The sequence below is a fragment of the Macrobrachium rosenbergii genome, chromosome 25 (assembly GCF_040412425.1).
Source record: "Macrobrachium rosenbergii isolate ZJJX-2024 chromosome 25, ASM4041242v1, whole genome shotgun sequence".
Classification (NCBI taxonomy): domain Eukaryota; kingdom Metazoa; phylum Arthropoda; class Malacostraca; order Decapoda; family Palaemonidae; genus Macrobrachium; species Macrobrachium rosenbergii.
In genome coordinates, this window is record NC_089765.1 from 4,750,096 (window position 1) to 4,865,432 (window position 115,337).

General features: G+C 39.8%; 1 protein-coding gene across 1 annotated transcript; it reads right to left on the reverse strand.

The window, feature by feature from the left end:
• Positions 1–11,202: 11,202 nt before the first annotated feature.
• LOC136852286 (dnaJ homolog subfamily C member 8) lies at positions 11,203–106,591 on the reverse strand. Its single transcript, XM_067126786.1, has 6 exons — positions 106,433–106,591; positions 79,649–79,807; positions 55,456–55,522; positions 30,166–30,260; positions 24,458–24,697; positions 11,203–13,800 (listed from the first exon to the last, which is right to left on the reverse strand). Exons 1-6 carry the CDS (start codon positions 106,514–106,516, stop codon positions 13,690–13,692), a joined length of 756 nt encoding a protein of 251 aa, XP_066982887.1. The 5' UTR covers positions 106,517–106,591; the 3' UTR covers positions 11,203–13,689.
• Positions 106,592–115,337: the final 8,746 nt, after the last annotated feature.

The window sequence follows — 115,337 nt, forward strand, 5'->3', positions numbered from 1 at the left end:
CAACTCTACATCCTCTCTGACCTCTCAACTCCAGTGGGAAGGCTCTCACAGTTGCCAAATCTATGAGCATGCCCAGATACTTTGCCTGCTGCTGAAGAATGAGATCAGACCTCTCCAGATTTACCACATTCCCCAACTCGTGGCAAAATGAGAGGAGGCAGCCTCCAAGCCAAAGCAACTACATCTTCGATAAAATCACGACTAACAAATCATTCAGGTAACACAGCAAGTCAATACCCCTCAATGTGCCCCCAAGCCAAAACGGAGTTGAAAACCTAGGCGTATACCTGTTGGATCACTCATACAGAGGACATACGGTTTCTGGTGTTGCATGCATTATCTTTTGCTTTAAAGGCACATTTCTATCTTTTATATACAAATACCATCCTACTTACAACCAAGCTTGGTTCCAACCAACTGGTTGCAAGTCAAAATAGATGTAAGTCAAACCCTAAAAAGTGGCCAACATACTGGGTAGGGCATAATATAAAACCTTTGATATATAAAGTACCTACATAGTACTGTAATGTAATGTGCAATCATTATTTCAATCTTTTTACCATAATGTACTTCTGTTGATACGTTTTAATCATTTATGTAATGTATATTATGTACAGGTTTGAAGGTCCTTTTTCAAGTATTTACTATATACAAATGGAATCCCTTAAGAAAAGGGCTGCCTATTACCAGTTTTGCAAGTGCCATATTTATTTATTTTAAAGGTGCCATTTATAATTTACATAGTTGGGATTTTTTATGCAGAGGAGACTAAGTTTTGCCTGTTATTTTTTAAAGGTACCTTCTATTATTTATATAGGTGGGATCCTTTATGCAAAGGACTCTTGCTTCTGGTCATCTCAAGATCCTTCATAGAAATCAATCTCAAATGCAAAAGCATCTCAGAAACCACATCAACATTCATCAATTGACAAAGAATGCTTTTGCTTACTAGAGGGAAACAAAACATGCCCAGTATCTCCCAATAATAATTTCATAATGAAAAAGCTTACGGTATCCTGAATGATGATTCCTTCCAGCAGAAAGAAAGTCCTAATGAGTTCATCTTTCAATTAAGTGCACCAAGAAATCTAAATAATCCAAGCCAGGATCATTCACCTTTTCCAGTCAGACAGATGGATGTAAACAAATTAGTGTTTCATTATCTCCAGAGAAACCCTGTCTCCCAACACTAGATCATAAATCATTTAGAGGAAAAGTAAACATGACTTCCAGTCAAAGGGCAAGACTGAGGACCCAAATTCTCACCACCAATAATGGCAGCCATTTTGTGTCAGAACTGCAAAGATCTCAGATTTCGATCTGAGCCACTCAGGGTACTGTCATGTGGTTACAATCCTAGTATTATGTGGCTGCAAGAAACAAAATTAGAAAACCATTTTTGTCATCTAGGGCTAGATTTCACTCTGTGCCACCCATCAATGAAAGACTTAAAGGTGGGGCTAGTATTATTATAAAAAAAATCTTTGCAGCACATTCCAGTTAACTTGATACTGAATTACAGGCCACAGTTAGAGGTAATTTATAACAAGCTTAAGGTCTGTTCAGTGTATTGGCTCCATAAGATGATTTCTCCTTATCATAGTTAAAAAATTTAATAGATCAACTCCCACCACCTTTTCTCTTGTTAAAAGACATCAGTGTCCATAACACACTATGGGCAAAACTATTACAGATTAAAGAGGCAGGAGTAAAGAAAACCTCATTCACTCAAAGCATCTCTCCTTGATGAATGGTGGTTCCCAGACCTAGTATAATGCTGCAAATAATATATCATTTGTCATCAGTTTTGGTATTTCCTTTCCCGATATCATCCTTGATTATATATGATCTGTAAATAACCATCTCCATGGTAGTAACCACTGGCAAATAAATTTAAAATCAACATCCAACTCTCCTGAAATGTTTGCTCCATAAAAGAAGCTGATTAGGTAAAATTCATTCCTGGTATCAAAATGGATCATACAGATTCGCGTTCTCTTGATTCGCATTTTTCTCTATGGAACGCACATACAGTACACATTATTCGCCAAAAATTTGCCTATTCGCAGTATTTTTCATTGAGAAATATTCACTCATTACTGTATTTTCATGACTAAACACACTCTTTGTGATAAAACTATTAAAATGGGTATAGGCATTTTTAAAGGGTTTTTTTGTGTTTGAACTATCAAGTTAAGCAGTTCCAACTGTTTTTAGAAGGGTTTTAAGTATTTGCGGAATTTAGCTATTCATGGGGGGTGGGGGTGTGGTGCGCATCCTCCGTGAATATGGGGTTTACCGTAATTCTGAATCCTTTGAGAATCATATTGATTCTTCATATTGCTGAATGATGAAATAATGAATGATAATGATATAATACCCAAAATAAGGTGGTAAACAGGGTGCCATCCAGGAACTACTACAGAAGATATCACAATACTGTAGTGGCACTCTTACATGCAAAATTAATTATAAGGATGCTTGAGCAAAACAATGGTACTACTGTAAAAATGCCAAGCATGACCCCTAGATGCAATGTATAAATGGAATATAAAATACTTCCTTGATGATTACATGGAAAAACAGGAAAATGAATGGTAAATATCTTCCTCACCTCTACCTTCCTTACAAACAGACTCACATGATGTTGCTAAGTTTGGAGAACATTTTTCAGACATCTCAAAACCAGAGCACTATCTACCAGACTTTGATAAACACCTGTCTGAAGATGGTAGAGCATTTTTTTTCTAAGTTTTGACAAAGTCTAGGAAACTAGAGTCCTCCCAATAGCTGGATAATGCTCTAATTATTCCAAGCGGCAAGGAGAAAACGATATTCTCCAACCTACAAGCTACATTTGTAAATACACTGTACTGGAAAAAACAAGTCAGCTGATATGGTTTCTGAAAAAAAAACATATACTGTATATGTCTCCAAATCAAGTTTGCTTTGGAGAGAAAAGAAGCACTCAGGATCCTCTTGTCAGAGAAAAAGCAGACCATATGGGAGGAGGCATATGTCACTACATGATGTCATACAACGGCATCATAAGTTAGGTGTCAAAGGTATCATTACAAAGTTGATTCTTTTCTGTTAGAAAGATACTTCTGTGTAAAAGTTGGAAATAAAGTATCTTGTCTATTTAAACAAGGAGGAGTATGCTAAGGAAGAGTACCAGGTGTCACTTGTTTTTCTGTTGCCATTAGTAATCATCAAGCAGTTCCTACTTCAGTTAGGCTGTTAAAAGTTCTCTCCTTGTTGATGATGTTGCCATCTACTGCATTGCCCATGATCCACAAATTGCAAGGACATCCACAAAGACACTGATTCTGTCAACAAATGGACATATGAAAATGGATTAAAGTTTTCTGCTACAAAGACTGTTGCCAATTGTTTCGGCTGTAGAAATAAGGTTCCAACAGCTCTGAAGGCGACTGGTAGTATCCTACCCTAGAGTGATGAAGAGAGATTTCTCTGAATAATTTTTGACGGGAAACTCACTCTATTTCCACGCAAGAACTTCTTAAAGGACAAAGTTAGTTAGTTAGTTATAAATGATTTTTAGGTATTTTACAAGTTGCATCTAGTTTTAATTGGGGATCAAATAAAAAATTTCTCTTAAATTCATACAATACTCTATGTAGATCACATTTACTCACGCTTGTTAACGAATCTCAGAAAACTGGATGCAATACATAACATGGGTTTACATATAAGTTCTGGAGCTTTAAGAACCTCTCCTGTGGAGAGCTCGCAAGTGGACACTGATCAAAATGACTCTAGATCTCAAAAGAAAAGAACTGGGCTGCACTGTATTATAAAATTGCTTAAAAAGGTTCATCATGTAACTCTACTAAATATGTGCTTGGAGAATGTCAGTCAGACAAATGTAGCATCTCTAACCCAAGTAGACTCTTCAAAATAAATGTCAATGAGGAGGTGGAAGATCATTCCTTGATCATAAACATACAGCAGTCATAAATTCTCCAGTGGATGATCAATGAGCCTTAAGTGTCCAAAAATAAGCAAACGTTTACTGAATTCTTAGCCCATGATGAATATTACATAAAGACTATCAAATTTTCCTCAGATGGATCAAAGACTCAAGATAGGATTGGTATTTCAGTTGCGCAAAATGGTAAATTTTATATTTAACCCTTTATATTAATTACAGTATATGTACTAGGTTATTTGCAATTTTAAAGTTTTACATCTTAGCCTTTCACATCATGACACAAAATAACCAAATGGTTCCAGAGCCAGGTCATCAGACTAAACACTCATACATCAAATAAGTCCTATGCACAGTTGAGTATCCAAATGCCTGACAAAAACTTCCGATTGCTCGCTTATGGCTGCAGCAGGAGGGGCTCCCCATCATTATTTTTAACAAAACCTTTAACCAGACCACCGAGTTACCATTCGCAACTTTCACAAGACTGACCCAAAGTGTTTGTTCTAAGTCAGAGTTTGTTTAATATATACTGTGTATGTTGACAAACTTCCTCTCAAAGATCTAATTACAATATTTAATATATGTTGTTGCTTGAAACCTGAACAGTCCCTAAAGATATGTTTGTTTTATTATGCATTCTCTGCATTTAGGGATCTGTTTGTTGGGTTATTCAGTAAATAACTATGGGTCAGACAAGTGTGACCAACTGGAAGATGAGATCATTTTATTCAATGTCTCATTCTTTTTGGTTTAATCTAATATGTTATTTTAAGATTCATTATTCCACAATAACTGCCGTTTACTTTAAATTGTTGGTTTTTTGAGATAGTAACAAATCACTAACAGGAACATTATATAAATACACACTGACTACACCTTCATTTCCTTGAGTTCTTACATGAGCATAAACCCAACAAATCTCAACATTTATACTGGAGTCATAATTTACAGAATGAAAACTTAGGAAAAAATTTTGAAGAGCTCCTACAGTATTTTTAGTTTCTGAAATTCACAAGTTCCTTTGTTGAAATATTTTTAATAGTGGAGAGAATTCTGCTGTGATAATAGGTGCATTGTTGGATTAAGAAAACTGGCTTATCTCTATAGACTTTATTGCACCAAGTCCTACATTAGAGAAAGATTTGGATCCAGATCCATCCATATAGACTGCATAATGTACACCTATATGCCTTTTATGTTCTTTTGTATGTTTCTTTGGAAGAACATATATCTGGTAAAATGATCTCACACAAATTTTTGAGCTAATAAAACCTAACCTGACATTGTTGTCAAAGCAACTATCTTGTCTATCTAGACTATGGGTATCAGATATGTAGTTCAGCCTCAGATAACCCTTTAAAACATTTAACTCCACTTCATTATGATGGATTCAGAATATGTGCTAGAGCTTTTATTTCCTTCCCCAAACTTCTCTCCAAGTTGTGAACTAATAGTAATACAAAATTACAAGCACGGGATCTACCAACAGAAAAACTTATCAAAGATATGAACAATATCTCACCACATTTTCTTACGGACAACTTGAATCAACACCTACCAATATAAAATTTTCTCCAGTACAGTGCCAGAACTAAACTTTTCCCTGGACTATGCTTGAGATATGAACTTGTAAACATTTGAGATATGAACTTGTAAACATTTGAGATATGAACTTGTAAACATTTAAAATAACTATAAAAAAACTACACATTTACCCCAGAACATCATAAACAACATGCAGCAGGACATACAGGTCCACGCTATACAATATGCACTGATGGCCACAAATCTTTGTCACACATACGATTTGTAGCTGTATCACCCAACAAAACGCAGCAGTTTTCCTTGCCCAACAATGCTTCTATTTTCTCAGGAGGATTATGTGCAATAGCATCAGCCATTAAAATGATTGAAGATATACCATCACAGAAATTTTTAATTATCTGCAATCTCTAGAAGTGCTACAAAAACTATTCAGAATTCATAATAAAAAAACACCCTTGCACAACAAATAAAATGTTCACTTCACATATACGAAGGGTAAAAATTTAGAAATAAGTTGGATACCTGCCCACATAGGCATTAAAGGAAATGAAGTTGATTATGCAACTGCTATGACAAGATCACACATAGTGATTATATATTATAATCAGTAAATGGCAGAATATACAGAACAGTGAACATGATAGAAACAAAACAAACCACATTCCTAGAATATGGAATTTATCATATCAGAAGGACAGACACTAGTGATTTAGTCCTCTCAGAAATTATCACATTTGCAAGAACTACAGATATTTGATAAATATCCCACAAGATCCAGTCCCTAAATTTACAGACTGTAGAGTAACATTAACCGTTAAATCTTTTGTGTGAATGCCCAAAATTATAACTGACAACTAATGTAAGTTTTGGAAACAAATCAGTTAGGAAAGTTTCTCAGAATCTGTCATTTTCAATTAACCCAATTATTATATTTTTAAAATGCTGTAATTTAATAAATAGAATCTAAACCTTTTCTTTAATGAAAATAAATCCTTGGACCAGCCATACGAAGGCTAAGAAATTAGCTCTGTGGCTTGGTTAAACTAATTTTAGTAATAATAATGATGATGTTCTGGGGTACATGCAGTTTTCGGATGGTTAGCACCAGTGTGTACATACATAAATATACACAATACAAAGAAGGGGAAATTCAGATGTTAGAGTGTCATGTTTACATTTATTGATTCAAATACTCAATTAATTTATTGGGAATGGTGGTGGATTATTATTTATAAAAATTGTCTCTTGATTAAAAAGCTCTTTAGCTGGTAAGTCAGTTGCCTGAATTTTTATTGCACTTATAGTTACTAAGTCCTGGTGAAGAGAGAGAGAGAGAGGAAGTTTGCCACTTTAAAATTGTATGGATTTATTTAAGGGGAGAACTTGAACACTCCAGTGTAGGTTCTAGGTCCTTCAGTTTTGACTGGATCTTAAGTTTTTAAAGCTGACCCTTATGTTGAACTATTTGCTTCCATTGTCTAAAACAGACAGGAAAGTTGCTTTGTTTACTAACATCAGAGTTTGTGTCAGCTCCCAAAATTTCATGTGAAAGATTTTCATCATGTTTAATGCATTCTGCTTTCGGCTATTTTGTTTGCAATGTATGCTTTTCCTTTTCAAATGCATATCCGAGATTAAGCCTAAAATTTTTGCAGTTTGGGGTGCACTTCCTTCATAACTAGAATTAAATATGAGTAATTTATATATAAATGCTAGAAAACTAGCATTTACTTTTTGTGTATGTTTACAAGAGTGAACATGGCAGTGTTCCCACAGGTGAGGAGATCTAATGCAACCAAACCGTGTGCAGTGGCCCAGGAAATTTGAAATTGGTGCCAAATTAGCAAAGGAACAATTATAGGTGGGCATATTAGCAACATCCTACCTGTACAGGGAAAGCAAGAAAAGTTAAAGCATCTGGTGCAGCAGCCACTTCACAAAAGTCACTGTTGAACTACCACACTCTTTTTTAAGTAAAAGCACATTGATTGTTAATAAACTTTTCTTGGTCTGATAACATGAAAGTGGAAACAAAGTAGGCTTTCACAAACTTTTAAAGCAGAGCTTGTAGCAGTAACAGAACAAAGACTCATGAGGAAGATTACTGCATATCAGTGGTCTACTTCTGTCTTCAAGACATTAGAATATGCATGCCTGAGAAATGGATTAAAAGCGAGGACTCGATACGACTGATAGGTTTGTGCTGAAACCATTTATATGTACCCGAGATGTCTGGTGGTAAAAGAACTAGGCTTTCTTCTGACCTTTTGTCTGTTAGACGAAAGATTGTAATGTTTGGGGACATTCAAAAGACCATGAATCGGCCACATACAAGCGATATGGTTGCGATGAAAAAATGACAAATTTTAAATCAATTTGTATTTTTCATAACTAACAAACCTGTGGTCTTAACATAAGGGAAAAGCTCTCTAGCGCCAGCTGGAGTCCAGTTAAAAAAGTTACAATGAAAATGGTGCCATCAGAAGACAGACAAGATGGTGGTAGGTAGGAGGAAAAGCCAACCTCCTACAACCCATCTCCGGAGGAGTCATTTTTTCTTTGACTGCCTTTGTAGGAGGAAGCCCTTTTGCTTTCTCTCCTAAAAGCCAGTTATTTTGCCACTTCCTGCCTGTATTCGCCCTTGGATTCTGCCAATTCCTTTAGGTTTTTGCGTGATCAGTGTGTTTTTGTGTTCCTACTGTGAGTATGCAATCCCACAACCCTCCTAAGCCCGTTAAACCCCAGGGAAATGTTGACAACAATACTTGTTCCCAATTCCTGCCTTCCTTTGCAAAAGACCCTCATTCTACTTGTCCTAGATGTAGAGCTAAATTCTGCAGCATAAGTAACCCTTGCCCTGAATGTGTTGATTGGCCCTTCTGAGCAAAGGAAGGGTTTTGATAGGAAGAGGAGTTACAGAAGGAAGTCTTGGGAAGGTTTTCCATCTTTGCTGGCAGCTTCGACATCTTTTCCTTCTCATTCTTCGTCTTCCTTACCAAATTCTTCTCATGCCCTTGCTTCTTCCACGGAAGATTTTATTTTACTCCCTCTCAATCTTCTAATGCTCTGGCATTGGAAGATTCATAGGTTAGATACCAACTGTCCTGCTAGGGGCACTGGATGAGCTAAACAACCTGTTGAGCAGTCACCACTGGACCCAAGGAAAATGTCTATGGACCTGTGGGCAATATCCTGCAGATAGAAGGACGTGAAGGTGGTTTGGCATAACCAAGTACCAGTCATCAATATCCTTTGAACAGACAGGTTCTTTTTGAAAGCGATGGTAAGTGCTAGTCCCCTGACTTCATGTGCTCTGACATGCACCAAATTGACTTCTGGGTTCGAAGCCAAAAGGAGACAGTATCCTTGGACACTTCTTTGATAAACCAGTCTGAGATGGCGAGTCCTTTTCAGGTAGTTACTCAGTGCCCTATTGGGACATAAAAGTAATTCATCGGGGTTATTACCAACAAAATCCATTAGAAAAGGAATGGAGAATGTCTCGAATCTGTCATCATGAACTGAGGGATTTTGGGTCTTAGCTACAAATTCCAGGACAAATTCGAAGGCTGCCAACTCCCAACCCCTCAAGTGTTTAACATTACAGAATAGTTCGCTTAACCCTTTTGGAAGATGCCAAGGCCAAAAGGAAAACTGTTTTGAGAGTTAAATTCCTGTCCGAAGAAGCTCTTAAGGGTTCATATGGACTGTGTGTCAGACTGTTCAGCACCATTGTTAGGCCCCAATTTGGAGGTTTACCGTCTCTCAGAGAACAGGACTGCTCGAAACTCTTGAGAAGCATAGAAATCTCCCATGACGAGGATAAATCCACGTCTCTGAGACGTAGAACTAAGCCTAGGGCAGCCCTGTATCCCTTGATTGCAGATATTGAAAGAAGTTTCTCCTACGAAGGAAAATGAAGAAGTCTACTACTTGTTGAATAATAGTTCTGACTGAAGAGAGACGCCGTTGACGACACCAATCACAGTCGATGGCCCACTTTCCCTGGTACACGGCTGTAGAAGACTTCCTGAGGTAGCCTGACATCTCAGGTGCTGCTCAGCGAGAAAAGCCCTTCGCTCACAAGAGATACTGGATAGTCTCCAGCTATGAAGAGATAGGGACCCTACTGACTGGTGAAATTTCTCAATGTGTGGTTGACACAGAAGGTGTGCCAAGGAGGAATCTCTCTTGGTGCCTCTGTCAGTAAGGCTAGAAGATCAGGGTACCATTCTACGAGAGGACACAAGGGAGCTACAAGGGTCATTCTGTGGTTCTGGGAAATCATCATCCTGTTGATGACCTGATGGATGAGGCAAAAGGGAGGGAAGGTTTAAACATCCAGATTGTTGTTCCCAGGTCACCTATTCAAGTACTGACCAAACCCAATCATTGCTGAACTTCAATGACTGGGCGAAAAGCGTTATTTTCAATGGTATGGTCAGTGGCTGTTATGCCCACGGTCCGTACAGACAGAGATGAACAGTAACAACTTTGATGTGTCGAGATTGAAGGACTAATCTGACCATCTTCCTAGAGCTATCTATTCTTCGAAACATCGAGGTGTCAAGACCAATTGTTGCTAACAGCAACCCTAGTGTCACATCATCTTCACGACCTGACGGTACAACTGTACCAGTGGGCAGTCTCTCAATCGGTAGTCTTTTCAGCCAGATATATCCCAGGCAGGAAGATCGCAGTAGCAGACAAGCTGAGTCGAAGGGGTCGGGTTCTGGGAACAGAGTGGTCATTACATCAAGAGATGGCAGAAAGGCTTTTTCTTCTAAGGGGAAGGCCATCAACAGACCTGTTTGCAACGAGACACAACAGAAAACTTAAAAGAGGTTTTTTGTTTGGTCATTTGAGATGTTTACATTCAAAGTCTACTAGTTGTATGTTCCCAAAAGTCCTTATCCAAATTTAATGACTTTCCAGGAAACCATTTTCCAGCAATCAGAAGGAAAAACCTTTACCTTCTAAGTGTATTTCACATCATTTAGTAACATTAAATTCTCTGATGGCACAAAGAATACTTCAAGTGAGCAATTTCTCAAGTGTATGAAAGCCACAAAATTAAAAAAAAAATTTGCAAAGTAAAATTCTCAGCTCATTAGAAGCAGGCTGCTTCAGTATAAGGAACACAGGGTATTAGAAGAAATTCAAAAGCACAAACAGGCAGAATGCTGGAACCTAAAATTATCAGGGTAGGTTGAAAGCTTAATTCTTAAAAATGATACCTTCTCCACAGAGGTTTACAGTATACAAACCAAAAATTCACATGTGCTATATTACTTGCTTTTAACTGATTTCTAACTAGATAATTATAAACCATACTAATAGTTTATTCTATCACATCTGTACTTTAAATTCAATAAAACTTTACATTATTGGTGATATCAAAAGCTGGACTGAAATTTTAGTTCAAGCATTATCCATTGCTCCAGATGTTATTGAAACTATTTGAGAAATGACATCTAATCAACAAAAAAAATTCTAAACTGACTACTGTATGTCTCTTCTCACACTATTATTTAACAATTGTAATCCTTAAGAGAATACCGCATCAACTTAAAAAATCTAAAATATTTACAGAAACCAAACACAGTGCTGAAGCAATCTATGTAACAACTACAGAAACCCGTTTCAGAGGAAATGACAAACATATGGCACAAATACACCAGAAGTAAATAAAATTTCCCAACCAAGAGAGAATTGAAGACAATTTAATTCCAAACAGTTTGACTAGAAGTAGCATTTTAGTACTCTAGTTGGATCAGTATATATTTCATGAGTGCATACAAAAACTTCGAGAAATTGTACTGCTTGGGAAACAGATAGGATAACTAATGCAGAAAGTAGCAAGTTACACTGCAGTATAACTGCATTGTTTTTGAAAAAAAAAAAAAGACAAAAGTTGCAGAAGACTCATGAGCCACAGTAAAATTGGGTCAAGAATTATTGTACAATATATATAGGGCCAAAAGCACACCTGGTCACATTGATAGCTATGTGGGGCATCCAGAGATATAGTGACATTGCTGGGTAGTAACAACATTACTGATGACACAAAGATTGTTATTAACAATTCCTATTCCACCAAAGGGCTGGAATGAAAAAGTCCATGCAATGGAAATAATAATGATAATCCTAATTAGTTTCTAGTACATATGACTGAGGAGGGAAAACTGCTGCCATTATTTCACCGGATGCCCCGATACTAAAATAAAATTTGAGCAATAAATTTTGAACACTTAGTTAAAACTATTTACCATGACTTTTTACTTGACTTTTTATGATACCAACTATAAATCTATTTGGAGTTCATTACTCTGCAATATCAGGGTTGCTTCATTAAGCTAACAACAACTTTATCTCAAAACAATCTTTCATATACTTCTAGACCTACATTTGAAATCCAAACAATCTCTCATATACTTCTGGACCTACATTTGAAACTCAGTGCTAAATGCACAATTATGGAGAAGTACACTGATGAAGATCTTTATTTAATGCTCCATTTCAAAACAAAATAAATGTACATCAATAACTAAACACAAAAAAGCACCTAAACTTGAGTGAGTTTAAAGTGAAAACTGAATTACAAACTGTTTTCGCTAATTACCAATTAAAATGGAGTGCTATCTTTAATACAGTAGATTCATTAATACAAATATTATAAAATCATCAGTGAATCATGATTGTTTGTCAGAAAATAGGTAGGATAGAAACAATACTAAAGAAGTGTAAAAATGGACACATCTAAAAGGAGCTAGAGCATTCATAAGATCATTCTATGTACATCTGATTCATATCCTTTTCAGCAAAAACAACAGTACTGTGGTTTAACAATAATTATTAAGACTATTCAAATTTTAACAATACAGTGGTTATTACAACTGTTCAGAACCTGAGGTTTGCTTTTTTGTTACTGAAATTCAAACCTTTCTGTGGAAAAAATTATTTAACTTGGTACTGGAAAATACAGCTTCATGTATGGCAGTCGTACAACCAAACTTAAAACATTTAGCGCAAAAATAATAGAATAGATTTTGTAACAAGAACAAAAAAATCTAGCACCTCCCTATCAAGGAAAGTAGAAAATAATATGGTACTGCACAATTGTTTCTGCTAGCCAAAGTAACCGAGGCCATGCTGCGCAGGAATAAATCTACTACACAGTCCTACCATCTAAGAATGCAATGCACTGTGAAATTCCTACCATCTATTAATCTGATGCGCTATGAAGTATTCAGGCCATGACAAGGACACAAGAGCCAAGCTAAAATATTAAAATGAACTATAAATGATTAAAGCTTTAAATTTTTACTAGAAAATTTCCATAAATTCTAATTAATGTAAAAACAGGACATATTCTGTAGCACTGTAATTACTTAGACAAGATTTTACTGGTTCAAAAACTGAGAGGCCTCATATTTAGTGCCTTTAAAAGAAAATAATGAATATCAATGGCCAAAAGTAGACATACTTAAAATATGTTTGCAATCTGTTGCTCTTGCTTTAACCAAAAACAAAAGATGTTCAAAATAATAATCAAATGCACAGTACCATATATTTTAACCTGACTGAAAAAATTATCCTTACAAAAATAATTTATTCCTATAATTCTACGAAGAAACTGAGGTTAGTATTATAATAAAACAGATCATATGGCCATCTTAATGACTCATGATTCTATGATATGCAAGTTTCAAATGTACTTTACACTCACAAAAATGCTTTTCTTAACAGTTTGTTTTGCAAATTAAATTTCCATTTGTACAAAATGTATTTTTAACACCGCCAGCATCATTTCAATGAATATGAAAGAGGTAATGTTCTTCAATGTACAAACATTTCTCAAAAATACCTACAGCACTAACATTTTTCAATGTATAAGTACTCTTAGTCTAAGTTTAATGCTTAAAATAAAAGATTTAAGCTGTTTTGAAAGTAAGGAGTTAAATACACCCACAGAATACTGCCAATAATGAAATATTCTAGGTGGTTGTGACAGCCTACAGGGTAAATAGGAAAAAAGAATAAAACATGAATACTGACATCAACGTTTGTAATATTAGCCAACAGAGATAAAGAAATAATAGATGGCCTTCAGGGGGTTCTCGTTTATTATCAATTTAGAGACTTGTTAAACATGAGTCTTGAAGTTTAATATGCAAATACGTTTTCACTTAATCTCTAGCTTCAGCCTTATGCTTAGGGGGTTTAAATCCTTTAAATTTCTTAGCTGATTTCCCTTTCTGAAAGTCTTTCCAGCTATTAACACGATCCACGCGAGACTCCTGAAAAAAAAAAAAGGAAAACAGGATGGCTTGAACACTAACAAATTCCATGACAGGTGTGTAGCACATAATGCCACATATGACCAAAGTTTAGGCACTGTGATCAAGAGGGCCAATACACAAGATAATTTCTAGTAATTCCTAAGGTGCATTGAATTTACATAGAAATAAAAACACTAGAACAAACAGTGCCTTAATAAGGATATCTTTTTATGCAGTAAGACTTCTGAGAACACGATAAAAGATGAAGAAAGAAACTGCCTAATAATTAAACATTCAGATCATTTTTGTGTCATAAATACAAATCAATATAAAAGAAATATCTTTAGTAGACCAATCACTAAATTTTATAAATGCTCTTCCAACCAATCAGTGCACAAGAAGCTTTGTAGGGAGTAATATTTATGGTGTGCCTTGCATGACCAACTGAGAACTTCCTGGCTTCTTTACAATGTCCCTTCAGTCCAAGTCATATAGCTTTCTGCCCTGTATGTTTCATTCATTTCATTAGGTCTCCTCTCCCTTTGCTGCTAAACGTTTTGAAGTGCCATGGGGAATTTTTTACCCTATGTCCCCGAGCAGTGTCATATACCTTTTCAAGGCTGAAAAATAGTCACATTATGCTAGGTGGATATGGAGGCTTTACAAATGGATGATTCAAGGCAGGTTATAACACTGGTAGTTAAAAGTATTTGGAAAAAACCACTGAGGTCACAAGAGGTTTTTTTTTCCCTCTAAGAATTAAGCAAGTCTGGTTAAACAAATCATTTATAACTAACTAACTTGTACTGACCACCACATCCATTATACTGCACAGGCAAGATGTTAGTTTTATAGGGTAATAACTGGCAGCTAGGAGCTTATCATTACTTGGGGTAATGTGGTCATGGAAATCTGAATAATAATAATCATTGTAACTTGGTAATTTTGGAAGAATGCTTATCACTGCATATGAGATGTTGTCAGGACTAGGGACTCAAAGCTGTGTTGAACTTTCCATAAAGGGGAAGTTGTAGGATTAATCCTTATTGTTGAAAAATGCTGAGACTTCTGTTCTACTCTATGATGATACTGATGATCTGGAGCAGAATCTGATTTCAAGACACAAATGCAGAAAGATCAGTGAAGTCATTACTTAACTCATGCAGCATTGGTGACAAGCTGGTTGTTGACCCTTAAACCCGGAAGGATTGGTGTAAATTTTCCTTAGTGTCTTCCACACTGTAGATGGTAGAGTTCTACAGTTTATGAAGGAAACAAAGGATAACCATGACTTACATGAAGCTTCTTCAATTTCCACACAAAAATTAAGTTCTATAATTCTTGTAAGTTATCTTATTTGCTTCTGTATCATGTCTTTGTAATATTGTTAGTGCCTCTGTTGGGGTTTTGTACAAGATCTGGAGTTGCAGAGACCACCAAAGGGAACAGGTTGTTGTCAGAATAAACCAGCAGATCTTTGAATGAAGCACAGTTTGTAATGTTCCACCAAGTAGATCAATGGCTTCATCTAGTCTAGAATTCTACTTCTGCCTCAACTTCACTCAACTTTTCACATTTTTGCTGGTCTGCATTTTCAAGAAGCCACCTTGGTGATCTTGGTAAAGGCAGTCACTATCAAATCTGATGATGATAGGAGTATGGTCACTGGTATGCCAGACATCCAGAGTTCTTGCACTGCAGTCAGCAACACAATCAGTACTCAAAACAGAAAGGTCAACACATGATCCTGTACCTGTCTAAATAAGAAAGTATGTTGGTTCTCCATTATTTAGGACTCCATCTTTGTTAACGTATTACCTTAAACATTAAATTAAACACTGCCCTATTACGGATCTATCTTGTTCAAAACTTCTCTTCCATGAATACAAATGGTTGATGAATTCAATAATTACCTCATACCTCACTGTACAAAGAACATAAAATGTACTTTAGAGAACATTCAACATGTATTCTTGTTGCTTCCATTGACACACCTGAGGGATGTCACAACAAATATAAATGTGAATTCATTGCGACTTCCTATTTGAAGATTACAGGGTGCCTCATAACCCATATGATTCCTATGGCATAGGGTATTGCCATTACCATCCTTTCCTATAAACAAATGTGTGTGTGCGTGTGTGTGTGTGTAGAAAATTGCTCATGAATTATTAATCTTAATTCACTGTACTTGGCCCTGAGTCCATGACAATTCCACTCCATGACTGACATTATTATTTTTTTTTATTTGAGGAAAGGCTCCTATTTAGAGGCCTACCAGAAAAATGGTGATATTGGGGTTTCATCTTGATATAATTTTTGTTCTTTTTCATAAAGTTTTGGGAAGAATGAGGTTTTAGGAAGAATGAGGTTTTAAAGCTTTTTTTTAAAGTGTCCTGGACTTTCCAGAAGTCATTAAATGAGGTAGGTTTTGGGGGTGCAACTGAGTGCCTCAGTTTTCGGTCATTCAGCTACATCCTTATCTGTTTTAATGGTAATGGGCATATAACAATTAAAGGTGTGAGAACAACTTGCTAGAGATCCTTCAGAGATACTTGAAGAACGAAGAACCCACCTGTGATCCTTCACATTGGCACGATGGATTTGTTATAGATTCACCTCCTGGACTGGAAGGACCTGTTAACAGTCTACCTGTAGCAGAGGGAGTTTTATTTTCCATCTGAGAAAGTGAAGGTGTATCCTTCCACTTTTAACATTTTGGGCCTTGCTTAATGGTAAAGCAATAGAGTCATCATTTCAAGGCCATTTATTAAAATGAGCCCTTCTACTTTCTTGCCTTTCTTGCTGTTTAGTATTGGAAGAGTTTTGTTCATCTGTAGTGGCAGCTCAACTTAATGGGCCTCAACTTGTCTGATTTCCTTACTTATTGGATGCATGGCTGAGTCCAAGAAACAAAAAATAAAACTTTGTACTTTTGTTTTTTTTTTATTTTGCATGTAAATTGTGTGGTTCTTTTTTTTCCATGATTTACAAGTTATAACTACAGTGTTCCCTGCAGTTACATAATGCAATGTACCTGTTGTACACAGTTAAATTCATGTTTAAAAAAGTATTTTAAAAGTGAAAGTGTCGCTCTTTGTTTATCTGCCAATCACATGCTCAGAAATTCTGAGATTTTTTGTAACATAAAGTGTAATTGTGTGCATTTATGTAATGTATCCTTATTTCACAATGGGCAACCACACTACTGCAAATCACTGTTGATCAAAGGTTCTTACGTGGATTTTTTTTTTTTGGTGATTTTGTTTCACTATGTGAGCAGGTGCTCTGAAATTCTAAAATCTGTGGTAAAAAGAAGTGTTGCTGCACTATACAGTATTTGCATTACAACAAATGAAATTATGGTTAACTGTTAAGGTATAAGAATGTGAGCATGCTCTCTCATATTCATAAGATTTGTGATTATAAGTGTTGTTGTTTTAGCCTCTCACCTCTACACTTCATAAGTTTGAAACATCACCGTTTATTCCATGACATGCCAACGAAATTTGGTGATTCTGACTCAGACTGAAATGTCCTAAGTCACCACAACCCACCAGGGTCTCATTACCTGTCTATAAATACACAAGCATAACGTTACAAAACATCATATATGTATGCATCGTGTTGAGGTAAACTACATATGAACCTTTGTTGGCCCCCCCAAATTACTTTCTCTTTCTGGTACAGTATTTTTATTGACATTCAGTGCAGTATAGTATTCTACTCAATACTGTAATGTAGTATTAAAAAATATGTTTTTCACTCTGTATGGGTGTTATTCTGTATACATACTGTACATGCACACATCACTTTAAGATATTGCACTAACTGTGAATTTGTTCACCGTATGTTCTATCAAAAAAATTTTTTTATTTTAAAAAAAGAACTTGCTCACCTCTCTCTCTCTCTCTCTCTCTCTATATCTATCTATCTATCTATCTATCTATCTATCTATCTATCTATCTATCTATCTATCTATCTATCTATCTATCTATATATATATATATATATATATATATATATATATATATATATATATATATATATATATATATATATATATATATATATATATATATGAATATAAAAAAGCCCATAAAACACTATTTAAGCGTTGCCTTGACCTCCAGAATCGTCAAGCCCAAGCAGGAGTTAATGGGCCAAAAACACTAAGGAATTGGTTACTCTCCACCTTCTTAGGAGCGGTCACCTACATATACCATCGGGGACAATGCCACACCTACATATGTTTTATATATATACCCTTGTAACATCTCATCTGTCCATATTCTACCAGTGAACAGGGGCACAGAAGCACGTGCCCGAAATATATGGTTGCAATGTTTAGTGTTTTATGGGCCTTTTTTTTATATTCATATTACACTGTGGTATTACAGGAAAAGACATAAATAATTAAATTTTGACAGAAATACAGAAAGGCAAGCAAACAAAGCAATGCACTCAATTATACAGACTTACTTATACATGCTCACTTACACAGACTGAAAAATATATATGTGAAACTCTACATTACAGTATTAAGCACAACACTGTACTGCACTAAATACATGTCAATAAGAATATGGTACCACAAAGAGAGAGAGAGAGAGAGAGAGGCCTTCACAGTGTGAAGTATGTATGTTGTTTACCTTAACATGATGCACACATGTACTTATACACACACATATGCAAATCAAAAAATGTAACACTACATTGCCGTATTAAAACTATACTTGGTTGTTTTTTTGTTTTTTTTTGGCGGGTCTATCACAGTCATCCCATTCAACTGGATGGTTTTTATAGTGTGGGCTTCCAGGTTGCATCCTGCCTCCTTAGGAGTCTATCACTTTTCTCGCTATGTGCGCTGTCTCTAGTAGCACACTTTTCTGCATGAGTCCTGAAGCTACTTCAGCATCTAGTTTTTCCAGATTCCTTTTCAGGGATCTTGGGATCATGCCTAGTGTTCCTATGATTATGGGTACAATTTCCACTGGCATATTCCAAACCCTTCTTGTTTTGATTTTCAGGTCTTGATACATATCAATTTTTTCTCTTTCTTTCTCATCTACTCTGGTGTCCCATGGTATTGCAACATTAATGAGTGATACTTTCTTCTTGATTTTGTCAAGCAACGTAACATCTGGTCTATTGGCATGTATCACCCTATCTGTTCTGATACTATAGTCCCAGAGGTCTTTTGCCTGATCATTTTCTATCACTCCCTCAGGTTGGTGTTAGTGCCACTTATTACTGCCAAGCTAACTGATGTTTCTTGCACAGGCTCCAGTGGAGGCTTTGCTACTGAATCATACCCGTTTTTGTATTGGTTCTGTGCAAGTGCCAGACATTAAGCTTGCTATGTGGTTTATGGTCTCGTCTTTCATATTGCACTTCCTGCATATGGGTGAGATGTTATTTCCATCTACAGTATTGCTCTTTGGACATATCTGGTTCTTAACGCCTGGTCTTGTGCCACTGTTAGCATTCCTTCTGTTTCCATCTTGAGTTCTGTAGCCATTGCCATGTTTCATCACTGGCCAGTTCTTTTGTCTGTCTCATGTACTGTCCGTGCATTGGTTGGTTGTGCCATTCCTTTGTTCTGTTTTTCATTCTCCCGTCTCTGTATATTTCTGGGTTTTCATCTACTTTTATTAGTCCTTCTTCCCATGCACTCTTAGCCACTAGTCTTCAATGGTTTTCATATATTGCCCCGGTGCTCTGCTCTCTATGTTGATGCAGTCCTCTCTGCTTAGTAGCCCTATCCCCGCTTCCTTTTGTGTTACATATATTCTGGCTGTATTTGCTCTTGGGTGTAGTGCTTTGTGTACACTGTCATGTGTTTTCTAGTTTCCTGTTCTATGCTACAGAGTTCAACCTTCGTCCACTCCACTACTCCTGCCCTGTATCTGATTACTGGTACTGCCCATGTGTTTATGTTTTTCATCATGTTTCCGGCATTGAGTTTTAACTTGAGTATTGCCTTAAGTCTCTGCATATATTTTTTCCTGATTGTGTCCTTCATCTCTTGGTGCTTTATATCCTCTCCTTCTATTATTCCAAGGTATTTGTATCCTGTCTCACCTATGTGTCTGAAGCTATTCCTGTCTGGTAGCTTTATCTCTTCAGTCCTTGTTGCTTTGCCTTTTTGTATGTTGACCAAGGCACACTTTTCTGTTCCAAATTCCATCCTAATATCCCCAGATACAGTCCTAGCAGTCTGGATTAGGGTATTTATTTCCTTGATGCTCTTACCATACAGCTTGATGTCGTCCAAGAACATCAGATGGTTAATTCTGTTGCCTCCTTCTTGAGTTGGTACCCAGTGTCCATCTTCTGCAGTACTTTTGTCATGGGAATCATCGCTACTGTGAAGAGCAGTGGGAACAGTGAGTCACCTTGAAAGATCCCTCTCCTGATGTTAACCTCTGCTAGTCTTATCCCAGAGCTTGTAAGTACTGTATTCCAGTTGCGCATTGTAACTTTAGGGAAGCTGATGGCGTTTTCCTCTGCCCCATTTATTTTCAGGCATTCTATTAGCCACGTGTGAGGTATCAGGTCGAAGGCTTTCTTGTAGTTGTTTTCAGGCCAACAACCATATCACCTGTTTACACTAAAAAGAACAGTGGGCCAAGAATACTACCCTGTGGAACTACAAACACAATAGGTCTTGGTTTGCTAAAGATCCCATCATCGGCAACTCGTTGCTGTCTACCTATGAGGAAATCTTGAAGTAAACCTAAAATATATCCACCCACTCCAAGATTCTTAAGTTTATAAATAAGTGCCTTGTGATTTACTAAATCAAAAGCAGCACTAAAATCTGTTTGAATTACCCTACACTAAAAATCCTTATCAAGGTTCTCTTACAAGTGACAAGTCAAACGTAAAAGTGTCGCAGGTACCAAACTGCCTCCTGTATGCATACTGACGATCAGCTAACAATCCTTTAGATTCCACATACTTACACAGGCAGTCCCCGGTTATCAGCAGGGTTCTGTTCTGAGGGTGTGATGATAACCAAAAATTGTCGGTAACCAAAAATCGGCGATTTTCGGTGCTTTTTCAGTGATTTTCGGGGCTTATCGGCACCAGAAAGTGCCGGTTTTTGGTTATCAACACCTCTGTTAGGTATGTATCGGTGCCAATATCCAATTATCGGCGCTGATAAGCAGAAATCAGCGATTTTCGGCTCTGAAATTTGCCGATTTTCGTCACTAAACAAGCGCCGTAAAACCGGATCGCCATTAACCAGGGACTGCCCATATAGTGGCTTAAAAATAAGTTCTCCTGCAACTTTGGAGGGCACAGGGAGAATAGAAATTTACCTGTAAATACTGCACTCTGCAAATATGACACTGTTTGGAACAGCATTGTATCACTATACTATTTTGTAAGAATAGGTTCAGGATGACTAGTATCAGGGAGAGGGACATCCTCAGCTGACTGCTTAGCTTCAAAAGCTCAATCAAGCAGTTCAGCATTTTCCTTAGGGTTAGTAACCAATCTACTATTATCTGTTAATAGTGGTGGAATGGAAGACACAATGACAGAAGATGCCAATTTGGTCCACACATATGAGAGAGAGAGAGAGGGGGCTTCAGAGTATGTGTGTTTACCTTAACAAGATGGACATGTGTACATATATATACACATAACGACCAAAAAAGATATGTAATACTACATTGCCATATTAAGTACAATACTGTACTTTATTAACTAAATATCAATAAAAACACTGTACCAGAGAGAGAGAGAGAGAGAGAGAGAGAGAGAGAGAGAGAGAGAGAAAGGGTGCAACAGTATTTGTATAGTGTTTTGTAATGTGAGGCTCTTACATATACATACGCAGACTAAAATATATTTGTACATTCTATTTATGTATAAGGCACAGTATGGTACTGCACTAAATAGAGATTTATGATCTGTTTCTCTTATACTCCATGAGTTATATGTATTTTATATACTGTATCTTGTATGCAGAGTATAGGTAGAATTACTGTAACTGGCTTAAGTTTTAGCAAGGCTAAACTGTACAATACAGTAGGCAGTCCCTGGTTAACAGCGGGGGTTCTGTTCCTGGCCGAGCGCCACTAACCGAAAATCAACGCTAACCGAAATCAGCGCTAACAGCACTGATAAACTGCTTAATGGCGCTGCTAACCAGAGATCGGTGCCGATAAACTGCTTACCGACTCCGATAAACCACTTACCGACGCCAAAAATCCAGATAACAGCATCGCCAGACAAGTGCCATAAAACCGGATAGCTGTTAACTGATGCCGCCGGTAAGCGGGGACTGCCTGCTGTATTTGCAAATATGTTGAGAAGCCAATTCATTTTGCAAATGTACCCATGATATTGGATAATAAATAAATATATATTTAAAATACAAGATTACAGTTAGGATAGTTTATTAATTAATTTACATGGAACAGCTGGTCACTATAAGCCATATGAGTTGGCTTTAGTGTACAGTACTGTATCATGTAGGCTATTGGCCAATCTTCATTACTTATCATTACTTACTGTGAGAGGCTAACCCCTACTGTCCAAGCAACTCTGCTGTAAAAAGGCAGAATTTATTAAGGGCACAGCTCTCCCTATCAGCACCACTTTTCTCCTGAGTTAGGATTCTAGTTGTGCTTATGATGGTGGTTATACAGACAAGGTTTCACTGAATTTTATCAATAAATACAGTACGAAAAAAATTATAAATATGAATTTTATGTGAAAATCACCAGTTTTTCATAACGCTACAAGTCACTAGCTATTAGGAGTTAGGTCTTGGTGAATTTTTGGTGAAAAGTATAAGCCACAGGAAACAGATTGGTGGTACTTTTTTTTCGTAGTAAGTCTTTGGTTACATTTTTTTTTTTGGCATACAAAATTTTCATCTTGTATTTCACTTATTTAGCAACATTTGGCCACAGAAGCACTTCCAATGGCTTCACTTTTATTTTATGTCTGGCAGCTCATATTGTGTCTGGGAGCTTTAGAAGACAAGAATGTCAGTACTAACAGTGGCTGTATGTACAGCACTGCATTTTTTTAATTCATTATCCTCTTTACCTTTACATTTAGTTCTTCATATTCTTGCAGAAGAATGAGAATTTCATCCACTCTTTGGAATAAACCACTCCTCTTCTATGATCAAAAGTTCTGTTGGTTATACAGACTGCCTTGACATTTATTGTTCCTAAATTTGTATATTATAACTTTCAACTGGGGTCTATACTTCTATCAGAAAATTTCCCTTACCCAAGGAAGATGGCTTTGTTGTTATGCCATTCCACTGAGCTCTTTTTCTGTGGACTTCAAAATACCATCTTCTATATTACCTTTGTCCTGTTTTAAAATCTTAAATTTGCCATACAATGCTACCTCATACACAACTACCATTATTTTTACTTTATCAAACTAATTCCTTTTCCTTTTAAATTGCCCTCCCTGGTCCAGACTGTAATTGAGAACAGGAGGAAGAGATGGAGTTGTGTATGCAACAGCTGAAACCTTTGTTCTGTCCAGTGTCATGCTAACCTTATTCATGTTGGTGTTCAATATTTGTGTCAATTCATGTTGACGTTCAATAGTTGTGTCAAAGTTATGAAGTGAGGCCCAGGTAAATGAGGCTCTGATTCATAGCATTCCACAGAATGATAAAAAATAATGAAACCGTCTGAAAACTTTAAAAAGAGACCATTTTGCTTTTCATGAATCAGATCAGTATGAGATGACTCCCAGATGCCCACTCCCTATCTTGGCCCAAAGTGATGGAACCAACATGATTAGGGTAGCTAAAGTGTAGGCCAAATCAGCTTGATGGAGCTACAAGCATTACACGAATACAACCATCTCCAATTTAATCATCTTCAAGGGCAAGCCAAACAGAATTTCATGAGTCCTATCTCTGGAACCAACCCATCCCTGGAAGGAATGAGCTAGTTCTATGGGACAGTCCTGCTCCTGAGATATCAATAAGATTAGCATATTGATTTCACTCATTTTCAAACCACCACAGCTCCCACTACTGGCTTTGAAAGTGAACTCCAACCTCAGCATTGTTCTCCTCTATAATCATGGTGAAAAGAGGGAGTTAATACCTGTCAGACAGAAAGATGAAAGGAGGCAATAGAAATTTATTGCTGTAAAATTATCAAAAGGCAATAGTGGGTGGCCCCACATGAGCAGCTAGACAAAAGAGGCTGAAAGACAGGTGAATACAATGAGAAATTTAAATTAAAAAAAGGGGAGGGGAGATCCCATGGTCTAAAGCCTTTATTGCCTTTCACACAGCTTCAACATGGAAAATACATAATCCAAAGTGAAACCATATGACTTCAACAACATATCTCACCAAGAATATCTAAATGATCACATAGGGAATAGGTCAGATGTCTAGATTCATGTAAGATTGTCGAAAGCATTTGTTCTTTAATGAAAGGTGAACTTGGAACAATGTAAAATAAAACTAGTTGTATGGCTAGGCTGGAAGAAACATTTGTAGCCGAGGTCCAAAGGGTCTTATGGGGCAACAATGAATAAAAATGATAGCTAAGCACTTTCCAGTCACATATATAAACACACTAAATAGGCTTTACCACCCATTAGTTAACAATTAGAAACAACTTTGGATTCTCTCAACATGTTCTATACAATAGGGTTAAATGCATACCTCAAAATTTTTCTGCCATTCCTTTTCTGCTTTCCTCTTTTCTTCCTCCTGAATCTCAGACTCTCTTTTCCTTTTTCTTTCCTCCTGATCCCGGTCTTCCTGTTTTCTTCGTTTTCGCTCCAGGTCTGCAAAAAGTTTCATTGTTTGTACATAAATTGCACGTTTCATCTGCACAGGATCATCTTCATCAACTCTTGGGTCCTTTCCTTCTCTTTTTAACTGCTTTTTACGATCTTCAATCTGGAAAAAACACCAACTGAATATCTTCTAAATGAAAAAGATTAATTCAATGAAAATTCAACAAGAAAAATAAGATTACCCAGACTTTTAGAGAAACCTACGATATGTCACCAATGATAAGCAATTAGCACTTCACAGCAAGACATTTATTGAATTACAAAGCACTTCAAACTGTGTTCATATTTTAATAATCTTACTTAAAAGAATCTTATGCGCACTTTTTGGAATGCGCTTTCTTTTATCGGCTGAGGTTGGATGGGGTGCATGTGAGTGGTGCCAAGTTGAAGGCTGCTACTACAAAGTTAACAGGCCTGCATGGGGTTGCAGACTTGGGGTGGGTGGATCTATTTTAGGACTGCTTCAAGATTTTCTTACAAGCAGGCAGCAGCAATTTGCTGTTGATGGGAATTTTAGCAAACCATGACCTAATGTATCTGGAGTTCCACAGGAACTAATAGTATTCTTGATCCACTGTTATAATGTATACAAGTAATATGGTTGTTGGCGTGGAAAACTAGAATGTTCAGTATGCCAACGATACAACACTTGTGGGTGTAGTAAAGTCTACACTAATGAGAAATAAAGCTGCCCTTAATCTCAATCACGACATGCAGGGGATTAGTGAGTGGTATAGTCGGTGGGCTGAGCTCCAGTAAAACGAAAACACTTTGATTATCAGGTGGATTTGACTCCGCTGACTCACATCTTACTTTTGAGAAACATCTAACGAAAGGGTCACCAAATGCCACAAGAAAGTTAGGTATGTACATAAGGCCTCATGTATCTGCAACAGTAATAAAATCAATGCAAACTTTTTTAGGTCATTTGTCCTTCCTTTATTAGAATACTGTTCTCCAGTGTGGATGTCTGCTTCTGCCAGGCTTCCTGTTTCCTAACATTCACAGTGATGACTTGGATCATCAATGGATGGTCTCGTTTGTCAATTTTTCACAAGTTGTATTTTGATGGCATAGTCACTTGTTTTGTCCTCGAGGAGTTACCTTCCATGGTCTACCAGAGCTCCATGGTGACCAAACTAATATCAAAGAATTCTCTTCTAGTTGGTCTTTTTGGCCAAGTATTGTGTCATAATGATTGACATTATAACACATGATCCTGTATATAATGGACTAAAAGATAAGAGGGCACTTTCTCTTATCTCCAGCAAAGCTGAACCCAGTTTTTCCAACATCAAAGAACCTGCAAGAAAGAGAAGTGACTACTGCACATGCGCATCCGCCCTCTTGTTTACATCCAGGCCGTTAACGACCAAGAAGCCGTTACTCTCTGTTGGTCTACTCTGTTGGTCTACAGCGAAAGGTTTACGTTGTTACCAACGCTCTGAAAAAATTCTACTTTTTTCTCCAATTTCAACATCGAGGATCATGGAAACACCAAAAATAGCAAGATAAGTGCTTAATATTAAGTTCCAGTTAAAAGTTTTAGTTTTAAACTTTTGGAATCAATAATTTGTGTGAAAGCCGGAACCCAGCTTGTTGTTTGCTTGTTTCATAAAGCAGAAATTGTTTTAAATTCTAAATGTTTTAACTAACAGAAATGTTCCACAACTTATCATTAATACAGAAAATCCTTTCATATTATACAATGTCTACAATAATCTAGGAAGTAAGTGAGAATAACTTAAGACCAGACTTAATAGTGGATGTTGTCTGTTGCCTATGTCCTATGATTACGTATCCTTAAGTGGCCTAGCTTAGACCAAGGACCCTAGGATCAGATAATAACAATATCTGGGCAAAATAAATTGACGACCTAACAATACGGCTACAAATTAGAAAAATTTTCCGTTTATATAAGCCTGTGCACTTGAGCATGATCTAAATAATCCAGGACTAAGCATTACCTCATGTTAAGTTAAGTGATAACTTTTTACGAAACATCCCATTTTCGGACTAAATTATTAGCTTAGACCATGTAACCTAGGACTAGATGAAATAGTAATCTGTGCTACATGGAACAGTAATCTGAGCTGGCTACATACTAAGGTAATTGTGTTTTATATAACCCATACCCTCAAGTGTGAATTGAATCATCTGGATTAGGCAGTAGACCAAATAGCCTAGGATTGGATATAAACAAGAACCTGGGTTAGACAAAAAATAGTTGACTAACTATAAGGTTACATATTAGTCAGTTTCTGTTTTTATATAGCCTATACATATAAGAGTGATCTATAATAATCTGGATTAGGCAATACCCTTCACCAGACATGGAGAAACCATTAACAAACAGTTTTCTTACCTGTGACTATAGCATTAAAAGCTACAGAAATCACCCTTTACCAGGTGAACAAAAAACCCATCTCTACTTCCATTTTGAATAAGACCCAAGTTGCTCACCAAGTAGCCCCAGCCTTCTGTCCCTTCACTTTAAAAATTATTAATCATGTGAAGACAGATTTTCAGAATATATAGTGACCACAAACAAGAGACAATGGCAGAATTAAAACCATCTGCCACGGTCATCCCAGTTTCAGGAAATTCCACCAAGGAATGGGCAAATCACCCTTTACCAGGTCAACGAAAAATGGATTTCTACTTCCATTTTGGATAAGATCCAAGTTGCTCACCAAGTAGCCCCAACCTTCTGTCCCTTCACTTTCAAAATTATTAATCACGTGAAGACAGATTTTCAGAATTTGTGGTGACTACAAACAAGAGACAATGGCAAAATTAAAACTATCTGCCATGGTCATCCCAGTTTTCGGGAAATTCCACCAAGGAATGAGCAATGCTACAACTCCCTTTTAAAAGGAAAAAGATAAAGCTACAAAGCAGTTTGGGACCCCTATGAGAAGACTCTCAGAGGGGACAGCCTCGTCAGAATTTTATGCTAGGCTCCAACTCCTTAGTATTATAACCTCTACCACCTTGCTGAAAGTTGCCACCAAAAGGCTTCCAGGAGATCCCAGGATAATTTTTGCTGTTGAGGCCAAAAGTCTAATGAGAACCTGATGGGAAGCACCCTGTGACTTCCAAGAATGGCGGATAAAAGTGCAAATGGAAGCACTGGAGGGCTCCATCAAATCACTCTCCAATGTCACTGCATTATTACATTCTAACTCCTCCTGTAAGGACCTGTTTGAGGAGTCTGTTGTGGCTCAACTCAATGACCGTGCCAGCCAACAGAATGTACAGTGTATGCTCTTCTAGGGAAAGAGGCATTCAAGAAACAAAGAATCCAAAATTTCCCTTTACCCAACCCCAAAAAAGGCTCGCTTTGATCAAAAGTCATATAAGCCTTCAGTCACCCCCATAAGTTTTCCTCAAAAAACAGGTAGGTAGTCAGAAGGGACAACAGCAGCAGCAGCAGCAAGGACATCCTTTTTCACAAGGTCCAAAAACCATCTTATGGGGGGAAAAAGGAAAAGCAGCACCTGGAATGTCTATCAAAGGCGAAGGCAGAGGAAGAGGCAGATACCAGTAGGAATTGTATGGTTGGGGTTGAAGCTTCAACATCACAGACAATGGAAGTTTTCCCTGTGGGGACAGCATTATTTATATGTGCAGAAGGCCTGGTAATGGGGCCCATAGAAAAATATCATTATACTCCTTACCAAGTATGTCTCTTCAGTGTCCTCGAAAGGATTCTCCAAGAGGAAGAGTGATCCTCAACCAATCAACTTTTGAACAAGCACATTGTTTGCCAAAAGTTTTGGATAATTACCATTGCCTAAGTACATTGAATCATTCCAAAAGGGACTTAGACAGTTTGGTCTGGTTATAATCAGTTTCGTGGGCATGAAATGGAAATATACATGTACACGTTTGCTACGAAATCAATAGGATGTGAGGACTCTGGTCGATAGTTTTTCATTCCTCTGTAAGGAACAGAAGTGCCTGGACGTGTTTTGGGACATTAGGGAATTGTAATTCCCTCTGCGGAATATAAGTGTTGAACTTTAAACTTACTAACCTTTACAAGTGTTACCATTATTATTTATGTGATGGTGTGATTATAAACTAGGGTCTAACAGAGATGGTTCCATTCTTCCCAAGGAATGTTTCTATGGGCCCATGATTTTTTGGGGAAGAAATGCTCCTGGTCAAGCAAGCATTTAAAATGGCCGCTAGGAAAAGCAGTTTTTTTTCTAACAGAACAGTGACAGAAATAACTTTGAAAGTTACGTGTAACAGACTTCCGTGGAAATGGGGGTCAGCTAGATACGGTGGGAGACAGGAAACAATCCCCACATATCATTATGACTTGCAATCATTTTTCTCTTTATTTCAGGGAATTCTTAATGAATTCAGTATTGATCTTCCTTAATTCGTTTTGCATGAATTGTTATCAAGCTTACTTAATAAACTCTATTTTTATGGTTTAGAATTTTATTTACACTCCTTAAGACAGATTAATTAAATGAGTTGAGAGGCTTCTCAGGCTTCTCTTAACTGGGACTTCAGGGAAAGCCTATACCCTGGTTGGGGTTTCACATATGAAAACCTATGCTCAATTAGCTTACGTGTTTTGGACAGATTAAGAATTTTGCATAATTTTTACGTTACACCAAATAAATAACAATAGTTGTATATATTTTGAACAAGCCCTGCAAGCACACACAAAGATTTAAATGAAATGTTTACTATATTTGTCATGTGTATATACAAAATGCAGTACAAAACAGCTGCTACTTACCCAGTGTAAAATCAGCCCACACAGCATGTACAACCTCACACACACTGCACACAGTGAAAGTTTCACCTGACCTTCCCCGATTTCAATGATATCAAAGGAAGATTTTGGTGTGTACAATTAGAGAATATGTTGGCCCTTTACCAAGGTTTCTGAATTCATTGGACTTACTGTGGGTTCTTTAGCTGAACTGAGAAGACTGTGTACACTTTTCGAGGATATTTCCCTAAAAATCAATAAAGCCTCTAGATGGCACCTTACATAATAAGTAACTTCATCTGCTTTCAAGGTTCTCTGCGGATGTATGACAATCCTCCTACTTTACTACATCATGATTTTGGTTTTATGCACACATCAAACTTCTTAAAAGCCATGGGCTCGATTGATTACCTCAATCCCATGAGCTCTCCATAACAGACCCTACTAGTAAGATCTGGTAGTTGAGTCCATTCTGCCTAAGTTGTGATTTAGGCTGTAAATAATGAGTTTGTGATAGAACAATGTAATTATTTTTCCAAACATTTTTCACAGAATACCCATTACTTATACTAAAAAATCCCTCAAGTCAACCCTACTTTCCCTCAAAACAACAAATACTGAGGCACTTAGCTATCGGTGACTTTGGAATCCTTTGGCACATGTACAGAGTTTCCATTTTTCTTTTGTTCTTGCTATACAATTGACTTATGTGTCTGACGATTTCATGGTCCACAAAACTGGGTTACATTATTTGTAATGGATCTGTACAGAAAACTAAGATAAGTATAAAATAAGTTATCACATATACATTAAACAAAGTAAATCATACTTACTCTCTTTAAAACAATAGCTTCAGCTTCTTCGACAATCTCTAAACATTTTTGTCTCGTGCTGTCATTTTCTAGGCATTTCCAAGCTTTAGTCACCTCTGAAAAATATATTTAAATAGTTAGTATATTAAATTCATTTTAGACAATCAAGTAAGATAAGCACTGGTTAAAAACAAGAAGAAAAATACTTATATATTTCAAAACAAGATTTTCATGCAAACCAATTAATAAAATCTTCTTTTAACGTGCTTTTTTCCCATTTTGTATGGGGTAAGCACAATGCCTTCTTTTTAAAAGACTTTGATTTGGCTTTGGGGTAGACTTTGTAGTCTCGATCGGCTGCCATGCCTGTCATCGCTTAGACCCCAGTAGTGTATGTACCTGTATTGTACCAGTTACCAGCGCCCTTTCTCCCAGCAGCGAGGAGCCGTTGCGCGGTTAGGTCAACAGTCGAGACGTGTGAGGTGTCTGTTATGTTTTTAGATGATGTTGGAGTAGCTTTGTTTGTGTGTGTATTAGTCTGTAACACCCACTTGCATTTAAGCAAACCTATCCGTTGATTACCTACATAATCACAGGGTGTCTACACGGATAGCAAAGCGTCCGCCTCTCTGACCAGTCGGTTGCGGATCTGAACCCGTGCCACAGACTTCTAAGAAGTCCGAGGCTGCTGCTCTAACATTATATATGTATTTCTAATATTGGTATCCTGAAGGCTGCCAAACTCACCCAAACCTAACCTTCCCTAAACTAAATGCATAATGCATGGCATGTTGGATGTTACTTCCCATCCTCTTCCCCCCCTACATAATATGCATAGCAGAACAAAGTGTGCACAACTATTCTGCAGTATAAAGTTATATAAACATAGCTTCATCACTATCCAATTAATCATATATTATATGCCTAAAGCATTATTTACTGAGAAGCTGAGATGCTTGGGAATGCCTGTAGGGTTCAGAAGAATGTGTGGGAAAATACTAGGGTAAAACCAGAGTATAAAAATAGCAAATTTTCTAACCCTCACAGTCTGGGCTAAATATGTATTAAGCACACCCCTAGACTGGGCTAAATTTAAGGATGGCCCATTTAAAAAAAAAAAAAACTCATCAATGGAAAGAGGAAGATATGCATATGCACAAGGTATAATAAAAGAAATTCTAAAAAATTTTCTGTACCTTCCAGGGGTAGTTGAAAGTGAATATTTCCAACACAGTGCAGAGCCTCTTTTCCAAAAGACAGCCGTAAAAATACGGTAATTTTACCAAGTTATAAATGTTTTTTCTAATATTTTTTTCTTGTTTTATTTTGTAAAATTATAATTACAGCTCACCCAATATCATAACATATAAGAAATAAAAGCAGTAACAAATTCTGAGTATATTTATTGTAAAACATTTACAAGACATCATTGGATGGGAATTTTGGACAACACTCCCTATGACATCTTAAAGCAAACTGATCCCTCTCTGCTGTATTATCAGAGTTGGGTTAAGAGGTGCCATGACTCATTTATGGCAAAATTTGTTCAAATTGTATGGCGTTAATCTTGAACATATACAGTATGTATGTTTCCCGGACTCCACCACAAAGCTACATGTAAACATATATGTATGTTACCTGTCCACAAGGGGTTAAGTAATGTGTATTATTCCTAGGTTATAAACCGAAGCCTTTCATACATAGAGAATCCTTCAGCACAAGCTGGAATGGCCACAGATTTGGATGACAAGGAGGGTACCCTGATGGAGATGAGGGGATAGTGAGAGAGGATTACCCATGCTCTCTTCATGTACGCCATCCATTCTTGCTTCGGCTGCAGGGAAAAACCAGGGCAGATGAGGTGGATAAAGCCTATATGAAAGGTTTCCATTACCATACCTATGAAAACTACAAATTACAAGTAATCCCTTAATTATCTGGAATAACAGAGCCGAGGCACCGTCAGATAATGGTGAAATCCAGATAAGGGCAAGTAAAAAAAACCTATGGGTGTGCAAGATCAACTCCATACCCTTCCTCACCTAGCCTTGTCAATACTGCATAACTGTAAATACTAAATATGCTTATAAACAACAACCACCACACTTTAAACTGAAAACTATGCAAAAACCAATTATCTACCTTGTTTTCCAACATCTGTAATAAAATATACTCCATAAAGACACTGAAAAACAAAAAAGCAAGCCTGTTCTTTTTCTCTCGTATGCAACACCCAGTATGGTAGGATACACAAAGTTTTCCATTTGCCCCAAGCACTGTAAAATACATTGTACTGTACACAAAAAGGTAAACCCCCTTTTCACTTGTATGCAACAAAACACGACAGTTTACACAAAACAATTTTTATAATTTTCCCCATAATACAGTAAGTCGTACACAAAAACAGCAGACAATTCTTTTTCTCTTGTACGGCAACATGCAGTATGGTAGGCTACATATGTTTATGTGCATACTTCTGAGCGCAGTAGCAGGTCAGATATTACCTAGTGCTCTTCACCAAACCAAGACTGCGTCCCTAACCCCCCAGCCATGAAAACTGCTCCCCAGCTCCACGCACCTTCTAAAACAATCCCTTCTCTGAGTGAGTTCCTCTACACAGCCTTACTGCCCCTCCTCTCTCATGGCTCCCAGCCATGTGAACCACCACCTGACCTTGAAAACTTCTCTAGATCTCCCACCGGACCAAAACCCCTTCTCAGTCTGTTTATCAGTGTAAGCAGTGTTACCAACATTTTCCTGAGGCTGCACAGCATTCCTAACCATCATTAGTTTTTTCACTTGCTTTTAAATATTTGATTTGTTCCTACAGGGTTACAAACTCTATGCCTTTCATATATGGAGGCTAACCCTTCAGGTAGTGCCAAGTAAAAAGGCATGAGCACCCACAAGAAACTGTACATCTTGTTGCTTTGCAAGTGCAGATGAAAAGTTGAAAATCCCACCTACCCACTTGGTGTTAAAGAGACCAAGGGGTAGGGCCCTGTAAAGTTCAGACAACAAAGACAATTCTGAAGAAATTGTCCTGTTGGTAGGCAGCATTTTCTGGTTAAAAATAAGTGATAAGTTCAGAAAAGCTCTACCATGTTTTCCCTTCCACTCATTATAAAGTAGACAGAGGGTGACACATTCTAACTTAGTAGAACAGGAAAACCTCATTTGGTTCCACCATGTACATCAGCCCAAATGCTCTCAGGAAGGGAAAAGGAAAAGAAAGTAATAACAACCATTTATTCATCACCCATTCCAAAACATCCGCGTGCAAGCCTATACACTCAAATGAGATGTGAGATACCCAGCCAGGATCCACTTGCTGAGAAGTCACCACAGGCCCCAAAGAAGTGTCATGGAACTTGTGGGCAAAATCCCTCAGGCAGAATGAGGTGAAGGTTGTCTGACTACACCAGACCCCAGCCCTCATTATCTGATGAACTAAGCCCCTAACATCTTGAGCTTCAGCCAGACATGGAGGCCCGGCTCCTCTGGGGGAAAGTCGTACACCAGCATCATAACCTCATGAAGCCAGCAGGAAAGTGTATCCCAAGACACCTCCTTCCTGCAGTGACCACGTGTTAACAAAAAGTCTTCTAAATTACAGCCTTAAGGAGTATGTTCTAAGGGCATGGACTGCACACAACAGCATCTCATTCAGATCTCCAACAATGTCTTGTAATGAAGGGATCAAGAAACTCTCAAATCTCTCACAGGAAACAGAGATCTTCTACTCCCTTGGTCACCAAGACCACCATTTTCAATGTTAGGTCTTTATCCAAGGAACGAAACAAAGGTACATACTGTATAAGGTGCAACTGTAAGGCTACAAAGGCCTAACAAAACATACCACTCTGGAGATGAAGCTCCCAGGAGGGCAAGACTGCTCAGTTTCTTGTTAACATGGCCAACTCAACCAAGGTAAGGAGGTCCAGGCCTTTCAACCAAAAAATCTGGAACCCATGATGGCAGAGACAGAGGCCCCTGTCATGGTGAAGAAAGATGAAGAAATCTGCTATTTGCTGAAAAGAAGTTCCACACAGAGTAACCCCTTGTACAATGCCAATTACAGAAAATGGGCCATTTTCTTTTGTAAATATTTGCTGATGAGTAGTGGCGGTACCATGACATTTCTCTTGCTGCCCTGTGTGAAAAACCTCTCTCTCACAGATACTAGGTAACCTCTACATGTTAAGATGAAGGCACTGAATTTCTTGATATTATCTGTGAATGTGAGGTTGACACATGAGGGTGAGCCAGAAGGGAAACTCTTGGTGACTTGACTAGGAGAGTCAGCAGATCTACCAGGGTCATTTGACAGTCTGGAGTGAAAAAACCTGTTGATTACTTTAACAGTTTAACAGGGGGAAGACATATACATCCAGGTTGTCCCATGAATGTTGAAAGGCATCTTCCATGGTTACCTACAGGTCTGGGACTGGGGAGTGGGGAGCAAAGGATGGGAAGTGTCCTGTTCAGCCTTGCAGCAAAAAGGTTAACCATTGGAGAACCCCAAGACTGAACAACCTCTCCACTACACTGGAATGTAAGGACCACTCTGTTCCCATTGCATGCCAGCACGCTCATTCCTGGGATGTACCTGCTCGCAAGTCGACAACCTGGAGAGTTGCCCACTCCTGCATTTGTTAGGCTAATTGGCACAGGGAGAGGAACACTGTCTCATCTTGCTTATTGATGTATGCCACTAAGGTGGTGTTGTTGCTCAGGATTACCACCAAGTGCCCTTGCAGATTGTTCTGAAAAGCCTGCAGTGCCAACAATACCCCATGCATCTCCTAGATGTTGATGTGTAGATGCAAGTTCTGGGTCCACAAGTTATATCCCATTTGGTTGAAGTAGACTCATGGCAGTGCTTTTGGAGGCTTTACTATGCAAATAATAAACAAATGCTTAGTGCATTACCACACAGTTTTCTAAAGTCTTTCTCTCTCTCTCATTCAAGCTCATCCTTCATGGTTAGTCATACACACAGATACCAACTCACACCAAGCACAAGTTGCCAAACATATACACACATTGTTTCAATTATTGTTACGAAAAGAAATTTTATCACTACTGCAACACATACACACACTGTTTCAATAATTGTTACAAAAAGAAATTTTACCACTACTGCAACACAAAATGATGCACCTTTCTGCAAAATTCACAACATTAGACACACTCGTACCACCTCTTGCCATCAGTTTTTCTTTGACCTAATTCTTATGGAGTCATCACAAACTTCAAACCATCAGACTTGCCTTCAGTCTCCATAGTTACCACTAATTGTTATACTTCACTTCAAAACATTTCTCTTTTCTTAATTACTTACATAAAACCACTCACCACACTTTTGTGGGGTCAAACTCTGTCTCCACTAGAACACTTAGTAATTAATAATAATGTACCTATATGTAAAAGAATATGAACTGTCTATTTAAATACAACATATTTTGATGTAGGAGAAACCTATTTTTGAGTAGTTGCTGTGAGGCCTCAAAGGCAATAATATTAGACAATTTTGTTACTAAAACTCATATGCTTCAAAAGGCAGTCTTTTTGACCGCTTTGGCATCAGGAGCTCGGATTAGCATACTGGGCTCTCTTACACAAGGACAACATTTCACCATTCGTACACCTAGTTGTCATTTACCGTTTCACCTGACCTATCATTCCTGGCCAAGAATGAGAACCTTTTAAAGGGAAAATCCCCTTATCTGATAAAGGAACTCAGTGTTTCATATAAAATATTATGCCCTGTTCTAGCACTTAAGGTTTACCTAGATGTCACAGCAAACATGCCAGGTGGTCCTATTTTTCCTACACCTTAGCACAAACAAATCACTCTCTCTACATTGTTTGAGAATGATTTTAGTGGCCCTCACTAAAAAGACAGCTCCTCACTCCTTTCCTAAGTCGCATGACATCCACAAGGCGAGTAAATTGTTAACTTTCTTCTGAAATGTTTCCTTCAAAGAAGTCTACGAGTGTACGGAGTGGTTATTAGAGGCACTAAACCTGAACCAATAAAGGCACAATAATCCTGGCAGCCTGACCCAACATAATTAAGTAAGTCACTGTAAAACCACTAGGGATAATGCATTTACAGGTTCACACGTTTCCTGTTCTTTATTGCCAGACCTTAATGGGTATCCAGAATAAAGAAAATGGTTGATAACCTGACTTTACCTTGAATCAACAATTCCTGAAACACCACTACCATGAGAGAGGTGGTCATGCTGAGATATTGCTGGGGAAGGCTAGACCCAACATAATTAGGTAAGTCACCTTCAAACCACAAAGAATATTACATTTATTGGTTCGTGTGTTGTTTCCTGTTCTTTACTGACAAACCCTATGGGTATCCAGAAAAAAGAAAATGGTTAATAACCTGTGATTATACTTCAGACCAAAAAATTTATCTGGGTTGTTGGGATTTATTCATTACCAAGCTAAGCCATTTCGTCACCTTTCAATTTCTTTTGTAAGCTCCTTTAAGGACAAGCAGCAGCTACACTATCAAAAAACAGGTTTTGATGTAGGTTTATGCAGAATTAAATAATTATATAAATCTGTGAAATAATAATGATTTGGAGAACAATATCTATCACAACAAATATGAGTACAAACACTGAAAGACATGCCTTTAAATATGCTATTATTATTATTCTTGATATTGTCAATAATTACAAAAGTCACTGGAGATAAAATTCCTATAACATTAAAAACTGCTTATCCATGTGGTCTTATGACAGTTAATAATAGTTAATTGACCTTAATTATAATAAAACTTGTGTTTATCATGAAATTATTTACAATAATGTTATAAACAGAACTATTAGAATAACAGGCCATAACACAATTAATAAATATGTTGATTCTAATGATTTGCTGCATGAGATTAAAGAAACAATTTAGTTAGATTTGTTAAAAGTAACATTCTGGTATTAAAACATAGCAGAGCTCTAAAATAACTGAACTAATTAAATTTACAGTGAACCCTCGCTACTTCGCGGTTCGACTATCGCGGATTTTTTCCATTGCGTATGTATATTATAAGAAAATATATAGCGGATTTTTCGGAAATTTCAAAAATAGTCGTGATATATGAAGACCCAAATATTTCATTAATTCCATTAATAATTATTAATATCTGCTAGTACTGTTGGTTCATTGCATTATGACATATAATTCAGTACAAAATGAAATTAAACAAAAGAGAATGTGATCATGCGATAATTCATTGCCATAGTACTAGTAAATTAAACTGAACATGAAAACAATCAGATGCAGTCTGACATTGTCATATTTGAATGGTGTAAGGCTGCTGATGGCTACATATATACTAATTATAAAATACAAATGTAATGAATGTGCAGCTTTTCCATGAATCTTTTTGTACTGCATCCAATAATATTGTTGTTGCAAAAATCACATCTCAAATAAGCCTATACTACTACAACAAAAAAGCATAAAATAAATAAAAGTATATTTGAATTTGAAACTAGCATGTAAGATGGGCTGTGATTGGTTCCATTGGTGATAGATGACGAATCAGCTCCCAAGTTTGTAATCTCGCCTGTGATTGGTGTTTTGACCGTTTCTCCGACCCTTGGCAGCTTCCCTTGTCTCTGACCACTAGCATCTTCGCGGCCGCCGTTCCGCTCTCTCGGTAGATAGATGCTGTTTACATACCAGTGCTGTGTCGTGACAGTGTGTGTTTGAAGTTGAACTTTTTTTTTAACTGTTTAACCCTTACAATGGCTCCCAAGCATTCTGCTTCTGCTAAGGCTGGTACTGAGCCCTAAGCGCCCAGCGGAAAATGATGACGATTGCTGAGAAGGTGACACTTCTCGATATGTTGAAGGAAGGAGAGATTCTGTGGCGTGGCCGTCATTTTTAGGTGAGCAGATCCCGTTCGCTACATTAAGAAGGATGAGGCGAAGATTAGGAAGGCGGCTACCATCACCTTTAGCAAGTAGCAAAGCCCGGTTGTTCTGACTGCGTAATAAAGCGATCGTCCATATGGAAAGGTGCTTTTGTCAATCTGGATTGCCACGACTGCGGAAGAAAAAATAGCCTTGCAGATCCCGAACTGTCGAACCAAGGCTTTGAGGTTGCATGAGAATTTTGCGGCAAAGGAACCTCAAGATTAAATCGTGTACGCTGAAGAAGAAGGAAGAGGAAGAAGATGATGTAGATGAACCTCAAGCGAGGACATCCACTGATTCCCAGCCTCGACACGGCGTTTTGCCAGCAAAGGATGGTTCATGAAGCTTCAAGCGGCCCGGCCTGAAGCGTTTCCCCATGGCGAGCTGCTTCGCTGACCACGATTACTGCTGAAACTTAAGCTGCGAATGAGGCGTTCCAAGAATATTATCGCTGAAGGTGGATACAAGCCCGAACAAGTCTTTAATATGGGCCAGAGGCGGGTTTGTTTTGGAAAAGAATGCCATGAACTTTCCTGTTCAAAGAAGAAGCCAAAGCCTTTGGCTTTAAAGCATTCAAAATGTGTTACCCTCGTGATGTGGCAATGCTGCGGGATTTTGCTAAAGCCAGGAAGCATTTATAAGTCGAAAAACCCTCATAGCTTTGAAAAATATAAATAAAGAATCTCCTTCCCACGTGTATTGGATGCATAATCCAAAAGCATGGATTACGAAGATGCTGATATCAACTGGATTTCCACCATGTTTTATCCCACAAGTCAGTAAATATCTCTTAGAGAAGGGCTTGCCATTTAAGATCCCTTCTCCTGTTGGATAGCATTTGGTGGACCTGTGACTGATCTTTCCCATGAGGGCATTCAGGTTGAGTTCTGCCACCCAACACAACATCCTTAATTCAACCCGATGGACCAGGGGTTACCAGGGCGTTCAAGGCCCTCTACCGCGAAGAATACCTTGGCGGACCTGGTTGCGTGTGTGGATGCCGCCCAGAAGATGAGGATGAAACATTCAATTTGGCGTGCGGCGGCGGTACACAATTACCACGTGCCTTCAGAACATCAGAAGGCACTGCAAGAAATGGAAACCTGCTACCGTTCTGCGAGCTGGAGGAAGTTGTGGTCCAAGACTGTTTGACGGCCAGGGATTTCGCCTGCTGAGATTCAACACTCTCTGCGATAAGCAAATCTGTGCGGTTGGCTGCGATAATTGGAGGTGAAAGCGGGTTTGGCGACATGGCGGACGGAGAAGGCGTTGGCCAGTTGTTGGACTGCCATTCCCAGCCTTCAGCTGCGGAGACCTCGAGAAGACCTGACAAAATCAGCCAGTGAGGAAGAAAAATGAACCACAGGGAAGGGGGCAAAAGTTGTATCGAAGAAACAGGCTTAACATTGACGGCTTGCCAAGCTCTGCAACCTAGCGAAGGGCTGAAGAATTGTCACAAGAATTGGACGAGGATGGCTCGTTCTCTGCAGTTCTGCAACAAAATCGATGAAGACATGACTCCCTACAGGATGCTCTTGATCGAAAAGAAGCAGCGGCAGCAACTTCCGATCACAATGTTCTTCCAGCCTACGCAAAAAAAAAAGAGCCAGTTCCTCCTGCTACTATGCCTTCGGAAGAAATTGAAGAAGTGTCCCAGGAAGAAGTTGAAGAGAATTGTCAAGGAAAAGACACACTCAGTCTGAAGCGTAAAATACAATCATTGGCTGCACAGTAGAAGACATCATCAGCTTCATCATCATCATTTCTACTGTGCAGCAAATTCATCGCCATCATCATTCAAGTTTTCTTCTTCTTTCATGTGAATTGGGTACAGCAACAATCTTTATTTCTTTATATACTTTAATATTCTAACATTTTAATAATAGTGCCTGTTTTAGATTAGGGTACTGTACATGCATTAAGTGTTCTGTACATTAAAGGGTGGTTTGTTAACAGTACATACGAGGAGGGCTTTATTGTAGCTTCAACTCTATCGTGGTGAGTAAAATGCTGTACAATGTACAGTGCGCACCATAACAATCTTTCTATTTTTTTATGTTCACTTACTGTTTTATTGCTTATCATTTGTGCCTGTGTACTGTATGTACGTATTGTAGATATCTGTACATTACTGTAAAGGGTGGTTTGTTAACAGTACTATGTAAAGGGAGGGTTTTAAAGTCTGAATACATATTAAATAAATACTGTAAATATGAATTGTCCCTAACCCTTCAGATTTTCCTTCTCCTTGGCCAGTTCTGGAACCTATCTACCCGCGATAAACGAGGTTCACTGTACACTTAATCAAAACTGTTATTTAGAAGTTGATAAAGAGTAATACTGTAAAATTAATATGCACCTAATTATAGTCTGATAATATATTCATTGATATTCTATATATCCTTACATTAATTATTACTCCAGAACTAATCTTGATTTTTCCTCTAAAAAACATACTGTAAAATTTCATCCAAATATTCACAAACATTAGGCCAAATTGCTTTCAATTATACAAAGGTATAGAATGCGCCAAAGTTTCTTTGATGCAATCAAATTTTCTGTATGATGTCTAATCAGGGCACCGAAAATAGATCTATCTTTTGGTGGTCTCAGTGTAATGCTGTATGAGCCACGGTCCAAGAAGCTTTCAACCACAGCCCAGGAGTGGCCTGTCCTATAATGTTGCCAGACACACGATCATGGATAACTTTAACCTTAAATAAAATAAAAACTACTGAGGCTAGAGGGCTGCAATTTGGTATATTTGATGATTGGAGGATGGATGACCAACATACTGTACCAATTTGCATCCCTCTAGCCTCAGTAGTTTTTAAGATCTGAGGGTGGACAGAAAAAGTGCAGACAGAAAAGTGAGGATGGACAGACAAAGCCATCTCAATAGTTTTCTTTTCCAGAAACCTAAAAAAAATGGTAAGAACCTAAATATTAATGATGTAGATATGCCGTGTTCATGTTGAGATAGTAGATTAAAGATGATTTTCATGACCATATAACAACAGGTACTTTAGTTATTCTTAATGATGACAATCCTATTAGTATTTTTAAACTAGGGTCTAAATTTTGACCAACACCAAAATATAATAAAAATAAAATTATTGCTAGCATAAATAATAGAAGTAAAAAACTATTCTAAAATAATCAATAAAATATACTCCTTATAACTTTCCAAGTACCATCAATTTTTTAATAATAAAATTAGGGATATTCAGAGTATGTATGTGATAGTGCCTGTATAAAAGGCTAGTGGTAATTTTGGCTTTATATGTACAAAATTCTATGCGCAAGTTTTAATTTTAGAATTAGAATCTAGTAACAACTTTGAAAGGTGCAATATTGATCAGAAAACTTTCATGAAACTCCTATAAAACTTACATATATATAACAAGCTCAGTAAATTGTATAAATACAGAGATGAATATGATGCATAAACTAATTTCTGATAAACTTTATAAAATAATTGATAATTCTAATGATAATAACTGGATCATTTAAAATAACAACGAAGTACTAGAATCAATTCAGTCATGTAACAATAATGCTATGAGGTCCTGAAAATAATAGGCTATCTTCTTTTCAATTTAGTACAGTACTCAGTACACTACGTTACCACATGATGATCTAATTAGGTGCATTGTGGCCTTATATAATAAATAAATCCAAGCTGATTTAATTATATACTATGAAAATAATAAAATAGCAATCAGTAAAACTAACTTTATTAAAATACTAAAATTTGTATTAACCATAGCTATATTAAATTTGATAACAAATTTATAGGCAAAAATAGGTATTGCTATGGGTGCTAATAACAGCATAACACTACCCACTTATATTTACATTTTTATGATTCAAAATTCTTGCAAAGTAATCCGATAGAAGGTAGACTTAGATATAAAAATACATATAAATATAGAGGAGATCTATTATCACTAAAAATTGAGTTATACTATTTGATGTTTATCCAATACACCCCAGAGCAGTAGAAGTTTCTGATACTAATAATGACCATTATAAAACAGGATACTTATCAGATACTGATGTGAAAATTATTAATAATAGGTTTACAACTAAATTTTATGATAAAAGATCATTTAACTTTGAAATGCTAGGGCTGCCTACTTTTTATTCAAATATACCACTTAACATGACTTATGGAGTCATATGCTCGCAATTTTCTAGATCTGCTAATGTTTGTATGAAGAGCAAAGATTTTACTAAACAACAAATCCCCAATATGGACGATTAAAACCTGATTAATACATTTTAATATAAGAGATCTTATAATACATTTTAATATAAAAGATCTTATATCATCAGTAAATATAATTTCAATGTTAAGTTAGATTGTCTGATTAATTTTTCCAGTATACAACAAATTTCATAGTCCTTTTCTCTTGCATGTACAGAATATGTAGATATTAAATGTATATTATCCTCCATATTGAATTATTAACTAAACTATCATGACCAATACTGTAACTACAAATGATAGTACAGTTTGCATCCAGAAGCTAATATTATAGTAGTGGACATGATAGCGGTAGTTAATCTACACATAATAATAAAATCGGATCTTGTTTGTCCTCCCCTGGGTGACACTAGGGGGGACATGACACAGCCACCCACCTGCTGCAACCCGGTTTGTCCGCCCCAAATGGGCACAGGGTAGGTAGGGGAACAAGAGGGTAGGGGATACATCCACCCTCCTCCTGCAAATCTGTTTGTCTGCCTCGGGTGGGGGCAGGGTAGGTAAGGGATCGGAAGGGTAGGGGAGACAGCAGCGCTGGGTTCCAGCGCATGCCAACGAGCTCATTTTGTATATAATTTTAACATACGGTAATTTTATATTACTGCAATTATAACTGTATAGATATCGTGTATCATATATAAAAAATTTACTTATATAATAATTTATTACTGCAGGTGTTGTTAACAACTTAGGACTGCTACCTGCAATTACTCTGTGGACAGTAGAAGTGGACACATTGACTGATAGTTCAAAAACTGAGTAGTAAACCCCACCCTGTGAATAGCTAAAATCTGCAAATACTTAAAACCCCTCTAAAAACACTCTGAACTGCCTATTCGGATAGTTAAAACACAAAAAAACCTCTAAAGATGCTTATACCTGAGTATTTTAATAGTTTTATCACAAAAAGTACATTTAGTCATGAAAATATGAAAATACAGTACTGCCTGAATATTTCTCAGTGAAAAATACCGCGAATGGGTGAATTTTCTACGAATAATGTGTACAAGCAGTCCCCGGTTAATGGTGGGCTTGGTTAACAGCGATCCAGTTTTACAGCGCTGGTCTACCGATGAAAATCGTAAATTTTGGCACTGAAAATTGACAATTTCCGCTTATTGGCGCCAATAATTGGGTACTGGTGCCAATACATACCTGACAGAGGCGCCAATAACCAAAAATCTGCGCCGAAAAACACAGATTTTCGTTTATCATCACACCCTCAGAACGGAACCGCCGTCGATAACCGGGGACTGCCTGTATATATGTTCCATAGAGAAATCCGCAAATAGGTGAGTCCATGAATCCACAGAGAAATCCGTGAATAGGTGTGTCCGCGAATCATGAGACACGAATACGGGTGGTTTACAGTACATATATACATGTGCTGTTTAGGTACTCTTAGAATAAACAGTACCATGTACATCCCTTGATATGGAAAATGCTATGTAAAAGAAAGAGAGGGGTACACACCCAGAAGAGGGGGCTTTATTAGACAATGTTGGAATAGAGTATAGAATTTAGGCCAAAGACCAAGCACTGGGACCTACGAGGTTCAGTGCCAAAACAGAAATTGACAGTAAAAAGGTTGAAAAGTGTAACAGGAGGAAAACCTTGCAGTTGCACTATGAAACAATTGTTAGGAGAGGGTGGAAAGTAAAATGGAAAAAAAGAGAATATGAACAGAGGTACAAAGAATGACAGGGGTTGCAGCTAGGGGGCCTAGGGACGCTGTAAAGAACCTCCAGTGCAACTAACCCCCTACGGGGGTAGATAATGTTTAGGTATGCGCATTAAAATGGATGGACAGTAAGGTTGTCACTTTGTTGATGAATGTGAAAGACTTCAGAAAAAGGCTAATGCTTCAATCATGATCCAATATCCTGCATTTGCTAAAGAATACAATAAATTCATGGAAGGTTGAAATTTAAAACCCATGGGCTTGTACTGAAATAGTATTTCATTTACTGTTATTGTAAATCCTTTATTATAAGGTCCACTCTCATGCTCATCCTCTGCTGCAATTTCTTATATACTCCACTCTCATGCTCATCTTTCACTGTAATTTTTTTTTATATAGTCCACTCTCATGCTCATCCTTCATTGTAGCTAATCCCCCTTACTCTTTTCAATAAGGTTGTGACAGGGATCCTGTAGTCATATCCTGCAACTGCAACCTATTGCCAGATCCTATAACCATATCCTGTGGCTGCCTCCACATGCTATAGAACAGTGGTTCTTAAACTTTTTTGCCTTGCGCCCCCCTCTGCATTATGTATAGATCCCATGCCCCCCTACCCCTGAAATTTTTGCCAACTATAATCTATAAACAATATCTTGTCTATTTGTATGCTATTATACTTATAACAATAAAAGGCAATTCATAAACAAGATTTGAAATTAAAACTGACTTATATTTTTTTTGAATTTTTGGCATGTTTTGAGATAAAAATATGGAAGCAGTGATAACACTTTTTGGCAATTTTGTAATTAACATCATAAATTAAAAAAATAATAGGCACCATCTGGCAACTCTGCTTGCGCCCCCCTTGGAAGCTTCTGGTGCCCCCCTAGGGGGGCGTGCCCCCCAGTTTAAGAATCACTGCTATAGAATCTTGGCAAGGAGCAATTACCGTACATCACAGGTAACTATATGGACACTTTGTTTGTTGAACTACCATATTTTAAATATTGAAATTGTACTTGTGTAACTGAGAAAACAGAAACTCGATGAGTAGTCAGTATAGGTTCCTTTTGACGGTGCACCTTGTGGGAGATCATAGGTAGGGTTATTTCTACTAAATGGTATGAATTATTCTTTGTAATTGCATATTTTTTATACGATTTTCTATGCAAAAGAAAAAGAAACCCGAATTTTTCAATTACTCACAAATCCCTTTTCCAATACCCACAAACTCGATTTTCATAAAAGCCAGAATCCATACGGTTATATTCTCACATGATCAGACATTCTATGCATCCAGTATGCTGAGTGCAGGACCGTTACCTGATGGACGGACCAGATGTAGTGTTGAGAATCTAGGCCGAAACCCAAAACGCACTACAAGGTGTGGATTTGATGGACTTGCTCATAGCACTACAGAATCTACACTTGGTCCACTAAGTACTATTACAGGTTGTTTTTTCAATTTTTTGATGTGACAGTTGTCTACTGTTGGTTGCTATACTCCAGACATTGTAGACACCTGGGCCTGCCTGAATGCAAAATAATGTTGTTTCAGGAATCCAAACTGACTTTGGCAGAATCACTGCTGCTTGCAGGGAAAAACTGAAGCCTATGAAAAGGGTTTACCTCCATGCTACAAGACTTGTTTCATTGTTTGCGAAGAACAGACAGTCCACCTACCACTAAACCCATTCCTGGAGAAGATATGAGAACTGGTTGCTATTACCATTATCCAGTGGTAGTGACAGGAGGCAGATGCAACCCAAACTGTGAAAGTGCCCCAGTTTTCTACTATCAAAATTGTAATGTACACTTAAATATCTTCAAAGAAAAAGAAGCCTTCTTACTTTCCACAAACAAAAAAAACCAAAAGTCACAAAAAATTCTTTAGCTCATGTTGATATTTCACTGAATCATAAAAACTCCAACATCTTTTTACAATGGTTAAGAGAGTTAAAAAATTCAAGCCTATTTTTACATGTGTTAAGCAGAGTTTAAACTTTTCGTTCTGGATCATGCTTGTATAGATAAAAAAAAAGTTCGTTTTCCTATGTTTTGGTAGTAAATTGATTGTTTACACCACACTCCTCCAGAAACTTCTGTGTTCTTGTCTGCCCTGCTATTTCTTATCATCAGTATTTATCAAGATGAGCATTTAATTAAAAATCTAGCCTGCACCAAGAAAGATGGCTGTGACAGTTGTGTCATGTTTGACAAACTTTTCAAAAACCATCTCATGAAAACTGACGGCATTTGTGCAATGCAGTATTTTCAGTACTACTGAAAAGGAACATATTTATTTTTATTTTTATATAATTCTGGCAATACGGAATGCTTCTTGGGTAAGGTCTATCAGAGATATGGTTGAACTTATGAAAAACCTCAACAGCAGTGTTTCTGTGAGGAGCCTCAGCAAATTATCTAATACTGGTTCTTCAATTGTTTATGACTCAAAGAAACATAGAAGTATTAGAGATGTGTACAAGGAAGATAATGAAGGATGGAAAGGTCTTAGCTACTTCAAGTTCTAATGAAGTAGTTTAGGCTACATTTAGGTGAAGGTGTTGAGAGATAGCATGCTTTTTCCCGATGGCTCAATAGCAGTCAACTGCAAGATCAGCTGATCAGCTGACTGATAACAATGGAAACAAAAGAAAAAGATACAACACCCAGTTGTTGGTTATTGAAATGCATTCAAAATCACCATAAAATACAATAAATTTTAAAAGTATTTTTTTCTGATTTATACCTAATTCACAAAAACAAGTCTGTTGTATAAATGTGAGGTTGGATAGGGGTATTGCATATATATTCTCAATATGTAATGGTAACTAATAAGATCAGCTCATGTAAAACAATGGAAATGAAAAAAGAACTCTTACTTGCTGGTTGTTGAAATGCACCCAAAATCAATGACAAAATTACAATAACTTTTTTAGTTATAAAGAGCATTTACTTCTGTACAACAAACACAATAGGTGCTGAGGGGTTGGGAGAGGAAGGTCATCTGCTGACGAAGGAGAATAGATGATTGTTGCCCAGGCAAAAATGGAACATGCTTGTATGCAGGGTATATAAACTTAGTTTATCTATTTCACTTTCATTCATGTGTCTTCATTTTCTATTTTCACTCTGCACTTATCCTAATCAAAGCAAACTGCTCGCTCTCTCTCTCTCTCTCTCTCTCTCTCTCTCTCTCTCTCTCTCTCTCTCTCTCTCTCTCTCTCTCTCTCTCTCTCTCCAGTTATAAATTCCATTCCTTTCTTAATATTCCATGTTTCTATTTACACGATCCTCTATTTCTCTTTTCAAAGTTATTACTACATTTCTGATATTAATCTTCTTTCCAGAATTATCTGTTTCCTTTTCCAACACTGGCCGAGTCCCTGACTATTCTTTTTGATTTCTGCCCTAATCACTTTGTGACCCAGCAAAATCACTTATCCAGCAGCCTACTAGTCCCAACGATACTGGATTAGTGAGCAACTACCTGCACAGTATATGGAAATATTCAAAATCCAAAAAAATCCAAATCCAAAATACATCCTGCCACAAGCATTTTGACAAAGATTCTCTGCGTGTATATAAAATAACAACATAAAAATATAAACAGCTGATGTATTTATACTACTGGATAAGAGTAATTATTGCAGATAGTAATTATGGTAACAGGACAAGATGCAATTTATATCAAGAAAAAATGTTAAAAGTTCAAAACTCATAACACTGACCACAGTAACATTAAAACTAGTACTCCTTACAAAATACTGTAAACAGTAGGTGAATCAAAGACTTATCTCTTACCCCTAACTACCAGACACTCATGTGGTAGTTAATAACAAAAAAGACATACTACTTCAATGATTCGGACCTCAGAAATGAAATGAATATATGTGAAATTACTGAATTCAGCACAATATATAACATAAAGGTCAAAATTCAATAAACACTGAAAGATCAAAATTCAATAAACACTGAAAACATAAGCTGTAATCCTTATAGGGTAACATGTGAGTAATTACTCAGTCTCACTTTTAAAGAAAAAGGCCAGGAAAGGAATAAATTAAATGATGCAGAAAGGATATCAGATGGGATGAAGCCAAATATGGATTAGTATTAAATAAACAAATCTCAACCCTTCCATCCTGCCTCTGATGTACATGTCCCAAAGGTTAATTTGGATAAAACTTTATTCATGACCCGACCATGCAAGTTACTGTTGTGCTGGTTAGTGAAGTGTCCAGGTGACACCTGACCTTGAATATGACGGAAAATTTAAGAAAAATAAACATGAAGCCAGTATCTATTGAGATGTCAAAGAATGATGTCTCAAGAGTTCAACACCTATGCCTTGACTGACAGCAGATTGAATGAGGAGCCCGTGCTTACAAAAGTTTCTTAAAATGTACTATTCTTTCCCAAATGATGATATAGAGGACTACGAAATAAATCCTGATGGTTCAGATTTTACAGAAAATTCACAAGATACTTAAAATGAAGAAAAATATCTACAGCAAAAGCCAGTGTGAATGAAGAGTGCAAATGAGAAACAGAAAATTTGTGGCAGATACCACAACAATGAATGGGAATGGGTTACAATAAGCTCATGCCAGAGTCATTTGCTTTTATAATAGCAATGCTGGAATTATGGAGATGTGGTATTAGTGTCTAGAATTGTTTAACAGTACCTTAGATGACTTTATTATGAATGAAACAAATGCATACCAGTGATACTTAATCAAAACAAGGAGGTGAAGAAGCTCTGAGGCTAAACATATTAAGAATTTCTCAAAAGTATCATGGGAGGATAACTCACGTAAATAGCACTGCACTTAAGATTACTGAACAGCAACAGAAATGTTTTGGACAAAAGGAATTAGCAAACTGCCACAAGACATATTTTTTATAGCTTCTACATATTTTACATTTTGGTGAAAAATCATGTGCAACAGAGTCTGATAAACTAAAAAAATATGGCCAGTATTGGGCACATATGAAAGTAACTCAAAGAAAGTCAGGCCTCATAAAGACGTGTGCATGTATGAAAAGTCTGAGGTTATGGAGAGGAAGAATGAGTGTCTTAAGTATATATACAAGATAAGAGGTACTGTTTCAGGGCAAAACTACATGTATTATGTGATGCTAAGGGTGATTATATAATTGACCTCATATATATATTGGTAAAAACACTTAGATCACATCTGAAGATGAACTGGGAGTCTTTAGGTCTGTGGTTAAAACTTTTATAGGGTTACATCTTCACAAACACCGCATTACATATTTTGATAACAGGTCTTCCACTCCAAAACTTTCAAAATATCTGAGACTATGGAAAAGGATGTGATACTTTAAGAAAGTATGAAAAATTTTGTACCAAAAATGTCTCAATTTAAGAGAACTGCAATGGGATTTTGAGTGTGAAGTGGCAGGATAACAGAGCAATGCACATGCCATCTTCAGATGAAATGGTTGAGGGTGAAGTGAGAAGAGCTGCCCAGTCTGAAAATCCTAGTATGTGTAATAAGCTGCAATGTAAAAAATGTGAATTGCAGATAGCTATATGTTCATTAGTTCCAGTGTATGCACAGTACAGAAAACAACACACTGGTACATAACATTACTTTTTAACCTGCTTGACATGTAAGTGCTATATGAATAACATTTATTATATTAAAAATAGAAAAAGGCCATCTTTGCTGGGTTTTTCAAAAGCTATCATACTGCAGTTAGCTGAAAAGTCTCCAAATGAGCAGGCTGTAGTTATTCATACTATTATGACCTGAGAAAAATGTCTATCAAAAGACACTTTAATTTCTTAATTCCTATATCAGCAAAAGATAAATTCACATTGACTAGTGTCACGTGTGGGATTTCTAAAAGAAAACCACAAAATGAAAAGAAATAAAATTATCTGAGAAAAGAGTACAATGTAGGTTTGTGCACTGTTCCCTGTTTTGAGGTTTATTCCACACACAAAGAGTACTAATAGATTAAATCATCAAACAAAATGTGTAAATGTTATGACAATAAACAGTAAGTGATTTTCCATGCTTTTGGAATACTGTACTGTTAGCTTTTAAATTTTACTTTGTGATAATCAACTTCGTCTGTCAATTCACTTTCAAGTTAGATCATGTGCCCTGTTAGTAAAATAAAACTTACACGCATGTATTGCTGCATTTCCTTTTCACAACAGACCCCAAATTCTACATTTCTGGGAATAAAACTGTTATTGTTTCATATGCCTTTTACTACATTTCATTTGCACAGCATTACTCACAGTTCTATATTTCCGGGAATCTCAAAGGAAACCACAGTATAACAACCTAAAGAATGTATGATGCAGAGTTTTGACAATGGTACCAAATAAAACTGTGAGAGAGAGGAAAATTGATAAAACTATAGGAAAATTAATTTGTATAAAATTAATTTGTATAAATACAGTAGTTTACAGTAAAAAGCATTAGAACTAAATCTGCATACTTTCACTAGTAGTGACTGTTTAAAAATGAACAAATGGGCTTCAAGGACCAAGAGTGTAATAGTAATTTCACTTCAGCAATTCTTGCAATTTTTCTCCTGAAATCAGAATGAATGAAGTGTATAAATTATACTTAGTTATACATTCTGACCTCTTAAAACCGGCACCCTTGGGACAAGGCCACAGCCGGAATACAGAAAATCCCGGATTTTAGTGCTTTTGTTTCTTTAAGCCTGTATGTGTATGTATTAGAGAGAGAGAGAGAGAGAGAGAGAGAGAGAGAGAGAGAGACTATTTGCCCGGATAGGTTGTTACACCGACAGATATCCATATGCAAGTCAAATAATACAGTTGTATTAAGTATGATAATTTTAGTTAAATTGTTGTTTTACATACTGTGTGCAATTATATTTCATGCATTACTGTCATATTATTGTATTATAATTTATGAACATGGCAAACATGCGCCATTTGCATTCAGCTAATATTTACATTCTTAAAATCACCCGCTGACTGTATTTTACTGACATCATCACAGCCATTAGCTGCTAAATGTAATGCATTTCGGAATTATTTTTTACGTAAATTATCAAAGCAGAGTTTAAAAATGCAACTTAAGTTAACCCTTTAACGCCGAAGCCCTATTTACAAAAACGTCTCGGTATGCGGTGGCGTTGGGTGAGTTAAGCGCCCGAAGTGGAAAAAAAGTTTTTTTCAAAAACCACAGCACGCTTTAGTTTTTAGGATTAAGAGTTCATTTTGGCTCATTTTTTTGTCATTGCCTGAAGTTTAGAATGCAACCATCAGAAATGAAAAAAATATCATTATCATATATAAATATTAAATATATGACAAAAAAAAAACATATAATTGTATACAAATCAAAGCTGTAAGCAAAACGGTTAAAGCTAATGACTTAATTTTTTTAGTTGTATTGTACACTAAATTGTGATGATTTTTGGTATATAACAAATTTTAAAACGATCAAGCAACACAGAAAAATATCATCACAAAATGATGCATGAATTCATAAAAAGCGGACGTAAAAATTTTTAAATTCACCATAAATCGAAATATTGTGCTAGAGACTTCCCTTTTGTTGAAAAATGAAGCTAATTGATTGAATATTACTAGACTGTAAGTGTTTTAGCTTACAATTGCAGTTTTCTGACCATTTCGGTCGAGTTAAAGGACCGAAAGTCTATTTTTCTATTTATCGTGATTTATATGGAAAATATTTCAAAACTGATAAAAGCTACAACCATGAGTTATTTTTGTTGTATTGTAAATGAAATGCGTTATTTTCATATATAAACTTTTATGTATCGACTAATATAAAATGTGCAAATATTCACGACAACGAGACGAAAGAATTTCGAGATGTTCGGCGAGTTACCAGCGCAGACGAAGGAAAATGTTTTTTCAAAATTCACCATAAATCGAAATATTGTGCTAGAGACTTCAATTTATTGCAAAAATGAAGGTAAACGATTGAATATTACTAGAATGTAAGATTTTTAGCTTACAATTGCGTTTTTTTACCATTCGGTCGAGTTAAAGTTGAATGAAGGTTGAAATTTTGGCAGTTATCGTGATTTATGTAAAATATTTCAAAACTGATAAAAGCTACAACCATGAGCTAATTTCTGTTGTATTCTACATGAAATTGCACACATTTCATATATAAAAGTTTATATAACGACTAATGTAAACGATGCAAACATTACGACAACATGACCGAAGAATTTCTGAGATGTTCAGCCGAGTTACGCAAGCGCGGGCAAGGAAAAAATTTTTTTCAGAAATTCACCATAAATCGAAATATTGTACTTTCAGACTTCCAGTTTGTTGCAAAATGAAGGTACATGATTGAATATTACTAGAATGTAAGAGTTTTAGCTTATAATTGCGTTTTTACCATTTCTCTCGGTCGCGTTAAAGTTGACTGAAGCTTGAAATTTTGGCAGTTATCGTGATTTATAAGAAAATATTTCAAAACTGATAAAGCTACAACCATGAGTTATTTTTCATTTGTATTGTACATGAAATCGCACATTTTCATATATAAAACTTTATGTAACGGATAATATAGAACAGTGCAAAAATTACGACAAAATGAAAAGAATTTCTGAAATTTTCGGTCGAGTTATCAAGCAAGAGGCGTAAGAAAAAGTTTTTCAAAATTCACCATAAATCGAAATATTGTGCTAGAGACTTCCAATTTGTTGCAAAATGAAGGTACATGATTGAATATTACTAGAAATGTAAGAGTTTTACCTTACAATTTGCGTTTTTCGACCATTTGGTCGAGTCAAAAATTGACGAAGGTTGAAATTTTTTGTAGTCGGCGTTTGCTAATGTCCACCGGCATTCAACAGACAATTTTAAAGTCGACGTTTGCTACGCCCAACAGGCGTTTAGGGTTAATTATAAATGCAGTATATTAAATGAAGTAAATATACTGTATGATTTCGCCAGTATCGGATATTGCTTTTGACTCTTCCAAAACATTTTGTTATTCATTTCTTCTGCCACAGTTACAACCGTAAATTTAGTGGCATTATTAAACACTTTCCTCTCCACTGAGTGAAGGATGAATAAAGATTTATTTTATTCTTATTTATGGAAGTCACCGTTGAAAACTAGCACATTTTGAACAAGTTCACAACTGAAATGCAACCTTAATAAATGTGTATTAGTTACAGTAACTGACATTGGCAAACAGCTGTTTCTTGATTCAACTGTTTGTCAGTACTTGCTGTTGTTTATGCCAATGTCTTGCAGCCTGTAGTAAGTGGTTATCAATTATAAGAAACAATGAGGAATTCTTAGACAAGTCATGATGTTGGTAAGCCTGATTCAATGTATGACATTCGCATTTAACCTAAAGAACTTTGGCTTCTAGGCCTATTGATGAGTTAAAAGCTAACGTGATACAATATGCCTAGCATAGTGTAGTCTATTGAAAACACGTCTCACACTTTACACAATGTATAAGATGAAATCATGTATATGGATGAAATTTTAATGATCAGGAGATACAGAAGTATATACACAAATTACGGTTATTTTGTATGCTGTATATTTTTGAGTTTACAAGAAATTTTCCTTTGAAATAAATTGTGCTTGTGTATTTACAGAGCAGGCTTCAGTTCCAAAATAAAAAAAAAATTATTAAAAACTGAAACATGTTGCACTGCCCTTGTAGCTGCTCAAGAACTAATGGCAGATTATTAAAAAAATTCCGGATTTTGGGATTTCCCAGACCACCGAATGCCAGATTTTCAAGGTCAGACTGTAACAGAAAATAAATGGAAGTATCATAAAAACAAAGATATTCATAAAGCCACAAAGATTCATTCCTGTAACAACAGACTATAGTGCATGAGCATGGCTTATGTTGTATGCCAATAATGTACAACCCACATTTTCACTCTCTCTGAATGACCCTGACTTTAGGGGAACATTATCAGCTAACAAAAGTTAAACTGCAGTAATCAAGCATGTCTGAAGTAATTTTCATAAATGGCAACAGTGTACAAAATACTTTCAGGTGTTGAGGATTAACATGGTTTTTTTTTTATTTGGAATAATTACATTGCAAAGATTTTAACCTTTATCCTATTTTTATTTTGTTCTATTTGGGATGTACTCTTTGTGCAGTGTTTTTACAATGTGTAGCTGCTCAATAAAATATTCCATATTTCTAATACTGTGTTTCCTATTTTGGTGCCAGTATTCCTTTATCTGAGATTAAAAACAATTGCTTCATAAGCCAACACCCAAAACTATCAAAACCTTTAACTATTACACCAGCTGGAGTCCCATCCATTTATACACAGAAGCCCTTCTGACAAGGAAATTTCTCACGAAACACAGCTGGTCAGTTTATGCTGTATACATTTCTTGGTAATCTGTTCAAGTTTTGCAGTTTGCTGGCATGTTAATTTCAGGAATGCTTATTAAATAGTGAAATCATTGAACCTGAAAAAACATCAAGTGTGTCTTAAATAAAAAAATTATGTCTACGAAATGGTAAGTTTTGCTTACAACTATGCTCGCCTGGCAGAGTAGTAATAAAGTACAGTATTCCCTTTGCATAACTTTGCTGTTACATTCTTTTTGATAGTTAAAAAATATAATTCTATGGTTAATCTAAAGTTAATATCAAACAGAAAATAAAAATATTGCTACTAGCATCCCTCATGATTTTCAAAATTCTGCTGGACTCAGGTGATTTTTTCCTGCCAGCCCTGCCATGGTTTGCTAAAACAAACTAGGGGGATATTCTCAAAGTTGTTCACTGCTGCATTTGAATGAAATAGGTAGTTTTTACCAACCAATAGTTAAAAGGTAGCTCTCCTACTTCTTCTCTTCTGAAGACTTTCGAATGTATGAGTCTGGGTACGTTGCAACTGCAATTTGGCTTAATAATGAATGATGAGTTTGCTATTCATTTTCTTCAGTGGACTGGAAATCATCCCACTTCACAAGAGTTGTGAGACCTACAAAGTATGCAGAAGTCAATTCTGACAAAGCTTGTTTTAGTCAGGAACCTGAAGCATTTGCATGCTATATATTTAGCCCCGCCCAATATAATCCACATTTTTACATATTATCATCTACTGAGTGTACAAGAAAATATACTGCCCATGTTAATAAACCCACTATCATCTTGGTTTAGTATGGACATGAAATGCTAAACCCAAACCTTAGTAGTCAAAATGTGCTCTATAATGAAAAACTTGAGACCTAACAACATACAATTAGCACACAAATCTCTTAATGTGTCTGTCATTACACAGTATACAGTAACAGTTTGATATGGTAAGTGTAAAATGTTGACACAAGTGTGTTTTCACTAGCAGGGTCCCCTCTGCCAAAACTGCTGTAAAACATCAAATAAATACTTGTAGGATACTTATCTTACCATCAAATGCTTTTTGTGCTCTCTCTGAATCATCTTGGTTCTTGTCAGGATGTACCAGGATAGACATCTAAAATCAGTAAAAATCTGGTTAAAAATTCTTGCTCACTGTACATTGCATGAGTACTTAAATATTTACAAAAGAAAACTACCTTATTCCTCTTCCATGCTGCATCAACCTGAAGTATTGCAAATGGAGTGCGATCTTCAACCACATTTCTTACATTCAAAGGTAATTTCAGATTTGGCCATTGCAAAATGCGATCTCTGCTCATCGTTCCAGGAACTCAACCAGCTCTTCAAATGGCCCAAGATGTAAAGGTGGTTCTATGTAAAACTCTGGACAGCTTGTCATCCACCAGTCTGTAAGCAGCCATCATTTTAGACAGCTAACACCAACACTGGTATCTGGCACCAGTATGGTTTTCAACAGAATTTTCCACAACAAATTAATGAGAAAATGGCCATCACCTCATATGGATGTGTCCTTTACGCTTCTAGCTCAAAAACATGAAAACATGCCTAAAATGATGGAATACAGTACATGAATCTATATATACCAATTCATTCAATCTAGTAATTTTCCCTTAAACATTAAAAATAAAGTACAAATCTTCCAATTCTAAAACTCAGTTGTCAACAACATGCATCTTTTGACAGAGGATTAAAATTCTACCCTTTATTTGATATAATTCTCACTGATACATATTTGAGTGCTTTGAGATAAACAAAAGGCCTCTTGCTCTCTGGCTCTACCAATCTACACTTGGCAAAATAGCAACTTTAAATATTCACTAAACCCTTGTTTTGTATTTAGAGTTACTCACTCACTTTAGTAAAGTTTTCCCTTCATCCCAAAGAAAATATTACTGTCTTCACTAAAAATTCACTGCACCTTCAAGTTCCTAAACAACATCAACACCAAATATTAAAACTTGCTATATATCACCGAAGGCTATTTACTTTTTGATATTTGGTTAAATACACTGCAGAATTTCAAAAGTACATGAAAAGAATACATTAATAAACTTCTCTATACTAATTGTAATCCTTACAGCACATTATATCTGTCAAAACTTCTGCACTGTAAACTTACTGATTTCTTTAAGTACCAGGAACCAGGAATTAATTCAACCTACATTGATGTTGTTGTTCACAGTTAATTCACTTTTAGATATACAATGAAAATTACGGTTACAAATGAATAAAAATTTAATATTAATCCTCAATAACCACAGATTTCAAAACTTCCTTTGCATATCTCACATTAATATACAATCAATTGAAGGTGAAATACAAACACAGATATAGCAAAGTACTGTCCAGTAATTTGTGGCAGGATAATCATAATGAATAATTTTTACCATCCTCATGGACATCTACAGATAAGGTACAACAGTAGGCTTCTAGAAATTCAGTCAGAACATGGTGTCCACCACTTCACAATTAAGGATTTAATAACTGGAATATTTCATTTGTCTTATGTGTTTTTACTAAGGGAAATTTGACACAGAGCTAATCTGAATAAAACAAAAATTTCCTCTTATCTACAAGTTTCAATATCAATATCATCTAATGTTAACACTTCAAACTGAAAAATGCAAAAAGAATTATGGTTAATGTCCTCACTGCATAACATGGCTAATATTAATATATCCTAAAAAGTCTTTGTTGCACAAATACAAGCCATTATATCGCAAAAACCACATTTTGCCAGTCAAGGAAGGAAAACAAATCCTGAATTATAAACAAATTATTTAAGGTCAGACTTGCAGGTAAAGCAATCCCTTTGATCTCTACCTAATTAAATAACTTATTTCACTTTGCCTGGCTCTAATTTTCACCTCAATTTAGAATAAATCTTTTTTATGCTGGTCATTCAAAAATCTAACAATCTTAGAGGTCTTATTCAACTATACATCTTCCATGAGCTTTACTCCAGTGACAAACTACTATCATCACCTTTAGTACTTTTGCCTATGCTTTCTTTGCTGATCATTAGACAAGAGGACTATGAGAAGCTCTTAAGAGTCTTTGGCACAATGCAGTTCTCAGTAGCACTGACCCTCAGATTATTGCAATTCTAGATGGGATTCCCCTTACGCTTTGTTACAAAGAATTTTGCGGTTGCCCTAGTGTTCCATCTTCTTTGCAGTTTCCCCTACTGATGATTTTCCCCCTTAGGGGTCCCATTCTTCTTCTACTCAACCTACAACCCAAGCACGACTAGTGACGAGTGTGGCTTTTTCCGAGCTGCCTCCATCTAGACCTTCTGCTGCATTTACCCCAACATCAGTTCTGTGGGCTTCCTCAAAGATGGACACTAACAAATAGTTCTGCAGGGAAGGTCTAGCCCTGCTGAATTGTCAAGATGTGGCTGAGGCCCATCACCTCATCCTTTCCCTTGGAGGCATTTCTATCCTTTACATTTTCTAACCTCTCTACTAACTGGCAAATGTGAGGCATACGGTGTTCAAGCACCTCTCCAGTGTTCTTACCACAGCCAATCTTTGTTCAGTCAAGATTTATGACCCCTTACACCAACCTGTTCCAAGACAACTTAGTCTATGAACTGGGAGGGAGCAGCTTATTTCCACTATTATGAGGGCTGCTGTCTTCAGCTAGGTTTCTTCATCCTTATCTGCTTCTTTATCTTCAAAATCTGGTCCTCAGCCAAAGTCTCCCTAAAAAACTCAGTATCAGTGAGAGACAAGTAACTCAACAGCATTTCCAGCCCTTTTCCAGCCAGCAGTCGCTCTCCACCCAGCGAAGGTGCCTTACTCTCCTTATCCTGGTCAAGTTGACTTCTAACCATGCAGCCCTAAGTTGTGACGACATCTGTTCAGCATCTGGGGTCACTGAGGGCCTCTAGGACAATTACCACCTTCCCTTTCTTGACAAAGGACAGCCACTGCTGAATTAACTAGTCACTTTAGAGTCCTACCATCCCCATCCTTCTTGTCTAGATAAGAAGGTTGCCTCCCTGTTGGAGAAAGGAGTCATCAAAACAATGAAGCATGCCAAAGAAATACGGGTTCTACAGTTGTCTCTCCTCTTAAACTTTAGCAATCTCAAGTAGTTTCTTTATTTGACTCTCTTTCAGATGGGTGCTACTGAATTCATCTGATGACTGGTGTGCAAGGGAGACTCTTTGTGTCTCTGGACCTGAGGGACATGTCTCTTCATATCCCCTTTCACGAGTCTTTGTTTCTTGCAGTGGAGAAAGTGTTTCAATTTCAGACCCTTTGGATGGCATCCATAAAAACACCTAGATTCCCACAGAACTAGCAAATGTGAATGAATCAATGAAATACTCTTCATGGCACCCACTTTAGCAGAGTGCACCTTTCAAAGTTTCTGTCTTTGCACAGCTCCTCAGGTCTTAATCAAAGCTCTGGCACCTGTGCCCTCATGCATACTTGGTCTAGGTCTTCATTTCCAATACTAACAGGATAACTAGCTAGTCTTGGCATCTTCCAGGAAAGAGCTGGAGAGGCATCTAAACATCCTGTGGCTACATACTGTACTTAGGGATGCAGGTAAATTTAGAAAAGTCAGATTTGCTGCATTCCATGGGAGCAATGTATCTTGGGATGAGAATCAAGACCATCCTGGTGTTGGGCTGACACTCTTGACATGATTAATCATCGACAAACCACACTCAAGTCCTGGCAAGTACTGATCAGTTATCTGGTTACCCTAGAGAAGCTGGTTCCCTGCAGTCATTCCAATCCAGTGCCTTCACTAGTGTATTGTTGGAAGGCAGACACCATGTTACAATAAATCTGGGTTCCAGTCTCAAAGAGCAGTCTACAAGATCTTGCCGGTGGCAAGGCAATGGGAAATGTTGTTGCAATAATCAAGAAACCCCTCTGAAAATCTCAAAAAGACACCACTAGCCTTTCGTGGAGCTCATTCCTCCACCAATGATGCCAGCAGGTACTGACTCCCAAATGTCCACTCACTACCTTGCCCTGACGGGATGACACCAACATGAATAGGGTGCCTCAGCATAGCCAACCCTGTCTAATGTGACTGGAAACATTATAAGACTACAATCTTCCTAACTTCAACCATCTCAACAATCTTGGTGAGCAAACTGGACAGAATGCTACGAGTTCTGTCACCAGAAAATGACCCAACCATGAGCTGGTTCTAAAAGCCAGTCCTACCTTTGTAATATCAATATGACTACCATACTGATGTCTGTAAGGTCAAAACGTCATCAGGCGGCTGACATGACCACCACAACTCCCACTACTGGCTTCAAAAATGATCTTCAATCACAGCAATGGTATCTATTCTCAATAATCATGACAGTGAAAAGAGGTAGTTAAGAGAGATTGAATAGTAAGATAAAGATATGCAAAGTACATTAATTGGAGTAAAAGGCTTGATAAATACAACAGTTGAGCAAAGAAGCAGTATTTGGAAGAAGTTAGATAGCAAAGTACGTATATGCTAAAGAAGTATGAAATACCAGGAAATGGGCAATAAAAAAAGATGGAAAGAAGTACTAGTTCTCAGCTGTGCCACAACCAATGATCTCAGGCCAGACAAGGCTGCCCCAGAATGGGAAGGCTACTGAGCAACTGACCATAAGCATTGGTCCCTAAGCCCTTTATCCAAAAAACACAGGTGCCAGTACCTGGGAGGGTCCTTACTGGGGGCTTAGATTTTACTGGATGATCAGTTGTTCAAAACCAGCCTTGAAACCCTACTTTAGAAACCAAAACCCTGACAAGGGAAGTCACATCTAACACCTACTCTATTTTGTCAGTTTCTTGGACTGCATTAGAGACAGATACCCTAGAGTGTTTCCTTTGAGTTTCTTGCCATTGCTAACTTGCAGGAATAGATTCTGGGCACCAAGAGCACTTTTCTTTCTATGAAAGCCAAAGTTTCAGGCGATGCCTCAGAGGTAGGGAGATTGTTAACTTCAGTCATTAGAACTTCAGATTTGACTCTCTGCATGTCCTAAATGCTAGGACTCCAACTGTGTGGAACTGAAAGCGATGAACTCCAAAGACCATAACCTCTTTCCAGAGGAATCTTACCCAGCAGTTGAACCAAAAACTATAGAATAAGCTTAGGCAGCTCTAAACCAACTGGATGTCTGCTCTATCAGTTGCCAAATAGGAGGGATAAGAGTTCCTTATCTTCCAACAAGATCCTTTTACAATAAGGATAAGAAGAGGGAAAACCAAGGTACTGCACAAAGATCTTACCTTAATAATTCTGTGAGAATGAACAAGCATCAGAAGCTATTCTTTTATCTAGACAAACCTAACCAGTCTGAAAACAGAACCCCAGCTCAGATTGGGGGACCTTGGATATTCAAAATTCAGTGAAACTGACATGTTGGTGAACAGACAAACAGATGGATGATCTCTCTTCATGTACATCCATGATGATACCCTACCCTTGCCACCATCAAAATGATGGTGCGATTACCAAGTACATGTGGCAGACACTGACAGAAGGAAGGTCTCCCTTTATGCACATTTACCCATAATGGTCTGTTTATAAAGTTCGACTGAAATCATACTTTTCCTATAAACTGAAACCATTTTTCCTTCAAACTGTGAAATGTAGCCTACTGGACTGCAAAACTGCAACACACTGCAATTTGCCTACAACTCTGCAGAAATATTTACAACCAAATAGAGCCATGTACCCATGTAGGAGTTGTGATGATGAGGTAAGAGTACAAGCTACACTGATAGACATAGACTAAGAGGACAAGTTACAATGATGGACAGAAACTAACAATCTTCCTTCATGAATATCTTTGCCAGAGTCTACTTTTATCGTAGTCTGACTGGAATTCCCTGAACTGTGCAGGGTGAACAGAACAGAATTGCAATGCCCATAACAAGGGACAGGCAGGTCAGTCAACAACCAACACAACCAACCTTTCCAGTCTCCCAATAGAATCTTACAGACTGAGTGAACTTCAAACAAAGGAACCAATAAGTAAAACAGGGGTAACAGCAGAAGTCAATCCAGGAAGAAAATGTCAGAGAAGGTGTGTCACCTCCTGGCCTCCTTAAAAAGAACAAAACTAGGGTCAATATTTAAAACTAACATAAAGCATCCACGTACACACTGCTGTAACCAGGACACAGTATGCATTATCACAGTCAAAATATAAGTTCTGATAATAAAATTTACTATTTGGATACTTACCTGCTGTTAAAGATAGCTTATAACTCCACACCAATAGGCAAATCGGCATTCAAACTAGAGAAGAAGATCGCTTGCCTGACCTGGATTATTATTATAGGCAGTCCCCGGTTAACGGTGGGCTCGGTTAACAGCAATCCAGTTTTATGGGGCTTGTCTAGCGACGAAAATCGGCAATTTTCGGCGCAGAAAATCACTGATTTCTGCTTATTGGCGCCAATACATGCCTAACAGAGGCGCCGATAACCGAAAATCGGGGCTTTTCGGCACCGATAACCCCTGAAAATCGCCGAAAAACACCGAAATCACGATTTTGATTAGCGATTTTCGGTTATCATCACACCCGCAAAACGGAACCCTACCGATAACACGGGGACTGCCTGTATTATTTCGGTAGATGGAAACCTATCACATGGTACAAGCACACAGGGGCCATTGGCTTGGATATCAAGCTTCAAGAATGTTGGTTTCAACCTCCACCAAAGGCCCACACTGCAGCAACCCAGTCACTGATGCAGAGCCAGTGATTTTCAACGCCTTGGGGAAGGTGCGAACTTGCGACATCTGAGCGGCATGTCACGACACTAGTGACCATACCATAACTATCTAGTTCACCCGTTCTCCACCAGGTGTGTTTTAAATGTTTTAGTTCTTGTCAAAATTCTCCTTGACAGCCCATAAGTTGTGGGCAGGCTGGGAGGGGTCTACTTTAACAGTAGGTAGGTATGCAAATAATAAATATTATGAAAATGATATTTTTATGATAAAATAAGGTTTTACTTATACTTACCTGGTAGTTACATATAGCTGTCGTCTCTGACGTCACGGCAGAATTTTAAATTTCAGCGCTAGCGCTAAAAACACCTAGGTGATCCCTCTACCAGCGCCCTCTATAGGTAACAGGAACTATCCCAACAATGTTCTAGAACTCATTAAGTTTTATGCCCACTTGACATGAGAGGGGAGGTGGGCGGGTTTACTCATGTAACTACCAGGTAAGTATAAGTAAAACCTTATTTTATCATAAAAATATCATTTTTACTTATAGAACTTACCTGGTAGTTACATATAGCTGACTGGCACCTTTAGTGGAGGTGGGACCATGTCAGCCACGTACGTTGTTAGAAATCAAAACATGAATTTTAGTTCCTTACCTTGAAGGATTGCTGACTCAGCGGTTACTGCCTCTGTAGTCTGCTTATCCCTCGATTGTATAGACAGGATATAAAGGATCCGGTGTCAGATACAATCTGTTGGTACTGCCGTGAGGACAACGCCGTGACGGACAAGACTTAGTATGCCCTTGCTCTGGGCGCAGTACCAAATTAACAATAAGGATCACCTCTATCACCATAATATTAAAATTAAAATTAAAAACTTTCAACCACAAAATTAAAAGGACTGTAGGTACCCCTAAACCATCAAACATAGTACCTACAGACATAGCAACAAACCCAATTTCCAGCATCAAGGAGAAAATGTTAGTCGGATAGGATTGTCCCTCTTTCTCCCTCACCCACCACCGTGTCAGTAACCACTAAAGGCCCTAAGGTACTGCCATTGTCAAAATCTGTCTTCAATTCTGACAAGTAATGCGATGCGAAGACCGACTTACATCGCCAATACGTAGAATTCACAATCTTTTGCACTGAGAGATTGTGCCTGAAAGCTAAAGATGTAGCTACAGCTCTTATCTCATGTGCTCTCACTTTCAGAATTCCCGTGTCTGAGTCCTCCACAATTCCCATGGGCTTTCAAAATAACTTCTCTTAAGAAGAAAGCAAGAGCATTCTTGGAAAGTGGTCTTGTCGGGTTTCTCACAGAACACCACAAGTTCTCCGAAGAGCCCCTGATTCCCTTTGTTCGGTGAATATAGAACTTTAAGGCTCTCACCGGGCACAACAATCTCTCTTGTTCTCCTTCTCCCACAAGATCTGAAACGCTCTTCATGCTGAAAGACCTAGGCCAAGGTCTGGACGCATCTTCGTTCTTCGCTAAGAACCTAAGAGAGGAAGAACATACAGCTTTTCCTTGAGCGAAACCAATAGTTTTGTCCAAGGCATGAACCTCACTCACCCTCCTGGCTGTTGCAGGTGCTACTAGAAAAATAGTTTTCTTAGTCAAATTTCTCAACGAGACATTTGCCAAAGGTTCAATTGATCTGAACAAATCCATTTAAGAACGATGTCCAAATTCCATGCTATTTGTTTAGGAACTTTCGTCTTCGAGGTATTAAAAGACTCAAGTAAATCCGTTAGATCCTGATTGTTCGAGATGTCTAGACCTCTGTGCTTAAATACCGACGCAAGCATTGATCGATACCCCTTAATTGTGCTCAAAGACAATCCTTTTTCCTTATAAAGGGATGGCAAGAACTTTGCTATTTGATTTAGAGAGGTTTTAGAAGACGAAACTCCATGTCTATTGCACCAGTCTCTAAACTGACTCCATCTTGCCTGGTACACTGCGTCTGAAGACTTTCTTCTGGGTCGCGCAATAGCGCTTGCAACCTCCTTTGAAAAGCCTCTCTTCCTGAGGAGTCGCTCGACAGTCTGCAGGCGACAAGCCTAGAGCGGACAAGTTCTGGTGGAACCTCAGGAAGTGGGGCTGTCTGAGTAGATCTTTCCTCGACGGGAGGATCCTCGGAAAATCTGCGAGAAGGAGGAGAAGAAGATCTGGGAACCACTCCCTCGATGGCCAGGATGGAACAATTAGTGTCATCTTGGTGTTCTTGTGGTTCCTGAACTTTTCCAGGACCTTCCTGATAATTTTGAAAGGTGGAAAAGCGTAAAGTTCCAGGCAATCCCAACTCTATTGTCATTGCATCCACCCAAAGAGCCTTCATCAAGGCTATAGATGTACCACTTTCAGTTCTTTCACATTTATGTGCAGTTCTTTCTGTTCTTCCTGCCACTGGCCCGAACATTCCTTGTTGTCTAAAGTCGCTCCCCACCCCTGATCCGAAGCGTCTGACAAGAGTGTGAGGTCTGGGTTCTTGATATAAAGAGAAATTCCCTCCTCTAGTCTTTCTCTTGAATTCCACCAGACCAGCTCCTTCTTGATCCGATCTAAGATCTTGAAAAGAAAGGAATCGGATGGGTTTTATGCGTGGCCATCGGCTTTGTAGATAAAACTGCAGAGGCCTCATCTTGAGTCTCCCCAGTTTTACGAACTTCTCCATCGAGGCTAAAGTCCCCAGCAAGCTCATCCACTGGTTGGCTGAGCAAACCTCGCGATGTAGAAAATCGTCTATCTTGCTTAGACAAGACTCTACTCTCCGTATTGATGGAGAAGCCCGAAAAGCCAGAGAGTCCATCCTCACTCCCAAATAAACTATCTGTTGTGATGGTGAGAGGGACGATTTCTGAACATTGACTAGTAGACCTAGTTCCTTTGCCAGAGATAATGTCTTTATTAGGTCCTCCACACATTTGGCTTTGGAGTGTGCTTTCATAAGCCAGTCGTCCAGATACATCGACATCCTTATTCCTTGCAAGTGAAGATTCTTCGCCACCGTTGACAGAACTCTTGTAAACACCTGAGGTGCAGTTGACAGTCCAAAACAAAGAGCTCTGAACTGGAATACTTTGCCTTGGAAAACAAACCTCAGGAACTTCCTTGATTCCTGATGGATTGGAACATAGAAGTACGCATCCTGGAAGTCTATCGAGACCATCCAGTCGCCCGGTTGAAGAGATGCCAACACCGACTCTGTCGTCTCCATCGAAAATTTCGTCTTTTTTACAAAAACGTTCAATGCGCTCACGTCTAGAACTGGCCTCCAACCTTCCGACGCCTTCGAAACTAAAAAGAGGCGGTTGTAAAACCCCGGAGAGCATGGGGTCGGCACTAATTCGATGGCTTGTTTCCTTATTAGTGCTTCTACTTCTTCTCGAAGGGCGCAAAACTTCCGAGAGTCGTTGGAGTACGCTTGAAAAGTGACTGGAGCGTCCGGCAACGGGGGCTTTTGTTGGAATGGGATAGAGTACCCTCCCCGAATCACCTGTAAGGTCCAAGGATCTTGAGTGACCTTTTTGCCAGGCCTCCGAGAACGACTGGAGTCTGGCACCTACTGCTGTGTGGAGGACAGCACACTCATTTCTTCTGTTGAATATTGGAAGGTCAGTAGAGGATTTCCCTTTCCCACGGAACTTGGAAAAGGGCCGAGAAGTAGACTTGCCCTTGAACGTCTTGGAAGTGTCTGAAAACACCGAAGTTTTGGCGGAAGTTGCTTCAGGAGTAGCCTTCTTCGGTTTCTTTGCTGACTGAGCCAAAGGTCCTGTGTTGCTTTTGCGTGAGAGCTTCAGCAATCTCTCGAACTAATTCCTTCAGGAACAAGCGGTCCTTCGACAAAGGGGCAAAGAGGAGAGCAGACCTCTGGTTGCGGGATACACCCTCGCCAAAAAAGAGCACCAGAGTTGTCGTTTCTTCAGAACTCCGGTTGCAAAAACCGAAGTTAGCTCAAGGCACTATCGCATACTCCCTTGTCTATGCAGTCGACTACCGAAGTGAAATCCGTCAACTGTGCATCCGAAAGTCCGAATTCTTTTACTTTTCTAGCCAGAGCCGCCACTGACCAATCTAAGAAAACTGATGACCTCCACAACAGCGAAAAATACTCTTGAGAAGATGATCCAACTCCGACTGCATGAAGAAGATCTTCGCTGACTGAAGAGCTGTGCGACGACTTGAATCCACGAGACTGGAGAAGTCCCCTTGAGCGGAGGCAGACACACCCAAGGAAAAACGTTCTCCAGTCTCGTACCACATGTGGCTGCGATGAGCCAATCTGGAGGGTGGAAGACAAAACACTCTTGCCTTGCTCTCTCTTGTCTGAGAGCCAGGTATTAATCTTCTCGATAGCATTCCTGGCCGAAATCGCCAATACTAGGCGTGTAAAAGGAGCTGGATCCGGGCATTGTCCTCTTAAACTGCGATCTGGGAGATGCCGGAGTCGAAGGTTTAAAAGAGTCCCCAAAGTTCTCAACGAAAAACTTGAGTAACTACTTATAACCAGAAGATTTCTCCTTGATTCCTGGAATGTCCTCTTCCATTTCTACATCTTCTTCATCTTCCTCTTCTTCAGAAGACACAGGAGACAATTGGTGTGCAGGAACTGTTTCTTGAAACTCCTGACGAAACGTAGGTCGCATGGAATCGAAAGTCTTGCGACCATACCGATGTGGCGCCGAATCCGCCAGGTGTGGCGCCGCGCCATGCTGAAGTGGCGCCTCGCCAACAGAACGTGGTGTATCCGGAGCCAGAGAAGAATGCTGAAGAGCCTGGTTGAGCCTCTTCACTGGTGCATGCGAAGTGGGAGGCTCTTGCGCCAAGACTTGTGGCGCATTCAAAGGAAGCGCCTCCGCAACAGGTGCTCCCGAAGCAGCACTAGCGCCACAAAAGAACTGAATAAGATCCGTCAATTTGTCCGTAACTTGAGCGACAAAACGGGGATCTTGTTGACCGGTAGTAGGAGGAGGCTCTATCTGTAGGTCGCATGGAATCGAAAGTCTTGCGACCATGCCGATGTGGCGCCGAATCCGCCAGGTGTGGCGCCGAATCCGCCAGGTGTGGCGCCGCGCCATGCTGAAGTGGCGCCTCGCCAACAGAACGTGGCGTATCCGGAGCCAGAGAAGAATGCTTGAAGCGCCCACTTCGAGGAGGAGTCAAAGAATCAGCACCACTAGAAGACACATCCCCAGCAGCGCCTTTTCTATGGCGTGCGGAAGCATCCTGGGATCGCACAACAGGAATACTTGAGGGGGCGACTGTTCGGGAGCAAGCCCCACTCGCCTCCTTTCGGCTTTCGACATGCCCTCTCCCTGAACCAGGGGAGTCCGACAGAGGTCTAGACCTGGGAGAATGAGTGGGCCGAACAGACTCCTCCTCCACTAACACTTCACTTTGAGGAGCCAAATTTTCAATGGCTTGGCCCATCGTCTGGATGGCCGAAAGCACTGCTGAAAATTTAGAGTCCATCTGGACTTTTAACTCTGACACGGTGATAGGATTGGGATCAACAGTGTCGGACAAAGGAGAGTTAATAGGAGAGGGTTAACAGATTGAATTACCTGCCCTACAGACTTAGCAGATGATGACCTCTGCAGAAGCCTTCCTGACTCTGTCCTTTTCTAACTTTCATAGATATTTCTCTAAGGCTGACCATTCATCCGTTGTTAGATGCATACATTCCTCACATGTATTCTCTAAATTACAAAATTTACCCCTACATGAAGAGCAAACTGAATGGGGTCGATAGCCAACCTTGGGCAATCGAGTCCTACAGCCTAAAGCACAATACCTATACTGAGATCCAGAATCAGACATATTGTACACAATGAATTAATTCCAACCACAAATTGCAAAGCGCTAGCTAGCAAAAAACCACAAAGAAATACTTAAGTATAACTTGCAGACAAAAAATTCAACCAAGAACGAGACCGTGTTGCCGGTCTCTCGGCAGAAAACTTAATGAGTTCTAGAACATTGTTGGGATAGTTCCTTGTTACCTATAGAGGGCGCTGGTAGAGGGATCACCTAGGTGTTTATAGCGCTAGCGCGAAATTTAAAATTCTGCCATGACGTCAGAGACGACAGCTATATGTAACTACCAGGTAAGTTCTATAAGTAAAAAATAATAATAATAATAATAATAATAATAATAATAATAATAATAATAATAATAATAATAATAATAATGAAAACCGTTCAGCAATTTTACAGAAACATGAACAGAAGAAAGTGCACCGTATCAGCTCCTCAACAGAAACTGGACTCTGATACTTGGCAGAGCAAGTAAATACAAGGCTGATGGCACAGCAGAAATTCAGTTATTAAACTCTCCCATAACAAATCTCTCATTGTGAAAATGTGGCAAATATACTGCGCACTATCTCAAAAAAGTTTTCAAGAATTGAGTTTGTCGGACCCTCAAAAAACATCGACACAAATGTATGGAAAGTGACAGACAAATCTTTTTATTGCCATGTATGAAAAGTGGCACTCAAATGTAGCATGAATTGATACTAATTCAGAGACCTTTCAAGACAAAAAGCTCAGAAAATGAAACTTGTAACTATTACTGCTTGTTTCTGGAGTGCTATAACCCACAATTACACTAACTAAGCTTCAAATAAATCCTGCTTTTTCAGCTATTCACATCTAAGGTGCCAAGGTTGTGCAATGATCCAATTGTTTTTTAATGTGTTTTAGAGGGGCTGATCTTTAACTGAAAATTCAATTTAAAAATGTACTAAAGACATTTTCATGTAATTACTGAAATACGTTCAAAACCTTAAAGATGACTTGCATGATTGTACCCCCTCCCCCTGGGTTGTCTAAAAATACCTAACTCCAGTTACTTAGTGACCACCAAGCCTGTACATGGAAAGATTGGAGGCTATCAGCCTTTGAACCATGGCTTCCCTGCCTGTCATCAAATAATCTGGCTTAGAATAGCATATTCAAACAAAATGTCTCTTACTTGTTACTTATTTGATTCAATAACTACGGTTTTATTTATTTACTGTGTTTCATTAACAATTTTATCTAAAATATTTTGTGTAAAGCAGTTGTTTGAAATACTACCCTACTTTGCATTCTGGGATCTGCTTTCTCATCAGGTTCATTATTCTATAAACCATGACATTGAAAGTAGTGGGTTTTTATGATGTTAAATGATCACTAACTGAAATGGTTATATCTGATTTGGTAAGAGAAACTGCATACTGCACATTCTCTTTTGGAGATAGCTAAACTAATCTGGATCAAACTGCAGCATTTTAACAGGCTAAATATACTGCTTTTAGTCTAATTGAGGGTGGACATTTAGACCACAACACATTGTAATAAGACATTTTGATTGAATTACTGCCCTAAAGTTACAATGATTCAGCTTACTTTTGATTTTTCTACAAATTATACAAGTGGGAGAATCCATGTGATGTTGTACCTAACTAGAGAACACTGAAAACACAACTGTGTTTCATCAAAAAAGCTGACCTCAACCACAAGTTGCTAACAGAAGGTCTGTTTCTAGGCGCCCACCCATCTTGCCACAGTTGAGTACACCAATGACAAGTAAGAGGTCATCTGCAAAATTGTCAACAGAATATCATAAACTGCCATAACTTGTATAATAATACAATGCCCTAATGTAAAATGTTTCTAAGTAACACTCATGATCAATTTGTTTTTATAGCCTTTCAGCCGAAGGGTTTTGAATGACCGACTGTCACTTGACATGCCACAAAGAGATACGCTTGCAAACCAGTCTTCCACAAGGGCACCTTGGCAACAGGGAAAGCGGGCAACAGCAGTCTTATCAACATACAAGACCCATTCAGAGCATGAACTGATGCAAATGACAGATACAGATACATTCTGTCAACTTTAGCAAAAAAAAACTGTCAAGAGCAGAGGCATGGTGATCTCATACCTTTTTCTAGGACAGGCCTGAGAAAAAATGCTGATAACTAAAAGCAAATGGAAGGTAGGTTATGATTCCAAAGTTCAAGGAACAGACAGTTGCCAAGCTATGTAACCCTAGGCTACAGAGAGTACAACCTTTATTGATTTCAGACGTACTCTTGCAATGCTTTACATCATTTCCCGGTGTTTGAAGAATCTCCTAACACTCGGAGACATTGGGAATTCCAAAACTTCTATGCAGCAAATGAAACACCGACCACTTACTACATAAATATTCAAATTTTTCTTTACGAAACGCAGTAAATTGATTAACACAATCCAGTGCTGTTATGGTATCACCTTCAGGCTGAAAACTTGCAAAAATGGAAAATAACCAAAATAAAAACTGAAAATGATGAATGAAACTGGTGAAGATTTTCTAAGAATGAAGTCACTTGACGCCACTGAAATATCAGTGGTTGGGAATATGATGACACCCACTGATGTCATCTGAACCTCAGTGGGTGACGGTCAAAGAGAGTGGTGGTACTGCACTTCTTCTTTCACAAAACACTGCACATAATTATATACTTTACTCATTCAAAATTTCCAAGCTGGAATGTTTCCAGTCTCCCCAAATTAAATAACTCTGTAAGACTGACCTTGGAAACTGGAAAGCTGACACTCGTTCTGATAAGTGATGAGAAAGGCTGTGCATCAGTTAGAAAAAGTCTATTTAAAAAACAGCGGTAAAAGGTCTAAAATATCATGAAAAGGGGCTTGGTTAAAGATCTTGACTAGCTGGTCATTCAAGGTTAAACTTCTGAAGGCACAAAAAAGGAAGTTATTTCAAGTTGAACCCCATGCAAAAATGGCAGAAAAAACATTCATAATGGGGACTGCTCAAAGCTATGACAATTTCTAACATAAATTTCTAGATGGCAATAGGTCTTCATAACTACTGCAGTCAATTTAACTCAAAACCTGACCCAAAACTTCCTATCTTAATTCAGGAAGCTTAAAGTCGACTGCAGTGCTGGAACGGATTCTAAAATTGAGGCCACAAGCCTAGTGCCAGGACCTGAGGTCACTCAGCACTGAAAGGTAAATTGAGCATAAAAAGTTTTGACGTGTGTAACTGGAGAAAACCCTCACAGTTGCACAATGAAACAATTGTTAGATGGCGAAGAGTAAGACAGAAGAGAGAACATGAACAGACGTACATAATAAAAGGAATGAAAGGGGTGCCAGCTAGGGGTTGAAGGGACACTACACAGAAACTTAAGTAATGCCTACATTGAACCGTGCGAGGTGCACTGACAGCAGTACCACCCTACATGGGCTGACTACAGTGCAAAGAAGCACATCAAATGACACCCTCAAAGTCCCTTGCTTAGTGGCAAGATTGTTAAGGTAAGAAATTGTATTAAGATTAAGGAGGATTTGAAAGCCACCAATCAGAATCTAAATAACAGGAAAAGATATATTATTCTTGCATGTACATGTGTGCTTAGACTCAAGTTAGCTGACTGGTTAGGCAGGGTTGTGGTGTCACATGGAATTGGACTGTACAATGTGGATAGTTTTCAAGTGATTAGTATATATAAGGCTTTAGGTGATTGCTGTAGCATTCTAGTTACTTACTATAGCCTCGTTGGCAGTAAAGCGCTCCTTTGAAAGGCTCCACAGGTCCGACAAATCCACAACATGGAGTTATTAGTGAGAAATATTGCACCAATTCTGGAACGCAACTGCGGCACCCTTTCTTATTTCTGAAAGTAAAAATAGTACAGTATTAAAATGAAGTTCACCACAGATATTTCACCAAACCAGAAAAAATAATGACACCTAATTCATATACAGGCCCATAAAACTACAAGTACAAGCTCTCTCTCTCTCTCTCTCTCTCTCTGTCTGAATGTCAGTATAAACAAAGACAAATTGAGATTTCAGCGAAAACCTTCCCAGCAAAGAGAGACTATGTTGGATTTGTACGGGTCTACTGATATACCAAAAGGGTGGGGGGTGGGTTGGGGTGTCTCTTCCACAACGTTTCAACCTACAGTACTTCAAAAGCATACTTACAGTAGGGGAGCCTATTTCACATTTCACTTAATTAATTCATAAACGTACTTACTAAATTCACAAATGTAATCACAAATAAATAATGACGTTTACACTTGAATGCTACAAGAGATTCAACTCTTACCAGCAAAATTCAAATCATTTGTAAATTGTTTTTTGCACACTGAAACATAGCAAAGACCAAACTTTGTTAAAACTAGGTAAAAACATTATATATATATATTTTTTTTAACTTGGAAACTTTCATTTAATGAACAATTTTTGAACTAGAGAGAAAATAACAGACCTATTCAACATCCCCACTTGCTATGTTAAACAAAGGGAGGTGGAGTGAGAAATGTCTATACAGGCCTATACACTACACTATATGGCAACATAAAGATTCAAGTACAGAACATATGACAAACATTGCTGAATAAGCATAATCAACGTTAAATGACATAAACTTTAGAAAAGGGTGTTTTGAATGTACCTCCAAACAGCAGCAGCTGGATGAGACTATGAATATGGTATGAATCATATGTGGCATAAAATCCAGGACTGTTGTGGACAACACAGTACAGAGGGGCTATATGGCATTAAGAACCCAAGACTGCTGTGGACAACATGGTACAGAGGTTATTATGTGGCATCAAGGACCCAAGACTGAACTATCCAGGACAGGGGCTATGTAGCACCAAGAACCCATGACTGTTGTGGACAACATGGTACAGAGGTTATTATGTGGCATCAAGGACCCAAGACTGAACTAACCAGGACAGGGGCTATATGGCATCCAGAACCCATGACTGCTTTGGAAAACATGGTACAGAGGTTAGGTGGCATCAAGGACCCAAGACTGAACTAACCAGGACAGGGGCTATATGGCATCAAGAACCCATGACTGCTGTGGACAACATGGTACAGAGGTTATGTGGCATCAAGGGACCTGACGTCCCAAATCTTAGGATACACCTACAGTTTCTCAAGGGCAAGAATGATCTGCACTATTGCTGGGACGCTACAGAATCCTTGAGGCTTGGATGCTGGCCAGTTGTCAGAAGGGAGTTCAAGTCAATATGATGACACGAAGTAAATTATTCAGATATTCAAGAAATTATGGCCATGCCTCCATCCACTGTGCAGTAACCAGCCTGCCCAAACTGGGTCATCATAGATGCCTAATCTGTTGCCTCATTGCGACCACCAAACAAGAAAGCGCAGACGTCAGCTGTGTCAGTCTCTGTACCAGGATCAAGGTCTTCCAAAGCACACACTTGCTCTTTTCTTAATAGGGGCCTGCTAATGCACAACTTTTGCTTCTCTTCATTGACTGAATTCTTGATTTCATTGTATTTTCACTCTTTTGACAAAGTGATTTGGTTACTCTACTGTACACACATTTGGCTTTCCAATTTCTCATGCTGGTATTCAATGGTGTGCAAGCTCACTTTTCAATTCAGGGACTTTTGCTTCATTCCATACAAACACAAAATGCTGCAAGTTTGAATTTGAAACTGCATGTCAAACCAGCCTTGAAGAAAATGCTGCCTGTGAAGCTGGTATGAACAGGGCAATGCCAGCAGCTGCAATGAAGTCAAAAGACTGCTGGATGCACTGACATGGCCCATACTACACTCGGCAATGAAAAACGTGGCACTTACAAAGAAGGGAGACTACTTTGAAAAGCATGTGACAACAAATGAGTTGGTTTGATGAAATTTAGGCTGCCAAGTCAAGCACTGGGATGCTCTTGGCCATTCAGCACTCCAAGAGAAAAGAGGCAGTTAGTCAGCTGGACAACAAGACAAAGCAACCTAGAAAATCAAGGAAATGAACTACAACGATCCAAAGGTGGAACTGGAAGAAAACTCCCACAATTGCTAAGAAGTAACAATTAAGAAAGGCTGAAGAAGTAGAATTGGTGAAGGAAGCTGAAATAGAATGAGTCATGTCAAAAGCTAAAATGTGGGTGCAGCTGGAGGCTGAGATGAAACTGAATACACCCCTGAATAACGCCTACAGGGCACCACATGAGTGCATTGAAGGCACTATCCTCCAGCAAGGTGGCTACTGTAGGATTCAGGGGAGTGCGAAGAAACGTTTCAAGAATGAAGAGGGGCAGCTCCTCCTCCTCAGCTGGTGGAAAAACAGACTGTGGTTGCAAAGACCTCCATGGTTTTTCAGGTGAGAGATGACACACTCAGGAAGAATGATCAAATGATACAAAAAATAACCGACTTGTGCCTCAAGTCTGTTCACTGTACTGACTGCATACACTGGCTAGTTACTATACCTAGATAGATAAATAGATAAGTAAAGACAGAATCTAGAATTTAGGCCAAGGCCAAGTGCTGGGACCTACTAGGTCTTTCAGTGGTGAAAGAAACTGACTGTAAAAAGATTCAAAGGTGTAACAGGAGGAAAATCTTTTGCAGTTGAAGCACCATGAATCAGTGATGGGAGAGGGTGGAAAGTAAGAAAGTTGGAAGAAGCGAATATGAACAGAGGAACAGTAAGAGGAATGCAGATCTAGTGTTGCAGCTAGAAACTGGAAATTCAAAAGCTCAACTTCCTGCCTATGATTAAAATAAGGTTTTTGATTAATATACTCATGCTTTTTTTCATGCAAACCCGCTGACAGGTCAGTCACCTGTTATTGGCAAGGGCTGTCATTCCAATGGAGCCACAGTGATGGGCAAATCACCCATAACCGAAACGCTCTCTGTGGTATCAGTGCCATTTCTGACATCAGCGCCTAATAAACAAATTCTTGTATCAGCACCTAAAATCGCAGATTTTGTCACTAGACTAGTCAAAAGACCAGATTACGATAACAGACAGACCAATAACCAGGGATTGCAGTGCATATAGAATGACCTCCACCTTTGGACAGACTGAATGCTTTTCAGATGCTTGGTCTCAGGAAGGATCATGATAGGACCCTATATCTGCAGAAAGGAAATGACTGACAAGAAATTGAAGGACCTAATGCCTCTCAATTAAGACTAAATGTCCCTCCTTCTTCAGCTGTCCAAAACTGAAAAGGAAGGAGAGAGCAAGACAGTCACAGATGGTAACTCAAAGCACTCCTCTGGAAGCCAGAAGAAAAATTCACCTTTGCAGACAAAGAAAATATGAAAATAGTGATAACTAATTGGTCTTAGCTTGGTAACATACTGTTGTAAAGAGAAAATGAAGTTTGTTATCTGTAATATAATTAGCAAACCTATTATTAATACAAGAAATCAGGATAAAGAAAACAAGTGCCACCGGAACAGCAGCCCCATACAAGGGTGTGCCGTGTGTGTAAAATTCAGGCTGTGTGCGGAACTTGCATGTTTTCATTATGAAAGAAGACTAAACCAAGTCAAGTTAATTACAACTAGCAGAGAGTCTTCACTGATCAATGACAAAGAGAAAAGTGGGGTTGGCTGTCAGGTGAGTGGGTTGTACCCCAATCCCTCACTTATTTACCAATAGTTGCAGCTACCTTACCAAGCTTCAATCCCAAAACCAGCTTGCACTGAAGGTATGTCCATACATAAAAACAAAGGTTTATATTTGCAAAGGAATGAACACATTTTTTTTGTGCTATTAAAGCATAGTACAGTATCAACGACAAGTCTGAAATCTTAAGCACCCACATGTAGCATATCATGAACAGGTTTATTCAATCTCATTCTTTCACAGTTAGATCATTTATTATTATTATTACTTTTTTTCTATCACTGTCATCCTATTTGACTGGGTGGTTTCTTGTAGTGTGGGTCTCCAGGTTGATCCTGCTCTCAGGGAACCACCACTTTTCTCACTGTGTGCCATTTCTAGTAGCACACTCTTTCTGCATGAGTCCCGGAGCTACTTTGGCATCTAGTTTTTCCAGATTCCTTTCAGGATCTTGGGATTGTGCCTAATGTCCTATGGTTAGGTACAATTTCCACTGGCATATCCCATATCTTCTATTTTCATTTTCAGGTCTTGATACTTACTCAATTTTTTTCTCCTTCTTTTCCTCATCTACTCTGGTGTCCTAAGGGTACTGCAACATCAATGAGTGATACTTTGATTTTGTCAATTGTCATGTCTGGTCTATTGGCATATATCATCCTATCTGTTCTGATACCATAGTCCCAGAGTGATTCTTTGCCTGATCGCTTTCTATCACCCTCAGGTTGGTGTCTGCACGACTTATTACTGCTGGTTGTGATGGTGGTGTTGATTTTATATCCCCATGAGCACTACTACTTAGTCTTGCTCCTGTATATGCCAGGTTATTTGTTTTGTGATACTGTGGTGTGTATTAGTCTCATTACTTCATTAATCTTTACTTGTTTTCCCCCTTAGTTTTGTGTTGTAGGTCATGGAGGGGACTTTTGTTCTTTCTGTATCTTGTTTCATCCATTGTTTGATCTTTTCCACCCATTCCGACCTCTCTGTTACATCTTTGATGTTTCCTCGTATGTTATTGTTTGGTAGATCATCATTCCTATCATTTTCTGTGGCATCGTCTCTTCGCTCGTCTTCTTGTCCTTCATTGCTGGGTGTTATATCTCTCTCTAGTTCCACTCTTTCTGTTGTGGAGAGCCAGTTCTTCTTCTTTATGTTCCTTACTTTGTCTGCCAGCCTCTGTTCTGTTTGAGGGGTATTATTTCTCATTCCAGATGTTGACCAATCTTTCTTCTGTATCCTCTTCTGTCGGGTTGCTTAAGATGCATCGTCCATTTTTATTTTCTTCTCTTTGTCCATTTCTTCTTCTGTTGCCTCTGTAGCCCAGTCCTGGTTGCTGGTTACTGCGTTGTGGTGGCATTGTTTGAAGACACTACCTCCAAGTACCTGACTCTCCCCGGGACTGACTGTACACCTGGCTGTCGATGAGGCCTTCCATGCCAGAGGTCCCATTTACATCAAGCTATAGTTTTAATTCTCATTTCTTTCCATCACTGCTGAGTTTTGCTATTTAACCCATAGCTGGGCCCTACCCCACAAGGAGAGCGGTCACCCATCCAACGACTGACCAGCACCAATGTTGCTTAACCAGTCCATTGATGAGCTAAACCACTCTGTCACGGTGCCCATTATTATTATTATTATTATTATTATTATTATTATTATTATTATTATTATTCAAAAGAAGAACCCTATTCATATAAAAAAAGCCCACAGGGGCCACTGATTTGATATTCAAGCTTCCAAAGAATATGCTTCATTAGAAAGAAGTAATAGAAAGTAACGGGAAATACAGAAAGAAGAGATCACTAATTAAAAAAGAAAAATAAATTAACAAATTCATAAATAGATAAAATGTGGGCAAATTATTAAAATTACAACCAGCACAGTACAGTAATGCATTGCATCTTCGCTTGAATCTCTGAAGTTCCATATGCACGACATCCTCAGGGAGACTTACACAGTCCAACAGTGTGAGGAACAAAGGACGTCTGGAACTGAGAAGTTCGACAGCGAGACGCATTTACTGCACATTGGTGCTGCTGTTCAGCAAATCTGGTTGCTCTCGTCAGGAAAAGGGGATCAGGGATCAATTGTGAATGTAAAAGATCTCTGTTAAAATACAACTTGTGAAAAACTGACATACAAGAGATGGTCCAAGTCATCATTGCTGATATTGTACAGGCAGTCACCGGTTTTTGGCAGGGGTTCTGTTCCCGATGGTGTGAGGATAACCAAAAATCGCCAATAACCAGAAATGGATGAATATCAGTGCTTATCGGTGCCGATAAGTGAGGATTGGTGCCTCTGTTGGGTTGGTTATTGGCAAATATTGCCGCTGAAAATCCGTTATTGTCGTTGCTAGACAAGCACCCTAAAACCAGACTGCCGATAACCAAGGCCGCCAATAACCGTGGATTGCTTATTAGGAAACAAACCTATCTCCACAATCAACTCTATCTAAAATAGATAAATCTCTGGCAGAGGCAGACATCCACACCAAAGAACAGTATTCTAGTACAGGAAGGACAAATGATCTAAAACAGGTTGCACCATTTTATCACTGTTACAAATGAGGATATCAGTCAAGAAACATGCCAATGCCATCCTGGGTCAAAGTATCTTTTTAATTTAATTTATTATATTTTAAAAATGGCACTTGGCATGTTTCTCGACTGAAAAGCTCAAATATATGAGAACTTACGTACAATACCTAACTTTCGTGCAGCACTTGCTGACACTTTCATTAGATGTTTCTCAAAAGTAAGATGAGGGTCAAAAGTTACACCAAGAATAGTTAAAACTTCAGACTCATTCAGCACAGAGTCCCATGCACCTGAAGGGGAGGATGGGGTGAAAAATCTGTATGAGATTGGCTAATCAATAGTGTTCATTTTACTGGAGTTCAGGCTAATACCCCACCAACTACACCATTCACTAATCCACTATATTTCACAATTGAGACTAAGGGCAGCTTTATTTCCCATAAGTGGAGACTTTACTACATCCACAAGCATTGCATCACCAGCATACTAAACAATCTGGTTTTCCAGGCCAATAACAATATCACTTGTATACAATAAAAACAATGGACCAAGAACACTACCCTGAGGAATTCCAGACACAGTGGGCCTTGGTTTGCTCAAGATCCCATCAACAGCAAGTCGCTACTGCCTACCTGTAAGGATATCATGAAGTAAACCTAAACCATGTCCACCCACTCCAAGATTCTGGAGTTTAAAAGTGCCTGGTGATTTACTAAATCAAAAGCAGCACTAAAACCTATTTGAATTACTCTAAACTCAAAACCCTTATCAAGGTTCTCTTGCAAATGGCATGTCAAATCTCAAAGACATCACAGGTACCTTACTGCTTCCTATATGCTTATTGACCATCAGCTAACAATCTTTTAGATTCAACACACTTACATGGTGGCTTAAAAATAAGTTTTTCTACAACTTTGGAGAGCGCAGGGAGAATAGAAACTGATCTGCAGTTACTGCAGTCTTCATATTTGCCCTTCTTTGGAAGGGGCACTGTGTTACCCTCAAATTGATGAAAAATCATCAACTTAACAAGTTTGCAGAAGTCCACACAAATAGCAAATCTTACTTGAGGCCAGCAGATACCAAGGAATTAGTGCTCAAGTAGTTATCATTCCAGGGAGGATAGCCTCACAAAATCAATATGTCCGTCTACTGGCTCTTAAAGGTTTTTATGAAAATCTGAACAAAAGATTACTACACAGTACATAAAAATACTACTGCAAACATCATTTTGAAAGAGACAGAGTACAAGCAACCAGCTCAAGTAACCTGAAGCAAGATCACAAGAAGTTGTAAGACCACTGATAATTTAAAAGATGAGGAAAACAAAAAAATAACAATTAAATACAACTAAACTACCTATAACACTACTACAATAACTTTACTTTCCTAATGAAAGAAGAGCAATGACTTTTGTCAAGCAAAGATCCCACTTGTCTCTAAAACATTATCATTAATAGTGATGCAAATACTGTACACTTTTAATACAAAAAACATACATTGTAAATATTAAAAAAATTTAAACATGAAGGAAAACATACCCGGCGGTACTTCTTTTTAATTTCATCTATGGGTGTTTTTGGTTCAACTTGTAGCACCTCAAATGGATTCAAGTTAGCATAGGACGATCCTGGACGCAACAATCTATCTATCTGCTGTTTTGGTGTTAGAACAGAGTCTCTCTGCTCAGTTTCTTTCAACTGAAAAAGTAATTCCGGTAAGTCATAATAACATATGTAAACCTTTACATACTATTATAAGGTAATTACAAAAATAGTCACTCTCTAGGAGCAAATTATAATTTTCCTTGACATACAAAGTTTCTTCTTTTACATAGGAGTAATCTTGGCATAGGCTTCTTAGTACATAATGTCATTAAAATGGAAGTACAGTAGGTGGGTGAGTGGAGTAAAAACCTATCTACCCACTTATCTGCATAACCTCAAGGTTTCCTTTGGCTATAGTAACAAATACATGGATGGTTAGGGGTGGATTATTATATAAGTCTATGGGTCTGCATAGCTAGAAAAGATGTACTTTGCCTAGAAAAATATAAATATATACTTAAGATTTATTTTTTTTAAATACTTACCTCTCCATTATATCGCTTTTACTTCCGTGCCAGCGGTAGTTTGAAAGATTGAAACAAAAAATGACACTTTTATGATAAAATAAAGTTTTATATATACTTACCAAGTACCTACATAACTAACTATTAGTTTCATTTATCAGCAGCTTAAATTTGAAAATTCACAGTAGCATTCCAACATTCTGGTGTAGGTAACAACCCGCCCACTTTCAGGGAAGGATAGGTACAACACTACTAAAGAGCCCAATTCGTTTTTGCCTCACATCCATGCGAGGGGAGGAGGGAGGTCTCTGATCATGTAGTTACTTGGTAAGTACTGTATATATCAAAATGACATTTTTATAATAAAATAAAGTTTTATATGTACTTACCAAGTAATTACATAGCTATTAGTTCACTTACACGGCAGCTTGAATTCAAAATTTCGTGGGTAACACTTCACACGTCTGTGTAGGTGACCAGTTCTGCTCACTAGCGGGAATATTAAGAACGATTTTAGCAGATAACTTCAATCTGTTCACGCTGTATGTTAATCAGCAGGGAGGAGGGTGCACTCTGATCATGTAATCACTAGGTAAGTATATAGAAAACTTTATTTTATTATAAAAATGTCATTTTTATATAAGTAACTTATGAAGTAATTACACAGCTGATTCCCACATTGATAGGAGGTGGGATACATGGACATATTCTACTCCAAAAACATTAAGTATGTAATGAATTTGAGAATAGAAAAAGCTGCTAGCACTGAAAACCAATGCTTGTCATTACCTATCAGCTAAGAAAGCTACTGGGATACTACCTCTGGTAAGTGCTCATCTTAACTTGTAGTGGCGTGGCGGTGTAGCCATGGGTCGCCTCCTACTTAGTGGGAACTTTGCAGCGAAGGAAGTACTCCGATGACTAGCAAAGCATCATAGGTGCTCGCCTCCTGCCCTGGGTGTAGCACCAACATAAAAACCACCAGACTACATTGTCACCTGCACTGAGGTAAAACCACAACCCACCCACTGAGAGTGGTGGGTGCTGCAGGTACAATGTACCCCCTGGCTCCACAAAAAAAGTCGACACCTTATTACAAGGTGAAGAGACAGTAAGAAAAAAATAATCATATGCTTCCTTCCATGATACTATGCCAGTCACTAGAAATGGTCTCAAGGCACTGAAAGATTCAACACTGCTTCAACTTCCATTAAAACTAGTGAGAAATGAAGAACGATTACATTCCCAGTAGTTCGAAGACAGAATGGACGAACGAGGCATAAAATGCATGCAAGCTAATGAGGTAAAGGCTACCATGACGTCCTTAGCTTTACTTAAGAGAGGGCAAACTGCTCTCTTAATTCTGAGTGTGTCCCAAGTTAGAAGTCCATAAGGCTTTTATTCTCTTGTCGGACGGAAAACCCCAAAAATCCCAAGAGTTGATCTTCATTCCCAAATAAAGAATTGGTTGACTCGGGACTAACTGGGACTTGTCTAGGTTTATCAGTAGGCCCAATTCTTGGGCTAACGCAAGAGTCTTCTTTAGGTCCTCTGTGCAACCTGATTCCGAGGGGGAGTGTTATAAGACTGAAACACTTGGTAGCAAACTACAAGCTTTATTCAACAAAATACCGGCTCTCAGATCTATAACATAAACAGACAAAATATCTAGCGTTAGTCATACAACACATACAACATAAACAACTTAATGACAAACATAACAGAACAAAATAAACACACGTAAATTTACATATCAACAGAGGAACTGCAAGAGGGGAACTACACTCGCCTGTGGTGCAACTGTAACTAACCGTACACAGTGATACCAAGCATGAAAAACAGTTACGCTAGTGTCGCCAGTGTACAATAATTACCACATTCTCCCCTCCTAGAAAATTCGACATTAACAAAATGGATACCATGTCAAAATATCAGATTAGTCCCATCCGTAACGATCGGGGCTTTGACACGCGAGTCGACCTCCTTAACTCATTGGGCCCAGTGAATGAATGAGAGTCATGATTAGTATGAGGCTGCACATCTTGGCGTTGTGGGTGAACCCGAGTCTCTATTTTCCTGGTGCTCATCCGGGTGCGCAAGAGTCGCCGGACTCAGGACTTGAGCTGTCACGATAGACACAGTTGACTCCACGCGCCTGATATTTGACACTTGGCGCATACTGGGTTCACATCAACAAGTTCTACCTGATCAGTTAATGCCTGTGTTTGCTAGACCTAACATGCCGCCGCAATAACACTTGCCCAGGAGTCAAAAGCCATGTTGGTAATCCATTTCCAAACTAGAACGCCGTTGGAACCTGAAGAAACGCCATGTGGAGTCTCATTGGTTGCAGTGCATAAGAGTGATCTTATTGAATGCAAAACCGGAAGCACTATCTCCCAGTGTTGGTTCTTCAAACCATGAGATTCAAGTGTTAAACAAGCAGCCTTCCAAATAATCCGTGTACCTCTCAACCTGACCATTACCTATTGGGTGATAAGGTGTTGTTTTACTTGTTGCAACTCCTTCTGAGAAAGGTACATCTTCAGTTCTGAGAAATGAAAGAAGAACCTTGATCTGAATGGATGAAACTTGGCATTCCACAAAGACTGAAGATAGACTCAAGACATCTGATTACTGCTTTTGAATTTATATTTGAACAAGGAAATGCAAAAGGAAAAATGCGAGTATTCATCAACAACTGTAAGTATGTACTTTATTGTTTGTAGGTGGAAGGCAAAGGTCCTTGAAATCAATACTGAGGCTGCCCATCGCCCGTGTGGCTTTAATGAGGACCCCTTGTGCTGAACGATGGAATCGTGGTTTTTGCTGTGCACAGACTTTACAAGAAGCACACACCTTTTTCACATCATCTGTTGAGAAAGGGAGGTTTTAGATCGCACAAAATGCAAAAGCCGAAAGTTACCCCAGGGTGACAAAGATTCTCATGAATGTCTGTAAGCTTCAACATTGGGAAAACAGAACAGCAGTATGCACAGACAAGGTATCCGCACAACATTCTGTTTCCGACGATATTGTATCGATAACTGAATGATGCCAGCTCAAGCCTCCACTCTGTATCTTGTTATTATCTTGGTTCTTTTTCTGTTATCTAACATGAACATCACAGAGCGCTGATCAGTAATCAGAGTAAAATGTCTTCTGCAAGAAATGACTCCACTCCTGCGAACCGCTTTCAATAATAGCTGTAGCCTCCTTTTCTACAGCAGGATAATGCTACCTACTTCCCTTGAAGCGCTTTGACATGAAGGCTACTGGCCTGCCACCCTGGTTCAATACTGCTGAGATAGCGACTTTGAAGCATCACACTCCACAAACAAAAGGAAGGCTCTCATCCACAGACCTAGGAGAAGCACCCGTAAGCTGCTTTTTCAAAGTGTTAAAGGCAGCTAGTGCTGATTCACTCAATGGAAAAAGTTTTGTGTTTATCAGGTTGGATTTTATCAAGAAGCCAGGAACCATTAGCATAATATGCAAACAACCCTTGAACTCTTCTTCTCGCAAAGACCCTATATTTGTGGGAGGTGGTAATTCCTGGAGAGGACGTGAATCTGTCAGGGTCAGGCCTTATGACATTATTACCAACACAACCCAAAGAACATTGATTGTAGGCACAGACATAACTGATTTAGATTCATTGAGGGTAAGCTTCGCTTCTGAATAACCTCCAAAAATTTCAACATTGCTATCATGTTCCTGAGTTGATCCAGCTACAGCAATATTATCTAGATATGGGAAAGTGTCTTTAAGACCTCATCTTTCAACTAACTTATCCATAGCTCTCTGAAATACTGCTACTCCATTAGTGACACCAAATGGAACTCTGCAAAAACTGATATAATTTCCCTGCACCCTCAAAAGCAGTGTACTTCCTCTCACTCTCTTTAATGCTAATTTGGTGGTATGCACTCAAAAGTTAAATATGGAAAACACCTTGTACTTCGCAAGACTGTGCACCATGTCCCTATCCTTGGAAGGGGATATGCATCTAGTTCTGTGTACTGCTGATGGTTTGAGAACAATCAATACAAAGTCTCTTTTTGTGCCTGTCAAGTGGATCTTATTAACTACGACTCATGCCCATGGGGATATGCTTGGTTCAATGATACCTTCAGATAACAAGCGTGATAACTGGTCACTTATAAACAACTGATCATCTTCACTATAGCTGCCTGGATTTAACTGCAAATTTTGGTTTACACCTGTTGGGGCAAGTTCGAAACAGTGAAGGCTCCTCAATATCAGCTGTTGCCAAGGCACAGTTACTAGTTACCTTAAACTTGGTTTATTTCCATACTGAAAAGTTACACCTTGTGCTGCTTTTGAAAATCATGACCCAAGATCACATCACAACATAAATCCTTTAAAACCCTAGCTGAACACATGGATAATTCTGATTGACATGACCCAAGTCTACCAGAACATACCCAGGGGAGATAGTATTCAAAGATGCTGATGCCATTGAAATCTCCTTTGCCGCAGGGAACTACTGTCAGCTTTAGTTTCTGTGCCACTTTCACTTATGAAACTATCCGGAACTGCAAGAGTCAATTAATGCTTTCAGTGAATGACCATTGACAGTGATGTCTGTAGCTGCATGTGAAAGGTTCTTTGGAAAGTGGTAACAAGTGGAGCAGAGTGTTATACAGTGTAGCAGTAGTGCTGTCAGAAGTCTTAGCCTTGATCTACAGACTTTGGCAAATGATCTGTCTTACCACAGTTGTTGTATAACAGCACATGCAGGACAACTACCCCTACCTGTAATGTGAAACTAATTGTAAAAAATAGCATTTCTTCTTTGATGAATGCAGCAGCGACAGTCGAGTCCACAGGGTGATCTTCTTCCGCTTCTTCGTTGACTGCGGTTGTTGGTCATCACAAGGCTGTCCTTGCTGTCCTGGAACCAAAAGCAGCTGCATGAGGAACAGGCAAGAAGACGTGTAGAACTCAGCATTACGCTGGGCAAGATCCAACGCACGGCCTGACTGTACCCCGCCTCCCAGATCCAAGGAGTTGTTTTCAGCAGGCGCTGACTAATAAATGCTGAGGCAATACCGTTAATAAACGATCATGTACCATTCCTCCTTATTGTTCAGCTGTGACTGCCTTAAAGTTACAATCCTTGCTTAGTTTATGTAACCTATCAGAAATTCATCAACGGATTCACCTGACTGCTGTCGCCGGTTGCCAAAACATGCCTTGCAAAAATCTCGCTCGTAACTTGACGAAACACTCTCTAGTTTTGCAACGCACCTTCTACACGCAACACAGTCTTCAATGAGTTCGCATAAACTGGGGATACACAGTTCACTAGAGCCCCAGCCTATTGGGTGCGCCTCCACTCTCCCCTCTATAGTTTTGAAAGGTTCGTGCCAGTAGCTTCACTCCTGGCCGCCATAGGAGAGTTGTGAGTCTGTGTTCAGTCGACATGGCTTAAGCAGCGAAGTCATGATGAGTATTTGTTGAATAAATTGTTATAAGACTGAAACACTTGGTAGCAAACTACAAGCTTTATTCAACAAAACACCTGTCAGATCTATAACATAAACAGACAAAATATCAGCTAAGTAAATATACAACACATACAACATAAACAACTTATGACAAACATAACAGAACAAAATAAACACGTAAATTTACATATCAACAGAGAGGAACTGCAAGAGGGGAACCACTACTGCCTGTAGCAATTGCATTGTAACTAACTCGCATACAGCAGTGATACCAAGCATGAAAACAGCTACGCTTAGTGTCGCCAGTGTACACACTACTACCACAGGGAGTGTAGGAGCCACTCGTCTAAATAGAGGCAGATGTTGATCCCCATGAGATGTAGCCATTTTGTCATTGGGGCGAGGACTTGGGTAAAAACTTGAGGGGCTGTCGAAAGTCTGAAGCACACCGCTCAAAATTGGAAGACCTTGTCCTGGAACACAAACTGTAGATATTTCCTGGCCTCCGAGTGAACTGGAAAGTGGAAATATGCATCCTGCATGTCTATGGTTGCCATCCAATCCCCTTGATGGATGGAAGACAGAACTGGGTGGGTTGTTTCCATTTTGAATTTCGTAGTCTCAATATAGAAATTCAGGGCCCTGACGTCCAGGACAGGTCTCCAACCTCCCGATGATTTTGGGATGATGAATAGGCGGTTGTAGAACTCCGGCATATTGACATCTCCGACTATTCCTGTGGCTCTCTTGGCAAGTAGAGACAAAACTTCCTGTGAAAGGGCCAAATACCTCTCTGAATCTAGAGAGTAGGCTGCCAAGTTGATAGGAGGTTTCTCCCTGAATGGGATGGAGTATCCTACTTTGATCACCTCTAAAACCCAAGGTCCTACATCTCTGTCCTTCCACATGCTCCAAAAATAGAAGCCTGGCCCCCAATGGTACACTGCAAGAGGAAGGTTTGCTTGCTGACTTCTTGATTGGCCAAATGGACCTTGAATATGCTTGGGAACGGGGCTGAAATCTACCTCTACCTCCTCGAAATGTTTGCTGTAGAGGGGGAACCGTTCTAGGTGCAAACAATGCGGAAGATGAGGAACGTCCAGACTCCTTAGGGCATTGGTGGACTGGGCCAAGAAGTCTTGTGTGGATTTCTTTTGCAGCTCCACTGTGATATGTTCTACTGTAGAGCTGGGAAAGCGCTCATGTTGATTTAAAGGTGCAAAAAGGAGTGCAGATCTCTGGTGGGGAGTGACCCCTTTGGAAGTGAATGAACAACACTGTCTTGCTTCTTAAGTACTCCCACAGCGAACAAGGCTGCCAGCTCCTGGGATCCATCCCTGATCGCTTTATCCGCGCATGAGAGCACTCCAAGCCAGACTGTAGCAAAGTTAGCTTGGAGAGAGGCCCAATCTTCTATTTTCTTTGCTAAGGCGCCGACAGTCCAGTCAAGAAAACTTAAGATCTCGAAGACCTTAAAGATGTCCTTAGACAAATGCTCGAGTTCAGAAGTCGTAAACAAGATCTTGGAAGAGGAGAAGGTAGATCTTTTTGACGAGTCAATTAAACTGGAGAAACCCCCTTGGGAGGGAGCAGTAACTCCAAACAACGGCGCTTCCCCAGTCACATAAGATAAGTCTCTTGTCTTGGATAAGCGAGAAGGAGGAGTGCAGAATACTGCTTTCCCCGTCTTCCTCTTTTCTGTCAACCAGCTCTTGATACTTGACAGAGCTTTCTTTGACGATTTCAACAGCACCATCTCAGGCAGCCTAGAAGCTTCCGTAGGCTGTCTCATCATAAAAGAAGAGCCGGGTGAAAAGGGAATCGCTGGTGAAAAGAAGTCCGGGAAGCAAAACAAGAAGTATTTCAAAAGGGAAGAGTGGGCTGAAGCAGGCTGATCCTGTTCTACGTCCTCTTCTGCAGACAAAATGGGTGAGAGAGTCAAATCCTCAGGCTCATGAGTCACTGATGTTTACGTAAAAGGTCCATAATACTGTCTAAGCATTGTTTAATCAGTGCCAAAGCCGGATCCTGAACCGGACAAAAAGTGGAATGTGGTGTCAGATGCCCGGAATAATTTGGCGCCCGCTCGGAAAGGGCGTGATCGCACACTAACAACCGCTCGCGAACTACTTGTTGAACTGGTTCAATGGGTGCATCGGATCCTCTAGATCCCACTGTGTGTTTGGATCCCTTAGATCCCACTAAACACTTGGATCCCATAGATCCCACTTAACGAATGGATCCCTCGGATCCCACTGGACGAATGGATCCCTCAGATCCCACTGGACTAATGGATCCCTCACATCCCACTGGACGAATGGATCCCTCAGATCCCACTGGACGAACGGATCCCTCAGATCCCACTGGATGACTGGATCCCTCGGATCCCAATGGATGTCTGGATCCCTCAGATCCCACTGAATATCTCGATCCTGCCAATCCCACTAGGTACTTGGCTCCACCAAATCCCACTAAACTGGATCCCCTTGGATGCCCAGATCCCTTGGATCCAAAAGTACGATCTCTGTGTTTCTTAGAGATCCGCTTGGGCGACAGAAACCGACGCTCTGACACCGACACTATGGGCGACACGTTAGATGGATCATCCAAAAAAAACTACGTGAAGGCTTGGGACTCGGATGCCGATCTCTGTTCTCTTTGCACAGGATCAGAAATTTATACTCAGCCGCGGATATCGGCCTTTTCAATGGTCTGGATGTACTTTTGAATTGCCAGCTGCGCTTCCTTGCTTTGCACTTGGATTCGTCAGATCCCGAATCCGCATCACTCGATGAATGTGCATGAACTCCAATATGGACGCCTTTCCAGTGGCTGTCCGCCGAGTCCTAGGAATCCCAAACAACAGGCTCTGTTGAGGGGCAACTACCCGTGGGGGAAACCCCATCGACTCCCTGGGACTTTACGGCCTGCCTCCTCCCGAGGTTTAAGGGAGTTTGATGGGATTCTCATCTAGGAGCATCAGTGGACGAGCCACCTCCACTGACACAACACTTGCACCAACGTCACTGGCACTAATCTTGTCCATAAAGCCACTCACTGAAGCCCCTACTTGAGCTACAATGTTCACTAAGCGACCAAATTTCTGGTCCATTCTGGCTTCCAGACTGGTGATGGCATTGGGTTCATTAGTTTGGAAGTTGGATAAAGGAGTCACAGGTAAAGTTGGAGGACTGGTGATAGGGGAAAATGCAGATATAGGAGTTGGAAGAGCCTGCAAAATACGAGAACCCTGACTAACTGAATTCTTAGCTTCGGTCTCAGCCGCCTCTCTACTACATCTGTTACTCTCAAGTTTATTTAAGTAATAACTAGTTAAGTCTTCCATTTCCCCTGATCCCATTCTTTACATTTGTCACAAGTCAAGACTGCAGAGCAAGTTTGTCCTTACATTTACAACAAATGGTATGAGTGTTGTAACTGATAAAAGTTAGTCAGACATTACAACCTTTGCTGTAAACCTACTACAGTACTAGCAAAATGATGTCAGACATTATACTGAAACAAAACACTGTAAAAGCTTTTATCTCTTTAAAAATCGACACGCCCGAGATATAAATTTCTCGTAAACTTTGCTTGGAACGCTGATACACTATGGAGACTCCATCCACCCCACCGGATGCCGGTGGGGGTAGCGCAGGAGACATACCCATAAACCCAGGTCAGTTTCATTCGGTATACACACTTAGTGAAACCTGAGATAACGCCTCCGTCCTGCGGGAGGAGGAGGTTTAGGCAGTTAGTAGCTTATAAGTATAATGAAACATCATTTTATCATAAAATGTCGTTTTCATTATAATGACTTACCAAAACATGTAAAAGTTGATTCCACATTTAAGGTGGAAGGGCAGGGATGAGTACCAGTTATTGAAAGGTTACACACACAAAAAAAAAAAAAAAGAAAAGGAACAAACTCTAACCATGGGGTATCTTAAGGATCCATACCAACAAAAGGGCAGGAGTCACATTATCTGGTAGATGGGCTTTGCAGGAGGTACTGCTGCTGGTTGAAGCCCATTACCTGCAGAGGCCTTGGGCGTAAGCACTGCTAGCCACCTGCTCCATAACAACTCAAGCAGTCAGGGAACTACACCGCTGACTGAGACAAGGGGGTGACTTCCTTTGCTCTTGCCCTGAGCAATTGGAAAGCAACCAGACTGAAAAACGGGTCTCACCGACCAACCTAAAAACAGTTAAATACATCCCCTTCCCTATACCCTCAGTAGCTCATTCAGAACGGAGGGTACCCAGGTGAACTGAGCACCCCCGGCTTCCCATTAACTCACCAACCATAAAACCACAGGGGAAGGAAAGATAAGGAACCTACCTCTAGTGTGTCCCCTAAACCAAGCCTGCTACCGATACGGTACTTAACGCAAACAGGTCCTGATACGCAACTTCAACCACCCCTGCAAAGTGAGACGCAAACACCGACTTCGACCTCCAGAAGGTGCTCTGAGTGATCTGCGAAAGTGACTTATTATGATGGAAGGCCACTGAAGGTTATTGAGCGCACTTCGTGAATGTGAGACTGACTAGGCGTGCGGCCTCTTCTTGATGTGCTCAGCGCTCCTAAGATGAGTTCTCGACGAAGAAAAAGCCAGGGCATTCTGGATAAAGGTCTGCTGGATCTTTCAATGAACACCACAGGTTAGAGGAACGTCCTCTGATGCTGGCCGCTCTGGCTGGCAAGTTTTGATAGCTCTAACGGGGGCACAAAGAAGCCTCCACCCTGAGGGCCAGCCACTGGAGAGTTCTGAATGGTAAAGGACTGAGGCCACGGGTTGAAGGAGACTCACTTTGGCCAGAAAATTCAAGGTGAACGAGCAAACAGCATTACCTTGTGAAAACCCACTTCCTTGTCGATGGCTTGTATTTCACTAACCCTCTTTGCCTTGCCGTTGCTAAAGCAAATCAGAAACAGGGATTTTAGTGAGGTCTCTAAGAGAAAGATCTTCTAAAGGTTCATAGACTTGAGACATTAACCACCTCAAAACTACATCTAAATTCCAGGCAGGGGCAGGTTTTGGAGCCTTAGCTGTGTCTAAGGACTTGAGAGGTCTGACAAGTCTCGGTTATTTGATAGGTCTAACCCCCTATGGTAGAAGACGGAGGACAGTATAGCCTGTAGCCCTTGATGGTTGATGGCATCAATTTTTCTTGAATCCTCAAGTAAATTAAAAATCGGCAAGTTGAGTTATAGACGCCGAAGAAGAGGAGATACTATTTTTCCTACACCAGTTCCTGAAGACTGTCCACTTGGATTGGTATAATTTGCTCGAGGAGTCCCTTCCGCACCCTCGCAATAGCCTCTGCAGCCTTGCTTGAAAACCTCGCGCCTGATGAGCTTCCTGGACAGTCTGAAGCCTGTCAGAGCGAGAGAGGACAATCCCTGGTGGAACTTCATTAGGTGGGGTTGTCTGAGAAGAGACTTTTTGAGGGAGAAGCCTTGGGAAGTCTATCAGGAGATCTAGCAGGTCCGGGAACCACTCCTTCCTTGGCCACAGAACGGGCAACGAGGATCAGCTCGACCTTCTGATGGAATTACACTTTGTTTATCACTTGCCTGATGAGCCCGAAAGGAGGGAAGGCATAGGCAAACAGGTTCATCCAGTCTAGAGCATGGCATCCACCATGAGTCAGTGGGTCTGGAACTGTGAGCAGAACACTGGGAGACGATGGTTCTTGGAGGTAGCGAAGAGATTCATTATGGGAGTGCCCCCCACAGATTCCACAGATCTAGGCACACTTGCGGGTGCAGGGTCCACTCCGTAGGGAGAGTCTGGTTCCACGCTGAGTTGGTCCGCCAGGACGTTCAGCTTTCCCTGCACCAACCGAGGGAACAGGGCCACTCTGTTGCTGTCCGCCCACAGAAGAAGGTCCTCAGCTTGGAACAGGGCTAAGGAATGGGTACCTCCCTGTCCGGATGGTTAGAGCCGCCGAGTTGTTGGCGTGAACAGCCACTGCTTGGCCCTGAGACATGGGCCTAAAAGTCCTGAGAGCGAGGTGAATGGTCCAACAGTTCCTTGACATTGATTTGGAGCTTCTTCTGTCTGTCCGACCAAACTCCTGACGCCCTGAGGTTGGCTAGATGTGCTCCCACCCAACATTGGGACGCGCCTGGAGAACATCTGCAGGATGGGTTGTCTTGGGAGGAGATCCAGACCTCCGAAAGCCTTCCGGTGACCTCCACCAGAAAAGATGCCCCTTGACGTCGTGGGAAATGTTGAAGACCGTGGTTCCATTTTGGGTCCTTCTGTACCAAGAGCCCCCTGGAGGAAAACTGTAGGGTCTCATGTGCAGACGGCCTAACCTTACAAATTGCTCGCTGACCACAGAGTTCCCAGGAGAGCCATCCACTGACGGGCGGAGCAAACGTCCAGGAGGAGAAACTTCTCCACCGCCTGAAGGCAGGAGGAGACCCTTTTGGGAGACAGAGAAAAGCCTGAAAGCCAGACTGTCCAGAGTCATCCCCAAATAAAGAATCCTCTGTGAAGGAACTAAGCTCGACTTTTTCCGTGTTTATCAGAATCCTAAGTCCCGAGCTAACTTTAGGGTTCTGTGAAGGTCCTCCATGCAGCGGTCCCTTTGATGATGAACGGAGTAGCCAGTCGCCTAGGGTATAAGGAGATCCGAACTCCTCCAGGTGGAGCCACGACCTATCGGGCAAGAATCCTGAACACTTCGGGCTGTCGACAGGCCGAAGCAGAGGGCCCGGAACTGGTAAACTCTGTCCTTGGAAAACAAAGCCGAAGATACCTCCTGGAGTCCTGATGTACTGGAATGTGAAGTAGGCATCTTCCATGTCGAGGGTCACCATCCAATCCCCGAGTTAGTGCCTGAAGAACTGAGCGTTCGTTTCACGGAGAACTTGGCTTCACTAAGTACAGATTGAGAGCACTTACGTCGAAACTGGCCTAACCCTTGATGACCCGGGACTACAAACAGGCGGTTGTAGAAACCTGGGTTAACACGTCCTGCACTACTTCGATGACTGCTTTTCCTAAGAGAGACCGGACTTCTGTCTTCTAGGGGGCCGAAACTTGACTGCGCCTCTGAGTATGCTTGAGTATGCTGTCAAGGAAATGGGAGAATTGAGAGAGGAGGAGGTTGGGCTAACGGAAGACGGTAGCTCAGCTGGAGCACCTGCACCACCCACTCGATCTGCACCTCTGTCTCTCCATTCCTCCCAAAAGAGGCCGAGTCTGGCCCCACCTGCGCATGGAGGACAGGGATCCTACTTACTTGGTATGACGACCTTGTGGCTTCGAGGAGAACTTAGACCCTGGAGTTGGAGCGGACCTTGAGTAAGGTTGGACCTGGAGTTACGAAACGGATGCCTGTTAAGAGGAGATACCATCTTGGTCAAAGGAGCCGGAGCAGGCTTCGGTCTGGTGAAGACATAGACAGGGAGATGTGACGACGCCTCCTCTTTATCCATGGCTGACAGACGTCTTTCACTACTGCTTCTGGGAAGAGGCCCTTTGTCAAAGGGTGCGAACATCAACGCCGTCACTGTGAAGAAGTCACAGCCTTAGACAAGAACGAGCACCAAGTTTCTCTTCTTCAGAGAGTGGCCATGGCGAAGAGGGAGGAAATTTCACCTGCCGCATCATGGATAGCAATATCGGTGCAGGAAAGGAACCCCGGATTTTTTCCAAGACGTCTTACATTAGCCTGCTCCACCTTGTTTGAAAATAGCCCCATTGACCAATCGATAAAGCTGACAACCTCTAGGGAGTTGAAGAGGTTCCTGAAAATGTTCTACATCTAGGGCAGAAAAGAAGGTCTTGGCTGCCTCAATGAAATGCGCTCTTGGAGGGGTCCACAAGGAGCCGAAGTCCCCTTGTGCTGAAATTGCGGATCCCAGTGAAGGAGAAGCTCCCAGTGCTGTAATAATTTTGCCTCCTTTTCGACAGCTTTGAAGGAGGGTACATGCAAACGACGACTTACCTGGAGGACCCTTAGCTTCCAACCACGCCTACCTCTACTTTTAATGCTTTCTGGAGGCGGTGGAGAGTACCAACTTGGGAAGTGAAGTGGCAGGACCTTGTTTTCCTAGGACGCAACGTAGAAGTCGGAGAAGAGGGGGCTGTCGGCTGAAATGTTGCAGGCATGACTGCAGCAGAAAGCCGAGTAGAGAAGCGTGAATGTGAAGGCCCCGATTCACCTGGGGCCTTCCTCTTCACCAGAAAGAATCGGTTCCAGCCCAGACCGTCCAGAGTTGAGGAGGAACGACTTTTATCCTCGGGGAATACCAAGGACTTTGATCACCATTTCTAGCTTCCTTCCAACAGAATAGACTCCTGGGAGGACGAGGATGTAGCCAAAGGAGCAGACACACTTCTGTGTGTAGGAGGAGGAGTAAGAGGCCCGGTACTTGGTGCATGGAACTTCCTGAGAGGGCTAGGCCTCTGACTGCACTAGGTGACCTGGGAGGAAGCTGCCTGAAATGTATTTTCTTGATCGATCCTCATGCTGAGCAACCAGGTATAGGGCTGGCTGTCCTTTTTCTTGAAGAGTTTAGTAACCCTAGGGCAGGAATTATCCGGAAGATTGCCTCTTTAAGGGCCGAGAGGTCTGATCCTACTTATGGCGACGAGGAGGGGGATCCGAAGAGCTGGAATATGAAGAGACTGAAGATGAACTGCTGCTACTCTCACCTGAAGAGCTTAACCTCAGCTAGTGCTGCTGCTCGATCATGCACCGCTTTGATGAAGCCTCTTCTGGGGACACCATCCTGCGATGTCGGCGATGGTGAGAAGATCGACGCCGATGGATCACTTTCACGCCTCCCCTGAAGCTTTTCAACGCTTCGGCGAAGCCGCTTACTACTCACGCCACCAGGACTAAGGCTTTCTGTGTCCAGAGGACGAGCCTGCTCGCGGGGGCAATAATTTCTGACCTTTTTCGCCAGCGCCGGACTGTCTTCAGCCTCAGAAGGCGAGCGGGACAGTTGCCTTTGCTCAAAAGATTCAGAAAAACGAGCAGACTCCGCCTGAAACGCCGATCGCGAACAACCATTGTTATCACCAACACCAACATGACGTCATCATCGACGCTTAACGCCGACTTCACGGTGCGAGAGCAAGACTAAACTTAAGACCGACTCCATGAAACCGCCCATTTCGCTTCCATTTGATTTCCTGAAAAGAACGAATTCTGATTTATCAGCCTCGAGGCTGGGCTTGGCTTTAGGAAAACATACTGGAAGCTGGTGAAGAAGAGGGGGAATATGAGAGGGGAAAGAGCAGCGGTAGAGGAGGGGGTAGGAGAGGAGGAAGGAACAGCTGGTAGAGGAGGTGACACCGATGCCACCACCAAAGAAGATGATAGCCTAGCTTCCTACGCTTTAAAGGCTTTCCTATCCCTATCCCGAACCAGCTTTATCTGATGGGAACTGTATGTTTGCCAAAACTCCTGACTCATTCCATACATTCACTGCATGTGTTCTCCTGGGAACACTTCTGACCCCTACATGCTGTACACAAAAAGAATGGCGATCGTATTTAAGTTTAATCTAGTTTGGCGTGGAGCACAAATTCCCGCGCAAACTTGGATCCCAAGAAGCTTCAATCCGACATAGCTACGAATTCCCAGAGCTAGGCTAGATTAATAAACAGGCAATTAAGTACTCTCACCAAAGAGAGACGCCACAACTAAGAGCAAGCAGACAAAAGAACCCAAACAGTTTGAGGCAGATCGGACGCGCGAGATGCCCAATACGCCTGGAGAATGAAACTGACCTGAGTTTATGGGCATGTCTCCTGCCACGCTACCCCACTGGCATCCGTGGGTTGGGTCTCCGCCAATTGTATCAGCTGCCCAAACAAAGTTTGAAAATTTATATCTCGACGTGTCGATTTTAAAGAGATAAAAGCTTTTACAGTGTTTTGGTAAGTCATTATAATGAAACTTTATTTTTATTACAATAATGTCATTTTATATAAGTAACTTACCTAATAATTACATAGCTGAATCCTTACATTGAGTGAGGTGGGATAATGGACATATACTACCCAAAAACTACTTGATATGGGGGTAATTTGGGGATAGCAAATTAGCTAGCATCTTGGAATGCTTGTTGTAACCTTACCTGGTGGGGAGCAACAGCAGACGGGTACTGCCTCTGGTCGTGGGCCTTCCGACCTGTAGTGGTGTGGCGGTAGAGCCAAGAATCACCTCTACTGAGTGGGTGCTTTGCAACATAGGTTAATCGCAGGTTGCCAAAGCTAATAAATCCAATGGGTCACATAATGATATGTGGATTGCCCTGCTTCTGCGCAGTACAACAGAATAACAAAGACCAGATAAAATTAACCTAAGCCACACGACATTTTAGCCAAAACCATAAAAACCAATTGATGACACTCAAGATTCAGTGTCCAATTAAACTTCCCAAGAAGTACGACTGCCTTCTCAAGGAGAGGGATAGAGGGGAAAAGGGAAGGCGTTCCTCCTATCCTTCATCCCCAAACCATGCCAGCTGCGAAGAACGGACCTAAAGTACTGAATCCATTGAAGCGCCTGGCCTTTTTCAGTGGCCTAGATACATGTGCAAAACGGTCACTGAGTTTCTTCTCGATGTGGGAGAGTCTGAATCACTTGAAGAAAGGGTATGGTATCCAATCTTATACCTTCCAACGGTATTCTTCCGATCCTGGGATCAGCGGACAACAGGCTCGATGAGGCGACGACTGCTCAGAAGCAAACCCCACCGACCTCCCTTTGACTGCCAGTTTGCTTCCCTCCCATGTTTGCAAGGAGTTTAGCAGGACCTTGGTCTAGAGTGGTCGGTGGGATGAACAGCATTTCTCCACTGACACATCACCAACACAACACTACTAAATTTGTCCATTAGACCTTCACAGAGTTCCAATTTGGGAAACGGTATTCAAGCAAATTAAATTTTTATTCACCCGCAGCTTCTAAGCTGGCAATGGCATTGGGTTCAGCAGAATGAGAGTTAGGTACAGGAGTGACATGAAAGCTGAGGACTGGAAATGGGAGAAAAAGCTGTCACAGTGTACTGATGGAAATCCTTCTTTGAATTAATGACAATACCCTTCATAATTGGTGAACTGGAAAAACGAATTGGTTTTCATCTTATCAATAAGTTGAATTAACCACTGAAATTGAGACTGTCTATGATCGTGCGTGCACGTAGTGCGTAAGTTCAACCAAGTGCGAAGTTGCGTAAGCTCAACTCTCACTGTTCAAGACGTGTTTGGCGACTTGAGGGGGAAAGGATGTAGCCTCTTATTTCCATTTGAAATGCCACATTTCCCTTTGTAAAAGGTATGCACATATCTTAGTTTATATTGTACATGTTGCCATAACACTTAATAGTGTTCTTGTGTATCTTCACCTTGATGTAACAGCAATTGCCGAGAGTTTTTATGGTAATGTTACGTAAGTAGTGATATTCTTCCATAATTTTATGAATATATATCAATTCTTGACTCCAATTCCACCTCTTATGCATGAAAGCCCGGCTAACTGTGTGTAATGTAACACTTAAGTTAGGCATGAGTACATCATAGCCTAGGCTAAGGACTGCATGCTGTTTGGCACAAGATGGTGTCTTAATGAACTTTTGTATTACAGGGAACCAGTCCAGGTATTCGACACGAACCAGCACAGGCGTCCCCGGCTTAATGACGCTCCGAAGCTTCACGACGGTTTTTCAGACATATTCATTAAAAATCCAGGCCGGCTTTACGACGCTTGTTTCAAAGTTTTACGACTTGTTTCCGCATTTATCTTAGCTCATTTCTTATCACTTTTCAATTACGTATATTTATAAAAATCCGTTTCGGTTTAGCAGTAATCATCAAAAATCAGGTTTCTGCTAAATTATTAAAACATACATTGCAAGGTTATGACGTTTTTTTCGGCGCTTTACGCTTGTAAGCTTGAACTAAGCCAGAGCTTAGCTCGCGCGCTTGTATGAAACTGGTATTGGTACTGTAGTTGACCGACAACGGCCTTCCTGGGTCGTATCACGCAGGCGCCGCAGAACAATACCAAACAACCCTTTCCTCACTCACGTTTGCTCTCGCAGAGTTAGGACGTTGTCTCGTTGTTTTCTTCAGCGCTGCAGTTTTTCGTGAATTGTGCCTTCACTATGGCTCCAAACGGCAGAGTTCATCATCTGATGCCAGTGCATCCAAGAGGCCGAGGAAGAGCATCACCATGGAAAGCCGCGCACGACGAATCGCCGCTCGAGAAGGGGCGAAGTAACACTGAGATAGGCCGCCTTGGGCCTTAGCAGAACGACGGTTGTTACCATAGTGAAGGACAAGCAGCGATTCTGAAACATGCAAGACGCTGCACCAATAAGGCAACGTGATTAACGTGAAGGAACGAGCCAGAATGTAGTGAGATGGAGAAGTTATTGTTCATTCGGTTGAAGACCAGAACCAACGGCGTGGTTCCAGTGAGCCCGAGTGTGATTCAAGAGAAGGCTAGGGAGCCGCATGTGGCAGTGGTGAAGAAAAATGGGGAAGGCAGTGCTAGTGAAGAATTTTTCCGCCAGTAGGGGTTGGTTTAACTGCTTCAAGGTCAGCAAAATTTGCACAATGTGAAGTTGCAGCAGTTGCTTAGCGCTGATGACGTAGCAGCAGAAAAAGTTTCTAGTGGTTTGGCTGAGATAATTAGAAGGTGGTTACACTGCTGACCAGGTATTTAATGTAGATGAGACAGGGTTATTTTTAAAAAGAATGCCAAATCGTACATAAGCATTTCAAGGAGGAGAGGTCAGCACCAGGCCATAAAGCTGGTGGGAGAGGCTGACTTACTTGGGGCAAATGTTGGTGGCGATTTGAAGCTTAAGCCCTTTGCTAGTACTTGGCAGAAAATCCCAGGGCTTTAAGGGCATTTTCAAGAGTCAACTCCCCGTCATTTGGAAGTCCAACAAGAAAGCTTAAAGCTACTTGATGGTCTTCGAGGACTGGTAATGACCACTTTGTGCCCGCAGTGGAAAGGTATTGTGCCAAGGTTCAGTTTTCATGTCCTGCTTGTCTTAGACAATGCCCCTGGGTCACCCGGCAATCTTAGTAATATGAACCCTAACGTGGAAGGGTGGTATCTACCACCAAATACTACATCCTCATACAGTGATGGACCAGGGAGTCATTGCTAACTTCAAGGCATACTACCTGAGGAGGACAATACGCGCTGCTTTACGGGTCCGTTGAAGGTAACAAGGAGTTGACTCTGAAAGATTTTTGGAAGGGCTACAACATTGCAGATGCTGTGACGAACATCGCACGCTTGGGACGAAGGCGAAGGTGTCGACTTGAATGGTGTGGAAGAAACTGTGTTCCCGCAGTTTGTGAATAGTTTTAAGGGGTTTGAGCAGGCAGGGATGTTGAGGCCAGACAAGGAAAATTGTTGGACTAAGCAAGAGGCTGAAAACTGACTTGAAGCTGAGGATGCTCACTGAGCTGCTGGCATCCCACGGAGAGGAATTGTCATCGGAGGACCCTCATTGAGCTGGAGAAGCAGATGATCGAGGAGGAGTGAAGAGGCACCACAACCAAAGGTCAAGAATTAACAATCAAGGGCTTGACAGAGGGTTTTGCCTACCTGAGAAATGTTTGGCAGCATTTGAGGGTGAGGACCCGAACATTGCCAGGTTTGAGAGGATCTGCAGAGAATGCTGGATCTTACCACGTGCCACTGGTGGAAGCGCTGAAGGAGAAGTTAGCTGGAAGAAGAAAGTGCAGTCTAGGCTAGACTTTTCTTTCGTAGAAGAAGTTCTCAGCACCACCTGCCACTCCTAGTCTAGGTAAGGATTTCTCAACTTTATTTTTATTAACTGCTGTAATATAAATTGTTATAACTTGTATTAATATTTATAAAATGTTACTGCAATTTATATTTACATACTGTAGATACACAGTATAACCCAATAAATTTTATCATTTGTATCATTGCAGAAGTGACTCCTAATCCAGATTCCCAGAACCTCTACACCTGGCTATGAATCAGAACCTGAGCCTGAACCTGTACCTGCAGTAACCTCCCAGCAGCTTTTCCAGCTCTATCAGGTAAGGAATTCCCTAAGTGTTTAATTTTTATAATTTTCATACATGAAATCATTTGTATATACAGTACTGTACATATGGTGCTAAAATTTTATATTTACTATCGCATAACCTAATTTTATTTCATTATGTGCCATTCCAGATCCTTTTGGTAGTGATGACAGTCCTGACTCCCTGAAGAATTCCAGGGTTTTAGTTACGGGACCTTTGCCCCCTCTCCAACTTCACCAGGTAAGGAATTTTAATGTTTTTTTCATGTTTTATAAATTTTTATAATACAGTAAAAAGTGTACTGCACTTCACCCACTGTACAGTACACTATTGCTTTAGTATTTTCTGTAACTTACATAATCATTATCATTCCAGATCCACATGTTACAAGCAGCTCTCCTCTCGGCCCAACTCAGCTGACCTTTATCCTCTCCAGCTCCATCAGGTAAGGATTTCATTACTTTTTTTCTTCTCAAATCACTTATAAACTGTATACAGTACAGTAGCTTATTGCATACATACCCTCTGTGGTAATTTCTATCTTTATCATTCCACAAATGACAGGTGTCCCCTGCTCAACTCCAAATTACCTGCACCAGTAGCACCTGCACCCATTTCATGTCCACCAGGTAAGGAATTTTCACTTTTAGAAATTTCTATTAGCCTACATTGTTTTAAATTGTGTTATTATACTTTATACAAAAAGTACAGTACTGCTGTGTACAGTATCATTTCTATCTTTTTCATTGCAGACCCCTACACCTGCAGATGCCACACCATAGCCCCCCAAGCCAACCACTAGAATTTGGTAAGAACACTTTCTGTTTTATAAATTGTTATACATTTTATAAAATTAGTGTAATTAAGTTTATGAAATCCACAGAAGTACTTTTTTATTTCTAACCTTTATCATGTGCATTATCATTCCAGACTGACATGCACCTTTAACCTGACCTCTACTGGAACTGTACAAAACCTTCCTCATGTAGCCTCACATCTTTCAAATCATCAAGGTATTGAATTTCTTCACTGTTTTTAATGTTATAAAATGGTCATATGTACAGTACATTTGATAAATATAAAGCAACGCTTTCATTCTAATAATCCAGACTGCCCAGCACCTTTACTAGGAGCTCCCCATCTCGCCTCCATCTTCTAAAAATCACTGAAATTAGGGAAGGAATTATATTTTTATTTTGTACTGTTGAACATAGGCTTCATGAAATACCTGAACTGATACAGAACAGTGTGTAACACATACAGCACAAACTTGCAGTAATTTTATCCTTATCATTGCAGGCCCCACGCATACACCTCCATCTCCCACCCTAGCCTGCGGTTGTAACAACTGACAATCACTGAAATGAGGTAAGGAATTCCTAACTCCCTTATAATTTTTATATATTTATTATTTCTACTGTAAAGTACTGACTGTTCTGTATTTATACAGTACAGTACTGTACTTTGTTGCATGCAGGACTAATACAGTAATATTATATGTACACTAATACTAAATTTTTACATTCCAGAATCCCCTGAATCATGAGGCCACACCATTTTTCCAGGGTTAAGAAGGTCGGGTTTCCAAAATAAAAGGAATCACTTTTTTTTTATCTTTTATAAACTCTGTATAAATTACAGTACAGCAGTGTACTGTACACCTGTGTTACTGTATAACATGTTGTATTTTACTTTTTGTGCAGTATATGTACAGTACTTTATACTTACTGCATACAGTGATTTACTGTACTTTGTAGTAAATTGTAAATTTTACATTCCAGAACCACCAGTTTTGGGATACACACCACATCAAAATGTAGGTAAAACATCAAGAAACAACATGCAGTATACCCAAAGGATTAAAAAGTGTTTTCATAACTTTTGTTTCAAATTTTTATACAATTTTCTGGCGTCGGTCATGTCGTTCCGGCTATTTAGCGATTTTCGGTTTACGACGCGGCAAGAAGAACGGAACCACCGTCGTAAACCAGGGGACTGCCTGTAGTAGGGTATTCGTACAAGAACCAGTATAAGTGTCACTCTATGTAAGAACCAGTTCTAACAATTATGGAAGGAACATTAGGAATAAGTTGTTTACACCATGTAACCTACTAAGAAGCATTAAACAACCGCGGAGTCAGCGCCTCCTCAACCTAACTACAAAATGAAGATCCGCCCGCTTTCCACGCATTGGGTACCAGTCCAAGCTAAGAGTAGTCCGGGTTTATTAACGAGGCCGTGTGTTAGTTACACTTGTTTAGCCTATGCCCAGGATTGAGTTGTTATGTATAGGCTAGTCTGGAGTTAATTGTCCTAAATGAATGGTAGCCTCCAATGTAAGCCAGACAATTGACACATCAAGCCACGAGTAGTATAAACAAATATTACATATGGTGAGACAAATATGACAACAGGCATCGTAAGGGATAGGCAATGTATCAATATCATCCCTTGAAGAATGCCTACACTAGCAGAAGCCTTTTAGCTTCGCCCTAGCTGTAGCTTTTCTAATTGGTCACACTTCAATATGTCTAAATGAGTCTGGTAACATCTTCATTTACTCTTTTCCCAGTCCTTTATTCTGTCACAGTTCAATTCAGGCGAACAAATTTGTTCTTAAGTAAGTACAACAAATGGTATGTGTGTCATATTTAGCGATGTAAGTCCAGTTTGCAGCCTTTGCTGCAGCACCTAATGCTGATAAACTAGAGTCCGACATAATGGTCAAAAATTCTGAAATGAATAAGTCACAATTGAAGTATCCAAAATTTAGCTAGGCCAAATAGCTGCACTACCAAAATCAAAGAGTACTTCACCAAAGACAATCTTCGACCATCCGTGAAAAATCGAAAAAAGAGCTGCTAATAACTGTTGTTTAGTCATTAACCGGCAGAAATGAATTGAGCTCCTTAGCCACGTTGTACCTATTCTTCCCCATAGTGGCGGGGTAACATACCACCACCCAAAACAAAAGAGCACCAATAAAATCCTTTGAATTTTGAGCTGTCGACAGTGTAGAAACTATATTATGTAATTATTTGGTAAGTTACTTATATAAAATGAAACAGTAACCAACTGTTTACTGATAGAATTTCCCACAACTGGAATAGGAGTCGAAATCCCCAAAACAGAATGTTGAGACTACTTAAGGCAACCACCAGTCTACTTAGATTGAAGACAAAACAATAGCGCATGCTGAAACTTATAGGCATATGACATCGAGCAAGAGACATGTACAGGAGAGGAAGGCACACTAATAAGAGCTCACCTGTGAAACACAGCTGAAAAGCACATAAGCCATAAGAGTACATGCAACAGGTGCACAAGCGAAACAAGCACAAGCCATAGGCATGCAAGAGATAGGCACACAAGCTATAGGTGCGGACGCAATAGGAGCGCACGCGATAGGCAAAAGCCCAGGCGCACCAGCCCTAGGTGCGCACAAGCAACAGGCATACAAGTCATATATGCACACGTGATAAGCACATGAGCCATGGGCGTACACGCGATAGGTTCGCAAACATGAGGCATACAAGCCGCAGACGTACACGCAATAGCTGCACAAGCCATGGGTGGGCACACAATGGGCGCCAAAGCTACAGGCGCACAAGTCATAGGTGCGCATGCGATAGGCATCAAGCCATAGGCACATAAGCAATAGGCGTACTGTTATGCGAAAGATAGGCATGCGCAAGAATGCGGCATTAGGGCAAAATGAGCAAATTCACGCTAGACGCATGCTAATGGTGCACCAGAACTGCGACGTGCCCTATTACCCTGGCCGAAAAATTCCACAATACACGTGAAAGCCGAAGGCAGTCTAGGCTTCTCACTATAAATTTCTTCGAAAAGGCAGCTTAAACTCGCTTAAATACTACAAAAAGTGACAAAGCACCACTGCTTCCAAGATCTGATATGGTAAAATTAGAGGTAAAATTTCGGGAGACTCCTCTTATACTTACCTGAGTGATCCTCTTGGAGAACGAATTCTGGTGCTAGAACTGGCGCCATTAATGCCAGACCTGGTGCCCTACCAGACAGAACAGAGGAAGGGAACAACGGGCACAGATCCACACCACTTCCTGACATGTCCCAGTTCCCTGTCACTCCAAGCCAAGAGGAAGTAAGACAGAGTGTGCCAAGGGCAAGGCAAGAAAAAGCAGGGATGTTGACCCTTCCTCCAACAAGGCAAACAACCCGAACTTACCGAAACACTTGGGAGGGTAGCGTAGAAAATAAAACACTAATGATAATAACAATAAAAAATTATTCCACCCAATCAAATCTAATCCCTTCAATTGATGAGGAGCTCATTTGGAGTAACAGATCGAAGAGAAGCAGCAGAGGACCTAACCAGTTACTAAACGGGGGAGCAGACTTAACAAGCTCTCTACGTTCGCGATCAATTACCGCATTTCTTTCAACTACAATTCATACAGTTACATAATCATAACCTTTCCCTCAGCAAAAACATATCATGAGGGTCAATAAAACTGGAATAATGCCTATTACAGCAACTCTTAACTTACAGGATCTTACCAAACAAATATTAAAAAAATTAAAGAACAATCCAACAGAAAACCGATTACATCTGACAAACTCCTACCGAAACCATCAACAGAAATAGACTGACCGGCTATGACTGCTTGAACCTATCGGACCACTGGTGGGGGTGGAAGAAGTAGATGGATAGAAGACGGATATTCATAGAAAACTGAGTGTTCTCTCTTTTTTTTTTTTTATCCACTGAACTACCTCTGGCGCAGAAGTAAAAGCTATATAATGGAGAAGTGAAGTTCATTTCAAAAAAAGGGATTTAACCAGACAACATCTAATAACTGGCTATATAAGACTGCAGAGCATATATTGGGCAGGACATGTGGGTTTCACTGGAAGAGGGCAGAATGCCTAATGTTGTTAAGCAAGGATCAATAGAAGGGAGAAGACCAGTGGGGAGACCAAGGATGAGATGGAAAGATGATGTGTTAAGAGCTCTATGAGAATTGGGAGTGGAGGAGGATCCTCAGAATAACTGAAGAGAGATGCAGAACTCAATGGGGAACCATGGAGAGGTCTGGTGCAAGCAGCCATGGGTCTCCCAGATGCCTGAGAGCCAACAGAATGAGAGTGAGTAGCAAAAGACCTAACCAACCATACTTGACCTAACCTAGGGCACCTGTTCTTGATAATCCAACAGTTTAGGGGTTTAAATTCACTGCATTACGTATATAAAGTCAAGATCAGCACACACATTTATCAAATATTTATTGAATCATGAAAAGAATGAAAAATTGAGCAGTTTATCTGGTTACACAAGCAGAGACTGTAAAAATACAAAGGGTATAAAGGGGGAACATAAAAACACAAAAACAAGATATTAGCTCTGGTAGAAGTACAGTATGGGGTTGCTCTGATTTGGGTATTACCTTGGAAATTGACTTTTCCTGTAGTATTTTGGTTGCTTATTAACCATTTACTGTTATTTTTTGGCAGTCAACTGTAATTAACCTGTAATTAACAGCAGAACTGATATGTTTTTGCACACTGGCCATCCTGGAATGTTATTGCGTATGTGCAGTATTATAGGGGAGGTTTTGGTAAAAGTGGAGTTTCCTTCACTGGGGGGGTTCAGGGGGTGACTAACTAAAACGGCCTGCTAGGTTAGGTTAGGTTAGGGTATGTTGGGTTAGCATAGTTCCTGGTAATTCTAAGCCGTAGTTCCACGGTGAGCCAGACTATGGCAATTGACGTTTTCCTATGTTATTTTACTTGCTTTACAAGAATTTAAGGTAATATTTTGTTGGCCGGCTATAAATAAACTGTAACTGACCTTTGAAGACTACACCACCGACGGGGTAGATCTAAGCCGGCATTCCACATGAGCCCCCACCCCCCTCCATAGCTAATACGGCAAAATTGTAACCAGTAAACACCCCTAAAAATACCAACCTAACGTACCCTAGGGATGTTCACTGGTTACAATTTTGCCGTATTAGCTATGGAGGGGGGTGGGGTGGTTCGCTGCGGAATGCCGGCGTACATCTACCTAGTTCCTTTTATAATAGGTTTCCTTAGCCAATCCCTTCTTGAACATATGGCTCCCTAATGACCTGTGCATTCACGGAACCATTCCATAACAACAACACAGCAGTCCGTGCGGAATAACACTGTAGTTCTATCCTAAGTTTTTAAACATTCCATAAACCCAACTCAATCTGAATGAGAACTGTCAATGAGACTGAGGTCCCTGCATTTCCCCTAACCCAAAAACCTCACTTTTCTGCTAAGGTCCCCAGAAGTAGGGTAAGTGGGTGGGGTCCTCTACCTCTACAAGCACTCGTTTGCTAAGGAAACAACTGTCAGAAAAGAACAAAAAAAACATTAAAACACTGGAAAATTATATTTTCAAGCCCCAAGTGCAACAGGCTCACGGTTCAATACTGTAAAATAACCCCCAAAACTCCGATGCTGAACTCGATGGGGGCCAACTTGTTAAATTGAACCTGATGCTTCTCTTTGCAAAAACCAGGCGAATAAACAGCCTACATGGCCCTCTGTTTGAAAAGATACGCCCTCTCCCCCGAAAACTATGGGGGTCAGGAACAGCCTCAACTATAGGAACCAGAAGTAACCTAGACTTCGGTTTCTCGTACTGATTCCGAAGTGTAGGTTAGCCTGGTCACTTTCAAATGGCAACAAACCACGCGCATCTGTACTAACATCTTTGTAGAATATGTCGAATGTGTCTCCACCTTTGGTCGCACTATTTTCAGACCCAATTGGCTTAAATCCTGGGGACGCCATGGTACTACAACGTTACCAATGTTAGAAAAGCAGGACAACAAACATTAGCAACTCTTGTTGAAACTTCTTCTCCACTTGTTCACCGATACTCCGGAACCCTTCTAGCACACTTCTGGCACCTATACTAAGTATTAGCTCCGCGTCCGGTATTGCCTTGGAAATTTACTTTCTATAGTATTTTGGTTGCTTATCAATAATTCACTGTTATTTTTTGTCGCTCGACTGTAATTAACCTGTAATTATCCTCAGAACTTATTATATTTTTGCTATTGCTCATGCGCCGAGTTATAGAGGAACTTTTAGTAAAGTAGTTTCCTTCACCTGGGGGGTCCGGGGACCGGAGTCCCCCGGCTAAGTCCCACGGCTTACTAGGTTAGGTTAGGTATGGTACGTTAAGTTAGTATGGTTCCTTTTAAAATAGATTTCCTTAGCCAATCCCTTCTTTAGCGCAAGGTTCCCTAATGTCTCGTTTTCGCAGAACCGTTCCATACGGTCCGTGCGGAGCTAATACTTAGAGATACCCTTCTATCTCTTCTACATTGCAACGTTATGTAGATGACCTGCAAAAGAAGGCACGACAAAAATTTTATACATAAAATTAACTAGAAAAAGAATTGGATTAATGGGTGGTATAAAGCATGGATGTCCAGGATCAACCACTTTATTGAAATTGATCACTCACAAATAATAGGAGCTAGAAAACTCAGGAAAATGGTTTGAAAATGAAATAGTGAAAATATATGCACTGTTCATCTCAGAAATTAGGCTTAGAATTATTGCAGATGTCGAGATAGCCAAAATAAATGTAAAACTATTGATAAAAAATAGCAGTGATCATAAAGTATTAAGGATAGAAACAGAAAGAATAGGAAACATGTCTCAGAAGTACACAAGAGAATGGTGGAGTAAACAAAGAAGATAACAGACCTATAGTGCTTGACGATAGCTTAAAGCTACCATAAGTTATTAAATAGAAAAACTTATTGGAAAAATATGGCGTCACCAGCGATATAGTATGGAATAGCAGTGATAAACATGTCAGCATAGATCAAAAGACGGCAACATACAGAAAATGTCGTAAAATAGAATAGAATAGAATAGAATTTAGGCCAAAGACAAAGTGCTGGGTCCTATGAGGTCATTCAGCCCTGAAACGGAAACTGTGAGTAAAAAGGTTTCAAGAGGGAAATCTCTCAGGAAAGGGTGGAAAGTAAGATGGAGGAAGGAGAATCTGAACGGAGGCAGGAATAAAAGGAATGAAAGGGATTGAAGCTGAATAGACACTGCAAAGAATCTAGCAATGCCTACAGTGCACATGAGATGCACTGACGGGCCATACCCCTAACATGAAAATTCTGTAAAAAGACAAATCTTTGGAACTCCTATAAGCAGTAGCTATAACTACAGGAAGAATTGGAATATAAAAAATGTGGACTATGATTGTAGGGGGAGGACTTGATATTAGTGAGAGAGACAAGGGAAGGAAGAAATGAGCTGCTAAGGACAATTCTAGAAGACATAAAAGGGGATAACTGTAACAGGTGGATGAAAGAGACCGAGATATGCATGACAGACAAGGAAATAATGAGAAACTTCAGGAGTGCAGAGCGGAGAAAGGAGATACAGGCTAAGATTTCAGAAGGGAATAGCAAAGGATAAAAGAATGAAATAAAAAGAAAAGGCACTATAGAAATGTACGTAGACGAGAAAGAAACGGGAGAAGAAGAAACACTTCATGATAACATGCAGGATTCCGCAATAAAGTACAGGGTGAGATCAAACGGTGCTACTATAATATGATATCTACCGAGCTGTTCGCGACCTACCAAAAATTAGGATGCTATCTACCAAACGACCCAGTAAAGGCCTATGGCAATTACTTCCTCAAACTATATACAAAACTATTTGATTCCCCAGGGACTAGTACTAAACACGGCGAAATAGTGACTCAGCTACACTTACGCCGTGTTTAGTATTAGCCCCCGAGGGGTCAAATGTAGAAAATGGATGGTAGATATCATACTATAGTAGCACCGAAGAGAGAAGACGAATAAGGGAATTATGTCAGTCATATGAAGGAAAAGGATAAAAATAATAGGAAATTTTGCTCAACAAGAAAGGAAGAGAGAAAAGAGGAAAACTAATAGGCTATACCAAATGTGGAAGCACAGAGAAAAGAAAACCAAAGTAGTGCCTTAGAGAAACGAGGAGTTACCGCTGAAAGAAAAAAAACTCAGCATAACAGTTGAACCGAACACTAGAAAATTATTTTATTAATCCTGGTCATATTTATTTCTGACCAACGACAGTTAACCATCAAAGTATATTAATTTAAAATGTACTACAAAAGATCCCTGTGAACTGTGGAGAATGGGACCCAAAATGGACAAGATAAAGAACCATCAGGCATAGCTGAAATTTTTTATTCACTGGCCATTATCAGACTTTTATTTGCGTGATCATCCCATGAGCAATAAGGAAATTTTAATTTCAACTATGAATGCAATATTTAACACTCAAATATTTGCAAACATGTAATGTATTTTCCATAGCTAATGTACGGACTAATATGTATGTGTGAAACATAGTATATCTTATTTCTCTAGAGCTTTGACAGAGGTTTGCTAGACTGAATCAAGAGAAACTGGTCTACTCTTTGTGCCTGGCAAGAAGTTTTAATCGGACTGAGAATTGTGTGGTGAGATGACACAATCAACACGCCTTGTTACCGTATCTGACATTGATTATAGCGAAAGATCTGAGAAAAAAAAGTTTATGGGCTAGAAAACTGACAATCAGAAAAAATGAAGTTACAGCATATGTGAAACTGTTAAGAGAAATGTTTCATGAGGCTTATGAACATCATTAAGTAAGAACATGAAGTGATACATGAGGAGGTTTCTTGTGTCCCTGATGATTCATATGCAAGGACAGTACCTTCTGACGATCCTGTGAAGTCTTGAGAGCACTTATTTGGGTTGGAAGAACTCGCCTGGAACACCAAGCGTTTCACTGAATAGCAATTCAGTGGGAGAGGCATTGATTTCTTCTTTTGGAGCTGTTTGGAGGCTGAGAAGGATATAGAATTGAGGCCAAAGCCCAAGAGCTGGGACCTATAAGGTCATTCAGCGCTGAAACGGAAATTAACAGTAAAAAAGTTTGCAAGGTGTAACAGGAGGAAAATCTCGCAGTTGCAATATGAAACAATCGTTAGGAGAGGGTGGAAAGTAAGATGGAAGAATGAATATATGAACAGAGGTACAGTAAAAAAAAATGAAAGGGGTTGCAACTAGGGGCCGAAGGGACGCTGTAAAGAAACTTAAGTAATGCCTACAGTGTACCGCATGATGTACATTGACGGCACTACCCCTCTATGGGGGGGGGGGGAAGGCTGAGGAGGACCCAGGGTAGTGGTAATTTCCAGTCTGGGCTGCTGCATCTGGCAGTAAGGGTAACCTTGAGGGAATTCTTTCTGACATTCTGTTGGCAGTGAGGTTGTAGGCGATGTTATGGTGGATTCTTGACTTCATTAATTTGGCCACGGAGGTCCATATTTCGGAGATGAAGGCTCGTCCTCAATCGGAGGTTACATCGTCAGAGGGTAAATCGGTTATTATCCACATAAAAGCTAATAAAAAGAAAAAACTACACAAGACTGTATGAAACCCTTGAGAAAGACTCCACCACCCGTTCCCAAAGTTTGTTCCTCTACCAGTGACAACCAGAAAGAGCTGACCCCTAGTGTCCACCCCCCTCCCTTCCCTAGCCTAAAGGGATGGTTCAAGTTTAGGCCAAACCTACTGGATGGCAAGAGAAAATCACATGAATGCAATCATCCCCACTCTAATTATCTTGCTGGGCAAGCTGGAAAGACCGCGGCCCAACCCTGGAATTTATGGGCAAATTCCAAAATGTCATCATACCTCGAGATGTCAATAGGAGGAGACCACCACAGCTCTCACTATTGTCTTTGAGCAAGAACTCCAATCTCAGCAGTGATATCCATCCTTGATAATCAAGACAGTGAAAAGGAAGTTAAAGTGGTTGAACGGCATGGTGAAAGAAAGCTTATAAAATTTGAGAGAGATTTCAGGTATAATCAGTTTGTCAGTCTAAACCGAGAGTTAGATGTACTAGTCCACAAGGTGGTCCTTCGAGCAAGTTCTGGAGTCTTTAGAACATTACCCATTGAAAGCTAATTTTGTTTTTTATGAATTTCCTTAGACCTTAAAAGTGAAGAGCTCAGGTTACGCTATACTGTAAGATTGATTTATAAGACTGGTCTGATTACCAAGAGCTAGAATATCTGATTATTCAGTCTTCTTCTTCGTTTTAACGTGCTTTTTTTCCCATTTTTATATGGAGTAAGCACGATACCTTCTTTTGAAGGACTTTGATTTGGCGGTGGGGTAGGCCGTAGCCCCGATCGGCTGCCCTGCCTGACATCGTTTAGACCCATCTGATTATTCAGTATAGGCTACTTCAATATTAAAAAGCCCCTCTGAGAACCCACCCTTCCAGGTTCTCATGGGGAAATGCAAATTGGAAAGGGTTGGTGCTAGATTTTCATATTCCTTCTGACATTAGAGATCATTGATGACGAAATGATTCAGTCAAAAAATTAAGACGAGACCGCAATCTGTATCACCGTGGCTTACGCCAGAAATATCGTTTTGCTCAAGGAATGTAAAAGAAAGAAACAATCAGAACAGATCAGGGATCAAGTTTTCACAATTTGATACAAAGCATTGGGTACATTCACAGGTCATTCTAATGCCCTTCTTAATGCGGTTAGTGTTCAGTGAGAATACATATCCCACCAAGTACTCGTGGCTCTGATGGCGACTCCTGGTGGGTAGCAACCTTCGCTGGTGTATAAGTGGTGCTGTAGCGTCATGGACCTGGATAGGTTGGCACCTTAGGAGGTTTACAGAAAACAACTTTCTTAAAACATATTTATTAATAACATATACACACTCACAAGATCTCACACGAAAAACAACCAATCCTTAAAATTACAGTATTACTTAAACTAACATTTATTTACAATTTTTCTTAACCATTACTACTTAAATTAGAATAGATGGAAAAGAATAAAGAATTTAGGCCAAAAGCCAACCACTGGGACCTATGAGGTGATTCAGCGCTGACTACTTACATTAGCCTACAACAAAAACATTCCATTTAACACTGTATAGAATTCTCTTACAACAATTTTCTTACTACGCTTATACAAACGGGCCCTAACGCAAGTATCATGTATACCCTAGAATGAAAAAGTGCGTGACCAGAGAGAGACCCAACAACAGACCATACTGGCCAGCCTTGGAAGGGACTTCAATCTCTCTGGTGGTAGTATTTGAACCATCTCAAGAACACGTGCCTATTTTACAACAGTAGGAGAGTCTAGTTCAAGGTTCTCTAGAAGTCTGTTGTAAGGTTTTCGATGCCATACCTGTTATGAAGACATCTCGGGTGGTCAACTCTTCAACCTATCCAACAGTAGCAGCTTTGAGCTTAGCTCTTCAGCTTTTCCAAGAACTGTTTCAATACTTCACCTGCCACTGTCTGTGGATAGCCAAAACAGCGTCTTGCCAAGCCTTGGATGGCTTGTGCCTTGGCCAACCTACTATTACTGAAATATTGCTGTTCACTTCTGGAGCTAAAGTGTAAGATATATGCAAGGCACTGTTTACCTACAGACAATTGGTGGGTGAAAAATTGGACCAGTATTTGAAGAAGCTGAAGAGCTTAGCTCAAGACTGCAACTTCAAAGTCACCCAAGATGCCTTCATAAAAGATATGGCATCAAAAACTCTGCAACAGACTTATAGAGAACCTTAAACTAGACCTTCCTTTTGCTGTAAAACAGGCACATGCTCTTGAGATGGCTCAAAAGCTACCATCACTAGAGAGATTGATTAGTCCCTTCTTGGGCTGGCCAGTGCAGTCTGTTTTTGGGTCCCTTCCTGGTCATGGACTTTTTTTAATGCCTACACCAACTAAGAATGGTCTGGTATAATTGACATATATCTTTTTACTGCTGAGACACACTTGATAACAATGAAAACCCTGCAGTTCTTACCCTTTTCGACTGGTCCTTTCTCGTTGGGTAGAAGAGACTGGTAGTTTAGTAGGCATCTCTACTGGGAGTATGCTCCTGAAAATAGACCACTGTTTTTCCCTTAAAGGTCTGATAGTGCCATATAGCCTTTGTATCGGAGTCTTCAACTGTCTTGGTTTGGAGTTCCCTTGCTTTGGGGGTACTGTACACTCAAGCATACTTTTCTCAGTTCCCTCTTCCTCTTCTTTTTCGAAGGGTGTGTAGGGCAGGCTTAGTAAAAGGGGTGAGGATGCGCAGTGTTTATAGCTGTACAAGGACTGGGTCCTTCCTGCACCCTCCGAAGCTGCAGCAGATCACCTCATCCCCAAACGCTGGTACCTGGAAAGGGGAGAAGAGGGGGAACGCTTCTTGATCCCTGACGTGGTGGCTTTCCCTTTGATGTCACACCCCTGGAGAAGAGGGTAAAGATGGGAAAGGTGTTACCTGCTGTGGTCCTGTATGCCAGTAATTCTGGACAACTTAGGGTGTTGAGGACCATCTCCGACCCTGGCTGTACCTTCTCAACTGTCTTGCTTGCTGGAGGTTCTTCTGCAGACGTTGACTGGGGAGTGACAGTAGCTGCAGAAGTGTCACTGACTTGTGGTGGGGGGGGGAGCAAAGGGGGAAGAGAAGGCCTGAGTGTGTGTCGTCACCAGGGGTGACCCACCCCTGTTTTTCTCATTCTTCCTCCCTGATAAACTCATACTTAGTGAGGTGGGTGCTAACATGGAATGCATGTGTTGCCTTGTATACAGTCCGCGAAAGTAGTGATGGCCTGTATCGGCACCTCTCTGGGGGACTTTGGACATTGGGAACCCTATAGATATGTCCGTGCTTTTTGTAGTTCACCCTTCCATACACGACTCCATCTAGTGAGCCTCAGCCTGGGGTAGTAACCCAGCATCACGAAGCTTTCTCTGGTATCTAGCAAACGGAATTACCTAGAAATAAGTGCTGAATGGACTATTTCACCGGGTGACACGGGCCCCTCTCCAGAAATAGATTTTTCCTTTGTCAAAATCCTTTTATAATTTGTATTTCATTAATATACAAAGCCCGAGGTGTTTATACTGTATATCATTCAGGGGAAGCTGGTGGAAGTCACTGACCTTAATAACAAGGTAGTTAATTTGGTGTTACAGGAGGGGGGATACCAATCACTCCCCTACAGACACCAAGCACTTGTTCTTTCAGCCACAGGGACGAAGTGGGGTGGCTGAGGTGGAAGTATGATAAAAGTCTCTGGTTTGTATACATAAGAGAAAAATTACTTCTACAATTTTTTATTCGTTCCTATGGAAATACAAACCATCGCCTTCTATATACAGGGCTTACTCCTTAGGTGGAGGGTGATCTCTCATAACTGACTGGAGATCAACTCCAACCACTGTTGCCATGATTCTGACCGAGACAGCAAGGAAGGGATGCAATGACTACCACTGAACTTCCTACTTGGTCTGGTATATAGAATGACAAAATGATAGGGGACCTGGTCCTGAGTGCGGGTATATAAAGTCTCGCTCAAGTAAGGAGAGGCTTGGGAACTGTGCAATCCCCTGCAGGGAAAATCACATTGGAGGACAGGTAATTCTGGTTAACACAAACTGACGGGTCCAGAATAGTTCTACAGCCGCTCTATCCCCCTCATTAGAGAAGATTGGAGGGAGATGCACCTCAAGATGTATCTGTATGTTTGGATGATCAAAGTGTAGTAACCTATATCTACATCCCATCCCAGCTGATACCTCTGCCTACACGCTGCTCTGGAAAGGAGGAAGGGAAGAAAGAGAATCGTCACTCTGCATTCGTACCCCAGGCACACACTAAGCAAAGTTCTTGGGAGAGATTCTTTTCTGTTCAAATATAGCTGGGTGCCTCATTGCCTGGAAAACCTCAAATTTTCTCCAAAGGGCTGAGAATGGTACTTTGACCCTGACTTCATGGGCTCTCAAACAAGTGAGGTGAGTGACGTACCCCTCGAAGGAGTCATGAACTCATTGGGTAGCTCAAGAAGCCAGCAAGGTAGGGTGTGCCTGGACAATCCTTATGCTTGCCTGTATTACTGAAAAGGTTCCGACATTCTGGATGAAGAGCTTGGGTCCTTGCAGGTAGCACTTATGGCTCGCATCAGGGGTAAAAGCATCTCATCAGGATAACCACTTTTGAAGTCTCGGAGGGTGGGGTCAAAAGAACTAGAACTGATGATCACTTGAGTTTTTAATGTGAACCCAAGAACAAACGCGCGAGAGAGAGAGAGACCCCAACCCTCTGTGAACCAGACAAGATGTCAAGTAACTAGGCAACATGTTTCACAAGACTAAGCTGGCCAGGGGCAGTCCTGAGACAAGCTCTTGGTCCAAGGCTTCACCCTATGGCTCGTAAGAAGCCTAGGTTAAGCTGCAAAGGACTGGGCCATATCCCACTTGGGAGAATGATGCTACCGAGATTGTTCAAATCTTCTCATGAGCACGGATAACTGCACCACAGAGGGGACACTGAAGCTCTACAGTCTGCAACCTCTCTTGCCACAGGGCAAAAGCCTTACAACTGACTGAAAGAAGCTTGTCTTATTGAAGCTGAAAAAGGAAGTCCATGACCTGCTGAACAGATACTTCGACTAGAGACCCCAACCTGGGAAATTCTGCAGATCTGGAAGTCACTCAAGGCCAACGCAAGTGATCAAAACTCTGGTGATAACCAGACGTAACAGAATGAATG

Coding starts and splice junctions, on each gene's coding strand:
- LOC136852286 (XM_067126786.1), bottom strand. CDS start 106,516: ATGGCGTCCCCAGGATTTAAGCCAATTGGGTCTGAAAATAGTGCGACC. Junction 24,698..30,165: donor AAGCTATTGTTTTAAAGAGA/GTAAGTATGATT, acceptor TGTTTTTTCCAG/ATTGAAGATCGTAAAAAGCA. Junction 13,801..24,457: donor AATGGCAGAAAAATTTTGAG/GTATGCATTTAA, acceptor TTTTTTTTTCAG/GAGTCTCGCGTGGATCGTGT.